Source organism: Pan paniscus, chromosome 21, assembly GCF_029289425.2.
Source record: "Pan paniscus chromosome 21, NHGRI_mPanPan1-v2.0_pri, whole genome shotgun sequence".
Classification (NCBI taxonomy): domain Eukaryota; kingdom Metazoa; phylum Chordata; class Mammalia; order Primates; family Hominidae; genus Pan; species Pan paniscus.
Window position 1 is genome coordinate 64,589,892 of NC_073270.2, and position 115,856 is coordinate 64,705,747.

The 115,856-nt window shown below is 45.6% G+C and overlaps 4 protein-coding genes and 1 long non-coding RNA gene across 13 annotated transcripts; 4 read left to right on the top strand and 1 right to left on the bottom strand.

The window, feature by feature from the left end:
• The first annotated feature begins 12,867 nt into the window (after positions 1-12,867).
• Positions 12,868-68,604, top strand: LOC117974231 (neuroendocrine secretory protein 55). Its single transcript, XM_055105013.1, has 2 exons — positions 12,868-13,647; positions 68,543-68,604. Exon 1 carries the CDS (start codon positions 12,868-12,870, stop codon positions 13,603-13,605), a length of 738 nt encoding a protein of 245 aa, XP_054960988.1. The 3' UTR covers positions 13,606-13,647; positions 68,543-68,604.
• GNAS (GNAS complex locus) lies at positions 13,511-84,127 on the top strand. 9 transcript variants are annotated; one of them, XM_034947364.2, is made up of 13 exons: positions 13,511-13,647; positions 68,543-68,615; positions 71,863-71,907; positions 76,446-76,500; positions 76,587-76,706; positions 78,316-78,413; positions 82,096-82,150; positions 82,284-82,357; positions 82,455-82,513; positions 82,618-82,738; positions 82,885-83,015; positions 83,269-83,336; positions 83,618-84,127. In XM_034947364.2, exons 1-13 carry the CDS (start codon positions 13,605-13,607, stop codon positions 83,762-83,764), a joined length of 1,089 nt encoding a protein of 362 aa, XP_034803255.1. In that variant the 5' UTR covers positions 13,511-13,604; the 3' UTR covers positions 83,765-84,127. The 9 variants fall into 9 exon arrangements, with proteins under 9 accessions (XP_034803255.1, XP_054960987.1, XP_063457173.1 ...); XM_063601103.1 differs by having other exon boundaries at positions 13,529-13,647; positions 71,863-71,906; positions 76,442-76,500; XM_034947361.4 differs by lacking the exon at positions 13,511-13,647 and adding an exon at positions 64,303-64,848.
• Positions 25,424-28,514, top strand: LOC100978090 (protein ALEX). Its single transcript, XM_034947359.2, has 2 exons — positions 25,424-28,222; positions 28,445-28,514. The coding sequence occupies exon 1, from the start codon at positions 26,198-26,200 to the stop codon at positions 28,220-28,222; it is 2,025 nt and encodes a 674-aa protein (XP_034803250.2). The 5' UTR covers positions 25,424-26,197; the 3' UTR covers positions 28,445-28,514.
• Positions 39,794-61,987, bottom strand: LOC112437977 (uncharacterized). Its single transcript, XR_008622348.2, has 3 exons — positions 57,831-61,987; positions 54,719-56,012; positions 39,794-40,473 (listed from the first exon to the last, which is right to left on the bottom strand). It is a non-coding gene; the product is annotated as an uncharacterized LOC112437977 (long non-coding RNA).
• On the top strand, positions 62,090-64,054 carry LOC134729695 (uncharacterized). Its single transcript, XM_063601105.1, has 2 exons — positions 62,090-62,330; positions 62,503-64,054. The coding sequence occupies exon 2, from the start codon at positions 62,858-62,860 to the stop codon at positions 63,710-63,712; it is 855 nt and encodes a 284-aa protein (XP_063457175.1). The 5' UTR covers positions 62,090-62,330; positions 62,503-62,857; the 3' UTR covers positions 63,713-64,054.
• Positions 84,128-115,856: the final 31,729 nt, after the last annotated feature.

Genomic DNA, 115,856 nt, shown 5'->3' on the forward strand with positions numbered 1-115,856 from the left:
AACAACCAAGAGAAAAAGAGAGTGCCACCAAGTCCTACTGGCTTTAGCCTTGGCCAAACCCTTCCCGGCTGCCATGTGGACTTTGCCAGGCTGATTACTAAAGACATGGTATAGTCTATTTCTACCTTCCAAACCACTTCTAGCCAGCTCTTGCTTTGCTCTTTCTTTAATAAGGAGCTGGAGGAATGTCAGTTCTAAAGTGATCAAGAAAAGAATGTGAAGCTGTGAACTGTCCATTTGGTTGCTGACAAAAAATAGATCTGATATCAAGGGGGCTGACATCTGAGCCCTTGGCTCATGTTCCACCTTCACGGGAAGATTCTCTGCTTGGTGTAGTAAACAATTGAGGGATAGAACTAGGACTAGAAAAATTCAGTCTAAGAGTGGCTTTACCACTAACCAGCTGGTCCCACCTCTCTAAGCCTCAGTTTCCTTACTTGTAAAATAAAAGGGCTGAGACTTGATCTCTCCAGTGCCATCCAGCTCCAGGATGACTTCTGTTGATAATGACTTTGGTTGGAAACTCAATTTGGAGTGTTCCTCTCTTGTCTCCCACTTAGCACTAGACTTTTTCTGCTTCTATGACAGCCTTTCCACTGTGCCCAAGACCTAGAACATCTTTCTACCTGTCTGATACCTTGTCTTGATACCTTGTCACGTGCAGCCTAAAGGCACCTTGTTCTCAACAGACCAAAGGCAGAACTCTTGGCCCCACTACCCCACTCAACATGGCAGAGCTCCTGGCCCCACCACCCCACTCAACATGGCAGAGCTCCTGGCCCCACCGCCCCACTCAACATGGCAGAGCTCCTGGCCCCACCGCCCCACTCAACATGGCAGAGCTCCTGGCCCCACCGCCCCACTCAACATGGCAGAGTTCCTGGCCCCACCGCCCCACTCAACATGGCAGAGCTCTTGGCCCCACCACCCCACTCAACATGGCAGAACTCATGGCCTCCTGCTACCTCACACCTGGGCCTCTTTCCCTGCTTCTCTACCTCAGTGAAAAGTACTAGCTTCCATCTAGTTCTACCTGGGTGTCATCCTGACACAGCCAATTCCCCACATCCATGTTATCACCAAGCCTTGTAAGACACTCTCCTAAATAACTCTAAAAGCCACTCTCACTATCCTCAGCTTTATGTATTTCTAAAACCAACCACCTCCCTAGACCCAGCTACTATCAACTCTAGCTTCCTCTCAAATTCCATCCCCGTACTCTGTGGCCAGAGAGGTCTTTAAAATAGACAACTTGATTTTGGTCCCTCATGGCCATCAGGACAAAGGCTTCCCATGGTTTATGGCTGTTCAAGACAACAGAAAGACTGCAGTTTAACCTGTTGGGCCCAGAGATCCCTGCCCAGCCCTCCAGATTCATCTCTGTTCTCCAGCTCTGCTGACCTGTGAGTTTCCCTAACAGGCTTAGCTCCTTTCCGCCAGAGAGCTGGCAAATACACTATTCCTTGCTTGGAACTGCACCACCCTCTGGCTACTCCTCAACTTGGAACTGCACCAACCCCCTGCTGCCACATGCTCACCCTTCAGTTCTCAGCTCAAGTGTGCACGTATCACTTTTTCAGTAAAGTATTCCCTGCCTTGCCCAAATATAGGGTGGCTTCTTCTGCTGTATACTCAGGGGGAAAAAAACAAAAGAACATGTTTCTTTTCCAGTGTCCTTAGCTTAGGTTATAATGAGACCCTCCTTAGTGCGATGACTCATTATTTCCAGATCCCCCTCACTGCATGCATTCACCATTGTATTCCCAGTGCCTCGCAGAGTACAGGACCTAGAATGGGCATCCAGTGCAGTTGTGCAGACCAAACTCTACAGCTTCTAAGGCTTTCCATTAAGAATCCACTAAAAGAGAACTGGAAAGTGAAATTAAAAAAAAAATCCAACTCGACTGCCAACTCCAACTTTATTTTAGGCTCTTTCTGCATGGCTGGGCTCCTCAAAATCCTGCCCCCTCACTCTCTCACCTCTTGGCCATTACCACCACCATACCACCACCACCACCACCGCTATACCACTATCATAACCACCACCACCACATCACCATCATCACCACCACCACCATCACCACCACCACCACACCACCATCATCACCACCACCACCACCACACCACCATCATCACCACCACCACCACACCACCATCACCACCATCACCACCACCACCATCACCACCACACCACCATCACCACCACCGCCACACCACCATCATCACCACCGCCACACCATCATCATCACCACCACCACCACCACACCACACCACCATCATCACCACCACCACCACCACACCACCATCATCACCACCACCACACCACCATCATCACCACCACCACACCACCATCACCACCACCACCACACCACCATCACCACCACCATCACCACCACACCATCATCACCACCATCACCACCACCGCCACACCACCATCAGCACCACCACACCACCATCATCACCACCACCACCACCACCACGCCACCATCATCACCACCATCACACCACCATCACCACCACCACCACACCACCATCACCATCACCACCACACCACCATCACCACCACCGCCACACCACCATCATCACCACCACCACACCACCATCACCACCACCACCACCACACCACCATCATCACCACCACCATACCACCATCATCAGCACCATCATCACCACCACCACCACCACACCACCATCATCACCACCACCACACCACCATCACCACCACCACCACACCACCATCACCACCACCACCACCATCACCACCACACCACCATCACCACCACCGCCACACCACCATCAGCACCACCACCACACCACCATCATCACCACCACCACCACCACCATGCCACCATCATCACCACCACCACACCACCATCACCACCACCACCACACCACCATCACCACCATCACCACCACCACCACCACACCACCATCACCACCACCGCCACACCACCATCATCACCACCACCACACCACCATCATCACAACCACCACCACCACCACACCACCATCATCACCACCACCACACCACCATCATCACCACCACCACACCACCATCACCACCACCATCACCACCACCACACCACCATCATCACACCACCATCGCCACCACCACAGCACCACCATCATCACCACCACCACACCACCATCATCACCACCACACCACAATCACCACCACCACCGTCACCACCACACCACCATCGCCACCACCACCACACCATCATCACCACCACCACACCACCATCACCACCACCATCATCACCACCACCACCATCACACCATCACCACCATCACCACCACCATCACCATCATCATCACCACCACTGCCACACCACCACCATCACCACCACCACCACACCACCATCACCACCATCACCACTACCACCCCACCATCACCACCACCACCATCACTACTACCATCACTACCACCATCACCACCACCATCATCACCACCACCACACCACCACCACCACAATCACCACCACCACCATCACCGCCACACCACCACCACCACCGCCACACCACCACACCACCATCACCACCACCACCATCACCACTACCATCACAACCACCACTACCATCACCACCAATGCTACACCACCATCATAACCAGCACCATCACCGCCACCAGGCATAGTCACTGGTCAGCTAGCAAGCAGAAGGAGGCAAGATTTATATCCAGGCCTGTGTGGTCCCAAATCTGGCTTCTGGTTTCTCACCTCCAAACTTTCTGTTGAGCCCTCTCATAAGATACCATCTATTTTCCCTTTGAAGCCCACCTAAATACTGTCAGAGAAAAGACATTAGAGAAAAATCCCTTTAAAAACAGATATAAAACGAGGGTGCCCCCATTTCACCCTTCTCTCTCCTACACACTTTCAGAGGACACTGCAAGGCATAGACAAAGGATGAAGTCAGAGAAAGCCAAAATAAGTAACAAAAACATCAATCTAACTGGCACTACTAACTAGAAGAACCCAAAAGAATAAACTAAAAATGATTTTAAAATATAAAAAGAAGTCCAGATTTACCAAATATCACAACTGTAAAACCCAAAGGACATCGAATTGGAGGTTCCTAGATTTTGAGATTTTAGACCAAAATCTACGAACGGTGGCATAAGCCACTGTGCCCGGCCAGACCACGCTAATATTTCAAAAGAAATGTGTGGCACTCACATCGGGTTGCCAGCTGTTTTGCTTTTTTTTTAAAAAAATCTGCTAGATAAAGTCACTGAAAACTAAATAAAAGCAAAATTTAAAAAACAACATCAGCGGGCGCAGTGGCTCATGCCTGTAATCCCAGAACTTTGGGAGGCCGAGGCGGGCAGATCACGAGATCAGGAGATGGAGACCATCCTGGCTAACATGGTGAAACCTCGTCTCTACTAAAAATACAAAAACAAAATTAGCCGGGAGTGGGGGCAGGTGCCCCTAGTCCCAGCTACTCAGGAGGCTGAGGCAGGAGAATGGCATGAACTGGGGAGGCGGAGCTTGCAGTGAGCCGAGATTGAGCCACTGCATTCCAGTCTGGGCGATAGAGCGAGACTCTGTCTCAAAAACAAACAAACAAACAAACAAAAGATCTAAAATCTTTTGGGGAGGGTAGAATTCAAGCAGTTTTATTTATTCATTCATTCATTTATTATAAGGATTTCTGATTTATTTTCAAAGACTCTAAAATCTTAAAGCAAAACAAAACCCCTAATTATCATCTACAATCCTTCTAGAAAGAAATGATATCAAAATTCTAAAAGGCAGGAAGCTTATATAGCCTCAAAATCAAGAATCAAAATCAAAAGTCCCTCCCCTGAATAAATTTGGCTTGATGAAAGCCCCACTACAACATCTTTCGTTTTCTCATTTCACTGTGGACTGGCATTTGGGAACCGCTGACTTAGTTCAACTCTTTCCCTGATGAGGTAGTCTCTTCTACCAAATCCTCCAGAAACCTTCTCTGAGTGTTTGCCTGAGTAGGCTGCTGGTTGCCTCAAAAACCAACCAATTCTGAAAGTGGCAGAAGATGAGAAAAACGTACAAAAATCAATACCATTTCTATAAATACATAATAAGAGGCCTGAAAATATAATTAAAAAAAGAGTGCCCACTCACAATGCAACAAAAGCATCTAATACTTGGGAAATATATGATATATATTCACATATCAAACTCACATAGGATATATTAAAATTACACGAAGAAAACACAAATCCTTAATGAGAGAAATAGTGACCTGAACAGATTGAGAGGCCATACTTCTGGCTTAAGACTAAATGCAGAAAAGATGATAATATTTCCCAACTTAATTTATAAATTGAACGCCATTCCAGTCAAAATATCACCAAGGTCATTTATAAAACTTGATAAAAATGGTTCTTAAATTCATATAGAAAAATAAATGGACAAAACATCAGGGAATGCTGAGATACTGTGCAGTGAGAAGGCATTTGCCCCAGCAGATCTTAAACTATAGTCTAAAATCATCATTGTTAAGGCTGTAGGGCAGTCACGCTAAGATACTGGGAAAATGTTGCAATTTCACTAACTGAGCAGGAATGAAACCACTAGCAACTAAAACTACAGAACCCACAGAAGGCCACAACACTCCGAGGACAGAGAGATGTCTTGCAAAACTCTCTTATCTCAGTTGTGGACAGGAAGCTTTTGTTTTTGTTTTTCTAACTAACTGAGCAAGGTCAAAAATTTACAAAGTGACAAGATGAAGATTTCCTGACAGCGTAAAACAAGCCTCTCCTTAAGTATTTTCCAAGGTTCATCTCAATCCCCACACAGCACTTCATTCCTAGAATGCTTATGGTCAAAATCACACTTTGGAAGTTAATTAAATTCCCGTTGTCCTCTAACTGTGAGTGTGAGTGTGTGACACAGGCTGGCGGCTACAACTCCTGTCCCAGAGGCTCTTTTGCCAGGGACCCTGCACCATCTCCACCAGGTGCCCAGGCACTCAGGAGGCACTGCTGGACTTCTTGCTGGGCCATTGGCTCCCTAAATACACAGATTATTGCTTAAAGGCGAGGATCTCCTCCACTTAAGTCAAATCTCACATGCCTCAATGCCTTTTCTTTTTATATGTGGCTCCTCACATGCCTGAAACCAAATCTGCCATTTGGAAAACCGGAAAGTCTTCTCTTGCTCCTCTTCCCTCCCTCCTCAGTGAAGAGCTGGGAGAGAAGTGACGGCTGCTTCCTGAGGGAACTTCTAGACCAGTAAAGGGAAGGACTCCCAATTTATGATGACTTTTAGCCGAAACAATGGATGGGGAAGAGGGGGTCCAGAAGTAATCACCAGCCTCCAGTGCATTCTCATTTCTGACGTTGAGAGGCCCTTCTTTCATTCTCCTGGCTCCATGATATTTTATCATGCACAATGTATGTCACTCATGGGCCCTATTAGGAATCCTATCATCCTAGCAGTGGAGGTGACCTTGTAGACCAACCCATCCAACACCTCAGGGTTCTCATGCACAAGGAAAGAAGAAGTGGAAAGAAAACCCTGATGTGGAAACCAAGTATCCACCACAAGGAAGCCAAGGATGCACCCGGCTAGAGCACTGATCTGATTCTCAACCCGTCCAGATCAACCCCACACACACCTGACTGAGACCTAAGGGGTCCACACATCCTAACGCCAGCACGAGGCAGGACCTCATCTTCACTGGACTGTCTTTTAGAAAAATGAAGCCAAGCGAAAATAACAAACAAATACCTTAGAATTCTCTTTAACGCAAAGCAATGCTACAGTGAATGACGCCGATTTCTCCCCAGTTATCAGGATGGACTGATTACAGTGCCCAGATTCATTTGCCTGAAGATAATTGCCTCAATTATCCACTTCACTTTGCACATATAGAAATAGTCCCAATCTACTGGAGCCTCAGTGACTAGACATGTAAAATTGGTCTAATCATATTTTGAAGAGCTCGAGCTGCAAGGATTTCTCTGAGCGTGTGCCTAAACCGTAACAACACTAAGGGTTTCTCCCCTCCGGGCTCGAGGCGTGCTCGCTCTCTCCCTCCCAGAAGTCTGATGGGGTGAGTCAGATCCTCAGCAGATAAGATGAAAACAACTTTGAGGCTCTCTGTCAGGGCTAGGGGCTAGAGGAAAGATAGGATGTCCAGGACAGCTGGACAAAAGACAAAGCTATGAGCCGAGAGCTTTCCTGACGGTTGAGTGGTCCTTTGCAATCAGCAGTGTTTTCACCCACAGCTCACTGGCTGGCATGGCTGCTGGTGGGCAGGGCAGAGGTGGACATCCGGGGCCAGAACCACGTAGACTGGGGGTGTCCTGGGACAATGATGTCTCAACTGGCTGCAGGAAAGAACCAGACAAGCTCAGTGTAGGTCCGGCTGGGCAGACAGCCGGAACTCAAGATGAAGCAAGGCAGGGTGTCAGAGTCCAGGGTCTGAACCGGAGAATACAGAATGCCAAGCTCCAGGGGCACGGGAGAGAAATGAGACACCACGTCCAAGAGGGCCTGTACCCCTCTTGGGTACTGATGCTTTGCCTGAGCAAGGGGGCTTCTAGATGCTTCCCATTGGATCCAGAGTCTAGAAATTGCTCCTCCTGTGGCAGAGGGAGAGAGAGGGAGATAGGCACTTATGAGTAGGAGAAGCTCAACAGAGCACGAAGTGAAGAGAAAGTAAGGGAGCTCCTGGGAAGACAGCTCCGAGCAATCTCTATGCACAGAACGAAGGCTCCTTTCTGATCCTACGCCCTTTAAAAACGAATGGCACAAATACAGTATTGTAATCCCAAAAATGGCCTGGACAGAAACCAGCCATGTCAAAAAGGTGATTATTTCCCTCTATTGTTTGCTTTTAGCTCTAGATGGCATTCCCCCCAAATCTCAAAATCAGGAGCTCGAGGTTTTCACCATTTCTACTGGTGAGAGCCAATTGATATCAGCGCAGTCTGAATAGCAGCAAAATAGCACCCTAGAGAGCTGAGCCAAATGCTTCTGCATTGTACCTGGTCCTCTCTGGGGAACAGGCGGGAGGGGCCAATACCAAATTCTCGGTGGGGTTGAGCCTTACTGGCTGATTGCTACAGTGAGGGGTGGGGAGTGCTGCAAACTCCCTGAATTCATTTCTGTCCAAAGGAAAGTTTGAAAAGCTCTTCATCTCCAAAAATAGTCCTTTCCAATGATTATCCAAAAAATATCTTCAAGAGTGATTATACCCGCTCACCAGGCAGGGCAGAACCAATCCATTATCTTGAGTTTCATCTTAGAAAATGCATTGAGGACTATGGGACCTCTGACAATAGCCTGCAAGCCTTCTGAGAACCCATGATTCATCTGTCTCCCCCAGGGCCACTGGCACATGGCTTTGCACACGGTAGACACATGGTTAGAAACAAGTGGATTGAAAGCAGTTCTCATGGGCTTTTAAAAATCAAAAGAAAATCTCAGAGTCAGAATAGGTAAAGACTCATCTCTTTCTGAAAATCACAAGATGAACTGTACCTCTGATTCTAACCAGTTACTCAACTTCCCTCCCTGTCTATCTGGGCTGGAATGTATTACTCTACACCTGTCAGCAATCTGGTTTTAATATTTGGGGGCACTTCACATCAATGTGTGTGATGTTGGATGGCAGGAATTGCTCATCCTCAATTACTTCGATCTCCCCACAATGCCCGGAATAGTGTCTTGATCATAGAAGTGGCTCAATTTATGACTGCTAAATAGCCAATTTCATTTGTAATTTCCGAGACAGCTCCAGGAGAGGAGGCAAAGAGAACCAATGTAATTAACAGATGGACTTGACTGATTTCTTTGCTTCAACAAGTGGTGAGTTGTGGAGCAAAGAGCCTCCACGCCCTGCCTTGGTGAGGAAAGCTCCTCCACAGGCCGCTGGGTCCATCACACACATCTGTTTGCCCTGTCTTAAAACTGCCACCCCAACACTCCTTCCTGTCACTGAGCCACCTGCACTTTCAATGCTTCCAAAATAGTAAAAAGTGGGGGCGGGGGGAGGATCGTGTCCATCAGTAGAGCCCCCAAACCCTTCTCCCACAGCCTACAAAGGCCTTCAATGGAATCAGAGGCTAACCTGAAAAGACTGCGGTGGGCACCAAGTTCCAACCCCACTTGCTCACGCACACCACGAAAAACATCTCCAGTGTGTGGCTACCTGTCCTTTGACTTCACATTGCTTCTGACAAAGCGCCAACTTTCTGACAGCCCACTCCATGTCAGATTCTTCTTTGGGTTGCGCTGAAGGCTTTCTGCTACAACTACCACCGATAGGTTCTAATTTTGCCCTCTAGAGCCATATATAATAAATCTTAAGGCCTCTTCCACATGAAAATCCTTTAAGGAGCTAAAGACAATATTCTTCACAATTTATCCAAATCAGAAGCTTACTGTATGATACTGTAGTGAGCTGGGAACTGCGCTTTCCTGTCCAACTGGTTTAGGAGCCTCCCTCCAGCAGAGCCCCGGAAGTGATATATGCCCATACTTTATTTACCGGCAGACAGAGAGAGCCCCTTGTTCCTCAGCCTGGTAACAACAGAGGTGGTTCATCACCCACTTGCTCCTTTTTGAAATTCACTCTGCAGCGAGCACTTTTTAAAGTCATGCACGTAATGCATTTTAAAGAGCATCTTCTGTACGGCTCCATTTGCTCGACCTCGGCACTAAGTGTGAGATGGAATGGCATCTCAGTGCAGTCCCCCACTCCTTCCTCCCAGAGCCTGTGGTGAATGTACACTGAGATGTATTTGTAACTACACAGGACTGGGGCTCAAAAATGCAGTCTTTGGTTAAATGTGTGTTTGCTGATTAAAATGCATCTTGCAAAGAAAGCGCATTGCTAATGCAGAATCTAGTCCAAATATATGTATTATGTAATGCACATTTTTTAATAATGCAGGCAATCTCGGTGTATCTATATTAGTGAATCAGCTCTGGGCTGCCATCTCCTCTATAGGCATAAAAGCACTCCATCTGAAGAATGAAGTACTTTCTTATGTACACTAAAGAATCATAATCTACCTCGTTGCTGACAGCTGACATTAGTTTCCATTCAAAGGGCATTTACTAGCACCCATATATTCCTGATTTTTCCCCCAACGTGCCCTGAAATCAGCTTGAATAATATATTTCTGTTCCATATGCTGTCGATGGAGCTGTGCTAATAAGAAATAAAGTGGGTGGGTCAGTGTAGGCAGACTCTCTAGAAACGTGCCCCATTATTTGGGACTGAGAAGCGGAGATCAGGATTTGAAATATACAGCTCTAAATGCCCCTGTCCAGTGTCCCATGATAATATCCACACAGTGACTACAGCCACGCAGGCACCTGTGATAATAAAACCCTTGCTGTTCCACAGGAAAAGTGGTAGAGCAGGGCACAACTGGAACATAGACATTTGTCCTTTTGTGGGGTTTGACAAGTCAATCCTACTTTATCAGACTAACCTCCCAGGTTCAAGCAATTCTTGTGGCTTAGCCACCCGAGTAGCTGGAACTACAGGTGTGCGTCAGCACGCCTGGCTAATTTTTGTATTTTTAGTAGAGACAGGATTTCACCATGTTGGTCAGGCTGGTCTTGAACTCCTGGCCTCAAGTGACCCACCCGCGTTGGCCTCCCAAAGTGCTGGGATTATAGGTGAGAGCCACCATGCCCAGCCCAATCACTATTTTAATGCTACAAACTAACACAGAGTGCAAGATACAAGCTAGACACAGCCAAGATGCAGAAAGGAAAACCTCAACACATCCAAAGCAGTTGCTGGTCTCTCACTGGGGTATGAACTCTGCACTTGGTGGTTTGAATACGGGTGTGGTGTTGAAGGTGTGAGGTTAAGTTCCATCATGGTGAGAATGGCTGTGGGTACCTGACTGACTCTTCAGACACCAGGCAGAAGTACCAGTACCAGGAGGGCCTGGTGGGCCACCCAGTGGTAGAGCCTCTTTTTTTAAGATTCCCCATACTGACTCAAGAAGGAGAAAAGGACCACAACCCATGACATGTGTCCTAAGTCAAACAACCTTCTTGATACTCCCAGGGATTCTAGGACAATGGCTTTGCTCTGAGTTGTTTCGCCTTTGGACTTGTCACTATGGCCAAAAAGGCACTCCATAATTATCACGGAGGGCCAGACTGAAGACATGCACACCTCAAAAGCAGCAGCCAGGTTAGCTCCCACTGCAGGGATCTCCTCCTGTAGGCCATCATTTGATTTTCTAGGGCCAGGAAAGAGCGGCACTATTTACTCCAAATCTTCAGCCTTGCAGAGTACAACAACACGATCTAGTGGTGTCTGACCGCCCCCTAGCCCTGATCCAATCATTTTCTCATGTGGAATTCAAGCTAGATTAAACAATGTTGGTGGGTACAGAGGGATTCTGACTGATTCAATCTCCTGATTAACAGCAAATTAATCCAAAATATCCTTTCCTTAATACAATACTTTTGTTGTTGTTGTTCACTACTCTACCTTCAGCACCTAAAACACAGCTTGGCACATGCAAGGCACCCAATGAGTATTGCTGAGTTACCTTTGTTAAAAACCTATCTAGGAGCCGGGCGCGGTGGCTCACGCCTGTAATCCCAGCTACTCAGGAGGCTTAGGTAGGAGAATCTCTTGAAGCCAGGAGGCAGAGGTTGCAGTGACCCAAGATCACATCAGTGCACTCCAGCTTGGGTGACAGAGCAAGATTCTGTCTCAAAAAAAAAAAAAAAACCTACCTAGGAAATGGCTGTAAGGGGCCTCCAGTGAGGATTCCGTGTCACCCTGAACTGCCCCGCAGGAGAGAAGTGGTTGTGTGAACTGAGAGCGCAGGAAAGACTTCCCTTTACCCATGCTCTCAGCTCCAGTCCACTTCCAGCACCACCTTCTCAGCTCAATCGAGCTCAGGGCAGTCCTCAGATGGGCTTGCGGACTTGCAAACTACTACCTCAACCGTGGGGGCCCTTGTTGAAGAAGATGAGGTAATTAGCCAATTCAGACTGTTTGAGCACGTATTTTTTGGAAACTTTTCTAATTACAGTCACTATAACAGATCTGCTAAAGGTAGTTTCATGATTAATGGCTGCCCGAAGTTACCATCCTCAAACTATTAAGCCATTGGAAAATGCTAGAGGCTTAATACTCGTGTATAGACAGACCCTCATTCCCCTGAATATTTGCTATTTGGGGTTCTGGGTTTTTAGCTGCTTCCAGGCTGTGTTTATTTCCCCAATAACTGGGGAAACTGGGGAGGGGCACGACCCCACGGGAGCCTGCGCCCACCTGCCCAAGTACTGGACCTGGGGCTAGCTTGCCGCTTGCTCCTTGCCACCCGCCAGGCCCCCCGCCCATCGCTTCGCCCAAATCCTTTCAAACAAGGTTCCCTCCTGCCACCTGCCGGCCCACTAGGGTCTGCGCCACAGGCTCGGCGCCACCACGCAGCTCGCGGGGAGGTGGCCCCCACCTCCTTACTGCACATGCCCGGCAGAAGTCCGGGCGCGCAACTTCGCAGAACCTCACTGCCCGTCCCTCCTCGCCTCAGTCTCCTCTGTCCTCTCCCAGGCAAGAGGACCGGCGGAGGCACCTCTCTCGAGTCTTAGGCTGCGGAATCTAAGACTCAGCGAGAGGAGCTCGGGAGGAGACAGAACTTTCCCATCCCTTCTTCTTGCTCAGAGAGGCAAGCAAGGCGCGGAGCTTTAGAAAGTTCTTAAGTGGTCAGGAAGGTAGGTGCTTCCCTTTTTCTCCTCACAAGGAGGTGAGGCTGGGACCTCCGGGCCAGCTTCTCACCTCATAGGGTGTACCTTTCCCGGCTCCAGCAGCCAATGCGCTTCGGAGCCGCTCTCTGCAGAGCCAGAGGGCAGGCCGGCTTCTCGGTGTGCGCCTAAGAGGATGGATCGGAGGTCCCGGGCTCAGCAGTGGCGCCGAGCTCGCCATAATTACAACGACCTGTGCCCGCCCATAGGCCGCCGGGCAGCCACCGCGCTCCTCTGGCTCTCCTGCTCCATCGCGCTCCTCCGCGCCCTTGCCACCTCCAACGCCCGTGCCCAGCAGCGCGCGGCTGCCCAACAGCGCCGGAGCTTCCTTAACGCCCACCACCGCTCCGGCGCCCAGGTATTCCCTGAGTCCCCCGAATCGGAATCTGACCACGAGCACGAGGAGGCAGACCTTGAGCTGTCCCTCCCCGAGTGCCTAGAGTACGAGGAAGAGTTCGACTACGAGACCGAGAGCGAGACCGAGTCCGAAATCGAGTCCGAGACCGACTTCGAGACCGAGCCTGAGACCGCCCCCACCACTGAGCCCGAGACCGAGCCTGAAGACGATCGCGGCCCGGTGGTGCCCAAGCACTCCACCTTCGGCCAGTCCCTCACCCAGCGTCTGCACGCTCTCAAGTTGCGAAGCCCCGACGCCTCCCCAAGTCGCGCGCCGCCCAGCACTCAGGAGCCCCAGAGCCCCAGGGAAGGGGAGGAGCTCAAGCCCGAGGACAAAGATCCAAGGGACCCCGAAGAGTCGAAGGAGCCCAAGGAGGAGAAGCAGCGGCGTCGCTGCAAGCCAAAGAAGCCCACCCGCCGTGACGCGTCCCCGGAGTCCCCTTCCAAAAAGGGACCCATCCCCATCCGGCGTCACTAATGGAGGACGCCGTCCAGATTCTCCTTGTTTTCATGGATTCAGGTTAGTTGCCCCGCTAAATTGGGGAGCCTGAGGGCGGTGTGGGAGCAGCGCGGGTGGAAAGGAGGTGAGAAGGAAAGGCAGGTCAGGGGCGAGTGGGAAGAGAGGAGGCTCAGCTGGTCAGCCTGGGATCGGGGGTCAGGGTGAGGCGGCGAGGGCTCCCCCAAACTTCCCAGGATGCCAGGGGCGCCCTGGTGGCCAAAGGCTTGTTGGACGGCGGGGCGCACGCCGTGCGTCCCGCTGGAGACAACCTGAGGTCTCCGAGCTGGTGCCCCGGCTACGCTACTGAATCCCGAACGCACCCCAGATTTGGAGCTGCACACCCAAACGGCATTGGTAAGTCACTTGTTTTGCGCGCTTTTCTTCCTCCTAGAAAGACTAGTCTCAAATAAGTTGGCCTTCTCAGGTGTCCAAAATGTGGTTCGGAGGTGCGCGCGCCAACTTTCACGATGTGAGAGCAGCCGCGCTGTAGAGACACTGTTGAAATGTGCAGAAAGTAATCAGAATGGGAATGGGCGAGAACTCTAGAGACTGACCACCCGGGAGGGAAGTCACGCGCGCGCGGCGCCTAAGCAGCTCAGAGCCGGAGCCCAGGTCCCAGAGCTGACAATTAAGCCGCGGGACCTCCGCGCCAGTGCCTCCAGCTGCCGTGCGCCAGCCTTGGCCGCCACAGCCCGCCTCCCTTCGCTCGCGGGACAGAGACCGCCTCAAAGAGTGTGCGCACCTGCCCACGCGCGCCGGAGCTGACCTCTCCCGGCGGCGGGCGGTTAGGGGAAAGTACCTGGGGGAAAGGTAGAGGAGGTAAGGGGACCCTTGGGGGTGCCCCTACGGGCTACCAGGGTTGAACGCACAGGCATGGTCACGTCGGGGTATTGCCAAGCTTTTGGCGCAGCTGGTCGGGTGGCCAGGCTGCATGCGGCTTAGCAGGAGACGTCCTGGGCTGTTTGTGCAGGACCTCTGGAGGCCCTTGAGATCGTCGCAAGCGGAAAGGTAAAGCGGAACAAGGGACAGGCTGGAGACGGGGGTCGCGTCTAACATCAGGATAACTTACAATTCGTTTCCAAAGAGCGCGGTACGCGCAGAGCTGGGGAAAGGTGTTGGATCCGGCGCCAGTCCTTGGACGATCAGTCGTCGAAAAGGAGGCAGGGGCCGGCGGCTCCGGCAGCCTTGGGGAGGGGAGGCGAGGCGGCGTGCTCCGGCCATTTTCAGCACGGGTAGAGTTAAGTTTAATCTGTAACCTGGAGGGGAATCTGCTCTGATGACCCAGCACAAAAACGGCAGCAATCTGGTAACGCACCTTCGGAAGGGAAGGCGTGCTCTCCTCGCCAGTCCTGGGGGGAAAGACTGATAAGTGAAATGTCTTTAAAAAATGTCATCCGACTTGGAAATTGATTTTTTTTTTCCTGGTGTGCGTGTCTCATTTTGCGCCGGCTTAATTATTCGGATGACAACGATTTGGAGGAATAGTAAAGCGTTTTGAGGGCTTGAGATGAATGACGGTCAGGTTCTTAACTCCTAAGGATGATGATAGAAGGAAAATACCTTAAATGGTCTTCCTTCCAGGACCTATTCCGTAGGAAAGGCGTCGCGGCGCCCAAGACTTAGTTCTGCCGGGCTGCAGCGCAGACTGTGGTTGGATGCCTTTGGTGGTCTTCCCTAGTAAATACGGAGAAACCAGTTTATTTGCAAGTGGTTTTCTGCGACAGCAATGTTAGTCTCAGAAGTTTGGAGGCTGCGGAAGGGCTAGGCGTGCCCCGCTTTTGGCTTGCCCCTAAATCGAAATTCCTGCTTAATGTAAACAATGATGGTGTGTTGGCTTTCTGTGACGTTAAGTGTTCAGTTTTTCCTCTGGTAATGTCTCAGCCTGAGTTCACCAAGCAAAATGTCTCTAGGGACAAGCAAGAAAAACTAGGGATTGTGTTGAATTTTTTTGGTGTGCCTTTCAAGTGTGGGAGCTATCTTCAGACTGGGTATTCCGGGAGACCCGTTTTCCCACAGAGAATTATTCATTAGAGAAATGAGCATGTTGCCTTGTTGCAGGATGAATAAACAAGTTTTTTAAAAGCCCTCCGTGTCGAGCCCACACCTCACACCCATCTTGCTGTTTTTTAAACAGAAGCCCAACACAGGGATGTTTCCTGAACTGTAAGCAACGTACCATGTTCACATGTAGCGAGGAGGGGCAATCTAGGAACACACACTGTCTTTCAGACAGTCTTCCACAAACTGCCTCGCCATCTGCATTACAGCCCAATTGTAAAAACCTGTTACCTACCGGCACACACTCTCCCCCGCTCAATTCCCCTCCCCCGCTCAATTCCCCTCCCCCAGCTTCCCTCTTTACACCCTGATTCAAGGGTGGAAAAGCCAGTGCAGACCATATAAAGCAACTGAGAGCTATACCAACCCCCGAGGAAAGCACCTATGACCCTCCCTGAGAAGACAGGATTTTGCTATATAGACTTAGCAAACCTTCTTTCTGCCTGAGAAACTGGTATTCAGCTGCCTTCCTTTTCCAGAGCCATTTTTAGCAAGTTCCCCAAGCATTCCCAACTCACTAGTCTCCCAGCTGGCCCTTTGTCCCACCCTGCTCAACTGGGGTTAGCATCTGAATAGGCTCACTTGCCCCTTTCACATAGGTGAGGTCTGCGGGGTGAGGATAGGCTCCCAAGAAAAAGCAGATCTTATGGTTAACCACATAGGTGAATTACCAGCCACTTTTAATATTTCAAATGGAGGGTGAGGGAGGAGGAGGAGCAGGAGAATAAAGCTAGTTGAACATGATGATATGCCCCCAATATTGAAGTTGTTTCCTTTAGTACATTAATCATTTGCTTAATGGAAATTTGCTTTTGTGGGGGAGGGGAGGGCGACCCAAAGGTGCTCTTGTAACTGAACTTATCTGAGCTGGGAATTTATGTTGCAATGTTCCAATATTGTGTGGGGTCAACCTGATGTAAGTTTAAAGTTTTGCAAACAAAACTCTTTTATGTTCATCAGAATTCAAGAATTAGAAATGTTACAGTTTGGGATTGTTTTGAGATGTTTCTTTAATGCACTGCAAGCCTTTCTCACCCTGGAGTTGCTTACAGCCTTTGACTCTTCAGCCTTCATTTTCTGCAGCTGTGTGGAAGGTTAAGGAGGAAGAAAGCTGAAACTTCAGTGTTGGTAAGAATGAGGTTTTTTGGTTTTTTAATAATCTACGTGGCTTTACCTCAATTATCAGTTATTATTATACTGCTCTTCAAGAAGAGGGAAGCTTTTGAGAGGAAACTGAGCAGAAACCATGGTGTGAGTAAAGCATGTCTCCTAACTGCTTACCTGGAAGGTGACCTATCACAAAAACCAAATCACTAAAATAAAATTAAGCTTCCAGGCCAGTGATGTCATGTGCTGGCTCAACTGCTGCTCTTCTCTAAAAAATCACCCAGCAGAGGGATGAGATGCTCAAATGACATCTTTAATCCCCATGTTCAAGAATGAGAGATGGAATTTCTTGTTCTGTTGTGGGGTTTTGACACTAATGACTCTATTTCCTATAACTTGATGTCCCAAACTGGAGCAGTGGGATCCAAGACGAAAGGCCCAGGGCTGGCAGCCCAGGTTGCTTCTAGCCATGGTCAAGTGGCCTTAGGTCAGACCCAACACCCCTCTGCCTCAGTTTCTTCTAAAATGAGGTCGCTGAATGAGATGATCCTATTTATCCCTTTCAGCTCCAAATGTCTAGATTGATTAGCTTAAGAAGCCTGGGGTTGTCCAATTGGACTCTACACTAGTGATTTTAACCCTAATGGAACTCCCAAAAAACATCGAAAGTTGCTCAAATAAAAAGCACCAGCTAGGTATCGCGCGGTATGTGCCATTGCACTCCAGCCCGGCCTACAGTGTGAGACTCCATCTCAAAAAAAAAAAAAAAAAAAACAACAACAACAACAACAACAAAAACCCCGAAAAACAAAAAAAGCACCAGCTAGGAAGAAATCTGTTTTGTGTTGGCTTCATGTAAATTTTGTCAAATCTGCTTTACAGTTGGTTGCAAAATGGTCTCAAAAGGCAGTTTAGAGAATGCAGAATTCCACTGTGTCCTTTCCCTAAACTGGAAACATTTAGCCATCCTGAGAGTCGTATTTAGTGTGTGTTTTACGTGTGTGTGTGTTCCCCACCTTCTGTCCCTGACCTTGGTGTCTAAGAACAAGCTTTTCAGAGCAGGAGCAGGCAGCATGGTTGCAAGTACTGACCTAGTACTGCAGCTTGGAGAGGCTAACCACTGTGGGGGACGGCAGACTGATGGGAACATTGGTTGAGTGACCACAAGTGTTGTTGAAAGTTTTTTGGTAACAGTTTTAAGTGTTTTGGTTAAGCTAGACCTGAAAAAAATGGTATAGAAGCTACAGCTATTTGAGATAAACCAGTTTTCTCAACCTTTGTTTTTTTCATGATCACTCCCCTCTTAGCTTCTTCAGACATATGTTTCTTACTTGCCCCTCCCCATGACATTTTAATACCATGGACATATAGCTATACCCCATTATCTGTTTATGTACTGCAGGACCTTGTCACAGCTAAGACTTTTTGCACACCGCATCCCCCAAAACCAATTTTGCCTCCATCATACATGCATGGGATAAACAAAGCAAATATTTCAAAAACAAAAAAATCTGGTTCTGTCAAATTAAGTGATTTAGCACCCATTTTTGTTTTATAATTTCTTTCTTACATATCAAAAGGCCATATGTGGGGGGTGGGGGGCATAAATTTTTTACTGGTATTTGTTTTCTTTCCCTTGTTTAAAAATCTCATGAGTTTTTTCAAACGCCTCCAATAGCTATGCTGGTCGAAGCACTAGTGGCCATTAATTCACAGGGCAGAGAAGCCAGAATAAACAGCCTAGTGACTTAGTTCTCCCAAGGCCAAGAGCCTGCAATGCGGGGCCACCATTACCTGTTGACAGTGCTCAGCCAGCAGAGGCAGGACTCTGCCTGCAACTATTCCCGGGTAGAAATGGGGAGGCTGCTTTCCCAGCTCCCACTGGGCATAGCCTGTGTGTTTATTTTTTGTGTTTATTTTAGGGTAAGTATGTTACAAATTAGCAGGGCACATGGCTATGAGAAAGGCCAACATAAACCCAGGCAGCAGGGACAGAGGGTAAGTGGTGACAGTAAAGTGGGGAGAGATTTAAGGAAGACAAAAGGAAAAGAAGAATTTGAGGGATCACAGAAAAAAGGAAGATGTGGGTAGATAAGAGAACCCCTGGGAAGGAGCAGAAAAGAAGATTTAGAAATGGGGAAGGGGGTCACAAAGCCAGGAAATTTGGGGGTTATAAAGAAAGTTGTTTGAAGGAATAAAGAGAGTCTTGAAGAGAGAAAGGTTGAGGGCAGCTTCAAGTATCTGGTGGCTAAGGGGGTTAGAACCAGGTGCATCAAGGGACAGACTTCAGCTCAACATTAGGAAGGGCATTTTTAAAAGCCAAATATGGCATTGGAGGGCTACTAATGAGGCTCACAGATTCGACACCATTAACATCACTGTCCCCCTGAGAGTTTCTTACAGACCTGGTCCAAAAATTCCAATTTCATAGGTGTGGAGTTTTCATACAAGTACTTCAATTGCTACACGCAAAGAGAAAGATTTAACACCTAGAAATCTAGCTGTCTAGCTCCAAGGCTAAAGCCTTGGGTTTTGGTTCACAGCAAGGTTGGTCTTCAGGGTCCCCACTCTCAAACTTGAGGGGTCCAAGGGGCACAGGCCAAAGACCGGCAGCCAGCAGAAGACCACGTTTCTTCTCCCCCCAACCCCATGTGAGAGCTGGTTTCTGAGTGTCCTGGCTTATGTCGCTGTCTTAATTAGATTTCATTAGGAAAATCTGCCCTGGGTAATTGAGGTTGTTCTAGAAGGTGAAATATACCATTCCCCTTAAACAATGATGCCCAGAAGCCCCCAGGGTGGCTGGAATTCCCACTATGAATTGCAGAAATTTTAAGCAGAGCTTCCACTAAAGCCAAATTTACCTTCCGAGATTCCCTCTTTCCCCTCCAACCCCCACTTTTGCCTCTCTCTTAGTTGCTTTCCCATGGTGCTGTTCATCTTTTCTGGAATGGCCTCTCCTCCCCTGAAATTCTTTGCTGCATCATCAGCTAGTCTGGAGAAGGAATCCACAAATGTCTGAACCCACTGTTCAAGCACAGGTGGTCAGAGGACAGTGGCATGCCTTGGCTGAAACAGAATTTGGGGCACCTTTTGAGAAGGTTGCTGAGCTACAGCTAATTAGCTGAGTGAAGGGGTCTGAACTCACAATGGGGGCTTTTTAATCTGAGCATATCAAGTATTTTCATAAAGACTGTTTCCACTACCTCTAATATCACCCTTGCATCTGCCTCTAACCTGTTATCTTGCCTCATCCATTTGAGGCTTTTTTCCTTTAGCTGGCATTTGCTTCAAACAGCCTGGCCACGCAGACCCCTCTGCAGATAGCAGTATGCTGCTGCCTCCACCGGCCAAGGCGGGCAGAGGAGAGTCTGAAGGGAAAAGGATGGCAGCAGCAAGTCTTGATTGAAAAGTAATTAATTGTACAGCTTCAAAGTCTATTACTACTCACTCAGCACTCAGAAAACATTTGTCACTGGGAGGCTGAGAAACTTCATAGTTGCCTAAATTCTTTTCTACCTTCTCTTTCTGCTTTTACTTTTTCCTCAATTGAAAGAAACCCACTGACAACCAATGACATGAATGGGCTGCAGAGAAGGCACTTCTGCAAACTTCACCACCCACCTCCTCCCTGCAAAGCCGCAGACCAAAAGGAAAATGACTACCAAAAAAATACTGTTTTTCGTGGTTTCTGTTCCCTTCCCTTTCACCCACCTCCCTTCCCTCTCTCTACTTTGCCTTCTCTTTGTTGGCTACAGGGATAAACCCAGAAAGCTGACAGGTAGCTACCTAAACTTGAGATATGCCTTATGCTTTTGGTAATGAGTAAGAATCCCAGAATGTAAGTAGAAACACAATTACTTGTTGAATACATGTGCCATGAAAGCATCAATAGAGAGGTGAGACTGTTTGGGAAGCCCAGGGCATCACGTGTGGCTTCCAAGGAACGGGGCTGTAATGGTGCTGTTCAGAGAGTCAATGGTAAAGAAATACATACATTCTTTCCATTGGGGGTTCCATATTTTCAAAACGCCACTGTTTGCCACCTGTGGCACCTGGGCCATTTGGCTTTCCTCAGACATGCAGAGTTTAATGGAAGCATGAGAAATTCTTCCCATCCCTTTCTTAGTACATCAAGTGCAGACGCTATTATTTTTAAGTAGCCAAGTATACACAATTTTCAAGTAAACCATCCCTGGGTTTCGACAGCCAATCCTGTCCTCCCCTACTTGACACATCATCTCACTGCAGCCCTACACTCCAGCACACAGCCCCTCATGACAGGGGTCAAGACCCTGGCACACAGCGTCTATCCATCCCAACTCGGCCTTTTTTTTCAGGCACCAGCCTCTCCTGACTTCCTCTTCCTTAGCTGCATAAACACATTAATAGACTTTCCTTCCTCAGTCCTATCACATATTTATCTTTTCCCATGATGGCAATCCATCCAGCACTGGAAAGCTATGTTTAAGGTACTTTGCTATTATACAATTATAATGGCAGATCCTAAAAAAGCCCCGGCAAGGTTAGGCCCCAGACGATGCTGCCCACTAACATCCAGCACTGGCCATCTCCCTCCAGATCAAGGCCATGTTTCTGTCTTGAGCTAGCAAAATTATCAGCCTTCAGGAGGATCACCAGACAAGCCAACCAATCAGGCCAATCAAGGTGGACCCCAGTAAACCCACTAGCCGATCACCCCCAGCTCTTACTATACCGGATTCCTCAGGTCCCTGTGGCCTTGCAGGTGCCACAGGTGGGTCAACTCCTCGAACACTTGGCCACACTTCTGGGGTCCCTGACCCCACTACTGATGTTTCAGCTCTTAGCTCCACTCACCTAAAGGACTTAGGTTTTTCAGAGTCTGGTAGCCAGTCACTACAGAGAAATAACAGGAGTGGAAAAAAGGGGGAATATCAGGGTTAAATACTGGGATTTACACTTCCTAGTCTTAATTTATCTTTAAATTAAGGCAATTCCTATTCAAATCTAAGGGTCCTTTCTCAGCTTATAGTGGTGATTTTCAACTGGGGGAGATTTTGCCCCCCAGAGGACATTTAGCAAAATCTGGAGACATTTTTGGTTGTTAAAACTAAGGGGATGCTACTGGCATCTAGTGGGTAGAGGCTAGGGATGCTGCTCAACATCCTACAATGCACAGGGCAGTCACCACAACAAAGAATTGCCTGGCCCCAAATACCACCAGTGCAGAGGCTAAAACACCAAGTCTAGATGAGATGTGCTGAGTGGTTCTGAAACCCCTTCCTCTGGTGTGCTCCCATCTCTCCCTTCTGAGTCCTCCCTACTCACTCCTGGACTGTCTCCCTTTTTCCTGTCCAGTGCACCAATTGTTCAAGATTCTATTACCAAATGTATTTCTCCCCTGAAGAGTTTTCTCTGACTCCATAAATTCATCTTTGTAAGTACGATTGCCAATTTGAATGTGTGATCTTTATCTTTTTCTGAACTTCAGACCTTTCCTCCCAGATAATGGCTGCAAAAATCTCCATCCCAACTGCCCAAAGTTCCTTAATCTGCCATGTCTAAAACCAAATCAGCACTGCCACCTTGCCAGCCCCTCCCACTGACTTCCCTGTCCCACTCCCAGTGTTCCATCCATCTGGGTGCCACACTTTGGCTCCTCCATCTTTTGTGTCTTTCTAGCATAAGAGCTGCTCCAGGAGGATCCTTTGGGACCCCTCTTGAGTGCCGTCCTTCAGCCTTCCTGCTTCCTTCACCGTGCTAGGTCTCTCCTTTAAACATCTCCTTTGTGCATAACCCCTTTCCTTTGTTCTCGATCAGGATCATCCTCCATGCTGCTTCTGCTTTTCCTAAAAGTAGGCTCAAACCCTCACTTGCAGAACAAAAAACTTTCAACATCCTTTCCGTTTCCTGCCAAAATCGCCTCAAAAGTGCTTGCCCTCATGCTCCATGGCATCCTCAGAGAGATTCTAATTTCTCCTAACTTTTCTCCCCCTGCTCCCCAAGAGCCAGCCAAGGTGGCCAGTTGTGTTTACCCAGCCACGCCCCATGTTTCCTACCATTAAATCCTTTGTTCGTGGTGGGCAAACCGTCTCCCATCCCCCACTACCACCTTCTATTCATAGCCAAGGCGTCTATCCTTCCTTGGAGGCCCATATAAAAAGCCATTTTCTCCACCAAGACTTTCAAGGTCCCCCCAAGTGGAGGTCTTTTCTTTCATTTGTATGCTGCTCTACTCTCTAGGATGAGGAATTGGTATTTGTCTAACTTTTTAAATTTTTTTTAGTCGCCTCCATGCATGTGCTCCCCTGGCAAAGATCATGGTATCAGAAAGAATGAACAAAGGGGCCCCACAGACCCATGAGGGTGTCGAACAGAGACCCTGAACCCGTTCCTCGACAAATGGTATTTTGGGGGTGAGCGCTAGGCCTGACGAAAGCAAACAACCCCTTTGGAGCACCCATGGCAGCCTCCCTGGGGCTCCAACCCCAATGTCTACTGACCTTCCACTTGTGCAGGCTCAGCATCCCTGGGGCCTCAACTCCTTATCCATCCTGGGCTGCTCCTCGCAGTAAGCCCTCTCCTTGGGGTCCTGGCCCTCTACCTCCCAGCCCTGGAAATCTTCTTGCTCCTCACCTTGCCCGGCAGCGGCACCCCGTTGGCTAGGTTAGCCTGCCGCCATCAACACACCCAAGGGTTGGCCCCTGGGACCCCACCTCTCCCCCGAGGCTCGGCAACCTGTGGCATGAGGAAGAGTGACCCCACGGCGCTAGCGGTCCTCGTGGTCTTCCAGGCCTAGCCGCCATACACCCGCCCCCCAACGGCTTCCAACCACCCCAGCAGCACCTCTTCGGGCGTTCCAACGCGGCGCCCCCTATTGGACCTCCCACCCATATCCGGTTTCCGGTCTGACGCCCCCTGTTCATTCGCCAGGCAGCCTTGATTGGCATGACCCCTGCCCAATGGCTGACCCGTCGCTGGGGTCGGAGGGGAGTGAGTTGGTGTTGGGACCCAGTTGGGCCATTCAGTGGATGCTCAAGTGGTTAAGCCGTTTTGCGTGGGTGTAGTTGGCCAAAGTTTGAATCAAAGTTCAGTGTTGACATCTGGAAGTGTGTAGACCCATAGAGCTAAAGCGATATATCTTTGGGGGATCCCAAACGTTTCCCAGGGTCCAACTGTGTTCGCCTCCTTCCGTGCTGCGTGGCCACATGGATGGTGGATGCAGGGGTGCAAGGATGCACGGTGCCTGTGGTACCCTGGCTCTAAGAGGGATGCGTTAGACTAAACGGGATCGCAACTTGCGGTGGTTCGCCCGCCTGCAGCTCTTATACAGCAGCCGGTGCCGTGCGCCCTGCTTGCTGCAGCCCCCTCTGTGTAACTCATCCAGCCTCCCCTCCCCCAGGGTTCTGCAGGTCAGGTGACCCCCTGCCTCCTGCCCAGCTGCTCTGTGCCTAGACGTGGCTCGCCAATCTGTCTCACTGGTGAGACCGACCTGATGCGCACCTGCCGGGTTTTATGTGACCCCCTTACAGCAGCTTTTCTCCCGGGTTCCAATCCCTCTGCAGACCCCAGACCAGAGCATAGCATGTGCACACATCAAGGCCACCAGGTGGTATGGGCATTTACCTTTGGCTAGCTCTGAGCCCACCGCAGCATGGTAGCGGGAGCGCAGCTGCGCGGGCAACCGCCGGGTTTGTGGCCGGTTGGCGGGCTCAGTGCCGCCTCAGTGGGTTCTAGCAGTGGAAAAGTAAAGCGACTACCCTAAGATACCCAGAGCGAGAGGAGAGGGGCTGGAAGGGTGCTGGAGGCAGGCTGTAGTGGGGCTAAAGGAGCTGACTGACCGGCGCTGCGGCCGGTGCCCGAAGCAGCGAGCAGCGCACCTCAGCTCCGGTTGCCGCGCGGCATGGTATTTATCTGTGGGTTCAGTGCGCACAGCGTTGTCCAGTCTCGAAACCACCCTAAACCGGCATTAAACCCCAACCAAAATCCCCTTTAACCCTTCCCTAGAACAGCAGGACCTGCGAAACTCTGAGGCCGCTTTGTGAGGTCCCCCTCTGCGCAGCACGGCCCCCACCCCTCTCTTGGTGCCGCCGCAGCTACTCCCTAGGGGGCTTTGCTCTTGGTGGTACGCACCCGAGACCTTCTTATTCCCCTGCGTCACCATCCACATAAACAAGGGAGCACCCAGCTTGCGCCGCTGTGGGCCACTGCGGAGACCCCTAGAGTGTGATGGGGGTGGGGGCTGTTAAAGTGCTTTACCGGAGCCAACCTCAGCAAGTGACAAACAAAAGCAGCAAAAAGTACACCCAAGGCATTTAAAAAACAAATTGCGTGCTCGCATACTCGGCATCCCCTCTCCCTCGCCTCTCTCTGCTTCTTTGGTGGGCTCACGACCACCTGTCGCATCCCTATGCGTGCCTGCGCCCCTTCCCAGGCACCAAAAGCCTTGCGCTCCGGACTAGGGGCTTGAGATCCGGGGCTGCCTGGAGGCTGGGGGCTATGACTCAAGAGTTTCAGGGGTATCCTGGGGTGATGAAATCCTTCTTCAGTCCCCCCTCCCCCGAGGAGTCGGTTGGGTTGGGGAGGGAGGGTTTCAGCTCCTGTACTCCAGCGTCCCGAGGCCCACGTCTTGCGTCACGTGTCCCGCAACGCAGGAGCGCTTTCTCTGGCCAGCGGAGAAGCGAGGAGAAAGACTCCAAATCAGTCAGGGAGAGGAGTGGAAGGAGCCAAAACGTCCCTGCGAGGCCTGCGCTCACCAGCCCCCTTACCCAAAGTCCCGGGCCCCTGGCGCCAGGAGCGGGCTCCTGGAGCCGGAGCCAGCTCGGCACTGGAACCAGCGTCCTCTGGTGGCAGAGAGAGAGCGCTACTGGCGATTTTCGGACCGAATCGGCACGCTCGTCAGATCCAAGCAGGCGGGACTGGCCTGGAGCAAAAAGAAAGAGAGAGGAGGGCATAAGGACAGACCAAGGAAGAGGGGCTTGGGGGCAGCCTGGGGGCATGAAAAGTGGCCAGGAAGGAGCCAAGACTCCACCAGCAACAATTGAGTTGCTTCAGCCTCAGTCTAGGGTTCCTTCCAGGCCTTGAACCCCCCAACCTCACAAGGGTTGGAAAGTGAGGCTGGTGAACTTTCCAGCTGGTACTTTGATTTTAAAATAATAATAATAATTTTTTCACCCTAGTTCGGTTGGGTGCTCCATCTTACGGAGCCCCAAACTTATTTTGAGAGGCCGCCACCGTGTTATGGGCATGCGCAACTGCCTCTACGGCAATAATATGTCAGGACAACGCGATATCCCCCCTGAAATCGGGGAACAGCCCGAGCAACCACCTTTGGAGGCCCCAGGGGCAGCTGCCCCCGGTGCTGGGCCTAGCCCAGCCGAAGAGATGGAGACCGAACCGCCTCACAACGAGCCCATCCCCATCGAGAATGACGGCGAGGCCTGTGGACCCCAAGAGGTCTCCAGACCCAACTTTCAGGTCCTCAACCCGGCATTCAGGGAAGCTGGAGCCCATGGAAGCTACAGCCCACCTCCTGAGGAAGCAATGCCCTTCGAGGTTGAACAGCCCAGCTTGGGAGGCTTCTGGCCTACACTGGAGCAGCCTGGATTCCCCAGTGGGGTCCATGCAGGCCTTGAGGCCTTCGGCCCAGCACTCATGGAGCCCGGAGCCTTCAGTGGTGCCAGACCAGGCCTGGGAGGATACAGCCCTCCACCAGAAGAAGCTATGCCCTTTGAGTTTGACCAGCCTGCCCAGAGAGGCTGCAGTCAACTTCTCTTACAGGTCCCAGACCTTGCTCCAGGAGGCCCAGGTGCTGCAGGGGTCCCCGGAGCTCCTCCCGAGGAGCCCCAAGCCCTCAGGCCTGCAAAAGCTGGCTCCAGAGGAGGCTACAGCCCTCCCCCTGAGGAGACTATGCCATTTGAGCTTGATGGAGAAGGATTTGGGGACGACAGCCCACCCCCGGGGCTTTCCCGAGTTATCGCACAAGTCGACGGCAGCGGCCAGTTCGCGGCAGTCGCGGCCTCGAGTGCGGTCCGCCTCACTCCCGCCGCGAACGCGCCTCCCCTCTGGGTCCCAGGCGCCATCGGCAGCCCATCCCAAGAGGCTGTCAGACCTCCTTCTAACTTCACGGGCAGCAGCCCCTGGATGGAGATCTCCGGACCCCCGTTCGAGATTGGCAGCGCCCCCGCTGGGGTCGACGACACTCCCGTCAACATGGACAGCCCCCCAATCGCGCTTGACGGCCCGCCCATCAAGGTCTCCGGAGCCCCAGATAAGAGAGAGCGAGCAGAGAGACCCCCAGTTGAGGAGGAAGCAGCAGAGATGGAAGGAGCCGCTGATGCCGCGGAGGGAGGAAAAGTACCCTCTCCGGGGTACGGATCCCCTGCCGCCGGGGCAGCCTCAGCGGATACCGCTGCCAGGGCAGCCCCTGCAGCCCCAGCCGATCCTGACTCCGGGGCAACCCCAGAAGATCCCGACTCCGGGACAGCACCAGCCGATCCTGACTCCGGGGCAGCCCCAGCCGATCCCGACTCCGGGGCAGCCCCTGCCGCCCCAGCCGATCCCGACTCCGGGGCGGCCCCTGACGCCCCAGCCGATCCCGACTCCGGGGCGGCCCCTGACGCCCCAGCCGATCCCGACTCCGGGGCGGCCCCTGACGCCCCAGCCGATCCCGACTCCGGGGCGGCCCCTGACGCCCCAGCCGATCCCGACTCCGGGGCGGCCCCTGACGCCCCAGCCGATCCCGACTCCGGGGCGGCCCCTGACGCCCCAGCCGATCCAGATGCCGGGGCGGCCCCTGAGGCTCCCGCCGCCCCTGCGGCTGCTGAGACCCGGGCAGCCCATGTCGCCCCAGCTGCGCCAGACGCAGGGGCTCCCACTGCCCCAGCCGCTTCTGCCACCCGGGCAGCCCAAGTCCGCCGGGCGGCCTCTGCAGCCCCTGCCTCCGGGGCCAGACGCAAGATCCATCTCAGACCCCCCAGCCCCGAGATCCAGGCTGCCGATCCGCCTACTCCGCGGCCTACTCGCGCGTCTGCCTGGCGGGGCAAGTCCGAGAGCAGCCGCGGCCGCCGCGTGTACTACGATGAAGGGGTGGCCAGCAGCGACGATGACTCCAGCGGAGACGAGTCCGACGATGGGACCTCCGGATGCCTCCGCTGGTTTCAGCATCGGCGAAATCGCCGCCGCCGAAAGCCCCAGCGCAACTTACTCCGCAACTTTCTCGTGCAAGCCTTCGGGGGCTGCTTCGGTCGATCTGAGAGTCCCCAGCCCAAAGCCTCGCGCTCTCTCAAGGTCAAGAAGGTACCCCTGGCGGAGAAGCGCAGACAGATGCGCAAAGAAGCCCAGGAGAAGCGGGCCCAGAAGCGCGCAGAGAAGAAACGCAGTAAGCTCATCGACAAACAACTCCAGGACGAAAAGATGGGCTACATGTGTACGCACCGCCTGCTGCTTCTAGGTAATGCGGCGGACTCTGCCTGCGGGCAGCAGGGCCGCCGGGGAACCCGGGAGGGGGTGGCAGGGCTGCCTGGTGGGGCTAGGGGCTCGGCAGTGGGAGGAAGGGGTCCAGCCAAAGGCGGGAAGAACTTGCTAGAAAGTTCCAGGGAGGGACCCTAACTTTGCCCTGGGAGCGGGAGGGGATCTTTGGTGGATTCGGGTGGCCGAAGTATATGCCCTCCAGGGAGAAAAGTGGTGCCGAGCGACACTGAGGGTCGTTTCCGGCTGGACAGGCCAGCGCCAGCAACCGTAAGCTGGACAGGCAGGGGCTTCAGGTGAGCCAGGAACTGCCGGGGAGGGGCCCCGGGGCCCCGGGACTCCCCTGGCTAGGCTGGTGGGGTCCACGGTGGGCTGGGGTCATTGGGGAAGGCGCGCCCCCGCCTCGCCTGGCACGGCTGCTTGGACTCAGACAGCTTGTCGTTGGTGTGTGTTGGTGTCCATATTCTGTGTTCGCCTCTGCATGATACGCTCAAGTGTCCCCTGTTCCTATCCCGGCACCCCCAGATTACCCGCCGACTGTGTACTTGTACTTGGGAACGGGCTGTGTTGTGGTTTGCGCCATGGCCCGGGCAAAAAACTTTCGCTGTTCGCACACTCTGGTGGTACCCGCACCCGGGCGCTCTGCGGCAAGCGGTGCGGAGGACACGCGGGGAAGGTGGCGGGGCCTCCCGGGAAATAAGCGGGGCCCTTGGCCTGGGGGAGCGGGGAATCGCTTTTCGCCGGCCTCCGCGTAACCTTGTTCCTGTATGTCTTTCTCTCTTTTTCCTTTTGCGCTAAGCGTTTCCTCACTTCTCATTCGTTCGCCAAACCCTCCCGCCTTTACAGTTGAAAAACCAGACACACAGGTATCTGGGGCGCCCGGGGCTGCACACCTCAGTTCGGTATTCTGCACACACACAGCTCGCCTGGTCGGGGGATGGGGGAAAGGGGAAACACAACCTGCTGTAGGCAAGTCCGGATCCCAAACCACGTGGGGGCTGGTTCCAAGGGGGTGGGCGTGGCTGTGTTTAAAAAATATGAAATAATTTTTCTTCCTAGCGAAGAGCCCGAGGTAAGCCAATCATTTTTACAAAGAGTACAGTAGGAGGGGCTTGGTTTAAAAAGATGGGGGTTATGTGTTGTGAGTGGAATGTCACCTTTGTGTTTGAAATGCAGCTAAAATAAAAGTTTTCAAAAAATGCTCTGAGTGTATTTGAAGTGTGTGGACAAAGTATGGCAAAACCGTGAATATGACTTGTGAAAACAAGTAAATGTTTGCATGTGAATTTTTTCAGGCAGCTTTAGCTGGGGGCAAAGAGGCTTGTCAAAGGTAAGGTCTTCCGCAAATTGGCTCTGGATACAAAAAATACATAAAGGTATTTTGATTACAGAAGTTAAAAATCATGATATTCTTGTCAGGAGGGTATTTTGGTGGCCTTCTACCTTCCTCCTCCTCCTCTGCTCACATTTCCCCACCTCTCGGTGCCCTCCCCTCTCCAGGATCCCCCTCCTCACCCCACAGCAAGACCCTCTCCTGTATCTCCCAGTCTTTCCCTGGCCATTCCCAGTTCCCCACCCTCCCCCCAGCCCCCCAAGACTTCTTAACTTCAAATCTGGGGCATTAACTATTTTTGCCACATTTAAACAAAGCATCAATTAGCAATGGTCTGAATATGTGGTTTAAATGAAAACTTCCAAACAAACTTCACAAGCTTAATTTTTACATTTTATTCTCTAAGACTTTCTCTAAGACCTTCCAAGGGATTTCAAGATCACAGTTTTTAAGGCTGCGCTACATTTGTTAAATATGTTAGAATGTGTGATGGTTTTTTATTAATGGCATTATTGGCATATAACTGTGCTATTGTGACGTGGCTCTCACAAATCACAATTTTAAATGTGAGGATCATTTTGTGTATGCCCATCCAGGTAGATCATGACATTATCATTTACCTAAAGACATATAATATGGTCGTTGTTTTAAATTTCAAATGTCTCAACTACACTAAAGCTACCAAACATTAAATGACAATGCACTGGTTTCCCTGCAGACAACTGATTTTGCCATAACAGACCCATTTCAATATTCCAAGCACAGCTCTGGGAAGCAAACCTGTAGATTGGGGGTGGGAGGACACAAATGCATACAGACAGGAGACCCAAGTGACAGTGTGCACCTGGCCCCTAATTGTCAAATTGGTGATGTGCCTTACATGCGGGGCCTCAGTTGCCTCCTTTGTGAAATGAAGCTTTCCTAGCAGATCTCCACTAAGGAATGCTTTTGCACCATGATTTGAGTCTTCTATTCTTCCTGGGGGTGGGGGGTGGAGGAGACACAGTCTACTTACATCAGGACTGGAGACTTATACCATAGATTGTGCAGCCATCAATCCTGCAGCAAACTGTCCATGTTTGGGACCAGTCTTAAGAATATTAGAAGTTTCCTTTGTCTCCCCTTATTTTGTCACCAGGAGTAAAAATTAACTTTAAGAAAAGGAAATTTGCTAGGGTCACCTTGCACCTTGTCCTGGCTTTGTTCTCGGGTGCTGGTAGCCAAACACCTTTGGATGCAGCATAGTCCAGAAGGTGGGCTGGCAAACCATGGGCCATGTCTAACATAAGCCTGAAATATGATAGCCAGTGTTAGCTGCTAGCTGAAACTGTACCACTGCAGTTTGTCAAAGCAGGCTACAGTTTTTGACCAGGCTTCCTTTTGCAGAGGTGACGTACCTCTTCTGGACCTGAATTATTGATGGGGGACAGGGAGAGGAGGAAGGATGAGGACTTACTCACATGTAGGACAAGACTTTTTACTAACTTTCTAGTCCCAACATATAAAACAAGACATCCATACATCCCTACCACTGAAAATGCAGATCAAATGGCTGTCCTTTGATATGGTTGCTAATTTGTGACATGCAGATTCATCTGTTGCTTGAAAAAATGTATGTTCATGTGCTTATCCTTTCTGTTTTTATTGCCGGGACAATTTAATCTCATTACAGGGAATCCTAAGAAATCAAAGAGAGAGAGAGAGAGAGAGAAAGATAGATAGAAATCAGTAATACGATTAAAATTCTAAAATATCTAAAGAGTTCTTTTTAAAGAAGCCTTTTTCTTACTCAACACTATCCACCAATAGACTGTTTCCATGTTTCTGTTACATTTTAAATAATTTTGGTGGCTTAAACATTTTTTAAAACTTCATTTAGGTGTGATTTCCTCCTTAAGAACTGAATGGGGCTAATAGATCAGAGTTTCTTAGTATCTGCCACATTTATTAAAATTGTGCAGGCAAATGCTATATATAATAATGGCTATTCTGCTATGATGCTTTATTTATACAGTGAATCACAATTAATTGTATGATTATTTATGCCACCAAGTGCAACAGTATGCATTGTATTCCATCTTGCAGAAGCACCTTTTTATTTTTCTTTTCTCTCTCTCTCTCTCTCTTTTTTAACATACAGCCATTTTTTTATATTCTAAATGCCTCCACTGAGCTTTTGGTGTGGTGGGAAGGACATGGCTTATCAGGCCACAAAATTCTGGAGTCCAGATAGATTTATTATTTTCTCTTTTCAGTCTCCTAGTAAGATTCATGCTTCTCAAAGTCTGAAATTCTACCTTGGTTTTAATTCTTACAGATTTCTCTCAAAAAAATTTTCCCATATAGGTAGATTAATGTTTAAAATTTACCCCCATTATTTACAATGGAAAACTGGTTTTAAGCAAAAAGAATTGGGGGTCATCCCCTTACTGTATGTATCCTCCTAACTTGAAAAGGAAAATCTCACTGCTCTCAGTATGATTAGTAACCAGTAATAATAATAATAATAATAACACATTCTGATTACATTTTTTGTTTGTTTGATTTGAAACAAAGTCTCCCTCTGTCACCCAGGCTGGAGTGCAATGGCAGGATTTCTGCTCACTGCAACCTCTGCCTCCCAGGTTCAAGCAATTCACCTGCCTCAGTCTCCAGAGTAGCTGGGATTACAAGCGTGTGCCACCATGCCTGGCTAATTGTTTGTATTTTTAGTAGAGATGGGGTTTCACCATGTTGTTCAAGCTGGTCTCGAACTCCTGACCTCAAGTGATCTACCCAGCCTCCCAAAGTGCTGGGATTACAGGCATGAGCCACTGTGCCTGGCCACATTTTACATTTTTTAAAGCCTTTCATCTAGTCATATTTGTCTCTTGAAACAGTCCTGGGCAATAAAAACGTGATAGGGCCCCATTTCATAGGCAAATAAACCAAAAGCTCAGAGATTAAATATCAGGCACTTTTTTTTTTTTTTTGAGAAGGAGTCTCGCTCTATTGCCCAGGCTGGAGTGCGATGGTGTGATTTTGGCTCACTACAACCTCTGCCTCCTGGGTTCAAGCGATTCTCCTGCCTCAGCCTCCTGAGTAGCTAGGATTACAGGCGCATGCACCATGCCCGGCTAATTTTTGTATTTTTAGTAGAGATGGGGTTTCACCATGTTGGTCAGGCTGGTCTCAAACTCCTGACCTCGTGATCCGCCCGCCTCAGCCTCCCAAAGTTCTGGGATTACAGGCATGAGCCATCGCGCCCAGCCATAAGGCACTTTTACTCAAAGACTGCAAGGTAGGTAAAGGATCACAAATTTCAAGTTCAGATAAGATAATGCTTACCAGAAATGTGATGATAAGCTATAAAGCATTATTTAAATGTAAAGCATGATTATTCTAAGTATACTATGTGCTCTTAAAATCCCTTGCCAAATGACACGTGTCGAGTAGTCTGCTACTTTCTGAATTATAGCAAAACTCACAGATCCCTGGTTACAAATGTCCATTGAGTATACATGAAACATGAGCTCCCCCGTTTCTGAGATGGCTGTCACTGCTTTGGTAATATTTCATTTACACATTTGCTTTAACTCATCTGCCAGCACTGCAACATTGCAGTCTTAGTTTGTTGGGCTACTGTTTTCCTTTTTTTTTTTTTTAAATGCAGGTTTTCTTTAAAAGTTTTTTGTTTTTTGTTTTGTTTTGTTTTGTTTTTTTGCAGGGTCTAAAGCTTTTCTTCTTGTTTAGCTTTCCACTAAATAATAATTAATCATTATAATAATAAAATGCAGTTACTTTTCTGCATAGCTCTATTATAAGTATAGTGTTAGAATGTTTAGAATCCTGGTCTGGATCTCATGATCTTATCAAAATAACTCTGCTCCATAGTCTTCGTAGTGATTTTTTTTTAAAAGTATGCCTTACTTCTAGTCCAGGCTAATTTCCATTTAGCAAGAGTCAGTGTGTGGTCTTAGAAATCACCTTTGACTTTTATGCAGGAAGGTTAGTTGTTGTTGTTGTTGTTTTTAAGATGGAGTCTCGCTCTGTCACCTAGGCTGGAGTGCAGTGGTACTATCTCGGCTCACTGCAACTTCTGCCTCCCAGTTCAAGCAATTCTCCTGCCTCAGCCTCTCGAATAGCTGGGATTACAGACATGCACCACCACACCTGGATAATTTTTTGTATTTTTAGTAGAGATGGGGTTTCACCATGTTGGCCAGGATGGTCTGGAAATCCTGACCTCAGGTGATCTGCCCACCTTGGCCTCCCAAAGTGCTGGGATTACAGGCATGAGCCACCGCGCCCGGCCAGGAAGGTTAGTATTAAGCAAAAAATAAATTTATTTTTAGAGAAGGTAACCTAGATTTGAAATTCCCAAAGCCAGCCATGCTCCTTCTTCTTTTTAGAGTTAGTTTTTCCTCCAAATAAAACTTACTCCCAACCCCAGCAAAATTGTGGCTCTTCAAATGCCTCTAAATAACTCTCAGGAGACACATCAGTAGCGAACAACAATTCGTTTCTACATTTCTTGGTTTCTTTTAGCTGTAGTAGCAAATGTGAGGTTCCTCTCAAACCCACTCATGCCATTTGCCCATTTAAAAATCAAATTTCTCAGGAGGAGTAGCAATTTTCAAGAGAGAAGGGACAGGGCCAATTGATGTCACAAGGTCCTCACCATCAATTAAGACAAGTCAACGGAGGGAACTAAAAGCACTGGGCAGCCTAATTGACCATCTCTGACCCCTTGGAATAGGGACTAGGAGACTCTGGCCCTAACACGCACCTTCACAGATTTCATTAAATTAGACTGAATGGAGCTTTTGTTCCCATCAGATTCCTGTTCTGGCCTGTGGTCACCCTAAGAATAAGATCATGTTCTCTTTAGGAAGGAAGAGGAGAATGGACCTGAGCCTCTCTTTGGGAGTTCTGCTGAAAAGTCTGCAAGTCCTAAGTGGCCTTTATGCAATTTAGAGACTGGAAGGAAGGCACGAATATAAACTGGGGGAAAGAAGCCCCTGAACAAAGGAGAGGAGAGGTATTTCAAAAAGAGGATATATTCTTTTTTTTTTTTGACACGGAGTTTTGCTCTTGTTGTGCAGGCTGGAGTGCAGTGGTGCAATCTTGTCTCACTGCAACCTCCGCCTCCCGGGTTCAAGCGATTCTCCTGCCTCAGCCTCCCGAGTAGCTGGGATTACAGGCATGCACTACCACGCCCCACTAATTTTGTATTTTTTGTAGAGATGGGGTTTCACCATGTTGGTCAGGCGGGTCTCGAACTCCTGACCTCAGATGATCTGCCCGCCTCAGCCACCCAAAGTGCTGGGATTACAGGTGTGAGCCATGGCACCTGGCCTTTTTTTCTTAATTCCCCCAAAAAGAGGGCCAGCTACTAGAAGCAGTTACAATTTGAGAAATCTAGAGTCTTTTTTAAAGGGTAACATGCTCAACCCAGTGCTTGGCACATATAAGTACCCCAAAAAATGTTTTGGGTTTTTTGGGTTCTTTTTGTTGTTTTTTGTTTTTTAAGATAGGGTCTCACTCTGTCGCCCAAGCTGGAGTACAGTGGCATGATCTCGGCTCACTGCAACCTCTGCCTCCCGGGTTCAAGTGATTCTCCTGTCTCAGCCTCCCCAGTAGCTGGGATTACAGGTGCCTGCCAGCATGCCCAGCTAACTTTTATATTTTTTAGTAGAGATGGGATTTCACCATGTTGGCCAGGCTGGTCTTGAACTCCTGACCTCAGGTGATCTGCCCACCTTGGCCTCCCAAAGTGCTGAGATTACAGGTGTGAGCCACCATACCAAGCCTCGACTTTTAATTTTAGAAATTTACTTTTCCTCCTAGATTTTTTTTTTTTCTCCCTGCTCCAAGTGAGGTTTTGGGTTTGGTTAGTTTTCTGTTGTTGCTGGGTTTTTTTTTTGTTTGTGTCTTTGTTTTTCTGTTTTTTGCATTTCTCATTAGACTATTAACATGTAAGTTCTAAAAGTGCCAGCCATCTCATTCTGTCTTTCTGTCTCCACCTTTCAGAGTACATTCTTTGTTTACATTTTGTAAATAAAGGTCAACTCAAGCAGTAGAGGAATGCTACCTTGCCACATTTATAATTGTGTGAAGTCACTCTCAGGTGAATGATGTGCCAGAGAGAGATAAGGAGATAACTTACTTTTTGACTTGTCCTGTAAAAGTGTCACCTGTCACCCCTGCCTATCCAGCTCTCCCTTCTGTTTTGATTAGCTCCTAACTATAAATCAACTCAATACCGAGGCTGAGCTCAAGGACCTGAGCTTGGATTGTTCTATGGTTATTACACATGGAAAAAAAAAAAAGAAAGAAAGAAAATGTGTTTAGTTTCCTTTCCAACAGCCAGATGGTGAACCAGGCCAGCTCATGGGAATTGAAGATGAAGAGACCTCCAAGAAAGAGGTAGGGAACAACACAACAAAACAATGTTTGACTTTTCATTATGTTGATCGTCACATGCTCTTTGAGCACACACGAGTCACACACCTTTCAAGTTAGAATCAGTGGAGCACTTTTCTACATGCAATAACTGGGAGCTATGCTATGGGAGAATGTTAGGCAACTGATCTGTGACAGGGCAATGAAAATTAAGGGAGTGTGCCTCTGTTGTACTTCCTTAGAGTAAAATCCCAAATTGCATTGCAGAGTAATTTGTTAAACCTCAGGAGTATTTAAATTCAGGAGTATTTTGACTTGTGGAGTTCTGCCCACAGAACTGCACATTCGATCTTACTAAATGTTTTTTAATGATTCAATTTGGGGCGAGGAGAGAGGTATAAAGGTAGTATAAATTGTTATCCAATCTCAAATTTATTATGAGTCAGTCAATGTTTCTGACATTGTCACACACACACTGTGTGTGGGACAGAGTAAGTACTTTTAACTTCCTTTAATGAGTTGATAATGGGAAGGAAAAAAATCTCTGTACTACTTTCTAAAGAGTGTCACAGTTGAGCTTTCACAAGCTCAGTGTCACCACTGAGTGAGCATTGATTCTTACAAGGAAATTAAGACTTGGGCTGCAAGAGCCTCGCCTCTCTCTTCTGATTTATCCGGCTCTTGCCTCTCCCCCTCCATCAAAAGACCACACTATCTCTCTCCTCTTTTCCATTTGAACGATTTTGCCATTCATCAAACTGATTGCTAATGTGCAAATTACATGATGGTGTTTTTACAGGGAACCTGCATTCAGGTAAGTTTGAAGCTGTGGGATATTTGAGGGGGAAAAAATGAATAATGCTTATCATGATCCACAGAAACTAAAGTCAGACATTGTAGGACAGTCCAGAACCCAAGAAGGGCCATGACAGGACCCTTCCAAAGGAAAGAGAATCTCGTGTCCCGTGTGTTAGCAAGTATCCATTCCAGCTCCCCCAGGGCTCTGGGACCCACATATCTGTGCCTCCATTTTTCTAGGGTTGTAGTAGCTGGTGGTCCAGTTGAAAAAAATGAAAACAGGAAACCTGTCAAGAATAGATAGTGTTGTTTAGGAAGTATATAGGCACTTACATTACTGAGACCACTTGAACACATCCTTTTAAATAGATACCTTTTTAAAAATCTATGGTTATGTAACATCTGTGTCCGAGGGATTTAAGCAGAAAGCCCTGTGGGTTTCTCTTTTCAAAAGACAGACCTTATTTATAATCAGCCCCTTGAATTTTTTTTTTGGGCCTTCATGGGCTTTTGAAATCTTAGGATGTGTCCATCCTAATTCCTTATAGCTGCTCTTTCTGTGGCTCTACTAGGGCCTTCAAGATGCTGAATTCACTTATTAATTAAATCATTGACGTCATTCAGGGGGTTCCTTTTGCCCACTGCCCCCCAACATGGGAATTTTTAAATGACTGGCTCTAGAAGGGCCCAAAGATGGTGAAGGTGAATTGATATTTCAGGTGACCACTAGATGGTGAGACAGTATAAGGCAGAAAACAGGTGGCATGTGTATGTGAAAATGAGAGGGATGGCCAGGGCCGGCAAAGGCAAAGAAGGGTCCCCCTTGACTTTTAACGCCAGCCCCCACCCCAGGACAAAGCTTGGATTCAAACAGGCCCCAAAGCTTCAGCCAGACCAGCTTTTTACTTTTACGCTGTGACTTCTCCTAGTTAGCTATATGCCAGGATTTTAGAAGCATTTTGGGGGGCTCAGTCTAACAGAGGGGTCCTCCAAGTGGCTTTATTGACATTTTTTCATGGGGTGGTTGTCCTATGCACTGTGGGATGTGTAGCAGCATCCCTGACCCCTACCTACCAGACACACACACACACACACACACACACACACACACACTCTCTCTCTCTCTCTCTCACACAACCAAAACTGTTTCTAGTCATTGCCAAATGTCACCCCTCATTGATAACTACTGCCCTAACATCATCAGCATCAAATTCTGGGGACAGTTCAAGATCATACATACTGTAACTTGCGTATCTTAAAAATATATATATCGGGGCTGGGCGCGGTGGCTCACGCCTGTAATCCTAGCACTTTGGGAGGCCAAGGTGGGCAGATCACCTGAGGTCAAGAGTTCCAGACCAGCCTGGCCACGTGGTGAAACCCCATCTTTACTGAGAATACAAAAAATTAGCCGGGCGTGGTGGCGGGCACCTATAATCCCAGCTACTCAGGAGGCTGAAGCAGGAGAATCGCTTGAACCCGGGAGGCAGAGGTTGCAGTGAGCCGAGATGGCACCATTGCACTCCAGCCTGGGCAACAAGAGCAAAACTCCATCTCAAAAAAAAAATATATATATATATATATCATATATAATAAAATATATATATTATATATCATATATAATACAAAATATATAATATGATATATCATATAATATATAAATATATAATATATATCATATATAATATAAAATACATTTTTTTTTCCAGAGAAAAGTTTGTCCACTGCAGTTACTTTTTTTTTTGAGATAGAGTTTCACTCTTGTCGCCCAGGCTGGAGTGCAATGGCATGATCTCAGATGACTGCAACCTCTGCCTCCTGAGTTCAAGTGACTCTCCTGCCTCAGCCTCCTAGTAGCTGGGATTACAGGCATGAGCCACCGTGTCCAACCCTGCAGAAGTAATTTCTAGAAATCTCAGAGAAGAAAGTGACCCAGATGACCCTAACTAGAATAGAAAAGGAAATTATTTCAGGGAAGTAAATAGTGAGCTGACTTTGATTAACCAAGTCAGTCCCATAGCTAGGCTAAATCAATGCTTACATAGCCTTTACCCTTAAATGATCGCATCTTCCACTGAAGGTTTCTTAAGGATGCCTTTTCCTGTAGCAGGCTAGGAATTCTCTCTCTGACTGGTGCACACTCAATTAATTCACTCTGCATTGTAGAGAAGGATGCCAAGACACGAAGGACCCATCTGTCAGATGGCTGCTGACAACATATCAGCTCTAGGGTGGCACTTTATATGTGTTCCCCAAAACAGCAGCAGAGCCTTTAACTGATAATGTGTACACACCAGCAAGCAGTGTGTGGGCCCCAGTTGCTGGGTCTCCCTAGTCTCAGGCCCATAGAGAACCAGCCTACTGCATGGAGGTGACCTATAAACTTTCAGCAACTGATCTTTCAAGACAGACAGTTAGATTGCAGGAGAGAGGGGCAGTGGAAGGAACAGCTCTGAATGACTGGACTGAGAAAGAGCATAATAAGATCTCTCAGGAATAATACATAGCTATGCCAATAGAAGTAACAATCCAAGGACATTTCCTGGTCAAGAGTCTTGCGCTTGGTCTTTGATAAAGTGGACACCCCCTTCTCCATCCTAGGGCAGACTCTGTAACCATTATTTCTTGGAATAATCATAACAGGACTAAATTGTGATCTTAATTTTAAACAGTGGTCTAAGCCCCTAATTTGCATCTGACCAGCCTCTCTCAAGTAACCATTATGGAAGGGGACTTTATAACTTCTTTGTTATATTTTGACATAACACATTTATATTTTTGCCCCCATTTGGTCTTTCTATAGAGTTTTCTGATTGTAACATCTGAATTCATCTCATCAGGTTTTCAAATTGAAACATCTGATTGTAACAACTGAAACAGATTCATTAGGGATCTAATTTTTTCAAACAAAGGAGATTTTTTTCTTTTTTTTTTTTTTCCCTAGGGAGTTTCAAATTTATGACCTCTGACTTCATTGCAAAGGCCAGAAAAATAAATAAATAGATAGACAATAACCACTCTCCACTCCAGACATGCAGGTGTATTTCAACACTTTAGCTTTTACTATTAGGATTTCTTTAGGGGAAGGTGTAGAAATATATTGGTAGTTTGATAAATTATATATCAGACATGTAAAATTTAAAATATCATTTGAAATCAAAACTTGTCTGAAGACTAGCTTTTTATGTCACAAGTTCAGCTAAGCAAAGTGTCCCCTAACTATAAAACCTCCTTACTGCAGAATCCTAGAAATTACCAAAGGCAAGCTTCTTGAATGTTGATTTTGAAATTTTGCCTGTGAAAGTGCAACATCTTTCCAAGCAAATGCTTAGAAGACTCAGGGCAGAACCCAAAAACAAATGCCAGACGTTAGGGGAAAATTTTTAAAAGTTGGATTGCCAGAAAACTTCTAGCTATTTATAATTAAGCATTTTTAGCTGCTAAAAGGAAGCACATTAGATCATTTTGTTTTGCAAAACAAATGGCCAGTGTGGGTTTTAGGATGGACACTCCCAGGAGGGCTCCCCTTTCTGAGTGGGAGTCTTTGGAAATGTTCCTGATGGGATCCAGTCATTCTGGAGCGCTCTTACGAAATCGTTCATCCTAGGGCAGTTTGGTGTTTGTGAGCTTACAGCGTTTACTCCTTGCTGTCTTCTACCATAGGTCTGGTCTGATGGGGGAGGCTGTGGGCAGAGGAGCTCCAGCTCTTTGGGAGGGTCCTAGAATAGTACAAACAGCACTGGGTTAGAAGTTGGGGGTTCTCATTCCTGGGACCTTGGTTGATTCTAGAACTTTATTCTAGGATTCCATGAATTTGCCAAGCTGACATCGGGAAAAGGCTAAAGTTTGATTCTTGAAAGTATTGACGAGGCCCCATTTAGGAATGATTCTGCCAAGTATTCCTGGGGTCCTGCCATGGTCAGGAGAGCACCTTAAATTTGATGAGTTGTCAGGGAAGAAGCAGAGGGTATCTCTGTGTTCAGCTTTATGTATGAGAAAGTCAAGACACAAGATGGGGGCAGGACAGGGACAGCTTGAGAAAGGAGGCTTGAGATTGAGACTTGGAACTCAGGTGCCAGGGATGAATCCAAAAGGCTTGCAGGCATCTCAGCCTCAGACTTAAGCTAACATATAGCAGATAGTGGACACCTCTCCTGTTTCTTTCTTTCTTTTTTTTTTTTTTTTTTTTTGAGATGGAGTCTTGCTCTGTCACCCAGGCTGGAGTGAAGTGGCATGATCTTGGCTCACTGCAACCTCCACCTCCCAGGTTCAAGCAATTCTCCTGCCTCAGCTTCCTGAGTAGCTGGTACTATAGGCGCACGCCACCACACATAGCTAATTATGTATTTTTAGTAGTGATGGGGTTCTCCATATTGGTCAGGCTGGTCTCAAACTCCCGATCTCAGGTGATCCGCCTGCCTCAGCCTCCCAAAGTGCTGGGATTACAGGCGTGAGCCACCCTGCCCTGCCAATATTTGTCTTTTTAGTAGAGACGGGGTTTCACCATGTTAGCCAGGCTGGTCTCCAACTCCTGACTTCAGATGATCCGCCCACCTTGGCCTCCCAAAGTGCTGGGATTACAGGCATGAACCACCGCAGCCAGCTTTTTTTTTTTTTTTCTGGCCCTGCAATCTTGATTCCCCAGAGTTAGGGTCTGATTTCAGATGTTAAGGCAGGCTCAAAGTGGGGCATCTGCTCTGCCACAAGAAGGTGAGAGGTCAGAAAGAAGAAGCAAGACCATTAGGGCTGCCTTAGTTGAAGAAAGGGGGCTCATCTCTCATTTTCTCAGAAGTTTCACAATCCAGAAAGGGGAGAACGGAAAGCAGCCTCCTAAGGAGTTCTCGAATTTCTTTCTCACTTTTCCTTTGTTTTCTCGCTCTCTCACTCTCTTCTAAGATTTATTTTTAAATAGGGTTCTTATTTTGGAGGGGCTTTCTGAGCAGGAACTACCTTTTTTTTGGAGGGAAATAAATGAGAACACAAATTATTCAGGGCTGGGAAGTGGAAACAATGAAAGAAAGCAAGGCTACTCAGAACCGGCTGGCAGATGGCGCTCGGCTTTTACGATTGACAGCCTGGCTTTCAAAAATTCACCCTTGCGCCGGCGCCTAAGGCAGAACCCGCATCCCCCTCCCTAAATCCTCCTTCCCAAGGACACGGCCCCTGCCCCTAAGGCTGAGGAATGTTTTTAAAAGGTTTCAGTTGAGCAATTGACATCTAAGGACAAATCCCGGCAACTTTTAACGAGTGGATCTGAAGATCTTAGCCAAGGCAGGAAAGCACACGATCAGGTAACCTCCAGATTCACAGCCCTGGTGCCCCGGTTCTCCTGGGAACTGGTCCTGAGATCTTGGACAAATCCCTGGTTCTAGTTTTTCTCAATTGAAAAAACAGGAGGGATGTCTTTCTCACTTTAAAACTTATGTAATTATCTTATAAAGTTTCAATAGATGAGGTATGCCAACCCCCTATCCAACACAAACTTTTTTAAATGTCTGTTCCAAAATGGCAGATTGTATAGGAAATCAAATGGTAGGGCCCTCTGTTGTCCTTTGGTAAATAATTAATAGTTTCTGGGTCCCAATCACCGGGAGAATCTTTGTGGGAGCAGAGTTTGGTGGTAAACTCTTTCACACCTCAATCAAGGGCTAGAAAAGAGGTTCATAGGTGAGCAGAGCTCCAGTTTCCACCAGGGAAATCTAAGGGGCCTACCTGGAGAAGTTAGCATTTAAGACAATATGGAGAGATGAAGTAGAATTTGAGGTGCATGGTCAATGATTGTTTACAGAGAAGGGACTTGCTAGGGATACATCATTGCTTTTCCATTCATGCAAGCATCATTGTGTTTTTCAGGATCTCTGAGCCCTCAGGGCTAGTTTTAAGTTCTTCCCCTCCTCAACCCCTCTCCACTTCTCAGTGCTTCACGGCATACCGGGGCATTCTCACTAGCGAAGGTGTCCTCTCTAAGGATGGGACCCCTACTGTCCATCTCAGGCTCAGCACTGCCTTGGGGCAGGCCACTTCTGGCTTCTTTAGGCCTCGTTTCCACGGGAGGGGAAGCTGGGTCCGATGGTGTCTGGGTCAAATTCCTTGGTTCCAAGAACAGGTACCATTGCCATTCCCTTCCATTTCTGCCCCCCGCACCACCCCACCCAGCAGCTGGAAAATGATGAGGTCATCTATTTGAGAAGGGCCACACAGGCCTCCCACACAAGGACCTACAAAGTCCTCCAATGGGAATTTATTTCTTTCTGATCAAATTTACCCTCCATACCCCATTCATATACACATTCTTTCTCCCCTCTCTCTTAAAATTGCAAAGTTAAAGAAACTGAATACACAGGGTTGATTTAAGGTAAACGTCCCTCCCACCCATCTATTAAAAAATTTTTCTTTTACTTGATAACTTTCCTACAACATGATTCTCTTATGCCCATATTCCTCTGAGGATTCTTTAAAGCTTTTCTTGCACTTTCTTCTCCTCACAGTCCCTGACTTCTAGCCCTGAGTGGTGGCTGAGGGCAGGTGACCCTGTAGACCGTGGGGAACAGAGGAGGCCAGGGCAGGTGGCTGCCTCTTTCCAACCTTTCCTGGGCCATGGGAGCTCCTCCCCACCAGAGGTCAGCAGAGAGCTCAGAATGGCTGGGTCTGCTCTCAGAAATTGGGATCTTGGAATTCTCTAGATGAAATGTAGGATGCCCAAATGGAAAAAAAGCCCCATGTTTCCAGGGTGTTTTGGTTGGGGCTCTCATCCTGTCTTGGGTCCCGGGGACCTTACTTTTAACACCAATACAGCCATTCTGTGCTTTTCTCAGGGGAGGGGTGGTTGGGGGTTTGGTCTGTTTATTTGGTGGCTTTCTTGGTCAGTCTTCTCCCTGCGCCAGACGCACAAATCCCTCCCTTAGAGGGAACCACACCCTCTTAGAACTCTCCCTTCTGGGGCCCAACTGCCCACTTTCGCTTCCCACATGACATGGAACCCACATCCCACACTTGGCCGGGCGCCTTTTCTTCTAGTTGTATTTATTGTTAAAATGACATCATAATATTACAGGAAATCCCCCCAGCCTGCCCTCACCCTGCTGTGATTTTACTGATCATTATCTCCCCCTGTTCTTTACTCAGGTGTATGCATAGTTTTGAGAGGGCATGAATCATGGTGTGCAGTTTCCTATTAATCCCCCTGCTCCACACACACACACTACAGGACAGTTTCCTTAGAGCTCTTCCATGTTCGCCATCGTCCTTTCACAGTTCTTTCACTTGTTCAGTCCTTTCGCTGGCGGGGAAGAGCAGGGAAAGAATTGAGTTTCCCTCCCTTTGTTTTTCCTTCTCTGATCTTTTGAAATCCCGGGGTCCTTGTGAACGACTCAGAAATTAAAACCAATTCCCTTTGGCCAGTTGTTTATTGTTGAAAGAGAGAGACAAAGAGAAATTAAGGTGCAAACGGAAGGAAAGAAGTAAATAGAGATTAAATTTAAAAATTTGAAAGGGAGCAGTGGTTCACGCCTGTAATCCCAGCACTTTGGGAGGCCGAGGTGGGCAGATCACCTGAGGTCAGGAGTTCAAGACCAGCCTGACTAACATGGAGAAACATCATCTCTACTAAAAATACAAAATTAGCTGGGCATGGTGGCGCATGCCTGTAATTCCAGCTACTCGGGAGGCTGAGACAGGAGAATCGCTTGAACCCGGGAGGCAGGGTTTGCAGTGAGCCGAGATTGTGCCATTGCACTCCATCCTGGGCAACAAGAATGATACTCCGTCTAAAAAACAACAACAACAACAACAACAACAACAACAACAAAAATTAAAAGGGAGAGAGAGGAGGAAAAAAAAGGGAAAGGAAAGAGAGAGAGAAGGAAGGAAGAAGGAAGGGAGAGAGGAGGGAGGGGGAGAAAAGAAAAGAAAGGAAAAGAAAAAAGAGAAGAAAAGAAAAAAGAAAAGAGTGCCTTTGCCAAGTTTAGCTCTAAGCACCAAATGGGGTCCTTGCCCTCTAGGAACTTCTAGTCCAGAACAGAGGAGAGGATCAGGTTGCAAGTGATTATCCTTCTACCAGGCAGGGGGTGGAGCGCTGCCAAGGAGGGTGTGGCTGGCACAGCTGAGGGAGGCTGGCTAGACGGGACAGGAGTACGGGGAGGAGAGGCAGGTTCACAATCCAGGCTGGGGCATCCTCTCCTCCCCATCTCACTGCCCCATGAGGTCCCTTGTTCGTTCAAGTGCCAACCAGAAGAGCTGGGACAGAGGCCTCTCTTGTGTGCCAAGACGGGGGCCACCACCACCCTCTGAGCTCTGACCACTGCCCTCTCACCTCTTATTGCTTTCCCAAGTGTTTATCTCCTGATTCTAAAACGATGGTCCAATTTTTGTTTTATTTTAAAGTTAGGAACACACTGCATGTAGCACACTTCATGGAGCACAAGTGTTTTCACATGCCTTATCCCACTAAGTGGTTTTGTTTTGTTTTAGAAAGTCTGGCACACAGAGAACCTTCTAGTTCTTTAAAAAAAAAAAAAATCATAAATTTTTAAATTTGATAATTATCCAGAACAAAACAAAGCAAACCCTAAGGTTAAAAGTGAGCATCCTATAAGTTAAGTATACATCTTTGATGTTGGGGAAACCTTTGAATTTTACAAATCGATGTCCTTGAGAATTGGGTTCCAGCCAGACCCACTGTAGGCATTGTTTTCTTTTTTTCTTTTTCCTTCCTTCCTCCCTTCCTTCCTTTCTTCCTCCCATTCCCCCTCCCCACTTTGAAAAACAAGTTTTATTCTCTTGGGTTATGTTCATTAGAGAGGGAAGACAATTCTGTTCAGCAAGGAAAGGTGAGGGGAAGAGAAAAGGGGGGAATTCAGCCGGAGGAGAACAGGGACAAGGTTGATTGCTCTGTGCTGGGGTGAGGGTGGGGGGCAGAGAGAGAACATCACAGCCAGATGCAAATCACAAGAGCAGACCTTCAGCTTCCTGGCATTGGTGGGGAAAATATTCCGTCAGCTGCCTTTCTATGTCCTGGGCTTCATTCATCAGCTCAAGAGAAAAAAAATAAAATCAAAATTTCATCCTAATTTGTTGTGGTTGGACCCCATTCTCCCACATTTTGGCCTTCTTGTAAAGCACAACCACAAAGGCAGAAGTGGCTTCCTGGGCTGACCTGCCTCTCAGTTCATTCTCAAGGCGTTAGCCTCATCCCATCAGGAGGAGTTCAGACTCTCCCCAAGCACCAAGAGTTAGAAATGTGTTGCTAATTGATTTGAGCTAAATTTGTGTTGCTTTGAGACTTAGCAAAATGGCTGATTAGGGGCCAGTGTTGGGGAAAATAATTGCTGATCTAATAGCTACGAAAAGGAACTCATTCACAAATATGTTTATAAAATGGGCCTTCTGTGACATTTTGGAGTTGTCAGGGAGTTAGGGGTCATGGTGGTTCTTCAGGAAGAAAGAAATGTTGTTGGGAAATGTTTAGTGGAAATTTAGCATAAAATGACATGCCTAATTTAAGAAAACAGTTAAATCCATCAGGGTTCCAAGTGAAAACAGTTGTCACAAATTAATTTTTCAAATGTTTGACTATTGGCAGGTCTGAGGTTTACTCATCTGTAGGTTATGTCCAACTTGGCAAAAGCATGGAATCCTGCCCAGTCCTTGGTACACAGGGACTAGCACATGTACCCATTTTTTCTCACTGATAAGTTATTTCCTAATTTTTTGGTTAACTTGAAGGTCGAAATAGCCTTACTCCTTTTTGTCTGTCTGGTAGCATCTCTAAGCTTGCAGTAGCTGCTCACGTGTCTGCCACGCCCCTTAGAAGGATGAATCCTTGCCTGGTCGGTGAGTTTGCCTCAATTCGGGCATTTTCATTTGTTCATTCATTCGATATACATGTATTGAGTGCCAAATATGTGCCCTTCCCCGTGGGGAAGACAAAAGTATGAGACATTGCTACTCCCTTGATGGAATCAAAACAAACCCAGGAAGTTAACAAGAGTGGGCAGTCTCTGCTAAGCGATTACACAGGGAATAAATAAGGAAAGATGGAAAGATTGTCAACCAAAAGACTTCAACAACCTGCTAAGAGTCTTCCAGCCCAGTTGAGCACACCAAATCAGAGGTTACCTAAAAGTGCCGATAATTAAACTGCAGAAAACCTAGAAGGATCTGCTGGGGTCAAAACAAACAACATTTGACAGGCACAGCCATTCAGATTTTCATGCCACTCTGAGGCTGAAAATTTCTGCACAAACAGCAGTGACTGAACCTTTGCTAGTCACAGGATAGACCTCCCTGTTGATAGGGTAGACCTCCCTGTTGATAACTTGTCAGTCATGGGACTGAATGAGGCCTTTCTCCAGGAGGCACAGCCCAGAGGGTTACTGGCCATGCTGAGGAGGCAGTCTTGCTTCCAGGAGGGGCTGCAGAGGCCTGGCCCAAGGGTGGTGCTGAGAACTGCCTTTTGCCAACTTCTTTCTTTCATTGTGCACTCTCTGGAGCCAAACTATGCCTTCCAGGATCTTTCAAGACTAAAATTCTCTTAGGAAGATGGGCCCAATATTTCCCACCTAACCTTAGAAATCTTCTATGTCTAGGATTAGTGTTTTGAGAGTTAGATGGGAAAGTGTAGTTTGCAGCCAGATCCTTATGTACTACAGAGTGCTTTCACCTTAGTGCTTTCATCCTCCATCTTAGCTCCAACCCTCCATCTTAGCTCTTGGGCTGGCCCCCGTCTTAGCTCTAGTCTTACATCTTAGCTCCTGGCCTGCCCTCCATCTTAGCTTCTGGCCTGCCTTCTATCTTAGTTCCTGGCCTGCCCTCCATCGTAGCTCCTGGCCTGCCCTCCATCTTAGCTCCTGGCCTGCCCTCCATCTTAGCTCCTGGCCTGCCCTCCATCTTAGCTCCTGGCCTGCCTTCTATCTTTGCTCCTGGCCTGCCCTCTATCTTTGCTGCTGGCCTGCCTTCCATCTTAGTTCCTGGCCTGCCCTCTATCTTTGTTCCAGTCCTCCATCTTAGATCCTGAGCTTTGGGTCTCTTTTGTTTTGTTCCCTAATGCAGATAGAGATAGTCTATATTCAAATACTATAATTAATTTCCAGCCATTGTGGAATGAAAAACACATTTTAATTTCCAGAATTTAATTTCCAACTTTCCTTTCACAAATACTTTTAAATTATCTATTTATTACCCTTGAAATAATATGTCTTATGGATAGGTCTCTGTAACTATCACAGCATATGATAGTGACCTTTATGTTTTTTTGAAAATATCTGTGTAATACAGATTGCTAGCTATTTTTTATGTTAAAAATAAGACAAGGGAAGGTTGTCTGGATGATTGAACTGAAAGAACTCTCAGGTGAACTTTGCTCCATAGTGAATATGATTGAGATTTATAGAATTATTAAGTTGTGGCTTCTTAAAAATTGCCACCGAAACAAGAATGCCTGAATTTTGTGTTCTGGGTGATCGTGGATGAGCACATGGCACATCTGAAAAGTGATTTGGCCCCAGGCCTCCTTACCTCCCTGCAGGTGGCTGTGTTCTCTTCGGTTAATCCCATTAGCTGGCAAAGGCTGATGAGGCTACTCTTAAGGGACATGTGCGTTTTAATAAAGAGCTTTAGAGGCCCAAAAGCCCAGAGAGTCACATTTGTAATAGTGGGGTTCTCAAGAGTAGCATTCTAACAAGAGGCATTGGGGGGAACAGGGGAGAGCATTTGGGCAGTCACCCCCTCCCCACTTCTAGTTCCAGCCCCATACCCTGTTTTTCCAACCCAAGTCTATGGCTGCCTAGCAGCCCTCTAAGCAATGAGTTGACTTTCTTCCACTGTGACCCCAGGACACGTGGACCCCTCACACCAGATCTCCAAGTAGCAGCATAGTGCTCAGTGTTATTCTGCCTGGCAGCGGGGTGCCCCCCCCACCCCATTCAGTGGCAGTCAGGTTCAGATCGTAGCCTTCAGGGTGCCTGACTCATTCCGGCTCCGGTCGATAATGACAAGCCCCATGTTTTTCTCCAGCGTCCACGGCTATGACACATACAACAGTCAGGAAATAAAAGAGGCTTGAGTACTATACGGTTGCTTTACTTTCTTTAAAAAAGAAATATAATGTGAAGGGCATGGGGGAAGGAGCAAGGAGGCAGGAGTCCAGGCCAGCAAATAAGCCAGCAGCAAAACAACCTTGTTGTTTGTATGTTACATAAACAGCCCCCCCAACTGTCCTGCGGTTATATCCTTAGGAAAAACTGGGGCTTAGTGGCGCTTGGGTTGATTTCACACCTTAGCTTAGAGTTACTCAGAGGTGTATTAACAGCTAATGATTCCATTGAGGGCGGCCCAGATTGCCATCTTGACTTGCCAGATATTAGCAATACTCTTATAGAAACCCAAAAGCCTGCCAATTAAGTTCCCCAGTGTAAGTTAAAAGGGGCCTTTCTGAGATGCGTGATCTTTAGGAAAAGGAAATTAAACTAATTTTGAAAGCTCCTAACACTCGAGTTTCCTTATAATGTAAGTAGGTGACGGTTGGGATGAATATTATGAGTCCCTCCCATAATGTGTATTTGAACAGATGTCATGGATTCTAATGGCAGAGTTCAAAGTCACTCAGAGGGGTGGGTTTTTATTTTTTTAATGTCACCCACCTGAAATTATTTTCAGAAAGTTCTGTAATGGCTAACAGGATTAGAATGACATTGTCACAAAATGATATGAGGTGTTAAAAAGACCCCTACATGATGCGGTGTCCACAACGCACAAGAAGTACCCCCCCGCCACCCAAGTATGACTCAGTATCACTCAGTGAGGAGGAGAGCATCGAATTATATAAGTTACAGTTTTATTTCAGACACACAAGCACGTAGGCCAGCAGCGATAGTAAACATGCAGGCGTGCTTTCCCTCTGAGCATGAGAGGCGTTTGGATTTTATCCTCCCAGATGCAGAACCTCTGTACTTCTAAATAGCTTCCTCCTGACCCTTAGCTAAGTCAACGGGGAAAATCAGCCTCCAAGTTTTGCTAAATTGTGTACCATGACAGTGACTTGTATTTAGGAGACCTTGCGTGGATCTAAAGCCCAGAAGTAGCCACCACCACCGTTCCTCCTGATGAAAATGGCCTCACCAGCACCTCGCTGCAAACAGACACCAGCTCAAAACATTGATTTTCTCCCCACCCTCGCAAGGTTAGGATTCTGCTTAGAACTCTGCTTTAAGCTAAAATTTCCATCACCAAAGGGCCTGATTTCAGGCAGAGAAAGGACCACTTTAGCAAATGAGGGAAGCGAAGAGGAGTGGAGGAGGAGGGTCATTTCAACAGCAGCAAAACTCAGCCATGCCATTTTCCCTGACAGCACTTTAATTATGATGAAAGAACACGATTTTTTTTTTTCCGGTTTTTACAGAGGAGGCTCGTGGTGGGGGGAAAGGAGGGGGCTCTGAAAGAGATGTGAGCTGCCAAGGTACAGAGTGCAAAGCGGCTGTCACTGCCAAATGACAGATGCAGTTGGAGAGGGGGAGAGAAGCCCTTCCCTGAGCCTGTGCACCAGTGGCCTGTTCTGTGGGGGCCCAAGACTAGTCAGCCAGGGGCAAATGGTGAATAGGATGGCCCAAAGGAGCCACCTGCTACATGCCAGCTTCCCCCTTCCCTTCCGTGAGATTTTAACCCCAGGGCTGGTTCTCCTAGTTGTGCTCTGCTCCAGCAGCTTTGAAAGCCTTGGAGGGGTTTCAAGTGGTCACGTACCTTATTGTTGAAAAGGATGTTTTTCTTTAAAGTCAGGTGCTAAGTCAGGTGTGAGGTTGAAATGGACACTTAAGGGCTTCAGAGCAGGATAAAGGGACAGAGCCCAGGAAGCCCAGGACTGATGCTCTGATGGGCAGAAGCCAGCCGTGTTTTAGGAATGGGGAAAGAGTTGGAGCCCCAGATGTTAAGAGGGTACAGTCAGCTCAAGCAAGAACGAGAGAACGGCGCTGTCCCTGACTTCCCACCTCCCGGCCTTGCCGGTAATCCCTGCTCTGATTGGAGGCATGGGGTCCACAGGAGGCACCTATTGTGTTGCTACAACACCCAAAAGTGGCCTGAGAATTCTGGGCTGGTCGTGTTTAGAAAGAGATATAAGTGAATCCTAGACTCTCACAGCTGGAAAAAGCCTTTCTTCCTGGGAATGGGAAGTAACAAAATGAGTCCAGGTTAGCTGTGGAGTCCTTAGAGATGAAGGGAGCAGAGAGGGCGGAAAAGAAACAAAAACAAAGAAGGTGCATTATTTTGTGTTTCCTTTCACCTCCCTCCTTGGTTTTAGGGCCCTTTCCTGGCATGCAACAGGAAGTGCAGGCTGTGTTGAGAGCCTCTGGTGCAGACTTACGCAGAGCACAAGAGATGATGTGAGCCTGCTTGTCTGGGCTGCTTTTGTGTAACTGAATTACACAGTATCTATGTTAGAAGTGATGTCACCCAAGAGAGCCCCATGGCCTTGAACTAAACACCAAGGGGCATCGGGCCCCGGCCCCAGGAGGCCTGCTATGCAGCAACTTCTCTGAACAATTTGTGATTTTCTGTTCTTATTCCCCTCACTAAATTGTCATGCTGCTAGAGACACTTCTAATTTGATGGTTATTAATGGGCAGCTGGTAATGAAACAGCAAGGACTTAGGGCTTTGCAGTAGGTGAATTACGGACATTTACAAGTAAAACAACTTTATTTCTTACATTTAGCAAGAGGTTTAACAAGCAAAGTGCAACATCTGCAGAATCTTATGGGAGGAGGCAGTGGTCTTGAAATTGTGAGGCAGTACTGCAGGGATAGAGATCGCCTTTCCCTAGAACAACTGCAATCTCCCCATCAGAGCCAACTGGAAATACAAATTTGCTCCTATCTCCATGCGTGGTGATTCTGCCTGCTACAGAGATGGGGGAACAGTGATCTGGCTGATTTTAATGGACCCATTTAGGGAAAAACACTTAAAAAATATGTGAAAATGCATTTTCCCCCTATTCCTTCTGGAAAGCAACATTAGGGTCCGGCAGTTCTGTCTGGAAGGAGGGAGATGCAGGAGCAGCATCCTGGCTTATGACCGCCTGGCTGCTTAGTAGTTTTATTTTAGAAAGAGTTTTAATGCAGAGGCAGCGGTGGTGGTGGGGGTGCGGGTGGGGGGGGGGAGGGAGACAAATGAGATGTAGAGGTTTGCAGAGCCTGGAGGCCAAAGGAAGCCCACTTTAGCAGACCACATTTTCAGCATCAGAATAAGTAAAGTATTTGAGGATTTTTGTCTCCTCTTAAAAATAGGCACTTTGGAAAAGGAAAATATGCAGGCTTTTGAGAAACATAGTGAGGTGATCAGTTAATGTGAGGTGGTGGTGATTGTAATGTCGGAAGAATTGGTCTCATTTTTCATGTCACAATTAATATTGTTTGAGATTAGATAGCTTCTTAATTTAGACCATTTACATTTCACAGAGCACTAAAAAGCAAGCCTCCAAGCCACTTTCTGGCAGCACAAAGCCAAATAAATGGGAACAATATAACCTTAAAAAGATCCATTCTTTCACTTGTAGCTTTGCTCTGGTCAATATCGAGTCATTTAGCACAATCTAAAAAACTCACATTTTTCATTGCTAGAAATATGTAATTCTTCCTACTATTCATTGCCTGCAAATGTCCTGTTCTGGGGACCTTTTTGACTTGGGTTTTTGTCTTCTTGACACCAAAGCATACAATCAATTTGGTCAAAAGTTCAATCGTGAAAAAGCATCTGGATGTTTTGTCTATAAACAACCAGTTTGCCTGAATATTTGAGAGGATCAGCTCAGCCAACCACCTGTCCTGATGTTACCCCAACACAGCCCAAATGCACTCAGAGGGGTGCGGAAGGAAGGGTACACACAAACAAGGTGTGGGGGCCTCGCTTTCTCTGCTGCAGCCATCTGAAATCGGCTGCAGAGGAGGGGGGAAATGAAGCAGCAGGCTAGTCCTTCTAGGCAGACGTGGAGGGAGAACCGTGTGGAAAGATATCTTTATGGCTAGACTCTCAGCAACATCACTGTCAGAATCTGGTGCCTGCAGCCATCTTAGAATTTAGAGGAAGCTGAAGGCACCTGCCCACATTTTGTCTTAGGTTACAACCAGCTCAATCCAGCCAGCAAAAAATAAGGTTGAGAAGCATTTCACTTTTACAGAAAAAGAAAAAATCTCCATGATTCTGTTCCTTGAAAAAAAAAGCTGACCCTCCCCAACCCAAACCTTTTATTTCAAAGTCACCAAAACTGAGACTAGATAATCTCTCTCTCTCTCTTTTTCCTCGTGTGCATAGCCAGTTTAGACTCTCTTGGCTGGAATTTTTCCTGATCTCTCAGTGCAGTAAAAAGCCAGGCAGATGGGGGAGGAAGGGAACATGGAGAGGCAGAGGAAGGGGCAATGGCTCCTTGGCACATCTCCCTTTGTAGTTCAGTCTTACACAGTCCATTTTTATTTGCAAATAGCTCAGCCCAAAAGAGGGTATTGATATGACCCCCAGATGCTGTTCCGAATCCATCTTACTTATTTTCCCTCGGGGGTGCAGGCAGGGCAGAGCCCAGATATGATCAGACCTTCAAAGCGCAGCCTTGATCCTTTATTTTTCATGTTACAGTCACAGACCTTGAAAATGTGTTTTCAGCAGTTTACCACATACCGAGAATTTCAGGAAACAAAAGGTCAAGAATTGATGACTTAGATTTATTAGTGGCCCCATTAAGCAGACCTCAGAATTCTAATGATGGGTCTTTGCTAGACAAATCAATGTCATGTTTCTAAAAGGACAAGAGTGACAGCTGGGTGATTTCACAGAATTATCAGGTATTGGGAGGAAGGTTAAGCAGGGGTTCAATTACTATCAATTACCATGATGTTCTTGTTTGTTTCCCTGGGGTTTTCATGCTGCTAGCTAGTTGTGTTTTTTTTTTTCTTGCATTTGCATATTTGCTGTTTTGCTTTACATGTTTTAGAAATTATCCATCTATTTTTTTTTTCCTCTCAAAATCTCTTCTACCTTTGGCATCAATTGTAGAAACTAAATGTCTGCTGTAGAGTTCTATCCTTTAGTCATAGTTTTTTGTTTTGTTTTGTTTTGTTTAAACAAAGTTCTCTTCTCTGCCTCCCCACCCAATAAACTGAGTGGATGTGTAGTTATGCCAAGTTGTGGAAAACACATTTAACACATTTAAGAACGTGCAAGGTATGAAATATAAAGTATGTTATACCTAAGATTAAAATATTAATTCGATTTGGGGATTATGCCAGTCAACATTTTGGTTTTACATGCATTCATTCAACTAACTTATGGTATCCTGTTGAAATGATGCATTTAAAATAATTACTGATTTAATTAAAAGAAAACTAAGGAACTTTTCAGGCTGAGAATGACATTAAATTATCCTGTTCTTGAGCGCCTCCCAGAGGCGTGGGTTAAATAACACCAGAATATGAATTGAGGGTCATTTCGGCTTTTCTAGACTTTGGGATGCCTCCAATGGTTATGAGTAAAAGGAGTGGTGCTTTAACTTGGAGATTAGATGTCTCTGGGTCCCAATTAAGTTTTATATCCATTTCCTTTGTATGGTTGAGCTATTTGGCACCATCTTGGCAGAAGATAGGGATCCAGGGCCTTTGCTATCAGGGGAATGGATTGAGGAAAGCTTCCTCAGTGATAAGTCTTGGCTTGGCAAAACACAGCCTAGCCTTCTTCCTTCCCTCTCCAGACCAGGGCACCACGTGGAGATAGCGCCGTTTGCTTGGGCTGGCCTTGGACATTTCAGAGTTCCCCTCTTACTACATGCTGACATCATCCCGCAACTCCCCATGTGCCTTCCCTCACTGTTGCCAAGTGCTCTTGAAAGTCAACCACCTTCCTGGGTGACTGCTGCTTTCTCACCTCAGGTTAAACCCCTGGACCCAGTGAAAGTTCTCCCAGGGGCTCCCATACCCGGGGGTAATCATACCTTCCATATGTGAAGGGCTAGTTTTCCAGAGTTTTTATTTCTTGGTGTTAGGTCACTGCAACCCTGGGATAAAAATAGATGTAATTAGCATGTTGCAGATCAGACTCTGCACTTGTAGCTTTGTGCCACTTTCTCTAATAATACCAATTTTGGTGACACATTTCCTAGAATCCTGGACTTGCTTCAATCCCTAAAATCCTCCAAGAGCTGAATTGTAGGACAAACCTGTTTGCTTTAGAACCTAGAAGGGCTTTGTCCCAGTTAGATTGTCTCTTTTCCCTACCTTTCTAGACATTGCAGGTCCATCTCCATTTTCTTTTTTGTTTGTTTGTGTTTGTTTTGTTTTGTTTTGAGACGGAGTCTGGGTTTGTCGCCCAGGCTGGAGTGCAGTGGCGCGATCTCGGCTCACTGCAAGCTCCGCCTCCCGGGTTCACGCCATTCTCCCGCCGCAGCCTCCCGAGTAGCTGGGGCTACGGGCGCCCGCCACTGCGCCCGGCTAATTTTTTTGTATTTTTAGTAGCGACGGGGTTTCACCGTGGTCTCGATCTCCTGACCTCGTGATCCGCCTGCCTCGGCCTCCCAAAGTGCTGGCGTGAGCCACCGCGCCCGGCCTCATTTTTTTGTTTTTATTATCAGGGAGCAACGGCTCCATTCTCCCCTAAGGCTGACATTTTTGTTGAAGGCTGAGCACGCATGTCTTCCGTGCTTGTGGCAAAAGGCCCTTTCCTGGCTGGCTCCAGAATCCTCACCAGTTAATTGGGAAAAAATTTGAGTTAGGCATCACAATTTCAGCCGAGCTGGGCAAACAACGAGTACACCTGTCACTCGAGCCAGTGTCCAAAACTCAGCCCCATGGATCACAGCTGTAGCGTTATTTCAGCATGAGCAATTCAGTATTTAATGTTCCTTAGAAAAAAAGTAAATCATTCCAAGCTGCTACTGTTCACCTATTAACTCTTTCAGGATTTCATGGTGGTGGGGTGGAGGTGGGGAGTAATCTATAATTTGCTTGGCTAGCAGAGATAATACCCCCTTCCCAAGTCTGTCTTTCTTACATAATGGCCATTTCTTACATAATGGAGAAGAGGGGCTGCAAAACAATATCCTCTTGATCTGTGGCAGCCACTGCCTTCCAGAATGAGAAGTTAGATTTTCTTCTTTCGTTTCATTTATATTTTTACTTGCGCAGTACAGGTACTGCTTCCTACGATCAGCAGCTTCCATTTCTTTCCTCTTTCCACGGTAGCTTAAATTAGCCCATCATCATCAGCAAATCTTAATTTACAATTAAGGGCTGGGGAAAAAAAAAAGTTCGTCATTAATCAGACCTTCTCATTTTATGTAAATGGCCCCCAAAAGCAACACACATTTTTAATCTGTCCTGCCGATAGCTGAGCCCTTCTGTCATTTGGGTCCTAATAAATGAATTGGCCATCTGCAATTAATCTGCATAGTACAAATCATTGGAAGGCCGAGTCTGTCTGCCTTCTGAAAGAAACTGGCTATATTTAGTTTTTTAAGCAAGTCTGCTTTGTGTTCTTTGTAAAGTCAGCGACATTCTTTCAATTTTTTCGGTGTAATTAGCACAAAAGGAGCCGTAATCTGAGAAGGTAGTAGAGACTAAGGCAACCGAAAAACAGGAATGTTCAAGAAAGCGGGCAGAGGCAGCCTTCCCAGTATTGGGCGGCGTGCAGAGACCCTGGGACGTGGCTGTGGGTAGAGCTGAGGTCTGTAGCTCATAAAAAATCTCCTTTTCATCTGATCCCCAGACTGGTTGCAAATGCTTGCCGCTTGGGCTGAATAATTTTCCCCTTCTCATAACTTCCAGTGGTCGGCAAGGACCTTAGAAAGACACAGTGCCATCTGGGCTCTGCTGTTGAGTGGGCTCCTGACAGGCCAGTGAGAGTTCTGTGCACACTGCCAAGCCCTCAATAAACTGCTGAGTGGGAGAGCAGAGGGCATAGCCCTGAGCTCCCCAGCAAATGCTGAATTTCAACCAACTGGAGGCTACATGGAAATCAAGCAGAGGAAGGCTGCGGTGGCCTTGGGAAGGAGAGTTGGAGCCTGTGCGAAAAGAGGGGGCAGCCCTCCTCATTGGGAGCTGTGCAGCCTGTGCCCCGATGGTTAGTTCCCCCCTCAAAATAAAAGCCAGGGAAATAGGTGGAGCTAAGCGGTAATTACACATTTTTCAATTTCAACTAAAACGTGTGGGCAAACACAAAACGATGAAAAGGTATCTACATTTCTAGATGAATTAAACGTGTGACTAATTATGTCACGTTAATTGCTTAATTCCTGGTTTACCAACAGCAGATGGAAGTGGGACTGGAGAGGGGGTTTTAGCTCTGAAGGCGAATGACACCTGAGGCCCAGTCTGAATCTCAGTTTTCCCAAACTGAGGCTAGACCATAACGGCAAGGCTGTTTGAAAATGATCACCTACATTTGGTTGGCAGGTAGATAAAATCCGAAGATGTAAAACTTCTATTTAGCAGTCGTTTCATTTGTATATGTCCACAAAGCAGCATTTAACTAAACAAAATGAATTGCCTAATTAATCCAGTGTTTTTAACTGTCTAAACTCCAATTCTATGGAGCTAAATTTGAAGAAGTGAATACCATGAAAAAAACCCTAAAATGTTTAAAATAAGAACAATTATAAAGGGCTTCTTTTATCTAAGGAAATTTTATTAGAACCTCAGGCCTCCTGACTGGCCTCAATATCACATCTCCAGGTGCACCAACTGCCTCTTATTTTTTCCTGTTGTCACTTGTTTAGTAAGATGTTGGATCAAAGTGTCATTTAAATAAGGCATCTTGTAAATAAGCAGGAAAGTAAACTGGTCCATGTCTATTTTTAACTAGTCTCCCCACATTATTCTCCATCCTGGATGAGTTTCCATCTTCAAGGCCAAGTTAAAAGTTCTAAGCAACAGGTTTTCCCATTACCTTAGTCCTCATGAAAATTTTTCCCCAAGGGAAGTGAAGGATATTTCAGTTTAGGAAAATTAACTTTCCTGCTGTAGAGCAGCAAAACTCTTAAATATTTTTTTTCTACTCAATTAAGAGCTCCATTAAGTGGGTCCATTGATCTGTTATTGATGTTGATGTACCTCAAAGAAAATGGAGCTTCCTCAGTCTTCTCCTGGATTTGACTTTCAGTTTTGGAGTTACTTGTGGAAGCTGCCGCCTGTGTTCTGCTGATGGGTCTGCCTTTTGGTCCTGCTAGTGGGTTTGTTTTCTGCTCCCTGTTGATATCCAAGTTGTTTGTCCACCTAGAATCTTCAATGAAGGGTAACATGTGCATCATATCATTTAGGCTTCTAAAAGGAACAAAGTAATACATGTCATCTCTTTTTGTTAGCTTCCCCCTTCTTGAGGTAGATGGTGGTTTTGTTAAAAGTCCATTCCTGCCTACGCTGGGGCTCATGGGGATGTGGTGAGAAAGGCACTGATGGCCTGGGGAATTGGGCGTCTGTCCACAGAGACCAGGAAGCCTCTCTCACAGATGGTGCCTCCCCATCAGAGAGTCAGGAAAGATCAAGAAGGGCTGCAAAACGTCCTCTTTGCCCTCATATTATGTGCCATGCTTTTAAGTAGATGTTTGAACAGCATCTCAAAGCCACTGGCTCAAGAAATTGGGTCCAAATACACTGGCCAATGTATGTCCACATTCTGTTTGAATTAGAGTATGTTCTGAATTAAAAACAGATCATTTTAAAATGAGTTGATGGATAATAAATAGGAAAATGTTATATGGCCATGTAGTTAATTCTTCAGTAATTGACTTCAAGTCTTATGAAATGAAGTTTTATATCATGTTTAGTTTTGAATACAAGTTTAGGGTTACTTTATGGTTGGAGTTACTAACTAGTGAATATGACAAGAAAAAAAAATGTCCTAGATAATCACTACATTCGATTTCTAAGAACTTTTATGGTCTAAAGTAATAGAGCCTTCTTACAAGGATTAACTGAGACTAGGAAATGCTTTTTACAATTCCTGCTTTCATCATCTACATGACATAGGCTTTGATATTCATTTGCAATAGCAGTTTCAGTCATTCTAGCTAATTAAAGTGCAGAACGTGCTTTGAAGACAGGAAACACTGTGGAAGTGCTAAATACTATTATTAAAACCTTACAGCTAAAGTTTCTGTTTCAGTGGAAACCTATTTATTGTTTCCTAGGCTATTAGAATAATATTATAATTATATTTGCTCTGGGCTCTTGGAAGACAACTTAAAATGACCCCAACTAATGAAAGGCCAAGGATAACATTCTTGTCCAAAGACTGAGTGACAGCATTAAGCAGAACAGTATTTTCAGGATTCTAAGCTGTAGCAAGTCCACTGCTTCAAAAGGTAGACAAGGCATTCTTACTCAGAAAGGAGGATACCCAGGGGCCAAGGAACACAAACTGCCTTTATCACCACGAAGCTGACAAGACCACAGAATTCAAACCCTGATGTGGGACGTTGTTCATTGTTGTCAAATATGGAATGTTGGAAAGAAATGTTTCGAGGCCATATCTCCATGTAGTGTGTGACACCATCTGTGTAAACAAGTTTTTTCGTTAGGTGACCTAGTGTTTTAGGTTAGGGATGTGTTATGATCTCAACTGGCTGGCTTGGGCATGAAGCAAGTCTCCTGCAGAGATCTGTGCTTTCCTTGGGCATTTTATACCCAAGATATTCTGCCCTTTGTCCCTCCCTGAAATCTCCATAACTCCCTTCTCTTCCTGAGCCAGACGAGGGGCCCCTTCCATTGGAAAGCTCTCTCATCTGGACTGTTCCAAGAGTTATGCCAATAGATTGCCCCACTTTCAAAGCATAAACTAGGTACTTAAAACAGTAATGATCAATTAAATTACTAACTTGTATGAAAAGGTCACACATGGTAGCCTCCAAATCTAAAAGACTTGAAAAAAAAAATCACAACTTTTAGGGCCTCAAGAGGTCAAATTTGAGGCCAAAAGCTCAGTAAAATCTCTTCTTTCACTTTGTGTGGAGTGAAAACAGACAGCCTAGCTGACCACAAGCCAGCTTGTGTTTCAGCACTCTGGGTGTCATTTGCTTACCTGTAAACCCATGATTCCACCTGCTGTCATTTATTTACAAAGTAAATGCTTTATTTATCCATCAGTAGTTAGTCATAATAAAATATAGGTGAAACCTACACTTAAAAAATTTTTGTTTTCAAGAGTGGCCTCATAGATTGAGAGCTGAAAGGAGTAAAGCCTGATCTTGCGTTACCCATTTCTAGGACAATAGTCCCAATTGTGCCTTGCCTAGGACGCATGTTAGTATATGACATGGGGCAGTTTCACTCCTTTTAAAGTTCAGGTGTGATGTTTATCTAAAAGGGGAAGGTGGTAATGGAGCTCAGAGATTTCCAAATAAGGAGGCTCTTCGTTATATTCATTGTATAACTTTGTAGCTCCTGGCATAAGTATCTAGGTTGTATTTGTTACTATTTACCTTGTACCTCTTAAAGACAATGTATCTGTGCTTTGCCACAGTAGAAGCAGGAAGGAAGATGCTTTTGAACAAATGGAGCATAACAAAAATGTCTGGCCTATTCTTCCCTCTTACAAGTCTTTAACAATTTTTAAAAATGACAATCAATCAAATTCAGCCAGGAATTTTTAATTTACCATCTAAAGATATAGAACCTGTGCTGTGTCATCAAGCGGTTCTAATTTAGGTGGTGGATGGTAGTGAGCCTCACTATCACTAGTACACGCAGCCTAGGAATCATCGATTCTGAGGCCTTACTGCTGAGTTCTCCTATGAGCACATTCAGGTGTATCTGCACATTTTAATGCATCTTTGGTTAGGTGAAAAGCATCAACCTAGGATAGTTCCTTTGAGCATTTTCAAAATAAGGTGTATTTTTGTGTGGAAGAGAGGCCATCCATGATCAGGAGTGTGACAAAAACCTGGCCCCAACTTTTCAGCCAAGTTCAAGAAAGTCAGGGGTCTGCAGCAGCCCAGGGCAGGACGGTGTCTAGGCTGCGCTTCCTGTTCTTAATTCCAAGTGTTGTTTGGTGACTTTGAATCGCCCTCTGTTGTCCTTTCAGATTCATAAAAAAGAGGCCTTGTACAATGGGGGCAGCGGGGTACCTGAAGGGGCCAAGAAAAATAATACGTGGCATCTTCATCTGTCACACCTTTTCTTACTCGAAGTGGAGCAAACTGGGGAAAAGGGGGGAATTTCAGTCATCCTGTTGAATGGCTAACAGTGTCTTTTTATTTTCAAAGCTAACTTAAAATGGTACAAGTTTGCTCAAGGCCTCTGGTGGTATCAGCCGCCCCATACCCCTGGGGACTGTTAAATGTGTTTCCATTTATAGGTAGACTTTTCTTTTTTCTCCTTCTCCATCAAACATCTTAAGTTTCATGGGCTCTGTTAAGAAGTCAAAGAAAAAGTTGGAAGACAGTTTGTGGACTTTGCATATCTGGGCTTTCCGGGACGTAGGCCTGTGTCCCATCCAAGATACTGCTCACGTCTTAGCCTGATTACCTGGCCGCCTCGGCTCACCTGGGCACATGGTGAGCCGCGGAACTCGCAGGCACCAAACATTTATTGAATGAATAAACCGTATCCCAGCAGACACCATGGTGGCAGCAGATGACCTAACCAAGGTCCCAGGAAAGGCGGGCTGGGGTCAACTGGTTGAAAATTTAGTAACCCTGCTCCTAATCCCGTGCACTGCTATATCCTAGTGTGCGGCGGGACACTTGAGAGTTTTGAAAGAACCCTCAAACAAGTTCACGTTCCGTAAACTACTTTTCCCTCTGTTCCAGAGCCCCCAGGGCGCCCAGGCAAGGCCGCCACCTCTCCCACCTGGGAGGACGCCTCGAGCACCGACTCCACAGCCACGGCCACCGCTCCTCGGCTCCCGTGACACCGGCGCGCCTGCTGCTTCGAGCAGGGCTAGCTTTGCACTCCCATCGCACTTTTCTCGTCCGAAGATACGAAACTCCGTCCGGGCGTCGCAAATAATTCGAATTCGGCTCTCTGACACCTACCTCGGCGGGCGCGCGCCGCTGGGAGGGCGGGGTGGGTGGCTGGAGGTAAGGAGGCGCACAGCAGGGGTAAGCGCCGCCGTCGCACACTTTGCACGCCGCCCAGGGCTACACCACTCACCGAAAATTGGGAGGCAGGTCTGGGAGGCGGGGTTGAGCGCCCACCGTCTTGGGCGCGCCCGCGCCCCCCGCCATCGCGGCCCCCGCGCCCCCGGCCCACACCCGCGCGGTCCCGGCACCGGCCTGCACCCCCAGGGTGCGCGGCGGCCCATTTGGGTGCGTCCCCGGTGGGCCGATTTTTCGCGCTTCCCCTTCGGTTTATAGGGGCCGCTGCTATGGGTCGGTCCTCTGAAGAGGCTGGGGCGTCATCGGGGCCGGTTAGAAGCTCTGCTCCCCGGCGGGGACACTCAGTCGCGTCGGCACCGCGGAGCGGGCTGCGTCAGGTGGCTGGCCGGCGCGGCGCTCCCCTGCTCTCTGGCTCCGGGCTGCGGCGCGGCGGCTGGAGCGAGCCCCTGTCCCGGCGCGGGGCGGCGGCGGGCGGCCGGCAGGCGCTGCCTTGCGTGTGAGTGCACCTCACTCACATGTAAGTCGGGGAGCGCCGGGGCCTCCCGCGGAAGTGCGAGTCGCCCGGCGCAGGCAAGAGCCGCCGGGTCCGGGACAAGGCAGGGGCGCCCGGGCGCCGCTGCCTTGCCCCGGGGCGCCTCCGGGCACCCCCCAATTCTCTCTCTTTTCTCTTCTCCATTGGCGTGCCCAAGAGCCAAACCAAGGAGCGCCTGAGGGTAAACAGACTCCTGCCATCCGCGCCTTTGCACTTTTCTTTTTGAGTTGACATTTCTTGGTGCTTTTTGGTTTCTCGCTGTTGTTGGGTGCTTTTTGGTTTGTTCTTGTCCCTTTTTCGTTTGCTCATCCTTTTTGGCGCTAACTCTTAGGCAGCCAGCCCAGCAGCCCGAAGCCCGGGCAGCCGCGCTCCGCGGCCCCGGGGCAGCGCGGCGGGAACCGCAGCCAAGCCCCCCGACACGGGGCGCACGGGGGCCGGGCAGCCCGAGGCCGGGGGCAAGCAGGGAGCCCGGGCCAGGCGCGAGCCGAGCTCCCCGAGGTGGCCGGGCCACCATGCTGAAGATGGCCATGAAGCTCAAAGCCCGGGCGGCGGAGAGCGAGAAGAAGACGGCCGCGGCGGCTGCCGAGGTGGCTGCCGAAGCTGCGGCGGCGGCTGCGGCGTTGGTCGAGCCGAGACAGCCGCTCGCGCCGCGGAAGAGCGGGGACCCCGAGAAGCTCGCGAAGAACCCCAAGAACCCGGCGCGAGAGGCGCTCCCCGAAAAGTTCCTAACAGACAAGGAGCGCAAGAAGCTCGAGAAGAAGCTGCTGGAGCAGAGGCGAAAGGAGGAGAAGAAGAAGGAGAAGGAGAGGAAGAAGATGGAGAAGATGCTGAAGAAGAAGAAGAAGGTGCCAGAAGCCCAGGAGGAGGCCCGATGCCCCGAGGCCGCCGCCGCCGCGGCCGCCGCCGCCGCCGACGAGGGCGCCGAGGAGGGCGCCGTCGGGGGCGCCGAGGAGGGCGCCGCCGCCGGGGGCACGAGTAGGGCCTGGGCTGACTGGGACACGGACTCGAGCGACGAGGACGACGCCTACTACGCGGCGCCGCGCATTGGGGGCATCGTGTGGCGGCCCGGGCCGCTCAAGGCTGGCGCGCTGAGCGCCCACCTGCCCCTCGTGGTGTTCCTGGTCTTCTCGGTGCGCAGCCCCTCGTGGGTGCTCAACTTCCTGCTGCAGAAGCGCACGGAGCAGGGCCGCGGCTGCGGCTTCGTGTTCGGGGCGACCTGCTGCTTCCGAGTGTTCCTGGGCTGCGCTTTCTTCTCCTACTTGGGCGGCCGCGCCAAGCGCAGAGGCCGCGGGCGCTCCGGGGCCAGAGGCGCCTTCGGCTCGGGCCATGGCGCCCGGCGCCGGGGGCGCGAGGAGCGGCTCATCTAGTCTGACCCCCCACCCCGCCACCGCCACCAGACACCACCATCGCTGTGTAGTGTGGGTTTTTATTCGTGTTCGTGTGTGTGTGTGGACACATTTTCCTTTTCGGTTGCTCTGTCCTTTGGTTCGTGCTCGCCTCGCTTTTTCCACACTCCTGCTCTCTGGCTCTCTGTGACTCTCGCTCTTTCGAAAATTTTCCTAAGTCCGGGCGCGCGCTCCCTCCCCTTCCGCCCACCCCAGCCCCTCGGCGGCGCCCGCGGGAGGGGGAGGAGGCCTCGGGGGCGCCGGGCGACGCGGTCCGGGGGGTGGAGCGTTGGCGTCGTGCGAGGGGTCGTCACTGGCGCGGAGACGCCCCCTCTCCCCCCTCGGCTCAGCCGGGCTGCTGCCCGAGCCCGGGGGGTGGGGGGCGTCTCCCCGGCCCGTCCCGTCCCCGGCCGGGCGCGGGCGGAGGGACCCCCTCCCCGGGCTCCCGGGGGGCCGCCTCCCTCCGCCGGCTCCCGCCCTCCTAGCCGCCGCCGCCGCCGCCGCGGCCGCTCCTCGGCCCTCCTCCTCCTCCTCCTCCTCCTTCCACCCCCCTCGCCGCCGCCGCCTCCTCCTCCCCCCGCCTCCCCCCGCCCGCCGCGGCGCTTTTGGCTCGGGGCGGCGGCGGGGGCCCGGCCGAGGCAATAAGAGCGGCGGCGGCGGCAGCGGCGGCAGCAGCTCCCGCAGCTCCTGCTCTGGTCCGCCTCGGCCCGGCGGCGGCCATCAGCCCCCTCGGCCTCGGCTCGAGGGGCGGGGAGCTGCGCGCGCCCCTCGGTCCGACCGACACCACCCTCCCCTTCCCGCCCGTCCGCGCGCCCCGCGGCCCGCGGCCCGCAGTCCGCCCCGCGCGCTCCTTGCCGAGGAGCCGAGCCCGCGCCCGGCCCGCCCGCCCGGCGCTGCCCCGGCCCTCCCGGCCCGCGTGAGGCCGCCCGCGCCCGCCGCCGCCGCAGCCCGGCCGCGCCCCGCCGCCGCCGCCGCCGCCATGGGCTGCCTCGGGAACAGTAAGACCGAGGACCAGCGCAACGAGGAGAAGGCGCAGCGTGAGGCCAACAAAAAGATCGAGAAGCAGCTGCAGAAGGACAAGCAGGTCTACCGGGCCACGCACCGCCTGCTGCTGCTGGGTAAGGGCGGGCGGGGGGCGCCGGCCCCGGCCCGGGGGCCCTCGAAGGGCGCCCCGCAGGCCGCGCGCGCCGAGCCCGCCCCCCGCCCCGGGCGCGCGCTCCCGAGCCCCCCGCCCGTTCGCGGGCTCTGTCTGTGGGGGGCGAGGCCGGAAGGGGGACCCCGGGGCGCGGATTCGGCCGGGCGGGGGCTCAAAAACGGGGCGGGGGGCCGTGGCGACGCGGGCGCGGGTCCCCCTCCCCCGGCCTGCCCGCTCAGTGTCTCTCTCTTGCTCTCGCTCTCCCCCTCTCTCTCTCTTTCTCTCTTTTTCCGCGAGGCCTACACGACGCCAGGGGTTTGGGTGCGTGTTGGGGAGGGGGAGGGGGAGCCCATGGGGCTCCGGAGACTGCGACAAAAAGAGGGTTTCGGGGACAGGAAACCGGGTGGCGGGTAGAGGGAGGGGGACCCGCCTCCGTGGGGTGTGAGATTTGTTGGGAGAGGGAAAGAGGGGAAGAAAGGGGCGAGGAGAGGAGGGGGTGACGCTGGGGGGCGCCGTGGTGGCGGAGGGGGCCTCGCCAAAGGGAGGCTTTGGCGGGGAGAAGTGGCCGAGGAGAGTGGGGGGGCTGGTGACATCAGCCCCTCGGAAAGGATCGGAGCGGTAAAGGTGGTGCAGTGGGGGGGAGGGGGCGCAAGGGAGTCGTGGCGCCGGAGTCGGGAGGGGGGCGGCGAGGGGAGGAGGGAGGGCGGTTGCCGCTGGGCGCGACTTGGTGCGTTTCGGGCAGGACCGACTGTGTGTGCGCGGAGCAGACGTGTCCCGGGCCAGGCCGGGCCGTGGAAGGAGGAGAAGGAGAGTCAAATAAAATAAGACCACCCCCCAACACCAAAAAATGGATAGCGTTAGTACGAGAAGTGCCCAGTGAAGCCAAATGACACGTCATTTTACAGTATGACCTTTTTTTCCCCTTCCAGACTTGCAGGCTTTTTCAAAAGCAGAGCGGAGAATTAATTGTAGCAGCTGCCCCCCCCACCCACCACGAGCAGCGCCCCCCCAACACTATTTTAATAAACCATTAAAAAAAACACATTTTCCTGCTGGCTTGCCACATTGAGAGTGCTTTGTGAAAAGAAAAAACAAAGACATTCACAAATCAGATAAAACTGGAGAATGACATTTGTCTGTAAATGGCTTCTTGGTCTGGAAATGGCGTGGTTTTTTTTTTTTTTTTTTTTTTTTTGTCCTTCTGAAGATGGGAGGGGGGATTGAGAGTGCTCTAAGGAGACTTTTCCTCCAGGTGGGAAGAGATAAAAAGACATTAATTAGTTGTTTATCAAGTGACAGTTGTTTGGTTTTTCTTTTTTTGATTGCGATTTTTCCTCTGATTAAAAAATAATAATAAATAAAGGTTAACTATAAGGAGATGGCCTTTCCTCCTTTTTTTTTATTAAGGTGCTGTTTTGGGGGAAAAAAATGTAAAGAAATGACCAAAAGAATTACACAGCATTAATTAAAAATGGAAGTTTTCCACTTCCTTGATAATTTGGCTATCTGAATAAATTTGTGAATTTGCTAGGTTAAGACCTAGTTCGTGGTCACATTTCAACAAAACAGCTTGAGTATAAAGAAAATAACAAAAGGCTGTTCTTACTTATTTTCCTTTGGTGGCTTTTGGTTTGCTCTTTTTGCATAGGTCATGACTTTGTTCTCCTGGGTCCAGATTTATAAAAGCAGAAAATTACTAATTAAGTGAAAATAAGTGTCTGTAATTAAATGGTACATGTGTTGCTGTCTTGTCTAAAACTTTTAAAAGCAGAATTATGCTGTTGGGATATTAGTATGTGTATAACTTGATTTCAAAGTATAAATCTGGAAAAGTCTAGAATCTTTTCTGTGAATGCTATCTCAATACTACTTTAAGTCAAGTGTGATGCTAATGATATCTTAAAATTTCCAACACCTTTTGTGCAGTGATCACAAAGTCTCCACTTAATTTGAGACTGTTACTCAGAACACGCCTTGCGTCACGGGGGCTAATCTAAGTGTCCTAGTCTATATGACTACATTACATCATGATGTATTGATTGCCTCTGGCCTAGGAATCTGCAGCTTAAGCCAGTGACACAACATTTTGCATTTTTAAATGGTGATTCTCACCAAATAATGCCTCCCCACAAAAGAGGAAACCTAATAATGCCCCAAATCCTCTTTTTACTCCATCTTAATGACATAAAAATTAAGTGAATTAGAGAACTACAATGATCTTAAAATAATTTTTCAGCCACATTTCATAAATGTGGAAACTGAGGCACGGATCTGTTTTTGCCTATGAAAGATAGGTCCTGTAACTGTTACACAGTTTAACACTTCTGAAATTAGAATATTAGAGATCCTGCTAAATATTACGTATTGTTTCCGTGGCCTCTCTTAATAGTGCCATTTATATTTTTAATTTACCAGAGTTAGGCTCATTAAGATAGTGTTTGCTTTGAAATCAATGTTTCTGTGGAAACTAATTTTGACTTTTACAGATATTGATTACGGGCTTGTGAAAAGGCAAGTAAAGGAGGAATGCTTTGCTATCTGGGCATTAAAACAAAACAATACAATTAAAAGTTAAAAAGAAAGAAAAAGGTAAAAACAGATTTGTGTGGAAGGAGGGCAAAAAAATTTCACACGTGGGTTATCTGTTGCAGAATGTGCATTGCAAAAAAGATGCAAAATAGCAATCCTCCCTCTAGCTTGATGGAAATGTGTTTTTTCCATGAAACATGTATGTATTTTTACAAATGAAAGATGATTTAAAATGGAGGCATGTGTTTCTACTGTTTGAGTTGGGAAGGGCTTGGAATCTTTCAAATTCAGTACTTCCCAGGGATAGTTTTCCTTTTGATTAAAGTTTTGTTCTTATATTACTTTTTACTGTTGTTTTTGCAGTTTACCTAATGCTAATAGGGTCTCAGGAACTGTATTTGATGTTAAAGTGCGGTTTTTCCAGAAGATGACAGATAACTGATGGGTCTCCCCTTTTCCTCAGCAACATAGTGGTACCCAGAGGGAATTTATCTTTAGAAAGATATAGTTTGTGAGGAAAGAGGAGGATGGATAAGTGGATAAAATGTAATGCAGTTTTAGGGGTGGATTTTTAAGTAGCCCAAGGGGTAGGAAACCTGCACAGAAAGAAGCTGCGTTGTGAAAATGTTTAGGAGGAAAGTGCTGCATCGCTACGTGATGTGGAAGAGACTGCAGTGTCTGGGCATTGTTGGGAATCCGGGGTATTTTAACCATGAAACATCTGACAACAAATTATGTGTCTAGATATGTTTATGTGTGAATGTTCATGTATCAGGGATTCAGTTTCACAGTTTTAACTTCAATTTTCTTGTTTACCCCACAAATGACAAAATTGCGTCATTCCTTCTCTTTGCCCCTTTCCAACACCACCCCACAATTTTTTAAACAATCAAAAGAAAAATTAAAACCAGCAAACCTTAAATTCTTGTTTGTTATTTGGATGGTGAAATACTGCAGGTAGACACTGAATTGGACATTGATTTCCTTTTCTCTGCGTCGAAATGTCAAGGAAAGTTGCAAGTCTATGATTTTGTGTTTGGTTTTTTGCATGTTGCTTCTATGGAAAAACAAAACAACAACAGCAGTCCTCCCTGCCCAAAGTGTTAAAATGCCTCCTTCATAACCTGAGACTTACTTTCATTTTCTAGGTGCTGGAGAATCTGGTAAAAGCACCATTGTGAAGCAGATGAGGATCCTGCATGTTAATGGGTTTAATGGAGAGTAAGTGTCAAATCTGTGCAGGGGGGCACCAAGTAAGAGGAACAGACTTTATACTAACCTTTAGGAAGTATAGGTGGGCTTTGGGGGCTGGGCAGCCAGTTTTCACTTAATTTTTCCTGATTTACATATTAGAAAATCCTGGGAAGGGCTCTTTAGGGTCCCTCACCCCCCACCCCCTTGGATCTTTGGTGCAACAAATACTACTGATGAAAGCACCAGTGTTTGTGACAAACATCTCCCTATCCCAAGAAAATCGTGCCTGGTTGCAGGGGACGCTTGACAGCACTTGGCCCCGTGACAGCCCCTCTCCGGGCCAGGTCCCTGCCACAGTCTCCAGACATCACTGCAGTGTCTTCAACGTGGCTTTGGCCGCCCCCTTGTCCGGCCCATGCTGATCACTGCAAATTCACCCCACCCCACCTCACGCAGATTTCAATGTAATGAACCAACACAGGATGTTTTAAACTATTAGGGAAACATTGTTTCCATAATATTCTCACCAGAAACAGATTTGGAAGTGGCAGCCCGTGTTTACAGTTTCTCATTTTTTTTGTCCCCCTTTAAATTACCATTATGGGTAAATCATTGTTTCCCTTTAAAACAAAAAACAAATCAGTACCCGTGCCTACAGAAAAGAAGAGGGAACATTTATTTAAAGGATGGGAAGACTGGGAGTTAGGCACTCCCAGCCTCACTGAGGGGCATTTTTGCCTTTGAAAAGTCCTCCCAGGTATCCTGGTATAGCACAATGTGGCAATCCGTAGTGGGAATGAAGATTAAACAGGAGAGACTTTGTATTAGACCTGTGAGACGAGTTAGGAAGCCCTGCCTGGCATGGGAAATGCAAACAGGGAACATTCAATAAATCGGGGAACTTGCTTTTCTCCCCAAGACCCCAGATGGGGCCTACCCATCGTTCTCATGTAACAAAACGTGTTAAAAAAAAAAAAAAAAAAAAAAACTAAGTTGACCAGTCTGTTTTCACTGGTATGAGAGCATTAACCGCACTAGATTTCAAGCACCTGAAGGCACTAGTTTGTAATTACTAGCTGGTTAGCACAGTCCTGTTCCCTTTCTTAAACTTGGATTCGATTGAAAATTTAACCTTGAGTTGCTTTGGCTTCCATTTCAAAAGGGGAGTTGGAGTCAAGGTGGTAGCGTTTAATTATACCAACCACCCCCCCAAAAAAACAAACAAAACAAACAAAAAAACCTTTACTAGTCACTAAGCATCCAGGAAACAAAGGTGAACTTTTTCACCTTTCAGAGCAAGGCAGGCAGCTCCTTATGGAGAATTCTAGAATTTGTTAGATCAAATAATTGTTTAGAGAAGGATGACATCACCCATACAAATAGTAAATAGTCCTGTTAGTTGAGGATGCTTTTTCTACTTTAACCCTGAATTCAGAAGGATTGGTTGGGATGCAGAGGGGGCTTCTTCACTCATCTGATTATGACTCTCAATGGGTTATCAACATGCACATACGTGCTATTGAGTAAGTCAGCATCACTTGTCACCAACCAATTCTGAAATTAATTCTTGACACACCCCTCGATAAAGCCCTGCCAGCGGAGACTGCCATCCTGACAATAAATAAAAACCCTGAGACAGACTTCCAACCATGAATCTGTCATTTGAAGAAAAGTCTTGCATAAATTTTCCCCCTGCAACTTGCAGGAGTACTTACTTATTCATGAGAGTAGTTAAGCAAAAATAATTTGACCATGTATCCTCTAGATAAATATTTTGATGAAGACTGGACATGGCTAGCATTTTTCAAAGATGCAGCAGCCACTGTTTACCTTAGCTTGAGTCGGATGGAAGCTAAGTCACCTTTGAAATAAATTACTGACAGCTTCATTACAGATTGCCCTAAAATTTAAAAATTTTTATAGAAAGGATTCTCCTCCCTAAGCGAGCCAGCCTGTAACACCAGGCAAGGGTTTTAAACCAGAACTTCTCTTTTCTGTTTTCTTTTTGGAAAGAGGAAGCAACATTCCCAGTTTGCTTTCTTTGCAGACAAGGGCACAGATACGTTAAATTTAGCCTGTGAGAGGGTTTACAGGGGTATTCCTCATGGGAGCCTAGATACCTTATTTTTATCTCATCCAACTGCCTCCTTTTTTCTTTTTCCTCACTGCGGTATTGCAACAAAAGCTATTTCCTTCTTAACTAGGAATTCCCTATGAGACAGTGACATCTGTCCCTAAAGGGTGGTCTGGGTGGTACAGGGTTTTTCCTCCCTGATCTTGCGTTTTGTTAGGGCTCGGCTGAGCTATTAAATTTGCCTTAACTCTCTGCGGGCTGCCATGCTGATTATTACATTTTTAAGAGTAAGATAATACTGATTGGACCTTCAGAAATACAGAGGTTGGATGCGGATTTTCTAACTCAAAACTAACTCTCTTTCTTACATTTAGTGCCAGGAACAAAACAAAAACAAAACATAAACACCATTAACATTGGTTGAACTAAGCTAATCAATTACCAAACTGTAGAATGCTGCCCTTCGGCCTTCAAGGAGGAATTCCTACTGTTTATGAAGATCGGGTTTGGGTTTTTGGTTTTTTTTTTCTTTTTCTTTTTTCCGTGGTGGTGGTGGGTGGGCTTTTGTTCTTTTTGTTTTTTCTGTGGTGGTGGTGGGTGGGCTTTTGTTCTTCGAAATTTTTTTTGCTACATCACAGTCCAGACATAGTTTAATGACAATTTGTGGGGAACAATTATTTATAAATAAAACCATTTTATAGGTAGTTTCCTTCCACTGCAAGAAGTGAGGTCATTAGTTTTGCAGGAAATCCTGGGCAGAAATCTCCCCCGTTTATGCCTTTGTGCCTTAAGTTACAACATTGGGAAGATTCTGACCTGGGAGAATTAGGAGCCTTATGCGCTGCCATATTCTCCAAAGAATCGTGAGATAAATCACTGCTTTAGCTCCCTAATGCGTGTACGTTTAGTGAAAGCACAAGAAAACAATTATCCATCCCTCCTGTCTCCGACCAGAGTCTCCAGAGAGCTCTGTTAATACTGCAGCAAAGGTGTGGGATTCTTCCCCCATGGCCTGCAGTCTCAGTGGATGTTCCAATTTAGCCAGAGAGGCGACCTAAGAATTGCCGGGAGGATGGATGGCGCGCGAATTGTTGCTTTTGCTCTTGGCTGATTGTTTAGGAATGTAGAGAGACTGTGTGGGGTTTGTGTGACGTTGCGGTGCCTTGCAGATTAGGTGAGCTTTCAATCTCTCTTTAAAAGGGGCGGCGAAGAGGACCCGCAGGCTGCAAGGAGCAACAGCGATGGGTAGGCACATTCAAAACCAGAAAAAATTGTTAACAAACAAAACAAACATGAAGATCATACTGGGAAACTGAGGCCAGAGACCCGGGAAGAAAATAAAAATCATTTAAAGGACCATCAGCCATATTGGCATACATTTGTGAATAACACACAATTTCCTGACATTTTGGAGCAAGTAAAGTGCGTAACATAAATTTTTTTGGCCATGCTTAAAGTAGAATGCGATCCAGCTGGGGGAAAGTTATAGATTTCAGCCTTGGATGATCAGTTTAGGATTTTGAGAATTAATGTTTTTCCGTATGGTTTCTGTTTTCCCCCAGCTCTCCATTTGAACCAGCTACTTGTTTTAAAACTATCTACTAAATTCCATCTACCCACTGGTTGGTCTGATTTTAAAATTTCAGACCTCTTTGAGACAAAATTTGTTTCCTTTATTAAAATATGCAATGCTGCACCGTCTTTAATTTTGAAAACCGCCTTGGTACCTTGCAGCAGGTCATTAAGAATCATCTCGAAAAGCCTCTGGCCTTTTAAAAATGATCAAATTTATTTGAATCAAAGGCACTTTACGTTAGCTGGTGGATAAGGAAATTCATGATGGCATCTTTTATTTTTCCATTCATTATCAAATTATTTTTTCTTTGCTTCCTGCATCCCCACACCCATCACACACACACACACGCACACACATGCACATGCATACACAGACACGCACACACATCACACGCACACACAGCCACACGCGCCGCGCACACACACACGCATGCCAGGTAACCACTCTAGCTCTGCTGTGTATTTAGCATGCAGTGGTGGAGTGGCCGTTTCTCATGAGATCATCCAGAACCATTGGCTTAGTTTAGGGCATCTCAAAGAAACAGCTTCTGTGGCCGGGGAGGGGAGGGGCAAAGATATTGGGGTCTGGGGACAAAGTAACTGACACATGTTTGTTCATCTGTTTCTTTTAGAATATAATATCCCTAGATGATGGCTACAGTTTCTCATCTTCCCGGCTATGTCCTATCACAATTTGCATGCTGGAATTGCTCGGTCTTAGGAACTTCTAATAAGAATACTATTCTGTTATCTGGGGGGGAGGGGGGATGGGGCCCCTGCTACCTGACCTTAAACGATGATTGAAAAAACGAAAAATGGACTGAAATCCTTAATTGGCAGAAATGTAGTATGACAACTATCCAAAAAGGCATCTCTATAAGAAATGACTAATTGACAATCTGCTGTACCAAAAGTTGGCATTTGAGCAAGATATGACAAGTCCTTAGTGAGCAACCTACCGTGTACTAGATGTCCTGCTAAACCCTTGAACCCTACTAATACCTTGGCCTGCACGTCTCTCTGACTCTGTTCTGCAAGTCAATATAAGTATTAACATTCATGATAAATAAAAATTCTCTGCATGTTTCAGCAATCCCTGTATCTCGCGTCTGTCTTCTGTCTTCCTTCCTTTGTCTGTCTTTTCCCACCAAAGCACAAGGATTAAGGTGGAGACCTGAATGGCCTCCCCCACCACTTAGTTAGCTGAAGCAGGGGGAGGGGAGGAGCTCTTGAAAACTGAACGCATCCCATCTGCTGTATACATAGAAGGGGGGGGAGGAGGAACCAAGACCCTAAAAGTACTTCCAGCCTTAGTCCCAATTTTGTAACGAATCAGAATTCTAGCTAATGGCATATGTTTTGCCTTTGTTGAGTAGTTTAAAGACATCTAAGGAATTTTCTCTGAATTTCACAATCAACGTTAAATTCATTAAACAATAGTAAAAGTGATGATAAACCTGCCAACCCCCAGTATAATATCTCCATCTACATAGTAATTGCTTCAATGGAAGAATTTTATGTTTTAGTATTACACACCCGAATTAGATTTTAGATTTCTATTTTAGCTGTTTTATACTTGATATACTCCCACACCTATTCACATACGTAGATGAATACTGAACACGTTCTCAAAATATCCGTATTTTAAGACGGGAAGTTTTCCAATTATCATACTACTGCTTAGACCAAAATATCAAACTGAATGAAAGAAACTTGTTTCTGGAAATACTTTTCTCTCGCTGTATGCAGATTTGGATATTTAGTACCCGAATGTATTTAATTTTACTATTGTGGAACCTCAAAACCAAAGGTTAATAGCTTTCATTACCTATGAAGTGGAGCCTGCTTTTAATGAATGGGAATAGATTTGCCCTAGGCGGTTTTAGGTAAATTCTGAATTCAAAAGTGAACATTGGGGACCATCAAACACATGTCCTTTTAATTTATAACATCTAAATAATCGATGTTAGACTGTAATACCAAGGCCGGGAATTCTTAATTTCAGAAATGAGCTTTGATTCTGCACATACAAAGCAGACCGTCGCACAGAGCGGTCAGGACTCACTCCCTTTCACTCTAAGGTGGTTGCTTTAAGAGTCTGGGGGCCAGAATCAGATTTCAGATTTGTACACAAGGCCTGAAGCTCGCTCACCTCCCTGTCATCTGTGTTTCTGAGATTCTCGGGACCTGCAGCACTTTTACTTAAATGGCCCTGAGGAGATTCCTGGCAACATCTGTCCCCCCTCCCCACCCCAGACACCCCCCACCACTAATGAGCGTGGCCCCTCTGAACTTCGCCAGCTCTTCACCCAATGTAGAAGAGCAGTGGTGCAGTGAAAGGGGCTTCACGTAGGAAAGGGGCGAGATGGGATCCTTCAGCAGGTGAAGGCCCAGAAGTACACAGACATTTATTCAGAAAGAATAAATTTGCAAGTATAATTCTTTGAGAAAGGAAAGACCAAATGGTTTGTGGAAGGCCTGTCGACAGGCCCGCACTTGACCCCACCGTCCGTCCCCGCCCCCCACCCCTGCTGCTCCACTGACTGCCCTGCCCTGCTCGTCTGCTCTTGCTAATTAACCTCCCTTCGCCTTTCCTCTGCCTTAACTGTCATGTTCTAGTCTGGAGGGATTATATGTTTTAATTTCTACTCCAGTCTATGAATTGGTGAATCAGCCAAGTGAATGCTTCAAAAACTGGGACTCTCAAAAGATTAAAAAAAATATATATATATATACAAACCGTGAAAAAGATAAACTGTGTCCCCTCCATCTCCCACTCCCATTGGTTTCTGCCTCGGTGACTCCCCCCTCTCGACCTCAGTTTCCCTGTCAGAGGGGCAGGACCGTAGCACCTTTTTTCCGCATGACAACGCCCTCACCTCCCAGGGCCTAACAGGTACAGCAGGTGTGCTGTGTGTGCTGGTTCCATTTTTGGGCTATAGACCTGATGAGATACATACTCCACACAAGAGGCCTTTTCTTGCCCTCTAAAAACATAAACTCGAGAACCTTCCCTGGCTGTGCTTCGAATGAAGGCTAGTTTCTGAAAAACATACAGCATTTGGATCAGTGTAATCTGGTACAAAAATTAACATTCTGTTACGGTCCCCAGAAGCCAAAGGGTGTGGCCTTTACCTGTGGGACCAGTGACCCTGAATATAGATCATTCCATAAAGACCACGCAGGCCATCCCATGTGGCTGAGTTAAAGTCAAGGAAAAGCTACAAAACCTTCAACCTCTACTTACCAGTGGGATCTGACCTCCCCTCCCCCTTAGATTATAAGGCCTTCTAGGGGGTGGAATCTTATTTGATTCCTATTGCACATGGACCAACATGCACTAACATCATGAACTAGAAGTTTCATTGCTGCTAGCTGCAGTGCCTGGAGCATCGCACATACGACTTTTTTTTTTTTTTTTTTTTTTTGACGGAGTCTCACTCACCCTGGCTGGAGTGCAGTGGTGCCATCTCAGCTTACTGCAACCTCCGCCTCCCGGGTTCAAGCGATTCTCCTGCCTCAGCCTCCCTTGTAGCTGGGATTACAGGCGCATGCCACCGTGCCCAGCTAGTTTTTTTGTGTGTTTTTAGTAGAGACAGGGTTTCACCATGTTGGCCAGACTGGTCTCCAACTCCTGACCTCAGGCAGTCTGCCCGCCTCAGCCTCCCAAAGTGCTGGGATTACAGGTGTGAGCCACGACACCCGGGCTCCTGTAATGAACTATTATAAACACCACCACCTGTGCTCACTGGTTCTCTCAGTATGCTAATCTAGCAACTGAGTTAATTCCAAGTCAAACCATGGGACTGTTTTGCTCCACCCCAACCTCATAGTGACCTATCACTCCAGCCTCACCCCTACCCAGATGTTGATAGGACCAGGAGAAGCCTTTAGGAAGTGTTAGTATGTAGTGTGGGGGCTTCAAGCCCATGAAAGATTAAATGAGCTGCATGCAACTTCTGGTACAGTCATGATTGCTAAGGCAATTTGCTAATCTGCCCCATTGGGCGTGTCCTCAGGGCACATTTGGGAGGTTATAATTTGCAACTATGTTTATTCAGCTACCTCCAATCTGCACAGATCCGAACCCACAACTCCCTGAAAAACAGAATACTATGCTTTTTAGTCGGGAGATCTTTATGAAAGCAGTACTCCTCCTAACTGACATGGTGCAATATGATTTTCTTTTCTTTTCAATCCCACTGCAGTGAGAAGGCAACCAAAGTGCAGGACATCAAAAACAACCTGAAAGAGGCGATTGAAGTACGTGCTGGCTCCTTGTGCTTTCTGTCTTGCAGCCCCCTCCCAGCCAGTGCCGTTCCCTGACCGCTTTGCTAAATCATTTTCAGACCATTGTGGCCGCCATGAGCAACCTGGTGCCCCCCGTGGAGCTGGCCAACCCCGAGAACCAGTTCAGAGTGGACTACATTCTGAGTGTGATGAACGTGCCTGACTTTGACTTCCCTCCCGTAAGCTACACCCCGACTTGTGTGGCCTTAGCCCCGCCCACCTGAGCACAGTGTCCATATAGGAACATGAGTGACAGCCCTGCACATGGGCAAGAGCATCCAAACCACACTTCAGGCAAAACCACATTTCACTGATGTCCATCCTTAGGAAAAAGTTAATTTCATGTGTAACCTTAATTTAATAATAATAATCATGAGGGCTTTGTTCAAGATGGATGAGCAAAATTCTGTCACCCCTTCTACATCTTAGCTCACCTGTCCTCACAAACAAACATCACTCTTGAATACTACAATCTCACTTTATTAGATTGTAAATTTTTATGAGGAAAAAGGTCCTGAGCTATGGCAGGCTTAATTATTCCCTCATTCCCATCTTAGGACAAACAAAACTGTATGTTAAATATGGCAGACAAATACTAATTGTCCATTTACTCCACTGGAAGTGCCCTAAGGTACCTTGGGATGCCTCAGTGAAGTGCCAAATGGAAGACATTCTCATTTTAAACAGGTGACCTTTTAACATTTATTAAGAGTTTTCTAAAGTCAGTCCTTGTCTTGGGGCAAATGAAATCTTTTCTCGTTATTAAAAAAAGTGAAATATATCTAAATTATAACTCAAAAATAAATCATAAAATAGAACATATGGAAAAGACTTTCCTCTGGATGCACGACACTGTTGGCTCCCTAAAGAACTACTTTTAGGGAACAAAAAACTGTTCAAGCCCAAGCATATAAGTTTAGGCCCCTTCGTGGGGAGAATGGCTTATAAGCGGGGAACGGAAAACGAGATGGAAAGATGTATGCGTTTGTAAGACCCACAGGGAAGAGACTTGTCTACAGCTAAAACAATGAGTTATTGTTGCCTTTTGTCAGGCTTTCGTGGGAATTTTTGTTTGTATATTTTAGATGGACTTGGCTGCAAACTTAAATTGGAGAAATTAGTGGTATATAGTTAGTATGGATAGCTAAACTTTTTAAATAGCATTATTTTGAAAAAAAGCAGTAAACACAATATGTATGATATAACCCACTGACTTTCTTGAAATATGATTCTATATTTAATAGGAAAAGGAAACAGCAGCCTATTAAAAATGTATCCGAACAATAACTTTTTATTAGTCCTACTAACATCTGAACTTTTACGTTCCTGCCTACACGTCCCCCATCATCATTTTTTTTGGTAAGATTCACATTTTCCCAGGAGGCAAATTTAGTCCCAGCACATCTTACAAATGAAGTTTCTTATTTTCACAACATTGAACCATTTATTGGCATATTCTAACACATTTAGTGTATATTCTTCCTAAACAATTCTGTGAAGAAACTAAATTACTCAGCTTACCCCATTCCCCCTACACACGAGAAAAGAAACTACCCAAAACCAGTAATTCACAATAAGACCCAGCAGCTAATTGCGTGAACTTTTGAATATGTTTAACGTGTTGAATTAAAGTTCTTTGTGAGCATTAATTCATTAATTGGGCTCAAAATTCAAAATCACACCAAGCGTCGGTCACGTAGGGAACTCTGGTCTCAGGGTTCGAATGACAGTGTTGTTGATTAGTTCAAGCTCTTGCCTTTCTCTAAACTTTCTTGTGTTCACTTTCAGGAATTCTATGAGCATGCCAAGGCTCTGTGGGAGGATGAAGGAGTGCGTGCCTGCTATGAACGCTCCAACGAGTACCAGCTGATTGACTGTGCCCAGTAGTAAGTAACCGCCACCCAACCCGTCAGCACATAAAACAGGCAAAAACAAGAAAACATGAAAACCTGTGGTCCTGCTTTGAAAGTTACTTGTTGATGATTCCTTTCTTAGAAGCCAACCAGTTACCCCACTGGCAGAAAGTTCTAATCTGATTCAATTGTTTATTTATAAAGTCCTTAATTGCATCATTTTTATTTTAGTGCAGCGACATTATTTTATATAAACATTTAAAGCCTGTTAGAGCAAAATGATGATGAGTTTCATAGTATTCATAATTAGTAGGAAGTAATTAATTGAATTGACCCTAAGCATTTAGGGAAATAGGGCAGTGCTCACATTTTGAATAATGTAAAAATGCTATATTTTATTGCTGTAATTTTAAAACATAACAAAGAGGAACGGTGAAGACGTAGCTACGCCTCCTCTCTCCTTGGTAGTTGTTGATTGAACTATTTCTGCTCTCAGGTAAGCGACTCTAGTAGCTGCCTAGTGTTACTAGATCCTAGTGACTCTAGGTAGAGTTTGTTTTTGTGTTGTCTTGACTTTTGAACTCTATTTCATATCCGTATTTATTCCTTCTCACCGGGTCTTGATTCAAGGATGGTAAGTGGTCAGTGGATTTTAAATCCTAAACTATACACCTAAGCAGTACAATACCGTGGTGGGGTTATTTTCAAATAAAACAAATTACTACCTGCGAGGAGGACAGGTTAAGGCCTGCGGTAGCAATGGGAAAAGCATCTTTCTCCAAAGTCACTCATAAAGGTGGGCTCACCTGGTTGGTGTGTTGGCAAATGAAGAAGGGGGAACTTAAAACACAGACTTTATTGCACAACTCTACCTGATGCCCAGGCTGCTTCCCTTGCTGCCTAACACCTGACTTACCATTGCCTCAGGGATCGCCCTCTGTCCCTGTCACCCACCATGGTCTCTCCCAGAGGACATCGTACCCGATAGCTAGAAAGTTGCCTTTGAAATAGTTTATGGCTTCCCTCATCTTGCACATGATATAGCAAGCATGTGGTGGTCAGGGTTATTTAAAAAATATGTAAAGATTATTATTATTTTTTTGAAACGGAGTCTCACTCTGTCACCCAGGCTGGAGTGCAGTGGTGCGACCTTGGCTCACTGCAACCTCTGCCTCCTGGGTTCAAGTGATTCTCCTGCCTCAGCCTCCCGAGTAGCTGGGACTACAGGTGCCTGCCGCCACACCCAGCTAATTTTTGTATTTTTAGTAGAGATGGGGTTTCACCATATTGGCCAGGCTGGTCTCGAACTCCTGACCTTGTGATCCACCTGCCTCGGCCTCCCAAAGTGCTGGGATTACAGGCATGAGCCACCACGCCCAGCCAAAAATGTAAAGATATCTTTTGTTTGTTGATGCTGCAGAAATGCACAAAGCAGTCTCAGTTAATGATATTCTGAAGTAGGAGTGTCTTGTGACTTGGGGCAGGGGAGTCTAGTAGAGGTTTGATGTTTTAGCCATCCTTATTACAAGTAGCTGCAACTCGGAACTGATTTTGCTATAGGAAGTATTAGCTAATCAGAACCAAGGTGCCAGGCTGACTCACCAAGGGCTAAGATTGCTTTACTTAGTAGCCTCAAGCCCAAGGAACTGATTGTGAAAACCACCTGAATAAACAGGAGGGAGGAAGAGGTGATACTGTTCATCTATAAATCATATAGGCCTCTGTTAGGGTCTGTGCAATCCATCAACCCCAGCCCTGCCTTCCCATAGGAAATTCCTTTCTTTTCCATTGCCACATACATAGATATTCCACGGTTTAATATACAAGCAAATGTGTATATTTTTTCAAGGAACAGAAAAAAACAGTCCATCTTGGCTGGTCCCTGTGGCCCCCAGCCCCCACTCCTTCTTCAACAAAGTCCCTGATTTTCTCAAAAGTTCGAACCAAAAGCTGGAAGCGCTAATTATAGTAACGCAAAACAAATGGAAATCCTGGAATTGTTTGCATTTTGTATTTTGGATCCAAGTCAGAAGTTAAGTACAGGTACAAGATTAAGAGAGTTTAACCACCCCAGTTCTGAATGCTGGGGGGGGCAGGGAGTCCCAGTTTCGTTAATTAACAGTAGCTTAGCCAGATTGTTGAATTTTGTCGGGTTTCGTTTTCTCTCTCAAATCATTTAGAAGTTTTTGGGGTTTTTTTAAGCAACACTTCATTACTCCTGAAACTTTGTCTGAAAACTGCACCATTTGTATAGATCATGAAAAGTTTTCAGGAAACTCAGAGAAAAAGAGAACAACGCAGCTTAGAACTTTTAAAATGTCCGCCCTCACCCGTGGCTCAAACAGCCCTGCATCTGCCGTGGCCGGCACGTTTCTGGTTGAACTGCCTTTATGTTAAAGTTCAGATACTGGTAGTGTGCCCATTTCTTAAGCTGCCTATTTTTATTTGTTGAGCTGGGGTTTGGCTGGCTCCACTCCAGATGTCTCTCTCACAAGATTTGGTGCTGATGATCTATTTATAGAACTGTGGTTCTGTTGCCATGGTAACATGCTGGAGGCCAGGGCGGCTGGGGCGCTATTTCTGGACTGGCGCTGTAATGTAAGATTGATTGGGCAAGTTAGTATATCCTCTAAGCCAGACTAACTCTGAACTAGTAAAAAGGAAGAGGGGAACAGAAAACTTAGGCAGTTTCTTTAAATAAACTTTTCTCTCTTTATGATTTTCTTTTCTCGTTAGCCCGCTTTAAAACAATTCCAATCTCTACATGCCCCTCCCTCCAAAAAACAACTGGTTTTAACATTAATTTTCCATATTAATTACCCCAATCTTTCAAAAGTAAATTTTCCTGTGTGTCTAGTCAAGCAACACAAACAAGATGCTTTTTTAATGAAAAGCGTAATATCTGGAGTGTTCTATTTCATGGACCAAACAGAACGGAAGAGAACTTTGTGTTTGTTTCCTGTTCAGGATGGCTAGGGCGAGAAGGGCCCCTTTGTGCCAACCTCTTTTGTTCTCTTTAATCAATGAGATTCTTAAAAAGTAAGAAGGAAGGGATACAGATTCTCAGTAACTAAAACAATCTCGTGTGCCCTTGAGGGGAAAGTCCTTGATGTTTTTAAGAATGTCACTTTATTTTTTTTTAACTGAATGATATAGAGGTATACAATTTTCAAACTGTTTGCCATTTTAATCAAGCAATTTGAAAATTAAAATGTTTTTGTCAAGCATTACCAAATGGCACAGAATGTGATAGGCCAGCCTGGTTTTGGGGTCCTTTCTCTACTGGTTGATATGCATAAAACCTTCTAAAAATCAAGAATATTGCCAGAGAGCAACAGGAATAAACAAGCTAAGTAAAGAATAAAAAAGAAAAATAGAAAAAATAAAAATAAACACGAAGAACAAAGCCCCACCACTGTGCTGTGCTGTTTGTGTGGCCCCACTGCATCGAGGCCACAGGCTAGCTGCTAGACGCATCTAGAGTTCCCTGATTCCTAAAATTATTTATCTTAAATCCTGTTTGCCCTAACCTTCTTAAGGCATCAGCTTTGAGTTACAAATGTAACCAACACACAAGCAAATGTGCCATTGACTTAGTGCTGCATAACTGTGGGACGGTCACTTCCGTTGAGCCTGACCTTGTAGAGAGACACAAATAGTTGGCAAATTGATGTGAGCGTTGTGAACACCCCACGTGTCTTTCTTTTTCTCCCAGCTTCCTGGACAAGATCGACGTGATCAAGCAGGCTGACTACGTGCCGAGCGATCAGGTGTGCAAAACCCCTCACCACCAGAGGACTCTGAGCCCTCTTTCCAAACTACTCCAGACCTTTGCTTTAGATTGGCAATTATTACTGTTTCGGTTGGCTTTGGTGAGATCCATTGACCTCAATTTTGTTTCAGGACCTGCTTCGCTGCCGTGTCCTGACTTCTGGAATCTTTGAGACCAAGTTCCAGGTGGACAAAGTCAACTTCCAGTAAGCCAACTGTTACCTTTTTATATAACAGAGATCATGGTTTCTTGACATTCACCCCAGTCCCTCTGGAATAACCAGCTGTCCTCCTCCCCACCAGCATGTTTGACGTGGGTGGCCAGCGCGATGAACGCCGCAAGTGGATCCAGTGCTTCAACGGTAGGATGCTGTGGGCTTGGCTGTTCGTAAAGAACGCTTTGCTTCTGTGTTGTTAGGGATCAGGGTCGCTGCTCACGCTCTTGGCTTTGCTCTCTTTGGTTAAGATGTGACTGCCATCATCTTCGTGGTGGCCAGCAGCAGCTACAACATGGTCATCCGGGAGGACAACCAGACCAACCGCCTGCAGGAGGCTCTGAACCTCTTCAAGAGCATCTGGAACAACAGGTTTGTGGAGTGACCGCCCACCCCCTGCGCTTGCCCAGGAGGCCCTGGTCTGCACTGTTTATAGAGAAGAACCCTGTGCAAGCATTCCAGACCCCTGGCCGAAAGCGCGCTTCTCCCAAGCATTCACACAGCCTCCCTTCTTGTAGATGGCTGCGCACCATCTCTGTGATTCTGTTCCTCAACAAGCAAGATCTGCTCGCTGAGAAAGTCCTTGCTGGGAAATCGAAGATTGAGGACTACTTTCCAGAATTTGCTCGCTACACTACTCCTGAGGATGGTGTGTATGGCTTCCACTCTTGCTGGCTGTTCATTGCGGTGGTTCTTTTTCAAACGGTCAGGCCGAAAACCCCCATCCCCCTCCCACCACCAAACCATAAAGGATCTATAAGAGAAGCAAGAAAAACGCACTCCCACTAATTCTCATATGGAAAAATCAGGGTTTTGAAGACTTCAGGAGCTACAGAGATGCTAGCACCCCAGCTCTGCTTGAATTTTTAATTACATTAATATGTATTCCCTTTTTTTTATAGCTACTCCCGAGCCCGGAGAGGACCCACGCGTGACCCGGGCCAAGTACTTCATTCGAGATGAGTTTCTGGTGAGTCGAGCCTGTCTTTAGTTTCCTCTCTTGTTGCTCCTCTTTTTCTCATGGATGTAAATTTACTTAATTCCAAATTCAGGGGTTCAGCTACCCAGTTCCATGGTTTTAGTTCACGCACATCCAGTGTGGATTTGAGCTCTTTGTGCCCCTCCTTTTGCTTTTGTTTTCATATGACATCAGAGGCTGGCTGACAGCCGTCCCTGGTTGGTGTCCCCATCAGGGATAGGGTGGTTCCTGGCGAGGGTGTCACTGACAAGTCCCCTTGTTTGTGCCCGCAGAGGATCAGCACTGCCAGTGGAGATGGGCGTCACTACTGCTACCCTCATTTCACCTGCGCTGTGGACACTGAGAACATCCGCCGTGTGTTCAACGACTGCCGTGACATCATTCAGCGCATGCACCTTCGTCAGTACGAGCTGCTCTAAGAAGGGAACCCCCAAATTTAATTAAAGCCTTAAGCACAATTAATTAAAAGTGAAACGTAATTGTACAAGCAGTTAATCACCCACCATAGGGCATGATTAACAAAGCAACCTTTCCCTTCCCCCGAGTGATTTTGCGAAACCCCCTTTTCCCTTCAGCTTGCTTAGATGTTCCAAATTTAGAAAGCTTAAGGCGGCCTACAGAAAAAGGAAAAAAGGCCACAAAAGTTCCCTCTCACTTTCAGTAAAAATAAATAAAATAACAGCAGCAAACAAATAAAATGAAATAAAAGAAACAAATGAAATAAATATTGTGTTGTGCAGCATTAAAAAAAATCAAAATAAAAATTAAATGTGAGCAAAGAATGATGGGACTCCCGTGAGTTATTTGTGGTTCTGAGCAAATTCCCGTCATTCATGGTTTTGATTTGGTCCTTACGTCAAAAGTTGGGAGGCCCCAAGGTGAAGTGGGTATAAAATCTCACCACTGTATGTTTTCTGGTGACCCTAATCTGTAGGTGTCTTGAAACAATTTGCAGACAATAGGAAAAGTCCACCCCTGTTCCTCCTAAATTTCACCCCATAGTGAACCACTATGCCCCAGTCACCTCTGCATTTTGATCATTGCCATCCTATCCAAAGATTCTACCAACAACTCACACCATTACGTCATCACACAGTTTGCCTGCTGACCCAGGCTTCCCAAGAAAAGTAGTGTATGTTTTGCTATAAGATAAGATAGGGACTAAATTATGTGGAGAAATAGAGGAACACAGTGTTTCAAATCAATGGGGTTATTCAAGAAATGGTGTAGCCATTTGGGGAAAATTTAGGCTGGATCCCTACCTCATTGCACACACCAAAATGAATTTGACATAAGTTGATCACATACATCTAAATAAAAGAGGTACTTTTTAAGGTGGCTATTTTATAATTAAAACCTTGGGTTTTTAAAGGGCCTCTCTGCAGCATAACCTAAGACCTAAAGGCCATAAGGGGGTTGGGGATGACTATAAAAACGAAAATCACACTTAAAATTTGAATGGGGGAAGGGCCTGGGTCAGGTAGAAATTTGACAAAGGGTTTACTTCCCTAATAAGCAAAGAGTTCTTATGAATTAATAAGCAAAACCATCAGGAAAATGGGCACAGTATATAAGCATGCAACTTAAATACAAATAATAAGCCTCGGGATATGTGGGACATCACTCATAAATATTCACCATAATTGGGAGTGGGGATGGGGGTCCACACTCACGGGTTGAAGTGTGGCTTATTTCTGAGGTCCTGTGGGTTCCCTAGACTTTCACCCCTACCCTTATCCCCCAAGGTGTAGTCTCATATGTGGTCACTTCCTGGGTGGCTTCCAGGAAGGGTGGGAGGAAGTGATCAGCATCAACGATGGTGCCCTCTGAAGCTGGCCAAATGGGACTTCAAGTTCATTCTGTAATCCAGGTCCCAAATCCACTTCCTATTCTAGTTTCCAGATCAAATTACTCTCACCCAAATTAATCATATAGTGTAGCTCACCAGAGGTGAGCGATGAGCCCCACGGGGGGCAGAAAAGTAGCAAATACCTGCATCTCCATCCAACTTTCACATAACATTCAGTCCACATGTGCTTGCTATGCAATTTTTAGTACAAAGCCCTCAAAAGCCCCCCAAATATAAAATCCAAGTAAAAATCGGGGCTTGCTATGCAAATACAGCTGAAAGACTAGCCCACAAGTTCCCATAATCCTCCAAAGCACCCCAAATAAACACACATAAAACCTGGACAGTGGCTATCAAGTGCAACCACAAGACCAGCGTGCCACACAAACATTCATCCAGGTAAAGGCTGTGCTCAGTGAAAATCAAGGTTGAACTCCAGCCCCTAGCTCCTCTTCCAAGATGGCTCCCTGTATGTCCCTTTTACATAGAAATTCTGGAACCTTCTTAGCATAATCCACATGAGATTGTCACAGCTCTAGCCACATATCCATCAAAATTAGAAAACACAAAATTCCCAGGCCAGAGATGCCAAGGAAAATGATACCACAGAACCCCACCTTGTTGGTCATAACTGACAGAGACTTCATGGTATCTTCTAGAAGAAGGGCCACAAAAGTCACAGTTATCAGGTATCTACTAGTGCTAGCCATTACCCAATGGGATAGGTTCAGCTGCTATTTTGACAATGAGTAAAAGAGGCCCCGAGAGACCCCAAGAGACGTCTCTAGTGAGCAGGGAAGATGCGCTTCAAACTCAAGTAGCCAAAGGCCACTGCTTGGTCCCTACAAGATACTGTTGTCCTGGAAGATGCAGGAGAAAAGAGAAAAAGGTCTCCTGGTGTTCTTCCCATGATGTCAGTTATCAGGAGTCCATGACCTGTGACCCCCATCGAAAATCCTGCAGGTCACCATGGGATTCCACAGCCAGGTGGGTGAGTGGGGCCTCTTCCCACAGACCGTGGCACTGGCCATACTCCTGCCTCCCTACCAGGTCAGGGCTTTGTCCCCACCAGTCACCCCGTTGTGTTTGAGACTTGCTTCCCTATGTTAGGCTTCATTGCTGCTATTTAAAACATTTTTGTTTCCCTTTTCCCTCTGACCCTGGTGCCAAGCAAAACTTCTACAGAGCTATTTTCAAATCTAAATTTTAGGATCTTCAAAAAACAAAAAATTATAAAGACTTTCATTTAAATCTTTGATTACAAGAAGCCATTTAAAAAAAAAAAGATTTTTTTAATCTGAATGCCTGTAATCCCAGCACTTTGGGAGGCCGAGGCGGGCGGATCACGAGGTCAGGAGATGGAGACCATCCTGGCCAACAGGGTGAAACCCCCTCTCTACTAAAAATACAAAAAATTAGCCGGGTGTGGTAGCAGGCACCTGTAGTCCCAGCTACTCAGGAGGGTGAGGCAGGAGAATGGCGTGAACCTGGGAGGCAGAGTTTGCAGTGAGCTGAGATCGCGCCACTGCACTCCAGCCTGGGCAACAGAGCAAGAGTCCACCTCAAAAAAAAAAAAAAAATTTAATCTGATGTTTAAATCTCTATTAAAGTGCAAAGCAACCTATTTTTCTAAAGGTAACGATTTGCACCACACTTTGTAGAGATGTGTAAACCAAATATTATAAATGACTATTCATTGACCTTTTGGATTGAACATGATAATAATAAACCATTAGGGCCCTTCACAGTATGAGAAGGGTCTAGAATTGGACAGAATTTTTATTTACCTCCACTTTTACTTAAATGTGCACAAAATTATGCACCCCAAAATGGCCACATCTGCATAGCCCTTCTATGTAGACCATGGTATCCTCTTATTATAGTACTTTCTTGGATGGCTTTGGTCATCTTTTCACTCAATAAATACATAGAGACTATGGGATCCATGCCAGCCAGTGGGAATCCTGATCTCATGGGGTTCATGTTCTAGCGAGACAGACACACACTTACTAAATAAATAATAAAAAGAATTACAGATGGTGACAAAATCTCTGAAGCAATAAGCAGGATGCAGGCAGCGGGGAATGGGAGATATTTGAGGAGGGATTTCACTTTAGATGGAACAGCTAGGGAGGGCCTCTCTGATGTAGTACATTTTCTTCTGAGAATGTGAAGGATGAGAAGAAGCCAGCCATCAAGTACTAATAGCTAACATCATTATTTAAAATTGTTATTAAAACATAATTAATGGCCAGGTGCGGTGGCTCACACCTGTAATCCCAGCACTTTGGGAGTCCGAGGCGGGCAGATCACCTGAGGTCAGGAGTTCGAGACCATCCTGGCCAACATGGTAAAACCCTGTCTTTACTAAAAATACAAAAAATTAGTCAGGCGTGGTGGCAGGTGCCTGTAGTCCCAGCTACTCAGGAGGCTGGGGCAAGGAGAATCGGGAGGCAAGGAGAATCTGCCTCCGGGAGGCAGAGGTTGCAGTGAGCTGAGATCGTGCCACTGCACTCCTGCCTGGTGACAGAGCGAGACTCTGTCTCAATAATAATAATAATAATAATAATAATAATAATAATAATAATAATAAACATTTTTGGAGGACTTTACTATGTGCCAGGTACTGTTCTACACTCTGTATATGGATGATCTCATTTAATCCTTTCAAAGCCCTATTAAAAACCATCCCATCATTTGTACAACAGGTCCTATCCCATTGTGCAGTAGTTAGCTCAAACATGAAAAAGGTAAATCATATCTAAAGCATTGTGAATAATTTAAGCAAATTATGCTTTTTAATAAAGGTTACACTAAAAAGGTCATTGCAATAAGCACTTAATTTAAGTAATTGTTACACAGGTTCCTATTTCAGAGCTGGAGGACTTTGCATCTCTAGGATAATTTTCCCACATTAAAAAATGCATGCATATGCTACGAACAACAAGTCTTCTCATTTTGCCTATTTTATTTACCGTATCAGTTAAGAATGCATTCAGCTGCAAGTAACAGAATCCTGACCCAGAGTGGCACAGACAAACAGAAGTTTATATCCACTTATCAAGAATTCTAGAGGTAGATGGTTCCTGTTATTTCAGCAGCTCATCAATGGCAGGACTAATGTGTCCACAATTCTCTTGGCTTCTCTCTCATGGTTGCAAGACAGTATCACAGTACAGCTGAAGGCAGAAGAGGAAGGGAGAGACAACCCAAACTAATCTCTTTTGTCCTCTTTTTGTCAGTGTTTCATAGAGGCCTCTTCATTCATGCTTCACCATGTGAAATACACATAGATACCCAGCTATGTATGCGTACTTCGAAAAGTAAAAGTAACAGATAGAAAAGTATCCCTCCCTCCTTCTCTCCTTCCTCGCCTCCCCTCCCTCCCTCCCTTCCTTTCCTTCCTTCCTTCCTTCTTCTGTCTTTTTAGACAGAGTCTCACTCTGTTGCCCAGGCTGAAGTGCAGTGGTGTGATCTTAGTATGCTGCAACCTCTACTTCCCAGGTTTAAGCAATTCTTCTGCCTCAGCCTCCAGAGTAGCTGGGACGACAGATGCCCACTGCCACGCGCAGCTAATTTTTTTGTATTTTTAGTAGAGATGGGGTTTCACCACGTTGGCCAGGCTGGTCTCAAACTCCTGACCTCAAGTGATCCACCCACCTCAGCCTCCCAAAGGACTGCGATTACAGGCATGAGCCACTGAACCTGGCTGTATCTTTTCAATACCACTATTATGCATACACACATAGATAGGGATTTTATTTTTTATTTTTATTTTTATTTTTGAGATGGAGTTTCGCTCTTGTTGCCCAGGCTGGAGTGCAACGGCACAATCTTCAGTCACTGCAACCTCCGCCTCCTGGGTTCAAGCAATTCTTCTGCCTCAGCCTCCCAAGGAGCTAGAATTACAGGCATGCGCCACCACGCCCAGCTAATTTTGTATTTTTAGTAGAGTTGAGGTTTCACTATATTGGTCAGGCTGGTCTCAAACTCCTGACCCCAGGTGATCCACCCACCTCGGCCTCCCAAAGTGCTGGGATTCCAGGCGTGAGCCACTGCGCCCGGTTGAGAGGGATCTATAATTTCCTGTTGTATGCACCTTGATGGAGCATCTGAAAAAAACATATCCAATGCCTGTAGTTTTAAGGCTTAGGGAAGATATTAGGGGGAATAAAACCCTTTCAAATCATAAGAGAACAATTTGCATAATTCTACGTAAATAAGTTAGAAAGCCTAGATGAAATAGAAAATCATCCAAAAAAATACTTCTTACCAAAATTGACCCCAGCAGAGACATCATAAATCTAAGCTGACCAGTTACCATAGAAAAACACAAAGCACAGTGAGAGGCCTCCATGACAAAAAGGCTCCAGACTCTCGCTGGGATGGGAAGCTAATGACAAGAAGGAAACATGAGGGAAACTTCTGGGGTGCTAGCAAGTTTCTATTCTTGATCTAAATGCTGGTTAAACAAATATATTCCATTTGAGAAAATTCATTTGACTGTACACTTAGGATTTGGAACTTTTTAGTACATGTATTATATATATATATATATATTTTTTTTTTTTAATGAGGAAAAGGAAAAAGGCACCAGGCCCAGGTGGTTTCACAGGGGAATTATATTAAACCTTTAAAAGTCAAATAATCCCTGTGCTACTTATATTATTCCAGACCATAACATAATAAAAGGAAAACCTCAAAATTATTTTTATAAAGTATACCACTGATTCCAAAACATGCCAAAGATTGCACCCAAAAATAAAATTACAGATTAATTTCACTTATGAATATCAATATAAATATTTTAAAATATAAGCAAACATAATTCCATATTACATTAAAAATAATACATCATGCCTGGTAAGATTTATTCTAGGAATTCAAGGTTTGTTCAATATGAACAAATACAGTAATATATGCCAAAATTTAATACTGATTCATATTTTAGAAATCCAACAAAATAGTAATGAATGGATGCTTTTCTAATATAAAGACTCTCTCTATATATACCACATATCTATATATACTTAGTACAGTATATATCATGTATATAAATAAAATCTCCAAAAGTCAACATTTTAATTAATGAGGAGCTTCTAAAAGCTTTTCCACTAATGTCAGGAATAAGAAACAAGAAACACAAGGATGCCTCACATCATCACTCTGTTTATCATTGTATGAGATGAATAAGCCAATTCAATTAGACAAAAGAAAGCAATGAGAGACCTAGAATTGGAAGGGGAGAAGCAAAACTATCTTTTTGACAGGTGCAGTGGCTCATACCTGTAATCCTAGCACTTTGGGAGGCCGAGGTGGGTGGATCACGAGGTCAGGAGATCAAGACCATCCTGGCTAACACAGTGAAACCCCGTCTCTACCAAAAACACAAAAAAATTAGCCGGGCGTGCTAGCGGGCACCTGTAGTCCCGTGAACCCCGGAGGCGGAGCTTGCAGTGAGCTGAGATCGCGCCACTGCACTCCAGCCTAGGCGCCAAAGTGAGACTCTGTCCCAAAAAAAAAAAAAAAAAAATTTAAAAATTAGCCAGATGTGGTGGCACATGCCTGCAGTTCCAGCTACCTGGGAGGCTGAGGTGGCCAGACAACTTGAGCCCAGGAAGCCGAGGCTGCAGTGAGCCATGTTCATGCCACTGTACTCCAGCCTCAGTGACAGAGTGAGACCCTGTTGCAAAAAAAAAATAAAAATAACAGGTGATTATTATTATAACTCTCCCCTCCAAAAATCCACGGAAAAATCATTACTAAAAAGTGAAAGGATTTAGTAAAGTACAAAGTACAGATTTATAAGATTAACATGTAAAAATCAATACCAGCCTAGGCACAGTGTGCATGCCTATAGTCCTAGCTACTTGGGAGGCTGAGGCAAGAGGATGATTTGAGCCTAGAAGTTCGAGGCTGCAGTGAGGTATGATTGTGCCACTGTACTCCAGACTATGCAACAACAACGAGACCCCATCTCTAAAATAATAATAATATTTTAAAAAATCAACAGCAGGCTGGCCACAGGGGCTTATGACTGTAATCCCAGCACTTTGGGAGGCTAAGGTGGGAAGATTGCCTGAGCCAAGGAATTGGAGACCAGCCTGGGCAACATGGCAAGACCCCGTCTCTTAAAAAGAAAAAAAAATTTTTAATCAATAGCGTGTGAAAGGTAAAACAAGAAAGCTTTAAGAAGAAAATACAGGCTGGGTGTGGTGGCTCACACCTGTAATCCCAGCACTTTGGGAGGCCGAGGTGGGCAGATCATGAGGTTAGGAATTCGAGACCAGCCTGACCACCATGGTAAAACCCTATCTCTACTAAAAATACAAAAATTAGCTGGATGTGGTGGCATGTGCCTGTAATCCCAGCTACTCAGGAGCCTGAGGTAGGAGAATCCCTTAAACCTGGGAGGCAGAGGTTGCAGTGAGCCAAGATAGTGCCACTGCACTCCATCCAGCCTGGGAGACAGAGCGAGACTCCATCTCAAAAAAAAAAAAAAAAAAAAAAAGAAGAAGAAGAAGAAGAAGAAGAAAATACAAGAGACTACTGCTTGCATACGGTCCCCATGTTACATTTGGCTGATTCATCTCCTAAATCCCGTGTCATCTGTGGGTTACCTCTTCTCTTTTTCTTGCCCCTTATACGATTCCAACTCAGAAACTGAGTTGTTTGTCCTCTAGAGTTTTCCATATTCCAGATTTTGCTGATTGCATCCCCATATTATAAACCTTCTGATTTGAACAAACCAACTATTTTTTAAAAAGTATGAAATCATCAGATAAATTTAAACAATGGCTGGATATTTGACAATACTAAGAAAACTAGTGTTAACGTTTTTGTGTGGATAGGAGCATCATGATTTTCATGAATTCTTATCTTTCAGATATACCTACTGAAACAAAATAATATGATGTTCCAAAATCATACAGTGGGGTGAAGGCAGGAGTTGGAGCCATGCTGGAAATTGTTTTGCTACAGGCTCTCCTGTGGTAAGTGGGTGACCGTGGGGAGACTTGATGTTAGTGTTTGCCAATTCCCATGGTGTAAATCCCCCACTATGATTGATTTCAAACTCCCAGCAGTATGCCATTGGATATGGAGTTGGGAAGAGATGTGCACAGTCAGCTCTGAGCAGACAGTGCCAGTCAGCTCCAGCACACCACTGATAGGAGGGTGGAGGTGAAACAAGATTGGCTATGAGGTGATGCTTGTTAAAACAGGGTGATCAGTACATGGGGGTCCATTGCACTATTCTAATTTTCTATGTGTTGGCTATTTTAAGCAAAAGTTTACAAACAAGGGGCCAGGCACAGTGGCTTATACCTGTAATCCCAGTAATTTAGAAGGCAAAGGTGGTAGGATCCCTTGAAGCCAGGAGTTCGAGGCTGCAGTGAGCTACTCCACTGTACTCCAGCCTGGGCAACAGAGCAAGACCCTGTCTCTAAAATAAAATAAAGTAAAATAAATTAAGAAAAAGAGAAAGAAAAATCTTACATTTCCAGATTAAAGTTTTTAAAACTTCCAATGTTAATGATGACACTAGGACAGGCACAGTGGCTCATGCCTGTAATCCTAGCACTTTGGGAGACCAAGGCGGGTGGATCACTTGAGTCCAGAAGTTCGAGATCAGCCTGGATAACATGGCAAAACCCCGTCTTTCTACAAAAAAAAAAAATTAGCTGGGCGTGGTGGCATGCATCTGTAGTCCCAGCTACTTAGGAGGCTGAAGCAGGAGGATTGCCTGAATTCAGGAAGTGGAAGTTGCAGTGAGCCAAGATGGAGCCACTATACTCCAGCATGGGCAATGGAGTGAGACCCTGTCTAAAAAAAAAAAAAAAAAAAAAAAGAATGATGATTAATAGTAAGAGCAACTATGTTGTTGAGAGCCTACTATCTACCTGTCCCTAATTTAAGCACTTTACAGGGAATAACTCAAGATGTTTTTATCCTTGCTTTACAGATGAGGAAACCAAGGAGTAGAAAGTTGAACAACTGGCCAGGCACAGTGGCTCACGCCTGTAATCCCAGCACTCTGGGAGGCTGAGGTGGGTGGATCACCTGAGGTCAGGAGTTCAAGACCAGCCTGGCCAATATGGTGAAACCCCATCTCTACTAAAAATACAAAAATTAGCTGGGCATGGTGGTGCACACCTGTAGTCCCAGCTACTAGGGAGGCTGAGGCAGGAGAATTGCTCCAACCAGGAGGCAGAAGTTGCAGTGAGCAAAGATCATGCCACTGCACTCCAGGCAGGGCAACAGCATGAGACTCTGTCTCAAAAAAAAAAAAAAAGAAAGAAAGTTGAACAACTTCCTTGGTTCAAGATCACATAGCTAATAAGTGGTAGAGTCCAGATTCAAACCCAGGTAGCCAGGCTCCTGCAACTTTAAATTCTAACCCAAGACACATTTTTTTTGCTTTTAAGGAGAGTAAGTTTAACAGGCAAGAAAGAAGGAACAAGAAAACAGCTCCCCCGTACAGAGACAGAAGGAGGGGGGATTTGAAGAGAGAGAAAACCCCCAACGCAAGGTACTTGATTCAAGAAAACACCCAAGATTGTAAGATTGGAAAGAAATGCAGTGGTGTTGCTGAAGGATGGATAATATGTAGTTTAGGAGATCTTTTTCCCAACCACAACTTTGTTGAGTGCCTCCTTAGGGCTAAGGCTGAACAAGATGATGGTGCCCAGGACAGGCTGGTTCTGTTCAAATGGGGCATTCCCTGTACTGTGAGGCAAATCACATTTCCAAAGTGGGGTTTCATCTACATGGGGCTTGGTGAGGCAGAGGAGAGGGGGATTATTGATATAAATTTCTGGGTTAGTCTTTCATCACCATGATGGTCTGGTAATTTCTTGGTATAAATCTACTAGGAGTAATTTTTTCATATTTTAAGAACAAATGTTTTCATCCTTTGTCATAGCACAGACTTTTATCCATTCAGCAAGTATTTATTAGACACTCAACAATCCGCCAAGCCCTGTGCTAGGTGGTCAGGTGACAGCAGCCAATGGGGTAGAAAACCATTCTCATGCTAGAGGGAGAATTGAGATGATACAATGGTAACCAAGTAAATAATTAAGATAATTCAGACAGTCACAAAGTTTATCTACAGCAAGCTCGTGGTGTGGTGGTTGTAGGGGTATCATTTTAAAAGGTGTTGCTAGGGAAGAACTCTCTGAGGGGGTAATCTTTGAACTGAGACTCAAAGGGTAGGAAGAGGGTGAAGGTTGGAGAAAGGAGCTTGAGGTGGCGGATGCCCCCACGAGGAAGGCCCTGGGGCACACCACATATTTCCAGCATACATTTTGAGACAAAACTGTATTTTTGTAATTAATGACTTTCACATCTTGCTGCTTAGAGATCCTTGCATCTCTAAGGATCTTCCGTTTCCAAAATTGGTGACACACACTTTCCTGGGAGGAGGTGGGATTTGGGGTTGCATGCAGAGGAGAGTGAAGGAGGGTAGGGCTCAGGTGTCAGAGTCTGGGATAAAAGGCGCTGCTGTATCCGTGGAGCCCAAAGCAGTGCCTGGCACAAAGCCAACAGTCCTTGAAGAGATGTGAAATGAACCAACTGGGGAAATAGGAGGGCGTTTCCATCACTTTTCTCTGGAAATTGACGGCCTTGTCAAGGTGGCTTTTGCAATAATGGGAAGGCAAGTCTAGGAACCCCGTCTACCTGCAGTCCTCCTCACATACACACTTCACTGCTTCAGAGATGAAGTTCAAATTTGAGAAAAATTGAGATCAGCCAATAGAAATAAGGATCCATGAACCAGAGATAAGAATTGGTTCTTCTCTTTTTCCAAAAGGAGAGAAATAAAGAAAAAATATTGTGACCCTGTTCCCCAAGGTCAGGTTGTCTCAAAGGAAACAGACTGTCCCCCATCAAATGCAGTTTGAGGGAAGAAAGACATTGAGAAATGGAAAATTGAGTGCAGGGTTGGGATTACCAAACAGCTCCTGGAGCAAAGGTTAAGAATGCTTTTGTGTTTTCTCATCATTTATCCCCTGATTGGTACTTGCTTTAGTATTTTATAGCTCATTAGCAAACAGCATTCTTGGAAATTGTAGGAACTGGCCAGGGAGGGCATTCTGAACTGCGTTCTTTAGGTTTTTATGATTTGAAACTGAAGGATCACTAAAAATCACATCGCATTTGGTAAATCTGTAGTTATTCAATATTTCCCTCTCTCAGTTTCATCCTTCTGTCTGAATTATAGCCTTCAGTAGCAGTGTTCAGAATGACAAATTTTTTTTCTGATGGCTCTTGAGATTGAAATGTCTTGGCCTCCTAAAGTATGGGGGAGCTCTTTAATCTAGTTTCATTCAGCTAATTGGGTACTAAAATGTTATCCTTAATTCCAAACTGAAAAACTTTTTGTACCGGATCATACTTAGATTGGCCTTAAAAAGCTATCAGTCAAAGAAACAGAGGCTCCTAATGAGAAATGGTAAAAGCTGAGGGAGAAACCAGACTGCTGATATGCAAAATTTTAAGGAAATATTAAAGTTTACTCATCTTCTCAAAGAAGAGAATTATCATCACTGGAATAGCTAGAATAATTCTTATTTGTTTCTAGGAACAAGAATTGAATGCAGAAATGGCTAAATTTCACAAAAGAGTAGAGGCCTTTTCTTAATTAGAAGTGGAAATGCAAAAATTGATTACCTGCAAGTACTGTTGCTGTGAATTAAACTTGCTTTACCTGGTTCAATTTACAGCAACAGTACATGACAACAAAGTGTTAAGCCTTTACCCATAAAATTATAGCTCATTGTACAACCGAGAAATTATCCCACATGGAATTATATAATTGCCTTCATCCACAACTATAAGCATTTCTGTTACCTTCCTATAGAAGTTAAAATATTCTTATAGCAGTTTCAGCAATAAATTGAAATTGTAATAGTAGTTTATCATTTGCCTTAAGGTTTTTACTTTTACTAAGAACTAATAGTAGTGGAGAAACCATTGAAATTCTTGGTGTGGGCCAAGAATTCTTTTGAGAGCCTGTGACAATATAAGTTCACTCAAGTCATGTTCAAGTCTCAGTGAAACTTGATTCCACAAAGGCAGTACGTAGGTTGAAAATAAATGCGGAGTCTTTTATTTCTTTATGTCTAAAAAAAGAAAGAAAAAAGCTTTTTCACTTGCATACCTCAAATAAACATTTAAATTTTCATTCAGAAGCCGAGGTGGGCAGGTCACTTGAGGTCAGGAGTTTGACACCAGCCTGGCTAACATGGCGAAACCCTGCCTCTACTAAAAATACAAAAATTAGCCAGGCATGGTGGCACGTGTCTGTAGTTCCATAGTCCCAGCTACTCGGGAGGCTGAGGCAGGTGAATCACTTGAACGCAGGAGGCAGAGGTTGCAGTGAGCCAAGATTGCACCATTGCACTCCAGTCTGGGTGACAGAGGGAGACCCTCTCTCAAAAAAAAAAAAAAAAAAAAAAAAAAGTCACTTTTTTGCAATTATAAAAAGACATAGAATTAACTCATCTACACATCTGACCACAGTGAGGGCTTTGTCATGGATAATTCAGTGCATCTTCTGAAACCCAAATCTTCACTGTGAGAGTTTAAATTCATTGGAGTTTTGAGGATTAATTTCTGTCGCTGCTCTTGAAATAAACAATGCCAATGAATTTTCTTTTGCATGCATTTGTTAGCGCTAGTTCAACAATGGTAACATTTAGAAGAATGCTGCCATATTGGGCTTTGCTTCTTGCTCATTTGATTTTTCCTACAATGATACTGATGCTTTGGGTCTCCTTCTCCCATGCTTGACACACTTTTTACAAAGTAAGCTCTAAATCATAGCAAACAAAATGCAGACTATAGCGAAAGGGCTTACCATAGAATGCAAAGGATGAGGATCACGAAGTTTGCCTATATACCGTCCATGTTAACGGGTCAAAAGAGAAGATGCCTTCGGCAGCTTAATAGGGTTGAAAGGCATCTAAGAGCATTGAGTCCCTTTCTGTTTTGTTTTGTTTTTTAAACAAAAGCCCTTGGCAAAATGATAATAAAAAAATGCTTGTTTGATGTCATTTCATGTGTGTGCCTGTGCATGTATGGATCCAACAGCCAGCAATATTCTTAATATTCTTGAAGTCAGGAACAACAAAACAGTACCTATTCTCACCACTATTAATTTTGGTCTGGAAGTGATGGTTCGCACAATTAGACCAAAAAAAATTGAAGTCGAAAATATGAGAAAGGAGAAGGTAATATTGTGATTACGTGTGGATGATATGATTGCACAGCTTAGGAAACCCCCACAGAAAATTCACCTGGTGTACGATAATAAAAGCTTAACACTCACTGAGTGCCCAGGCCCCATTCTAAGCCTCTTAATACTCGTATACTCTCTAACTATAATAATAAAAGTTAGCATGGATGGAGTACTTACCATGCACACGTGTACTACTTAAGTGCTTGCTATTCTTACACCATACAACCACAACGGTAAGATTCTCATAGGCACTGAGTGTCTATTACGTGCCAGACCCTGTTGAAATACTTTAATGCTCATAACAATTAAGAGGCTTTAAATCCTATTTCTGTTACATAATATAAATTAACATATTACTACAAACGTATTTCTATAATATACTTTATAGTGTAATTATACTTATGTAATATGTTACATATTAAATTGCATATAATTTATATTACATTATATAGTTTATATGTTATAGGTTATTAATATTGTTATATTTTATATTACTACATATTTATATTTATATATTCATGTGTTACAATTATACATGTACAAAGTGATATGATATTGTCTATTGTTATATATAATTTATATCATATTATATGACAATATATTATATTTTATTATATGGATTAAGGCTACATAACTTCAATTTAAATGTATAACTTTTATATCATTTTCTAATTATATATGCATAACTCGATATATTACATTAAATTATATAATTTATATTATACTGTGCTACATTATATTTTATTATATATTATAACACTATACTTTTACATTACTACATATTTATATTTACACAGTATATTTCATATCATATAATTACACCTGTATAAGGTGAATTACATATTACATATTAAACCATATACAATTTATATTATATTAGACTACCTTACATTATATTTTAAAATCTCACTGTTTATAAAGGCAGAAACTGAGGCTCCGAGAGGTGTCCCTTGCCAGAAGTCAGGGAGCAGCTCACGGGCAGAGCTGGGGTTCCAGCCCCACTTTGGTTCCAGAAGCCCAGCTATTAACCCTCAGGAACCGTCCAAGACCTTGCCTGGTGGAGGGGAGCTTCACCTGCCTGCTCACTCGCTACTTTGACAGGAAGTAGCAACAGCCCTGCCAAGGGCCACAGTTGTATGAATGTGTGTGAGTATGGGTGTGTATAACAGTGTGTGTGGGGTGTGTGCAAGAGTGTGTGTGTGCGCGTGTGTGTGTGTAAGGCAGTCATTTTTTAAATCCCAGATGAAGCATGGTGGCTCACGCCTGTAATCCCAGCACTTTTGGAGGCCAAGGCAGGAGGATCGCTTAAGGTCAGGAGTTCGAGACCAGCCTGGCCAACACGGTAAAACCCTGTCTCTACAAAAAATGCAAAAATTAGCCATGCACATGCAGCCCAGGACAGCTTTGAATGTGGCCCAACACAAATTCATAAACTGTCTTACAACATTAGGAGATTTTTCTTTTAACTCACCAGCTATTGCTAGTATATTTTACGTGTGGCCCAAGACAATTCTTCTTCCAGTGTGGTCCAGGGAAGCCAAGAGATCGGACACCTCTGCTCTAAGTTAACTCTAAATTTAATGCAACCCCAGAGTAACCTGATCTTTTTAATGTGGCAAAATCATCTTATAGTTCATCTGGAAGAATAAATTATCTCAGAGAATAGCAAATAGAATTCCAACAGTGAAGGCTGTTGGCCATGGGGTTGCCCTACCAGATATCACACATATTATAACACGTTCTAGTGTGGTTCTAGTACAGGAACAGACAGAGCCTGGGAACAAAACAGAAGACCAGAAACAGGCCAAAGTTTATGGAAATTTAATATATGATCAAAGGGGCATTCAGATGTATTAGTCGGGATTTGTTATATGTAACAGAAATGCAATATAAAATACCTTAAACAAAAGGCAAAATTAGTTGAAAGGTTCCCAATACTCTGTAAAGAGCAAGGGTGTATATCTGCATTTGGCCTCATTCCCCTAGACCAAATCTCTTTTTCAGCCTGTGACAAAGCCTGTCCCAAGCTTCAGAGCTTCCAACCTCACCATCACAGGCTGAGAAGCAGGCAACGGGCTGAGCAGTGTATTCACTGGCGTGCTTCTATTTCTATTAAAAGGCGGTTAGTGTGCATGTGGTGTTGAGGGGAGAATATATCTTTGTGTGAATATGCTTAAAAGGCCTAACTGGTATTACTGGATGCCCCAGGGAGGAGATACACAGCAGTGATCTTTTCCCCCCTATTGGATCTCCGGAGATGGGAATCGTTATCTTCCTCATTTTGTGGCCAGACTTTCACTGGTGTGTGCAAGGTGCTTGTTTTATTTATTTACTTATTCCCCTTAGCTGCACTTCTCTTTGCCTGTAGGCAGCAATTCCAGTATGTCTGATATGTTCCTTCTCTTTGTGTTATTGAAAAACATGTACATTGTTTGGGGCACATTGTTTTTATTATTTATGTATTTTATTTATTTTTGAGACGGGGTCTCACTCTGTCACCCAGGCTGGAGTGCATGACGCAATCTCAGCTCACTGCAGCCTTGACCTCCCAGGCTCAAGCGATCCTCCCCACTCAGCCTCGTGAGTAGCTGGGACTACAGACACACACCACCATGCCGAGCTAATTTTTGTATTTTTAGTAGAGGCGAGGTTTCACTGTGTCACCAAGACTGGTCTTGAACTCCTTGGCTCAAGCAATCTGCCTGCCCTGGCCTCCCAAAGTGCTGGGATTATAGGCGTGAGCCACCACCCCCAGCCAAAGGGCCCATTATTTTTAATTGGCACAAATGACATGCTTACAGATCTCATTCTGTGTCTTCCTCACCCGGCCCTGTTTCTCAGATCTATGCACATTGCTGTGTGTGTGCTGTCATTGCTTCCAGTGTCTACATGTGTCCCTGCGTCAGTCAGGATAGAGTAGGTTATGTTGCTGTAACATACACTCCTGAGACAGTAACAGTTTAGGCACAAATGCTCATTTCTCATTCAGACCGCGTGACCACTGTAGACCAACAGGAGGGTTCTGCTCTTGTTATCACCCAGGGACCTAGGTGTCCTCTCTATTACTGTCGCTTGCTATGCCAGACAAAAAGGCACAGCAAAGCATTCCCTGACTCATTTGGTAGTGATACACGTCACTTCTGCACACATTTCCATGCCCAGATAAGTCACCCGGCTCCACCTAACCCCATATGGCAGGGAAGTTCCATTCTAGCATGTGGCAGTAGGAGAGGAAAGCTGGCACTTCTAGAACAGTCCTGATGATTACTATGGACCCCCCAGGCTGCCTTCCACTCCCTGCTACACCAAACAAGGCTGTGTGGACTCATGCCTGCACAAGGCGCCTACAGACCCAGAGGACACAGCTTTGGGACACATACCCAGCAGTGGGGTTTCTGGGTAGAAGAGCAGGCACTTAATTTCACTAAAGAGTGCTGGAGTGTTCTCCAGAGCATAAGACAGGTGACTAAGAACAAGAGCAGCACCAAGAGGTGCAGTCTTCTAACACCTAGAGGTTCCAAGAGGACCATAACAGAAACCAGCCGAGAAAGAAAGTTCTGAGAAGGAAACGGCAATTAGGAGACGGCCAAGGGAAGCCAGTGTTTCAAGAGGAATGGAGTGGTCACCTCTGTCTAGTGCTTCTAGGGGCCAGAAAAGATGAAATCCCTGCAAACTTATCCAGTGGGAGTAGGGGGACAGATAAAACAAGATTTGCAAATATTGATAATTATTGAAGTTGGGAAACTGAGGGTCATTATATTAGTCTCTCTTCTTTTGAATACATTTGAACTTTTTTTTTTTTTTTTTTTTTGAGATGGAGTTTCGCTCTTATCGCCCAGGCTGAAGTGCAGTGGCACAATCTCGGCTCACTGCAACCTCCGCCTCCCAGGTTCAAGTGATTCTCCTGCCTCCGCCTCCTGAGTAGCTGGGCTTACAGGTACATGCCACCATGCCCAGCTAACTTTTATATTTTTAGTAGAGACACGATTTCACCATGTTGGCCAGGCTGGTCTCCAACTCCTGATCTCAGGTGATCCGCCCCCACCTTGGCCTCCCAAATTGCTGGGATTACAGGCGTGAGCCACCGCGCCTAGCCTGCATTATTTATGAATTTAGACAGGTAGGTAAAGGGCAAAAGCTAGACTGGGAAGAAATGAGATTTGTGGGAACTGAGGAAATGGAGATTAGGAAACTCAAAATGGAAGGCTGTGTTTCTCATGAATGCCCCTAGCAACATGTTCAGTTCCACATGCGCTTCCAGAACCTTCCCTCTCCCCATCAAGAGGCGGAGTCTACCCCCATACCCTTTAATCTGGGCACACACACCTGTGGCTTCACTCTTCTCTCCAACAGAGAACAGTGATTTGCTGCTGTGACCCCTGAGGCTGGGTCATAAAAAGCATAAGCTTTCCTGATTCTTATTCATTCTCATTCTCCCTCTCTCTCGCTCTCTGTTGCAATAAAATACACAGAATATAAAATTTACCATCTTAGCCATTTTTTTTTTTTTTGAGACGGAGTTTCACTCTGTCGCCCAGGCTGGAGGGCAGTGGAGCGATCTCGGTTCACTGCAAGCTCCGCCTCCCGGGTTCACGCCATTCTCCTGCCTCAGCTTCCTGAATAGCTAGGACTACAGGTGCCCGCCACCACTCCCGGCTTTTTGCATTTTTAGTAGAGACAGGGTTTCACCATGTTAGCCAGGATGGTCTTGATCTCCTGACCTCGTGATCGGCCCACCTCGGCCTCCCAAAGTGCTGAGACTACAGGCCTGAGCCACCGGGCCCGGCCCATCTTAGCCATTTCTAAGTGTGCAGTAGAGTTAAGCACATTCCCAGTGTTGTCCGTCTGTCTTCAGAACCCTCTTCACCTTGCAAACCTGACTCTGTCCCTATTCAACAACTCCCCATTCCACCTCCAGCCAGCCCCTGGCGACCACCCTTCTATTGTCTGTCTCTGTGAATTTGACCACCTCTGGTTCTCTTTTTTAGTATATTTGTGCTTGAAATGCAGGTGCCCTGCTGTGAAGAAGCCCAGAGTCATCCAGGACAACATGGAGGGGTGCAAGCGGGGAGGAACTGAGGCCCCAGCTGACAGTGACCTTCAGCCACCATACCTGTGGGCAAACACACCTTCCGGTGATCCCAGCCCAGCTTTTGAAGCAAACAGCTGAAGCTCAGACCTGGTGGAGCCGAAATGAGCTGTCCCTACTGAGCGCTGTCTGAATTATTGGCCCATGGAAACTATTACAATAATCAACGTCACTAAGTGCGGGGGTAATCCACACACTTTTTTGAAGCGTGTATTGATGCCACAGGAACTGGAACAGGAGAGAACTCTCACATGGAGTTCGTCTGTGGAGAAGGAGAAACATGGAGTAGTGGCCAGAGGAAGTTAAGCCAAGAAAAGTTGTTTTTGTTTCATTTTGCTTTTTTTTTTTTTTTGAGACAGAGTTTCACTCTTGTTGCCCAGGCTGGAGTGCAGTGGCGTGATTTTGGCTCACTGCAACCTCTGCCTCCTGGGTTCAAGCAATTCTCCTGTCTCAGACTCCCGAGTAGCTGGGATTACAGGCATGTGCCACCACACCTGGCTAATTTTTGTATTTTTAGTAGAGACGGAGTTTCATCATATTGGTCAGGCTGATTTCAAACTCCTGACCTCAGGTGATCTGCCCACCTCAGCCTCCCAAAGTGCTGGGATTACACGCGTGAGCCACCATGCTTGGCCTTGCTTTTTAAGATTGAAGCAATCTGAGTGTTTCAATGTTGAGGATAAAGGAGGGAGAGATTGAATATGCAGATGAAAGGGGAATTATCCAAAGAAGACGACTCCAGAGAGGGCGGAGTGCAGAGGATCCTCAGCACAGGTGGGGCCCTGGGAGGGACAGCCCGATGCTGACAGGGTGAACCTTCAGTGCTAGGTGGGTGACAGGGTGCTTGCACGTGGACTGTTTTCTCTCCGCAATAGAAGGTGGGAAGGGTGAAGGTAGGAAATGGTGAAGTCAGAAGTTTGAGGAGAGAATAGAAAGTTTGACACATCTTTGTAGAGAAAGGGAGAATGTGTTGACTTGAGGAAAGAAGGATTTGAGAACAGATGGCTTAGTTGATGTTGGTGATCAGGAATTGCTGGGAAATCAGGTTATCCTGTTGTGGGCTTCTGTCCGCAGAACTTAGCTACTTAGGTATATGCATGATACATACTTGATTCATCCCAGACTGGGGTTCTGCCAACACATGTGATCAGAGGGTAAAGAGCAATGGGTTTAGGGTGTTAGCAAGAGGGTGGTTGACAGGATGGACCATGAAACTGAAGCTGGGGAAAGAGAACAATCAGTGTGTGTGTGTATGCATGTGCGTGTGCGTGTGTGTGTGTGTGATGGTGGGGGTTGGGGGGAACTAATGTATAAACTTTGATTCAGCATTTCTACTTCTAGGACTTTATCTGAAAAAGAGCATTGTGCCACTGGCCCTACTTGCAACGACTTTCATCACAGAATCACATAAAATATTGAAAGATTTGAAACTAGGCAAATATTCATTAATTGAGTCTTGATTAAATAAAACAGAACACTATCCAGCCACCTCAATGCCTTTCGGGACGCAGGCATGGGAAAAGGGAATTGTAGGGTCCTGGGAGCCATCCTCTTTGTCACAAGGAAAGCACACTGACAAAGGGACAGGAGGAGGTGGCACAGAGAGAGAAGGGAGGCAGGAGACCTAGTCTGATCCTGATAACTCGGATGTCTGGTTTCAGTGATGTGTAAAATGAGCTTCTGGATTCCCTAGTTACATGAGACAGGTAATCCTCTCTTTTGACCAATCTAGTTTGAATAAGGTTTCTGAGGTTTGCAATTCAAAGCACCCTGCTATGGTTTGAATGTGTTCTCCACAAATTCATAGGTACAAACCCTAACTCCCAAGGCAATGGTATTAGGAGGTGGGGACTTTGAGGGGTCATTAGATCATAAGAGCTTCCCCCATGAATGGGATTAGTGCCTTCATAAAACATGAGGCCCCAGGGAGCTACCTTGCCCCCTCCACCATGTACAGATACAGTAAGAAGGTGCCATCTATAAGAAAGAAGCCCTCACCAGATGCTGCCTGTGTGCCTTAATCTTGGACTTCTCAACCTCCAGAACTGTGAGCAATAAATATCTGCCGTTCACAAACCACCCTGTCTATAGTATATTGTTATAGCAGCCTGAACAGACTAAGAGACTAAGAAACCACCCTCCCACCCACCGGCCTCAACTAAAATGAAAGTTGCTAACAGAAGTAGAGGGTTAAAAGAAGCAGAATCTTAAAATGTTGAACTGGCTGAAGTGAGATGAGGCGGGTTGGAAATGTCATTATGCAGTAGATAAGCTGGTGTTAAACTCTGGCTGCTTGCTTGTGAGAATTAGATCATTTGACCACTGAAGTTGGACCTTCAGGTAAATTGGCAGAAAAATATCAGACTATTGGAGGGTTGACAGCTTCATAGGGCTTCCCACCTTTCATGTGAAGGATTTCTCCTTCTTTGTTTGTAGCAAAACTAACGGGCCCATGAATCACAGCACCTCTGTACCACTAAGAGATCGGCAAATCAGTCTGTCTCTGTTGGAAAATGCTATTTATCCTAGAAGATAAGTACTTTTAAAATATCACAATATCATTATCACACCTACAAGTATCAACAACATTCCCTTAATATCATCAAATAACCCCTCACTTGTCCATTTTCAATTTGAAATTGCCTCATGAATTATTTTAGCATTAAAAAGATAAGAATTCAAGAAACAAGATTCCTTGACATGACTTCCAGGTCTCTGAATTTATAAGTCCTCCTCTATCTCCCTGTTTTCTTCCTTAAAATGGTTTATTTCCCACAGTCTGGAATTCGTTTATTGAATTCCTGAATTCAATAACGAAGATTGGCCGCTGGGCCTAGAGGCTTCATCAGATTCAAATCTGATTTTGTTACAAGATGACTTTACAGGCGGTGCTGTGTACTTCCATTGGGAAAAACAGAACGTCTTGCTTTCTCTCCTTTTATTGTGAACAACCATTGATATTGAATATCTGCATTCACTAATTCTCCAGAGGCTGAAAAATCGTCAAAATCCAATTTTAGCATTCTCTTTCCATGTATTATGCTTCTTGAAAAAGAAACTTTCTCCCATCCGTATTTGGTTACATGAATATACAGTCGTTATAGGAAAGGCCAGATAAGTGCTTGATCCCCTCTCTTTACTCATTTTCAAAACAATGTATAGATCCCCTAGCATCCTCCAACTGTGATCAATTATTACTGTCATTATTAATTATAATTTATTTAGTATCATACTGACATTTTCGATGTGATGTGCTTCAGTCTATTGCAGGTTTATTCTTATTAATATCTAAAGAGTTCAGCCTGCAGTGAGAACACATGGACACAGAGAGGGGAACGACACACCCTGGGGCCCGTCGGGGAGTAGGGAGGGAGAGCATTAGGGAAAACAGCTAATGCACGCTGGGCTTAATACCTAGGTGATAGGTTGATAGGTGCAGCAAACCACCATGGCACACGTTTACCTACGTAACAAGCTTGCACATCCCACACGTATGTCCCAGAACTTAAAATAAAAATAAAAAATAAAGAATGCAGAAGAAAAAAAAGGGTTTGGTTGGCTGGTAGCTCACCTCTGTAATTCCAACATTCTGGGAGGCCAAGGTGGGCAGATTACTTGAGCTCAGGAGATTAAGACCAGCCTGAGCAACATGGTGAAACACCATCTCTACTAAAAATACAAAAATTAGCCAGGTGTGGCGGTGCACGTCTGTAGTTCCAGCTACTTGCGGGACTGAGGCAGGAGGATCACTTGAACCGAAAAGGTCGAGGCTGCAGTGAGCCGAGGTGGCACCACTGTACACTCCAGCCTGGGTGACAAAGTGAGACCCCGTCTCAAAAAAAAATTCCAAGCCTGGCGCGGTGGCTTATGCCTGTAATCCCAGCACTTTGGGAGGCTGAGGCGGGCGGATCACTTGAGGTCAGGAGTTCGAGACCAGCCTGCCCAACATGGTGAAACCCAGTCTCTACTAAAAATACAAAAATTAGCGGGGCATGTTGGTACATGCCTGTAATCCCAACTACTTGGGAGGATGAGGCAGGAGAATCGCTTGAACCCAGGAGGCGGAGGTTGCAGTAAGCCAAGACCGCACTACTGCACTCCAGCCTGGGCAACACGAGCAAAACTTCATCTCAAAAACAAACCAACTAACAAACAAACAAAGTTCCACCTAACTGACATATACAGACCATTTCATCCAACAGCAGCAGAAAACACGTTCTTCTCAAGCACACATAGAATGTTCTCTAGGATAGATCATAGATCATATGCTAGGCCAAAAACCAAATCTTAACATAATTAAGAAGACTGAAATCGTATCAAGTATCTTATCTTTTCCACAATGGTATGAAACTAGAAATCACTAACAGAAAGAATTTCAGAAAATTCACAGTTATGTGGAAATTAAGCAACAGGCTCCTTAACAACAAATGAAGCTAAAAAGAAATTTAAAATTATCTTGAGGGCTGGGCATGGTGGCTCACACCTATAATAGTAGCGCTTTGGGAGGCCAAGGTAGGAGGATTGCCTGAGCCCAGGCAACATGGTGAGATCCTGTCTCTATAAAACACAGAAAAATTAGCCAGGTGTGGTGGTGCATGCTGGTAGTCCCAGCTGCTTGGGAGGCTGAGATGGGAAGATCACTTGAGTCCAGGTGTGCAAGGTTATAGTGAGCTATGATCATGCCACTACACTCCAGCCTGGGCAACAGAGTGACACACTGTCTCTAAAAATAAATAAAATAAAATATTTTGAGACTAACAAGAATGGAAACATAACATACCAGAATTTATGGGATGCAGTTCTAAGAGGGAAGTTTATAGCCATAAATACCTATATCAAAAAAGAAGAAAGATCTCAAATAAACAATGTAACATCATACCTCAAGGTACTAGAAAAAGAAACACACACAAAGCCCAAAGTTAGTAGAAGGAAGAAAATAATAAAGATCAGAGCAGAAATAAATAAAATAGGGACTAGAAAAATAATAAAAAAGATCAATGAAACTAAGAGTTGGGTTCTTGAAAAGACAAACATAATTGACAAACCTTTAGCTAGGCTAAGAAAAAAAGAGAGAAGATTAAAATAAGTAAAACCAGAAATGAAAGAGGAATAATTACAATCAGTAGCACAGAAATAAAAAGGATTATAAGATATTATAAATAATTACATGCCAGCAAAAGGGGGAACCTAGAAGAAATGGATAAATTCCTAGAAACATACAACTTACCAGGACTGAATCATGAAGAAATACAAAATCTGAACAGACCAATAACAAATGAGGAGATTGAATCAGTAATCAAAAATCTCCCACCAAAGAAAAGCCCAGGACCTGATGGCTTCACAGGTGAATTCCACCAAACATTTGAGGAACTAATACCAGTCCATCTCAAACTCTTCCAAAAAATTGAAGAGAGGGAATACTTCCAAACTCATTTTACAAAGCCAGTTTTACCGATACCAAAGCCAGACAAGAACACTGCAAAAAAAGAAAATTATGGACCAACATCCTTGATGAACACAGATGCAAAAATCTCAACAAAATATAAGCAAACTGAACTCAACAGCACATTAAAAAGATCCTTCACCATGATGAAATGAGATTTTCCCTTGGGATGCAAGGATGATTCCACATATGCAAATCAATAAATGTGATAAAACACATTAACAGAATAAAAGACAAAAACCATATCATTATCTCAATAGGTACAGAAAAAGCATTAGACAAAATTAAACATTGCTTCAGGATAAAAATCTCAACAAACTAGGTACAGAAAGAATGTATCTGAACACAGTCAAGGCCATATATCACAAGTCCACAGCAAGTGTTCTACTTAATGGTAAAAAGTTGAAAGTTTTTTCTCTAAGATCAGGAAAAACACAAGGATGCCTGCTCTTGCCACTTCTATTCAACACAATACTGAGTTCCAGCCAGAGCAAGTAGGCAAGGAAAAAAAAAAAGCCATCCAAATTGGAAAGGAAGAAGTTAAACTGTCTTTGTTAGCAGGTGACATGATCTTATATATGGAAGATCCTAAAGACTCCATTAAAAAAACTGTTAGAACTAACACATTAATTTAGTAAAGTTGCAGGTTAGGCGCTTTGTAATACAGGCTGGGCGCAGTGGCTCACACCTGTAATCCCAGCACTTTGGGAGGTGGAAGTGGGTGGATCACCTGAGGTCAGGAGTTCGAGACCAGACTGGCCAACATGGTGAAACCCCGTCTCTACTAAAAATACAAAAAATTAGCTGGGCGTGGTGGCGCATGCCTATAATACCAGCTACTCAGGAGGCTGAGGCAGGAATTTCTTGAACCTGGGAGGTGGAGGTTGCAGTGAGCCAAAATTGTGCCACTGCACTCCAGCTTGGGCAATGAGAGTGAAACTCTGTCTCAAAAAAAAAAAAAGAAAAGAAAGAAAGTCAACATACAAAAATTAGTAGTAGCATTTCTACATACTAACAATAAACTATCTCAAAAAGGAATCAAGAAAATAACTAATTTACAATAGCTACAAAATAAAAATACTTAGGAATAAATGTGATAAGGAAGTGAAAGATCTGTATATTGAAAACTATAAATTGCTGATGAAAGAAATTGAAGAATACACAAATAGATGGAAAAATATCTGGTGTTCATAGTTTAGAAGAGTTAATATTGTTTAAATATCCATACTACCCAAAGATTTCTACAGGTCCAATGCAATCACTATAAAAATCCCAATGAAATTTTCACAGAAACAGAAAAAACAATACTAAAATTTGTACGGAACCATAAAAGACCCCAAATAGCCAAAGCAATCTTGAGCCAAAAGAACAAAGCTGGAGGCATCATACTACCTGACTTCAAAATACACTACAAAACTATGGTAACCAAAACAGCATGGTACTGGGATAAAAACAGACACATAGGCCAATGGAGCAAAATAAAAAGCCCAGACATAAATCCATGCATTTACGGTCAATTGATTTCTGGCAAAGATTCCAAGAACATACAATGGGGAAAACAATCTCTTCAATAAATGGTGTTGGGGAAACTGGATAGCCATATGAAGAATAATGAAATTAGACCCTTACTTCGCGTATAAAAAACAAACAAACAAAAAATGGATTAAAAATGTGAAACTGTGAAACTGGGCCAGGCGTGGTGGCTTATGCCTGTAATCCCAGCACTTTGGGAGGCCGAGGCAGGTGGATCACCTGAGGTCAGGAGTTCGAGACCAGCCTAGCCAACATAGTGAAACCCCATCTCTACTAAAAATACAAAAAAATTAGCCAGGCATAGTGGCACACACCTGTAGTCCCAGCTACTTGGGAGGCTGAGGCAGGAGAATTGCTTGAACCCAGGAGGTGGAGGTTGCAGTGAGTAAAGATAGTGCCACTGCACTCCAGCCTGGGAGACAGAGTGAGACTCTGTCAAAAAAAAAAAAAAAAAGGATGTGAAACTGTAAAACTACTAGAAGAAAACATAGGGTAAAAGCTCCATGACATTGATCTGGACAATGATATTTTGGATATTACCTCAAAAGAGGATTCAACTTCCTTCTTTTAGGTATGGATATCCAGTCGTTCTACCACCATTTTGTTTTTAAAGGCTATTCTTTCCACCATTGAATTGTCTTAGCACTCTTGTCAAAAATCAATTGACTCTTATATTGAAGGAAAGCTTGGGGGTGGCGGGGGGGGGACATCAATTGACCATGAATTCATGGGTTTACTTTTGAGCTCCCAATTCTATTACACATGATATGATGTATCCACATAGTCCTCATAAGTGTAGCTTTGTAGTAAGTTTTGAAATTAGAAAGTGAGTCCTCCGATTTTGTTGTTCTTTTTCAAGAATTGTTTTCATTATTTTGGGTTTTTTGCTATTCCTTATGAATTTTGGTATCAGCTTGTCAGTTTCCACAAAAATGTTTGCTGGATATTGACAGAGACTGTGTTGATATTGACAGGGATTACATGGGCTTCCTCTGAAGTTTCTATTGATTGCTTCTTTTTTTTTTTTTTTGAGACAGAGCCTCACTCTGTCACACAGGCTAGAGTACAGTGGTGCGACCTCGGCAGACTGCAACCTCTGCCTCCCAGGTTCAAGCGATTCTCTCATCTCAGCCTCCTGAGTAGCTGGGATTACAGGCACCCGCCATCATGCCCAGCTAATTTTTGTATTTTAGTAGAGATGACGTTTCACCATGTTGGCTAGGCTGGTCTTGAACTCCTGACCTCAGGTGATTCACTCACCTCTGCCTCCCAAAGTACTGGGATTATAGGCGTGAGCCACTGGACCCGGCTGATTGCTCCTTTTTTCTATGTATGGGCAATACTTCATTTCCTTGCATGTCTCATAATTTTTTGTTGAAAACCAGCCTCTTAAAATAACATATTATGTCAACTCTGAGAATCAAATTCTCTCCCTTCCCCAGGATTTGTTGATGTTGCTATTTATTGTTATTGCTACTTGTTGTCGTCGTTTCTTTGTGACTTTTCTGAATAAATTCCATAAAATCTGCATTTCTTATAATGTGTGGCCACTGAAGTCTCTGCTCTGTTAGCTTAGTGGTCAGCTAATTATTAGAAAGACATTTTCTTAAATTCTTGTTATCAGCAACTCTCCCAGTCTTTGCCAGGCAGCTTTGTGCGTATGTTGGAGCATGCCTTCAATACTGAACCAGGCAGCTGACAAATCTGCCTTCGTCTTTACTTCCTTCTTGCATAGAGCCTCAAGGTGACCCAGAGATGAAAGAACCTCACTGGTTCATCATAAGCCTGTGCATAGCTTTAGGTGAGTGCTTTCCAAAGATCCTATGGCTTTTCATGGCATTTCATTCCCCAACTTTTCCTTTTCAGCTTTTTGGTTAGCCTATTGCTTGTCCCAACTGTTACCTACTGCCTCAAGCAGGCATAAAATTAAACAATTGCTCCTAATTGTTTTGACAAATGCCCCCAAGGAAAAGGCTTTTAACACTAAACAAACTTCCAGTCATGGCAAGCAAACCAGATGGGTAAAATAATGATAATTCCTGAGAAGGAGGCTTTGAAAGAGCTTCAACCTCATTTCATTCTCTCTGGTAACTACAAGCTCTGGTTTTCACTTTGATTGCCTGCTATTGGTTTTCAAGGCTGCCAGAAAACTGGAGAAAGGGAAATAGAAATAGGGGAAGTTAAGATACCACAAAGCTCACTATTCTTATCAAGATTCAGCCATTTTTCTTAAATACATGCTTTCCTAATGGCTGCAAACCTTTGGTTAATTTTCAAAGTTCTAAAATTGTTGATTTTGTTGCAGTGAGCTGAGATAGCGCCACTGTACTCCAGCCTGGGCGAGAGCAAGACTTCCTTTAAAAAAAAAAAAAAAATTGTTGATTTTGACTATTTTGTCAGTTTTCTCATTGCTCTTCTGGAGAAGAGAATTTTTAGAGGTTCTTACTCAGAAATTGTCACTAACATTACTCCAGTAAACTTTTAAAGTAAGTGCCTGGAAGTCAATATTTTAGGCTTTGTGGGCAAACTCAAGGATGTTAAACAGGCAATTATGTAACAAGAGAGGAAAAAAAATTTTCACAAAATTTTAACTGATGAAATTCAAAATATGATAATAAGTACTTTTTTGTTTTATAGCTCTACTAATGAGAAGAATGAAGCTCTTTGGGGGGAGGTAACATTTTACTTAATTGGGGGTTATCATCATAACCAATTGCAAATTTTCATCTATCAGTGCTGACCTGTAAAGAGATTTTGCGTATTTCATCTTTGAAAATGTCTTTTCACAAAGATAGGTACTGCCAATTCTGATATCAGTCCACAAGCATGTGATTTTAATTGAATTTAATTGTGATTGAATTGAATTCAGTTGTGATTTAAATGTAATTTATATTCATCACATGTAAGGCATTTACAGAATTCTATTAGATTTTTTCCTTGATATTTGCCTTTTAGCATGTATTAATCACTCATTTCATTATGTATTAATCACTTCGAATTGAAGGTTATTTGGAAACTCTTCTATTGCACAGTTAAATAGACTTTGAAGCATGTAAGTTTCCTTTCAGCATACATCACATTCTAAGAAACACTGCTTACTCTGTAGCTTGAATTCCAAAAACAATTCCACAGGAAATTTGTATGGAAATGGAGATCTTCCTTTTTGTTTCAACTTTTGACAGCATGGGAAGTATTTAAAGTGACACAACATCAGTTGTGACCCAAACAATATTAGTAAAGGCAAAATGACTTTACCACAATATAAGTTTTGCATATAAGCACTGTTTTGCCTTTTAATATTAGCTTGAATTTATTAAGAAATACTTTCAAATTCACAGCAAATTCTAAGCATTATTATACTACGGTATAATAGTGGTTGACAGAGGCTATTCTTGTTCAGAAAAACTTAACTGTTTGTCCTGAGCTCGAAATATCTCAATAAAACTTCACTACCAATGAGCCTTCAAATTTCTGTGTGGTAGAACAAGTCAAGGTATTTATCATCTACTTCTGATAAAAATTCATGGAACTGATGATTAAGTCCACAAGAGTTAAGTTCAGTGTTAACAGTACTCATTCAATAACACACAATTCAAATATTTTCCTCAAAATATCGATATATAATACAATGAATTTCATAGGCTTTAAACCTCTTACATTTCTGCACACTTTATAGAGTTGTCCAGCTAAGCCTCTTGCTGCTCCACACATATTTTTACTATCATCAGTTGTAACACACCTTAATAGATTCCATTTCTGATTGTAATGAATTAATATTTTTTCAACTTCTTTAAAAATATTCTCCCCTGGCCGGGAGCGGTGGCTCACGCCTGTAATCCCAGCACTTTGGGAGGCCGAGGCAGGTGGATCATGAGGTCAGGAGATTGAGACCATCCTGGCTAACACGGTGAAACCCCGTCTCTACTAAAAATACAAAAAAAAAAATTAGCTGGGCATGGTGGCGGGCACCTGTAGTCCCAGCTACTTGGGAGGCTGAGGCAGGAGAATGGCATGAACCCGGGAGGTGGAGCTTGCAGTGAGCTGAGATAGCACCACTGCAGTCCGGCCTGGGCAAAAGAGCAAGACTCCATCTCAAAAAAAAAAAAAAAAAATTCTCCCCTATAGCTGTTACATGCATAAAAGCTACTCCTCCAGTCACTTCAAATTGGGCATTGACTTCTCAAGATTTTTAAAAACTGCCTGTTGGCCAGGCACGGTGGCTCACACCTGTAATCACAGCACTTTGGGAGGCTGAGGCAGGTGGATCACCTGAGGTCAGGAGTTTGAGAGCAGCAGGACCAATATAGTGAAACCTCTTCTCTACTAAAAATACAAAAATTAGCTGGGTGTGGCGGTGCGTGCCTGTAGTCCCAGATACTCGGGAGGGTGAGGCAGAAGAATCGCTTGAACCCAGGAGGCAGAGGTTGCAGTGAGCCGAGATCGCGCCACTGCACTCCAGCCTGGGCAACAGAGAAAGATTCCATCTCAAAAAAACCCCAAAACAAAACAAAACAAAAAAACAAACAAACAAAAACCTCGCAAAAATTAGCCAGGTGTGGTGGTGTGCACCTGTAGTCGCAGCTACTCAGGAGGCTAAGACAGGAGAATCGCTTGAACCCAGGAGGCAAAGATTGCAGTGAGCCGAGATCACGCTGCTGCACTCCAGCCTGGGTAACAGAGCGAGATTACATCTCAAAAAACAAAACAAAACAAACAAACAAAAAAACTCCCTGTTTTTTAGTGGACTATTGATGCTACTCCCAATGTCCCAAACTCTTCAACCAACTATCCTCAATGCAAGGCTAATATTCTTAAACAAGTTTGTTTTTTCTGGGTACATTTATTCAGCCATTGTAATCAAACATCATGTAATTAACTTACCATTTATAAACAGATTTCTTTCTTGGTTAACAAACGAACTACTTGATAATTTACTTTAGTTATGGATTCTTTGTCATTTTTTTCTGTGAAGAAATTCTGCCATGATCTCTGCAATGTTGATGCATTTCATCCTCTTCTAGAAGAGCTAGCACGTCATCGCACAAGATACAATGTTTTGTCATGTGATGTGACAGCAAAATAATTCACACCCCATTATGCCTTAGAAACAGACATTCAAAGTCTACTTTTATCTTCTTTCTTTTTTTAACATGAAAGAGATGTACTCATAATTTTTTTAAAGTTAGAGTGTGGCAATATATGTAGCACTCAAAATCCTGTTGTTTTTTAACTGTGTAACTGCAATTCTCATTGTGCCAAGTAGCAGTTTAAGGCAATGAGAATGCTACATCCAGCCCCTGGCACAATTCCTCACTTTCGCCAGTGCAGCACAAAAGCACCCATGGAAAAAAGTAAACAAATTAGCATGGCTGTGTCCCCATAAAAGCTTATTTATGGATATTACAACTTGAATTTCATATCACTTCATGTGCTACAAAATATTCTTTTTTTGATTGTTTAACTATTTAAAAATGTAAAAACTATTCTTAACTCACGGGCCATACAGAAACAGGTGGCAGGCCAGATTTGGTACACAGGCTATAGTTAGCCAATCCCTGCTATAATACATTTAACTTAATTTTTTGTTGTTGTTGTTGTTGAGACAGAGTCTCATTCTGTTGCCCAGGCTGGAGTGCAGTGGCATGATCTCCCCTCACTGCAACCTCCACCTCCTAGGTTCAAGCAATTCTCTTGCCTCAGCCTCCCAAGTAGCTGGGATTACAGGTGCATGCCACCATGCCCAGCTAATTTTTGTATTTTTAGTAGAGACAGGGTTTTGCCATGTTGGCCAGGCTGGTCTTGAACTCCTGACCCCAGGTGATCCACCCACCTTAGCCTCCCAAAATGCTGGGATTACAGGTGTGAGCTGCCGTGTCCAGCCAAATTTAAAGTTCATATTAATTTAATTATTTGTATAGGTAATACTTGCACATGCTCTAAACTTAATATCTTAGAGAAGGGTGGGTGGCATAAAATCTCCCCTCTACATCAGCCACCAGCTACCCAGTTCCTCTCCCTAGAGGCAACCAGTGTTGCCAGTTTCCCATGTAATCTTCCAGAGCCACTCTGTGTATATCTAAGCAATTACACACAGATATATTTTTCTTTCTTGTGTTTACATAAAAGGCAACATACTCTACTTCATACTCACTCACATGGCTATAATCAAAGATAGCTACATTGGCAAGGAAATGGAGAAACTGAAACCTCCGCAGACTACTGGAAGGAATGTAAAATAGTGCAGCCGCTTGCCGTATCAGCCAGCACTTCTCCCCCAGGTGTATACCCAGGAGAAAGGAAAACACAAATTCACACAAAAACTTGTACTCCAGCGTTTATGTTATTCATAATAG

Excerpts from the sequence above, each read along its gene's own strand:
- LOC117974231 (XM_055105013.1), top strand. The coding sequence starts at position 12,868 with ATGGATCGGAGGTCCCGGGCTCAGCAGTGGCGCCGAGCTCGCCATAAT.
- LOC134729695 (XM_063601105.1), top strand. The coding sequence starts at position 62,858 with ATGCTGAAGATGGCCATGAAGCTCAAAGCCCGGGCGGCGGAGAGCGAG.
- LOC100978090 (XM_034947359.2), top strand. The coding sequence starts at position 26,198 with ATGACGGCGAGGCCTGTGGACCCCAAGAGGTCTCCAGACCCAACTTTC.
- GNAS (XM_055105009.2), top strand. The coding sequence starts at position 64,710 with ATGGGCTGCCTCGGGAACAGTAAGACCGAGGACCAGCGCAACGAGGAG. Across the intron at positions 64,849-68,542 it reads GCACCGCCTGCTGCTGCTGG|GTGCTGGAGAATCTGGTAAA; the intron begins GTAAGGGCGGGC and ends TTCATTTTCTAG. Across the intron at positions 82,358-82,454 it reads GTGGACAAAGTCAACTTCCA|CATGTTTGACGTGGGTGGCC; the intron begins GTAAGCCAACTG and ends CCTCCCCACCAG.